This window comes from Heloderma suspectum, chromosome 1 (assembly GCF_057233095.1).
Source record: "Heloderma suspectum isolate Gila_16-S chromosome 1, 16-S_ref, whole genome shotgun sequence".
Classification (NCBI taxonomy): Eukaryota; Metazoa; Chordata; class Lepidosauria; order Squamata; family Helodermatidae; genus Heloderma; species Heloderma suspectum.
The window spans coordinates 108,563,161-108,685,561 of record NC_139458.1 but is presented as its reverse complement, the minus strand read 5'-3'; the positions used below and the strand labels follow the sequence as shown (position 1 = coordinate 108,685,561).

General features: G+C 42.2%; 1 protein-coding gene across 2 annotated transcripts; it reads right to left on the bottom strand.

Annotated features, from left to right (window-relative positions):
• Nucleotides 1-13,822: 13,822 nt before the first annotated feature.
• On the bottom strand, nucleotides 13,823-93,402 carry HIPK3 (homeodomain interacting protein kinase 3). 2 transcript variants are annotated; one of them, XM_084853416.1, is made up of 16 exons: nucleotides 92,867-93,402; nucleotides 69,102-70,203; nucleotides 41,088-41,211; nucleotides 38,526-38,645; nucleotides 36,446-36,532; nucleotides 34,836-35,020; nucleotides 33,885-34,041; nucleotides 32,040-32,163; nucleotides 28,640-28,758; nucleotides 28,212-28,333; nucleotides 27,945-28,106; nucleotides 26,569-26,865; nucleotides 25,041-25,181; nucleotides 22,435-22,670; nucleotides 21,758-21,885; nucleotides 13,823-19,834 (listed from the first exon to the last, which is right to left on the bottom strand). In XM_084853416.1, exons 2-16 carry the CDS (start codon nucleotides 70,199-70,201, stop codon nucleotides 19,361-19,363), a joined length of 3,576 nt encoding a protein of 1,191 aa, XP_084709542.1. In that variant the 5' UTR covers nucleotides 70,202-70,203; nucleotides 92,867-93,402; the 3' UTR covers nucleotides 13,823-19,360. The 2 variants fall into 2 exon arrangements, with proteins under 2 accessions (XP_084709542.1, XP_084709552.1); XM_084853426.1 differs by lacking the exon at nucleotides 92,867-93,402 and adding an exon at nucleotides 92,463-92,860.
• Between the last annotated feature and the right edge of the window lie 28,999 nt (nucleotides 93,403-122,401).

The following is a 122,401-nucleotide window of genomic DNA, read 5'->3' as shown; positions in this document are numbered from 1 at the left end:
ACCATTATTTCACATGGAGTTCTACCTGCCCTTCCCTCTCCCTCTTCAAAATTTCATTGCAAGCAAGGTTCCAGCATGCAGGGGCAGTGGGCATATAAGAGCAGAAAAGTAGGGGGAGAAAGAAAAAACAATGAGTAGACTGTGGAAGAAAAGGTGGCAGTCTCTCCTCTAGTTTAAAAGGCTGGTACATTCCTGCTACACTTCCTATTGGTCTGCTAAGGGAGCAAGTCCTAAGGGATCATAGTAACTACAAGGCTACTGAATTCAGAGATAAAAAGCAGGCTTGTATTAAGGCAGATAATGACAATTGGGGCAGCTCTAAAGATCTAGGACACAGCTCAGAAGATCCGGGGCCTATGTGCTGGTGGCCCCTCCTAAATGCCAATGGGTCAAAGGGTATGTTACATTAATTGTGTAGCATGTAGCTGAAGATTAGCTCTCTTTTTTTTACTTTAGAGTAAGTGCATACGGCCCCAATTTGGACTGAAATCACAGCATGCCAGGAAGGGAGGATTAAACGTGCGCGCGCACACCATTTGCTTCCTAATTCCATTGCGCATGCACACACGCCAAACCAGGGTCCAAAAAAGAAAAAAATCCTCCATTGACAAAAATAGAGATGTTTACTTTAAAAAAAAAAAAATCCACATGGGGGTGGGGAGGTGGAAAGCCAACTGTGTGGGGGAGATTTAGTCCTCCCCTTGCAGTGGGTGGCCGTCCTTATACAAATTGGGACCGTGCACACTTACTCTAAAGTAAAAAAGAGATAACCCTAATCTACATGCGATGCTTTCCCAGCATCAGGGTCTTTTCCAGTGACTTTTCTCTTCGCATTAGGTGGCCAAAATATTTGTGCTTCAGTTTCAGTATCCGTCCTTCCAATGAGCAGTCAGGGTTGATTTCCTTTAGGATGGACTGATTTGACCTCCTTGCAGTCCAGGGGACTCGTAAGAGTCTTCTCCAGCACCACAGTTCGAAAGCATCAATTCTTCGGCGCTCAGCCTTCCTTATAGTCCACCTCTCACAGCCATACGTTACTACTGGGAAAACCATAGCTTTGATTATACGAACCTTTGTCGGCAAGGTGATGTCTCTGCTTCTTACTATGCTGTCTAGGTTTGCCATAGCTTTCCTCCCAAGGAGCAAGCGTCTTTTAATTTCATGGCTACTGTCACCGTCTGCGGTGACCTTGAAGCCCAAGAAAATAAAATCTGTCACTGCTTCCATTTCTTCCCCTTCTATATGCCAGGAAGTGATGGGGCCAGATGCCATGATCTTCGTTTTTTTAATATTGAGTTTCAAACCAGCTTTTGCACTCTCCGCTTTCATCCTCAACAAGAGGCTCTTTAGATCTTCTTCACTTTCTGCCATTAGGGTGGTATCATCTGCATATCTGAGGTTGTTGATAATTCTCCTGGTAATCTTAATTCCGACCTGTGATTCATCCAACCCGGCGTTTCTCATGATGTACTCTGCATATAAGTTAAATAACCAGGGCGACAATATGCAGCCTTGTCGTACTCCTTTTCCAATTTTGAACCAATCGGTTGTTCCATGTCTGGTTCTTACTGTTGCTTCTTGACCCTCGTACAGGTTTCTCAGGAAACAGGTAAGGTAGTCTGGTACTCCCATCTCTTTAAGAATTTGCCACAGTTCGTTGTGATCCACACCATCAAATGCTTTAGCGCATTGAAGTCAATAAAGCAGAAATAGATGTTTTTCTGGAATTCTCTTGCTTTCTCCATGATCCACTGATTGTTGGCGATTTGATCTCTAGTTCCTCTGTCTCTTCGAAACCCAGCTTGTACTTCTGGTAGTTCTCAGTTCACATACTGCTGAAGCCTAGCTTGTAGGATTTTGAGCATAACCTTGCTGGCATGTGAAATGAGCGCAATTGTGTGGTAGTTTGAACACTCTTTGGCATTGCCCTTCTTTGGAATTGGAATGTAACTGACCTTTTCCAGTCTTGTGGCCACTGTTGAGTGTTCCAAATTTGTTGGCATATTGAGTGCAGCATTTTAACAGCATCATCTTTTAAGATTTTAAATAGCTCAGCTGGAATACTGTCCTCTCCACTAGCTTTGTTGTTAGTAATGCTTCCTAAGGCCCACTTGACTTCACTCTCGAGGATGTCCGGCTCAAGTTCAGTGACCGCACTATCATGGCTATCAGGGACATGAAGATCTTTCCTGTATAGTTCTTCTGTGTATTCTTTCCACCTCTTCTTAATCTCATCTGCTTCTGTTAGGTCCCTGCCTTCTTTATCCTTTATCATGCCCGTCTTTGCACAAAACCTTCCCTTGATATCTCCAATTTTCTGGAAAAGATCTCTAGTCTTTCCCATTCTATTGTTTTCCTCGATTTCGTTGCATTGTTCATTTAAGAAGGCCTTCTTGTCTGTCCTTGCTATTCTCTGGAAATCTGCATTCAGTTGGGTATATCTTCCCCTTTCTCCCTTATTTTTCACTTCCCTTCTTTCCTCAGCTACTTGTAAAGCCTCGTCAGACAGCCACCGGGCTTCCTTGCATTTCTTTTTCTTTGGGATGGATTTAGTTGCTGCCTCCTGAACAATGTTACGGACCTCCGTCCATAGTTCCTCAGGCACTCTGTCTATCAGGTCTAATCCCTGAAATCTATTCATCACCTCCACTGTATAATCATAAGGGATATGCTTTAGGTCATACCTGAATGGTTTAGTAGTTTTCCCTACGTTCTTCAATTTAAGCCAAAATTTTGCAACAAGAAGCTCATGATCTGAGCCACAGTCAGCTCCAGGTCTTGTTTTTACTGACTATATAGAGGTTCTCCATCTTTGGCTGCAAAGGACATAATCAATCTGATTTCGGTATTGACCATCTGGTGATGTCCATGTGTAGAGTCGCCTCTTGTGCTGTTGGAAAAGAGTGTTTGCTATGATCAGCGTGTTCTCTTGACAAAACTCGATTAGCCTTTGTCCTGCTTCATTTTGTACACCAAGGCCATGCCTGCCTGTTATCCCAGTGATTTCTTGACTTCCTACTTTAGCATTCCAATCCCCTGTGATGAAAAGGACATTTTTTTTGGTGTTAGTCCTAGAAGGTGTTGTAGGTCTTCATAGAACCGATCAACCTCAGCTTCTTCGGCCTCAGTGGTTGGGGCATAGACTTGAATTACTGTGATATTGAATGGTTTGCCTTGTACCCCAGTACTGCTTTTCCAACCCTTTTGTTGACTATGAGTGCTACTCCATTTCTTCCAAGGGATTCTTGCCCACAGTTGTAGATATGATGGTCACCTGACTTAAATTCGCCCATGCTTGTCCATTTTAGTTTGCTGATTCCCAAGATGTTGATGTTCAATCTTGCCATCTCATGTTTGACCACCTCCAGCTTACCTTGATTCATTGATCTCACATTCCTTACAGTATCGGATTTTCTTTTCACCACCAGACACATCCACAGCTGAGTGTCCTTTTGGCTTTGGCCCAGCCGCTTCACTCTTTCTGGCACTACTTGGAAATTCCTTCTGCTCTTCCCCAGTAATACATTGGACACCTTCCGACCTGAGGGGATCATTTTCTGGTGTCATACCTTTTAGCCTTGTGATAAAACGTTCCATGGGATTTTCTTGGCAGGAATACTGGAGTGGGTTGCCTTTTCCTTCTCCAGTGGACCACATTTTGTCAGAACTCTCCACCATGACCTGTCCATCTTGGGTGGCCCTGCACGGCGTAGCTTATGGCTTCACTGAGTTACACAAGCCCCTTTGCCACAAGGCAGTGATCCATGAAGGGGACAGTAGGTATTACCCTCCCTCATTAACAACCAGACACATTAACAATCTCTTATGTCCTGATATTAAGCTCTAACCTAAAAGATTTCAATAGCCAGGAAAGATATAGACCCAAAGGTGAAGTGCTGAGTCTCAGTTCTTCCAGATGTTTGTCCACATCCTCAGGCTGCAGTAGCTGAAACATTTCCATCACAACATGAGTAGACACTAGCTCTATTCAGGTGTTATAAAACTGAGTAGGGTAAACACATGAGGAGAGGGAGCACACAGATTTCCGTCGCCCTTCACACATGTTGGACAGCGCTCTGAAGAAGAGAGCCTCCTGTATCTGTTGAGATTCTCCACATGAACACTAGAAAATCAGAAGTCAAAATCACATGGGGAGCCTCCAAAGATACAGGAGGTTCTCCTCTTCAGAACATCATCCTCCATGAGTACAAGGTAACGCAAATGCTCAAGGAGGGGGAAGGGCTAGCATGCTCACGTGTTTACCTGACTCAGTTTTAGAATGCCTGAATAGGGCTAGTGTCCTAGCTGAATCCAATTCTCACTCTGTCAAAAGTATGGCATCCAAGTCGGAATAAATACGAATGACTTTGTCTGCAATATGTAATGAAAGCTGGTTACAGTGAGTTGTGGAGAGTTCTCCCACCTGCTCTTACACCCACAATGAAAAGTTTCATCCCCACTCAAAACAGTTCAGCCAGCCAAGATTCTGCAGATGCAACGGTCGCAGGATGTAACATTTGTTTTGCTGCCTTCACCACTACATGCTTCCTGCAAGTTTTCTACCACCTACACTGTAGTGTCAACCCAATTGTTTCATTGCCCTCAGCTCCTCAGAATACCAAGGCGCTGCTGATATGACTGTATAATTGGGCTGGGGATGTTTGGGAGCGATTGTATCAAGGCCCAGTTATCCCTTCATTCCAAGCAGAGTTAAAATCCTATGTCACTCTCCCAGGTCCAACTACACTGATAGCTGATGTTTTCCGAACAACTGACATGATGAAAATAATAATTTTGAAATCGAAGGACAAGTAGCATATGGCCAAAGAGGCATGTCCACTGTGAATGTCAGATCGCAGGCAGCACAGAACAGTCCATCAAAAAACAAAGCTTAAAATGTTCTCTTGGAAAAAGGTGACACTTCCTCCCCGGCATAAAGTCTGACTGCAGTTCATGTGTGCAAACACAGATTTATGGACAGTTTTGAAAGGGAAAGCACTGAGGCTGTAGAAAAAAAAATCCAGCCACCAGAAAGAAGGAAGCTAAAATCATGACTAGAACTCTCTGATCCAGCATCTTAATCATAAACCTACGATTTTTTTTCAGACTCCAGGAGTGGCAGCCAGTGACACATCACCTCTCATTGGCCCTATGCATGGCTGCTGAATTGTTTCTCCAACTGGTGCACCTAGATGAAACCCCGCTTGCTCTTGCTCTCATTTCCACGCAATACTATGGAGGCAACGGAACAACTAAACTGGTGTTAAAGTTCAGTGATGGACTGCATGGGGGCAAACAAACCGACATTTAATCCAGCTAACATGGAGGTACTGGGCCTGTAAACAAGCTATGGTGGGTTAGTTAATCACTTGCTAAGCCAAGCAGCAGCCTACAAACAATCAGGCTCTTGTCAGCTTACCATAGCTTGTTTCCCCCTTCATCCTCCCGCCCCTTCCAAGCATGTATCCCAGGGGCCTTTGTGGCACAACTCCTCTATAGTACTGCTGTGATGAGATTCTCTCCGCCACCACTTTCTTGTCTAGCGAAGCGCTTGCGTTGACATATATATGCCATATATATCTGTGGTATGACACAGAGCAACTGAACAACAAGCCATGGTTTTCAGGGTGGCTTGTGTGGGGCTAACAAACCACACTGAATTGCCTGAGCCAGGTTCTCACATCACAATAAGCCACGCTGACACAAACAGCATGAATCTTATGTATTTTATTGCTGTAAGCTGCCTTGGGAGGGCTTCTGATCTGAAAGTTGGCCAAGAAATATTTTAAATAAACAAACAAGGCTCACAACTCACCATGGCTTATGTCATGCAAACCCCGTCAATGTGGTACTAATCTTTGGAGTGGAGGGAGGGGCTTACCTGACTTTTTAGGATGAGGTGGCTGAGGGTTTTATTTATTTTCATTCTTTAACACTTAAAAAAAGCCTCCTTGGCTGCTCCTTGCAGCCGGGAACAAACAATATTCTTCTTCCTAGCGCAGCAATGCATGTATATGTGATTGACTTACCTCTATGTAAGCACACGTGGCCCCAATTCAGGACCACGGTGATTCTGGGAGGGATTTAACTTCCCCCCTCCTGTTTTCATGCCAAAATCCCCCCCCCACCGCAGGAAGAAGGGGTTAAAAAAAGAAAAAATGAGACTTTTTAATTTTTTTAACCATCCCATGGAGGTGGGATTTCAGCATGAAAACAGGAAGGGGAAAACTTAAAGGCCCCCCGCGAATCTCCATGATCCTGAATTGGGGCTGTGAGGGTTTACCCAGAGGTTAGTCAATCACACATACAAACATAGCTGTGCTACGCAGAGGAACGTCACTGTATAACTAGAGTTGCTAAATCGTGTTCCAATTATACAGGAAAAATAGCCACTTTTTAGAAAGCCTCCTTGGCGTCTTCAAGGTTGTTCAGTGAAAATAAAGAGAAACTCAGCTCACAGGGGTGGAAAGCTGGTCTCTGTCAAATGAAGCACCAAGCTGGAGGAGGAGAATGGAGGATGGAGGTGGCACTAGTGCACACTGTTGCCAGGAAGAGTTCTTCAACTGAGCTCACGTGGAGTGGTTGGGTTTTTCACTGCTCTTGCCTGACATCTCTGTAGCCCTTTCATAAAAGCCATGCAGAAGCCTTCATGCTGGGTTTGGACGTCACGACAAGCAAGCCACTCTGAAAACAAGCTGCCATGAACGGCCCAACAACAAGTCATGGGTTCTCAGGGTGACTTGTGCGCGGTTAACAACCCACGCTTAAGCCATCATGTTGATTTGAGACAACACAACAAGTCACTTTGAAACAAACAAGGCTGACAAACCACTGTGGGTTGCTGTGTCATGTGAACCCAGTCACTGCTCCTTGGTGGTGCATTTGATCCAGGAGTGCAGTGTGTTATTTAATAGGTTTGCCCTCCCCCAGTGACTCAGATTTGCCACACAGATACTCCTATACCTACCAACAGCTGCAAAGCTGTTAACAGCACCACCTTGATGACTTGTTAGCAAATAATATACATGTTGAGAATGAATGAATGAATGAATGAATGACCAATGAACGAATGAATGTATACCTGGCGTACTCCTGAATGTCAGGGAGCTGTAGCAGGTAGCAATTCCTTCTATCACCTGAAGCTGGTAAGCTGGCTGCACCCTTTCCTGGCAAAGGATCTAGCCAGAGTTGTACACACCTTGGTAATTATCTGATTGATTGTTGCCATGTCTCTAGGGTCTGCCCTTGAAAATTCATGCAGGTTCGTTTCTACAAAGTGGCATTGGGGGGACTTCTCAGCCTTATGGCAGTTGTCCTATGGTGTCCCACAGGGTTTTATTCTGTCCACCATGTTCTTTAGATGTATATGAAGCTGCTGGGAGAGGTCATCTGGGGACTTGGGGTGAGGTGTCAGCAGTATGCTGATGACAACCAGCTCTATTTCACCTTGTCATCAGAGTCAAGTGAGGCTGTGGAGGTGCTGGATCAGTGCCTGAGCGCAGTAATGGGTAAGATGAAGGCCAATAAACTTAGACCAAGTCCCAAGAGGATTGAGGTTCTATGGGTGGGTCCGGTAACTTGGGTCCAGGAATTGGTTAGGCAGCCTGTTCTGGATGGGGCTGCACTCCCCTGAAAGTTGAGGTGTATAGTCTGGGGGTACTCCTTGATCCAGTTTTGTCACTGGAGACTCAAGTTAACCTCAATGGCACAGTTTTTACTAGTGTGCCAACTATGGCCATTTCTGGACCTCGATAGCTTAGCCACTGTGACTCATCTTCTGGTAACCTCCCATTTGGATTATTCTAATGCGCTTTACGTGACATGGGGCTGTCCTTGAAGACATTCCAGAAATTAAAATTGGTTCAGAATGTGTCTGCTAGAATTCTGACAGGGATCATATAACATGGATCCTGAAAGAGCTGTATTAATTGCCATTTTTTCCCCTGAGCCATATTCAAGTTGCTAGTATTGATCTACAAAGCCCTAAATGACCTGGGGTCCAGATACCTGAATGAACAACTTTCCTTCTATCAGATCATCTGTGCCCTTAAATCTGGGCCAGAGTCCTCACTCATTGTCCACAACTAGGCTCCCACTCTGTGGTGGTGCCCTTATGCTGGAATGGCCTCCCCAAAGAAGTATGCCTGGCACCAATTTTACTGCCATTTCAGCTCCATGCTAAGACCTATCTGGGAATTTATGAGTAGTCAATGAATATGACTGGAACTGTTGTGTATTTGTTCCTCTCAGCTGATTGTTATTGGTTTCATCAGATGTACTGTTTGGTGTTTTTTTAAAAATTGCTTATTTTACTGTTTTAATATTGTTACATGCCCTGGGATTTTTATGAAGAGCATGATATAAATAGAATTAAATGAAGAAAATAATGTTATATATCCACAAACTGATGTTTGTTATATTTCCACCAAGGATTTCCAACCGAATAAAAGACTGTACATTATGGACATGTTAGGAAAATGCAACTTAAAAGTATTACGATTGAACCAACATGTCCATATTGTGCTAATTCAGTCAATTTATTTCTGATACTGGTTTATCTTATGGGGAACAAAGTTCCATATGATGCCTGCTTGAAACTTCCACAAGGTAGTAGGAAAGATGTGGTGCTCCTACCTTAGCAAGCCTACATCCACGATTATGGCAGAGCCCTCTGGTGGTATTCCATTCTATTACATGAAATCTCAAACAAATTTATTGTTCAAACTGTATTTATTTAAGCAACAAATAGCCACAGCAGGGATTTAAAATGTCATGAAATTTATGAGGACAAACTGTAGAAATCTACGTTCAGTGGTCAGATGATATTTCATACTCATCCAGCAATTATTGATGCTGTACCTTCTGAAAATACAAGGATCTCAAATCCAGTTTACTAACTTGTAGTAATATGTATGCTACAGGCAGGATCCTGAGTTTACTTGTGCTGACCTATCTGCCAGTGGAAGGGGTGTGTGCAACTTTCACCAGTTCCATCTGTAACCTCTTGTCTCTGAAAATCTGCTCCAAACGTTTTTGTAACATTAGGGCGACTGCAGAGGAAGAGGGAAACCTGCAAAAATGGCCTTCCCCTCTTCTACCAGCAGGAGGAGAAGGGGAGGTAATCCCATGAAGCTGATTGGTGGGAAATTCAGGATAGATCCTTTTACTTTACTTCCTTTTACTTCTTCACACAACACATAAACAATGAATACACTACCAGAAGATGTAGTGATGGCCACCAATTTGGATGGCTTTAAAAGAGGATTAGACTATCAATGGAGAATAAGGCTATCAATGGCTACTAGTCATGGTAGCTATATGCTGCCTCCAGTATTAGAAGCAGTATGCCTACGTACACCAGTTTTGGGGGAACATGATTGGGAAAGTGCATGTCCTACTTTTGAGTTTCCCACAGGCAGCTGGTTGGCCACTGTTTGAACAAATGCTGGACTAGATGAATTTGGGTCAAAGCCAGCATGGCTCTTTTATGGGTTTGTCTGCTGGATTGTGGTTCCCTCTATGAACAAAAGGGCACCTTCCATTCACGGGTGCCTAGGTAGGATCCAAGCCTGTGCCTAAAATTATCAACTTTTTCTACTATTCTTGTAACAGAGGTACAATTAGTAATCCTGCATTTTTTTAGACTTTTCACTGAAAGGTAAGAGAAGACTACATATCATTTGTATATTCAGCTACTGCCATCTGATACCATCTCATCAAAGAAGATTTTGAATTGTGTTATTAAGACTGGACTTCTGGTTAGGTATAGTTCAGAAAAAAGAACTCAGAGGTTTGAACTTTATTTCAACAGTGTGTACTCGTTCTTGGGGAGGTGTTATGCCTTTGGACACACTGGATTGTTTTTCCGTAACTATAATGGAATCCTAGATATTAACATGTCTTTCACAACTTAAAAAGGTAATTTACATATCCAGCTATTTCTGTATATGGATATGGAACATTTGCAAGGCATTTTTGTTTTACAACAATGAGGTGTATGTCTTGAGTATTACTTTATCATATTCATGTGGCAGGAATCTTCCATTCTTCTAGCTGTGTGTATGTTGGGTTTAGCAGCCGTGTGTTGTCCTGTATTATGATGGTCATAGTTTATCTACATGGAAACAATATCCATGCAGGAAAGAACATCTTGTGTTACATGGCCTTTAAATTTACGAAATTTGTACAAAATTGACAGGGGTATGTTAATAGAAATATAGCATTTTTTACTTTTGATTATCCCCTTCTATACTCATTATATTACAGATGCTTTATCATAAAGAATCCGATGGAACCTGAAGATGTCAGGGACAAAAGAACACTGGCCTAACATAGTAAGGATGTTCCATTTGAGAACCTGCAACCAACCATGATTAAGCCACCATGGTTTAATCATGGGCAAAAGAAACCAGTCTACTGTGGTAAATGGCAGTCTCATATCATGAGGGGCCTGGAGACCAGGCCTTCCCTGAAGACTTCTGCCTGGTAGACCGCCAGTCCCTGCAGGACCAGGCCCCCAGGTACCGAGCCAGCTGTGCTGCTCCACCTGCCCTCCCTGGAGGGGCTACATAAGCTGGCTGGCTGAGGTGGCCTGGGAGAGCCAGGGCCTGCAGGAGAGGCCACCACCACCACCACCACCGGGGAAGAGGCGGGCCTGCTGCTGCTGCCACTACCACTACCACCACCACCACCACCTGGCCTTCCCTGTGGACTCCGGCCTGGCATTATTTTTAAGGGGATTTTTCATTGTTTTGTGTGTGTGTGTGTGTGTGTGTGTGTTTCCTGGGGGATTTTGTTGTGGTTTTAGGGGTGGGTAGCCTGCCTGATAGGCGGGAGCGAGGGGGCATGTGTCCACCTGATGGAGGCAGTGGGGGGAGTGTTGGGGGCCAGAAGATACCGAGGCTGGGCGGCAGGCGCTGGCGGAGCGCTAGGGGCAGGCCATGCCAGGTAAGGGGAACAAGGGAGAGATGTGTAGTAGCTTTCCCCTGCTCCGGGCCTGTCCAGAGCCAAAGGATGGCTAGGGGAGACATGACCCCATCTTCTGGCTTTCGTTTGCTGCTCTGCAATGCCAGGTCTGTTACCCAGAAAACCTCCCTCATCCATGACATGATCCTGGATGAGGGTGCAGACCTGGCATGTATTACGGAGACCTGGCTGGCCGAGGCTGCTGCTCCTACCCTTGCAGCCATGTGTCCAGCTGGATTTTCGTATGCACAGCAGCCGAGGGCTGGGGATCGGGGAGGGGGAGTGGCTGTTATCTACCGAGAGTCCTTGGTCTTCACCAGACCCCCTCTCCGGGAGACCAAGGTTGCTGAGTGCATGTACTGGAGGTTGGGCCCGAAGGGCAGTCTGGGGATTCTGCTCGTGTACCGTCCACCCCGCTGCACAACTGACTCCCTGGCCAAGGTGCTTGAGGTGGTCTCTGATGTGCGTGTACAGTCCCCTAACTTACTGGTGTTGGGGGACTTCAACGTACATTCGGAGGCCATCCTCACAGGAGCACCTTGGGACTTCATGGAGACCATGGCCTCCTGGGAGCTGCACCATATTCTAACTGGGCCCACCCATGTAGCCAGTCATGCACTAGACCTTGTGTTTGTTTCTGGAGAAGCGGGGAGTGATCTGGAAGTCGGGGGTATATCCACCACCCCCTTGTCATGGTCAGATCACTATCTGGTGACGTTGGACTTCTCGGTTCCACAACCCCTCCGCAGGGGTGGAGGACCCATTAAAATGGTCCACCCCAGGCGTCTTATGGATCCAAATGGATTCCTGAACGCGCTTGGGGATTTTCTGGGGCATGCCAATGGCCACTCGGTCGAGACCCTGGTGGGTGGCTGGAATGCCACAATCACTGGGGCATTAGATCAGGTGGCTCCGAAATGCCCTCTCCCCCTGCACAGGGCTCGGACTGCACCATGGTTCAATCCGCGGTTACAAGCTCTGAAACAGGAGGTGAGACGGCTAGAGCGCCAGTGGCGGAAGTCTCGCTCCAAAGACGATCAGACACGGGCTAGAGCTGTATCTTCAGCCTATCACGTGGCGGTGAAGGCAGCAAAAAAGGAATATTATGCTGCCTCCATCGCGTCTGCACAGTGCTGTCCCAGGAGGCTGTTCCAAGTGGTCTGGAGCCTGGTCGGTCCTGTGGCTCCGGAACCACTGGAGCATTCTAAGGCCTCCTGTGAGGCCTTGGCAAGGCACTTTGCAGATAAAATTGATCAGATTAGGTGTGTTACTCTGCACACTGTGGATACAGTTAGTGAGCAAGAGGCGGCCTGTGGCAAACCGGTTTTGTGGGATCGGTTCCAGCTTCTTCTTCCTGATGAAGTGGACAAGGTGCTTTCATCGGTACGGCCGACCACCTGCTTACTTGATCCTTGCCCATCTTGGCTCATTATGAGCTGCAGAGAGAGACTGGGTGAGGGGATCAAGGTGGTGGTGAACGCCTCCCTTGAGGAGGGAGTGATGCCATCAGCCCTCAAGGAGGCAGTGATAAGACCGCTCTTAAAGAAGCCCTCCTTGGATCCTCAAGTTCTGAACAACTTTCGCCCAGTCTCAAATCTGCCATTTTTGGGCAAGGTGATTGAGCGGGTGGTGGCGGTGCAGTTGAAGGTACACTTGGAAGAAACTGATTATCTAGACCCATTTCAGTCGGGCTTCAGGCCTGGGCATGGGACAGAAATGGCCTTGGTCGCCTTGGTAGATGATATGAGGAGGGCTCTGGATAGGGGTGAATGCTCCTTCCTTGTTCTCCTCGACCTCTCAGCAGCTTTTGATACCGTTGACCACGGTATCCTCCTGGACTGCCTGGAGGGGTTGGGCACTGGGGACACCGTATTGCGGTGGTTCCGGTCCTTCCTCTCCAGCAGGTACCAGAGGGTAGCACTGGGAGAGGAGGTTTCGGACCCGTGGCCACTTACTTGTGGGGTGCCACAGGGTTCCATCCTCTCCCCGATGCTATTTAACATCTATGTGAAGCCGCTGGGGGCTATCATCAGGAGGTTTGGGGTGCAGTGTCATCAATATGCGGATGACACGCAGCTCTACCTCTTGTTCAAATCTTCACCAAGGTTGGCCGTAGAATCCCTGTCCAAATGTCTGGAGACGGTGAGTGGCTGGATGGGGAGGAATAGGCTGAAGCTGAACCCTGAGAAGACCGAGGTACTTTTGCTGGGAGACAAGAGGAGGCTGGGGGATGTTGACCTGGTGTTGAATGGGGTACGGCTACCCTTGAAAGACCAGGTCCGCAGCCTGGGGGTCATTTTGGACTCCCAGCTGTCCATGGAGGCTCAGGTGTCAGCTGTGAGCCAGACAGCGCTGTATCAACTCCATCTGATACGGCGGCTGCGCCCCTACCTTCCCGACCATCTGCTCCCATCGGTAGTACATGCCCTGGTCTCCTCTCGTTTAGACTACTGTAATGAGCTCTATGTGGGGTTACCCTTGAAGATGGTTCGGAAACTGCAGCTGGTACAGAACGCGGCGGCTCGCCTGATTAAAGGCAGCCGCCCGCGAGATCACATCACTCCAGTGCTGAAGGAGTTGCACTGGTTACCAGTTGTTTTCCGGGCCAAATTCAAGGTGTTGGTTTTGACCTTTAAAACCCTATATGGTTCCGGCCCAGCCTATCTTAAGGAGCCCCTCCGGCAGCACCAGACAGGCCGCTTAACAAGATCAGCCTCGGATGGCCTTCTCTCTGTCCCATCAGCCAGGACAGCTAGACTGGTGGGGACGAGGGAGAGAGCCTTTTCTGTGGTGGCCCCCACTCTGTGGAACTCCCTCCCTAGGGAACTCCGTCATGCCCCCTCTTTAATGAGCTTCCGTCGTGCATTAAAAACATTGTTGTTCAGGCAGGCATTTGGGGTGGGTTAGGGTATTTTAGAAAATGTTTTTATTGTAGAATTTTGTTTAAACTGTTTTTATTGTATGTTGTACATCACCCAGAGTGGCTGGGTGACCAGCCAGATGGGCGATTAATAAATTTAATAATAATAATAATAATAATAATAATATCATGGTCTAACATCTTCAGTTTGCTGTTCTGTTCAAAAGACATACCTAATCCCAGTAAAAGTAAACTTACCAGAACTATCTTGTCCAACAGAAGGAAAACTATGAATTGGCACACATAGCATCTTACCACCTAGAAATAGCACAAGGATTTGTATGAAATTCCCATTAAAACCTGTTCTGTCATTATTTAGAATGTGCCATTTCTCCTATGAGATTTTTTTCCCTTCAGCTATGTCCATGTTTTTGGAGGTAGGTATTTGCCCTAGGGAAACTAGTGATGTATTTTTTTCCCCCATGGCCCTCTGTCATCATGTTATGCTAGAAATAGGTTATTGTTATCCCCTGGAAAATTCTCATTTTCCTGTTATCGTAAAGCAGGATTCCAACTACCTAGAGTTAAAATGCAGTAGATACCTCAAGATACTGTAAGGTAAAATGCAACATGCACTGGGAAGGGTAACAGTTATTCCTTTCCCCGATATCTGGGTGTTTTCATCATCTTTCCTTAAATTAGCAGTTTCACCAGAAGTAGTTAAATGTTCTACGCATAATCCCCAGCATAATGGTTTTTAGAACAATTACCTACGGGGGCTGTTGCATGACACAACAGCCCACCATGGGTTATTTAACCCACAGTGAGGCTACAATGCATATGGGGTGCATCTGGACACCATTTTAAATATGCAACCTACATTCAGGGATTGCCATCATGTGCGAACTGGGCGAGCATGAGATATGCAAGGGTATCCTCACATAACCCATGGTCTGTTTTAGAGTTCTGTAAGGGTTAACTCATGACAAGCTGCAGCGCGTCATCCAAACCTGGTCACTGCATAAGAGTGGCATGAGATTGGAGATACCCTTTCCAGAGAGTCAATATCACACACTGTCTGTTCTTAAGTAAATATCCTTGTATTCCATCTCTCTCCACCACCTTGTATAAAGCTAATTTATCCTCAAGACAAAAGGTTTCCGCACCACTCCGCAACTTCTGCAGTCACTACACAATGGGGTCTCAGTGGAACTAGCTATCAGAAAGGCAGCAATTTTCAGTGTAGTCCAAATATGTGCTCAGAATGTGGTATTTCTACTGTCAGTCCAGAGGATGGACACTCCAGAGCCCATGGAGCATTAGACCACTTCAACCAAATGATTCCTGCTGAGATCACACCATGTGATGACTACAAATAAAGCTTGTGGCCTGATTCCACCCTACTAAGAACAGGAGATTTATATAAACTCCAAGCACAGTACTTATGTGTCAGGGATGTACCAATTTTGTAAAATCCGTTCCGTCTGTGTTTCACAGATTGTCAGGTGCCTGTTCCATCGTCCACTCATTGATGAAATAATTTTCTTCCCAATTTCCTGAATTTGCACGAATTCACTCACAAAAATGCACAAATGCCCCCCAACATGCACAAATCTCCCCCAAACTAGGGAAAAACCATCCGCTGCGGAATCTGCGGATCTGATTAACAGAAATCTGAACTCATTTGATTCTGATGCAGATTTCTCCAACACCCCTAAAGGTCAGACTTTTATCCAACCTTGACCTATTTTAATAAAAAAAATTAAAGCCAACAAGTTCCATTTGCTGCAATATATATTTTAATTCAAAGTGAATCTCGACAGTAATACACCATAAATTCTTATTTTGACACTCACCAAAATAGTCACCTGGAAAACCCGCTTTTTGTGACAAAGTACAGAAGGCTTGGTCACATTTAAATCACTGAGAACTAGAGAGAAATACTATCGCAAACTGTAGGAAACATTACATCCATAAAAATTTTCCCAGTCCTCTTATTGTAATATTGCACAGTGCAATTGCTACATGGCAAACTAGTGTAGCACAGAAATCAATAACAAAAAAGCCACAAGTCTACAAATAATTGTTAAACTGTAACAGTTCAAACTTAATAACCAAATCTATATCATTAGTTCTAAAACAAATCTTTCTATAGCTCGCAGTGTGATTTTAGCTTTTACTTAACACAAACCAAGTTAAAATTAGCAGTAAATACAGAATATTTAAAAATTTTAAACAAAACAATTAGTTAATACAGTAGTATATTTGATCAATAACACACCCTGAATTAAAGTTAGAAACCGAATGTAAGGAATTTGTATAAAATTAATCTCCCAAATTAAAAATAGTATGCAATTTTATTGTTGTGCAGTGTTTTATTTAAAAGGCATTAGAATATATATGGGGTTGGTTATTTTGACCACAGATTTACATCTTTGCCTTGTCTTGTTCTGTGTGGACGGACATTTGATTCTTCAAAGCCACAACCACCAAGCCAAGTTGTTCCACAGCAAACCAGAGTCAACAGAACTGCTTTGCAGTGAAATGGTAGACTATAGCCTGGGAGAGGGCAAAATGCCTGGTCCTTCATTGCAATGATCATTCAGAACTGGTTGTAAGAGTAGCACATTATGGTCAGTGCTGGTTGTGGCAAGGAAAGTAAAAAAAGAATTACGCTTTTACAATACGTTAAGAGCCGCAGTAGGTTGATAGAAGAGGTTTCATGTTTAACCTGGCATAATATGCCAAGGGCATTAGCTTTGTATCCTAACCACAGTTTAAAAATACAGTAAATACTAAAGAGAAAGGAAGGTCCAAGTAAATAAAGAGAAACAATTTTTGTAATTGTTATTGTTACCCTTATAGAAAAGTAAGTTAACTTCTGGCATTCCTGGTTCCTGGTGAGTCCAATGCCAGCAATGAAGATAGCACCAAGAAACCACATTTTCATCACCAAGGAGCTAACAGAAAACAGGAATTTGCTGAACCCTAAATGTTAAGGAGTATGTCAAATCTAGTTGATTACTTTCTTGATTTCATCTGTGAACATTTCCAAATATGCTGAAAAAAAATCCAATTTAATCTGGTTATTATTGTTTTTAAGAGAGGTATACACACACATTTGTATTTATACAAAATACATAAAACTATTTATGAAAAACCACTGAAGCCACAATCCAGAACACTCCCAAGGGTTAGTGTGAGTCCAGTGGGACTTTTTACTCTATTTGAACAGCAGCCCTCCCATGTCATATCACAAACTGGTTTTTAAGCCTTGCAAACTTTCAGAAGTGATTTGCTGCATAGGACAGGGTTTGCTTTTGAAAGAAGAAATCAAAAAGTGTCCCATTAGCCTTGCAGCACTGTGGCTCCCTGACTGTGGCCCAAGAGTTATGGGAAAGGGTCAGGGTTTATTTCCACGTTCAGCCATTAAAATGTACTGCTGGTTTTGGTTTTTATGAACTAATACTGCTGTATTTCAGTCCTTAAAAGTAAATCAAATGCAGGCACATTTTTTTCACGTAGACATTCATTAAATAAAACACTGCTTGTGTTAATGAAGCAAAGAAAAACTATCAGCTTTTAGCCTGCTGAGGCTGCAATCCTATGCACACTTTCCTAGAAGTAAGCCCTACTAAACTCAGTGGGATTTACTTTTAAGTGAACAGGCTTAGGATTGTGCTTGGGAGAAACCCTTTGCAGTCCTATTCCAGTCTATGTTGCAAGAACTGTATTCCAGAAATGCTAATTTTAAAAAGTTTAAGTAGTTTAAGTGTCTGCACAATGTCAATATGAACACATAAAAATTAAATTACATGGATACACCCACTTATATGCAATGATAGTTAATGGAGATAAAATACTGATGCAAATAACACACCTCAAAATAACATATGCAATTGTCTTCCATCATTTACAATATAGTAGTTACAACACTCCAAATATGAAAGCAAACAAAACAAAAATCAACCCCCTACTTCCATTTCATGTAATTAGACTTATACAGAAATTAGAAGGCGAAGAACTAGTTAAATCACCTAATTTCACAGCTATTTGAAGTGGCAATCATTATATAGCAGCTTATCTATGATACATTCAAGATAAATGATACAATTTATTACTTGCCTCATAAGCTAGATCACAGCCTCACTTTAATACCTTCCTTTAAACCCATCCCTAACACTACAATATACTTGAGGTCTATGGAAAAAGTAGCTACCTTTTATAGGAAATGGATGATTAAGTCTTTGGTGCTGCAAAAGCAAATTTATCTGAACAAAAACAAAAAACACAGAAAAGATGCACTTCCTAGGAAAAAATGCATGTAATTTGTTGTCCCTGACGGAATGTATTCAATAAGAAAATATCCCCAAAAGGATAGAACAAATACTATAATGTAAAAAGGCTAAAATCTCTCCCATGCATAAATGAAAAATTGCACACAAAGTACTCACATCTTTTCAAGCTTCAATAGTAAATATTCCACTACTATTTATTAAATACTGCATGGTTTGCTCAAGCTAAGATGAAACCACAGCATGAATCAATGAGCATTTGCTTTTTTCTTTCATAATCTAGCCACATCATGCCTACGGCACCTCTAAACGGGTTATTAAATCCAGTTGGACATAAACAGTTCAAAAATAAACTACTTAGATTGTATTGTAGTTTCACTGAACAGATAAAGCAATTTTTTTCTTATTCATCAGTTACAGAATCAACTTTTCCTAAGCACTACAAGATGCTTTTCTTGAAGCTGATCATTCTGGGGAAAAATATCAGACAGCAGAATTCAGCTACAGCAAAACATGCTGCCCTCTAGATAAAGAAATCACACCCAATACTAAAAAAAGAAAAGAGTGAGTGCGCATCACTCTATCAAATAATCCGCAAATCTGAATGTTAAGTGCTGCAGTCCTCAACATTTATAATATAGCAACATTAACAACCTCAAATATTTAAGGCACTATGTGTGGGAACAGTTTACAATGCAGCTGAGATTATTAGGACACCAACATTTAAGAGCAAATTTCTAGGCAACTTTATTTTTGCCCATGCAAAGGACACATGCAATGTGAAGCACAGTTCAACCTTTTTAGATAAGTGACTCAACACTGAACATCAAGATACATAACACGAACAAGTTACTCATACATGATACTGATGACACATGTGCATCTGTTGCTCTAAATCTGTACACTCAATGGCTTCCCAAACGCAGACGTGTCTTGCACTAGGTTAGAAGGCAATTTTATAAAAAATAGTAGGAGCAAAACTGGATTTCCGCTCCCATAAGTCACCTGTCTGGAGTTACTCTATAAGAAGATAACATGACTAAAGACAAATTTATACCAAATGTGCAAAAACACATTAAAAGTGAGTTAAAGCTCAAGGTTGTTTAAATTGCACCCAAGTCTAACATGATTAAAAAAAATAATTTTCTTGTGCCATGGCTAATATTTATTAAATACCATGTTTTCCTCTCAAATCAGATGTACGTATCACTGAGCTTCCCAGCACACTGTAACTTGAGTCTCACATAAATGGATACTGGCTGAGTTTTGTTGGACTCAATGGAAATCCTGTGTAAGCAGGTGATGCAATGTAAGAATGTGGTGGGAAAATGGGTTTGTACTGAGTCTGATGGATAGTTGGGGAAGGCAGCAGCCGGGGATTTATGCCCACTGGGACATGGTGAACTATGCCACCATGATGACAGATACTGTAAGTGGGATGCTGTAATATCGGTCTTGAGGTACATGGCGAGGCTAGGATGTGGGCAACAGGAGCAGCAGTACTGAGGGGTGCAGAGGATGGATAAGGTAGAATAGCAGGCTGTCCTCCAAGGTGCGTACTCCCAGCCAGATGTGCATGAACCGAGGTATGAGTGGGACTTCCGTGTTGGAGGGAGAATGCATGACTGGCAACATTAGTGGGGATGTATGTCTGCTGTCTCCAATGACCGCAGTTTCCATTCCACTCCTGAGACCCAGATCCAAAGGGCTGAACCTGTCCCAAGAGAAATGACAGTGAATTCCAAATGAAAAATACAGCCTTTCCCCACTTCTAAAGTGACCTGCATTCACATGCAGGCAGTCTCCCCCCCTCCCCCAATTCTGCCTGAAAAATCTTGGGAAATGGGTTTCCTCCTCCTTTCACTCATACATTCCTGCTGCACAATCACAACGTTAAGCATTGCCCTGCAGAATCAAACCAAGTGACTCTCTAGGCCAGCATTCTGTCTCCAAACATGGTCGGTTAGATACTTCTGAGAAGGCTGGAAGCAAAGCATGAGGCAATCCATCCTGCCCATTTTGCCCTCAGAGGTGTATCATCTTCGAACACAGAAGTTCCATTTAGCTGTCATGGCCAATAGCTATTGACAGACCTCATCCACCTTGAGTTTATCTATTCCTTTTTAAAGCAATATGTATTAGCGGCCATCACCTCATCTTGTGGTAATAAGTACCCTAACTTAAGTATATATTGGCTTGGATTCAGAATGCTCCAGAGATTTGGGGGAATCTCCAAAGCTGGAGGCTGCAGGTGGAAGGAGGAAGCAGCGAAGGTCGCCTCCCCCTACCCCTTCAATGGGCGCCTCCACTACATATTAGTCCATTCTGCAAATAGAAGGGGCCCTTCCATTTGCAGAAAAGAGCCTCTGGATCCGATCCATTGTGTAATAACATTTTTCTGTCTATCTGGAAACTATTGACAACAAATTCCACTGGGTGACCCAAGTCCTGATGCTGCAAAAGGAAGAAAAGCATATTCTCCCAGTCTCTCCACACCTGTGACCCATTCTCAAAATCACAAAGGGAAAAGGAGCAGGAGAAAGAGTATTGGCAACTGGGGGCCAAACAAAACCTACTTAAACAAAAACCCCTTACATTACTTCTGAATAACTACAGACTCTGATCCCCTTCACCTGCAAAGTGAACCATGAAGAAGCCGTTTTGCCTTAATAATCTCCTGCACACCTATGGTATGAGTGCGGATATCACAACCATGCAGGTTCCAAATCATGCATGTCCCACTCAATTGGCTCAACCCAATCAGCTATGGAACTCTCATATATACTGCAGCCACTTAAGATGGAGAAGCAGCTCCCACACTGTTCAGTGAACAGGGCTTCAGACCTGAGCACAAAATGTCTTCACCTGTAGGCACACATTGTGGATGTAATGCTTCACAACTTGTAAAGGGCAAATGTCCCAGAACTGGAGAGCAGCCACAGAAAATTCCACTCTAAGTTTCTTTGATGTTGCTTTTGATGTGTGAAAGGAAAACATCTATAGCAGGCTATATAGTGGCATCCCCTTAGATATATAGGTTCAAAACATGATGAATTTAATCAGTCCTGGATGTGTCTTTAGCTATGACTGACAGTTCAAACTTGTTTTTAGTTATATGTTGTTTGTGTCTGTAGTCTGTTGTGCTTTTATGTAAATGGCTTTTAAACTTTTTAGATTGTATTTAATGTTTTAACTTCGGTAAACTGCCCAGAGAGCTTTGGGCATTATAGAAATATAATGACGACGACGACGATGATATTTAAACTCTAGATCAAAAGCAGCATTTTCAGTTATGCTAGGAAAACAACAGAGGGCCCATGCAGCCCCTGGAAAATTGGTGTCATGTACTCCTGGAGGTCTACCCTTCATCTGGAATTGGGCTGTCAAGTTCTCTATGACCTGCAGCCTCCAAATAGTTTTCAGGCGAAGTCCAGCCCACTACATGTTAATTGCCACTCCCTGGTGCCTGAACCAATCTGAAGGCTTCTCTTTAGTTAATTTGATTAAAATCATAGTTAGTTAAGAAAAATTAAAATGGTTAACTGGAATTATGGGCATGCAGTAGATTTCAAAATGAAATATAAATCATATCTGAAATATTAAATACATGTTTACATTTTAACATTTGCACACATACCTGACTGAGATTTGAGTGCTGCTGATGGAATGCTGATGTCAATTTTCGTTGACGATTACCCAAGCCAGAAGGATGGTTTGTTTTTACACGGGCAAATCGACGTTTTATCAGTGGTTGGCAGGTGGTAACTAAGAAATAGAAACAGGTCAACATAATATAAAAATGGGTTGCTTCTGATGTTGTCGCTTTACTACCCAAGTGAAAAACCTCTATTTATCTTGACTGTAAATATTAAATGTGTACTGCAGGATTTTATGGGGGGTTTGGTGGGCAGGAAGGAAGAACAGCCATACATATCCCTGATTATTATTAGTTTTGAAAAATTCACCATATGAAGGTTAGCGGGCAGGAATGCTACAGAGATACGACTCCATTTAAAAGTTGTATGCACAGCAGGCTGCCCACACAATGGATCTTTCCTGTCTCCTCCTCCTCTGTGCGCACCTCAAGCCCTTCTACAATCCAGAAGGCTTCAGGTGGAAGGAGAAATCAGTGAACATTGGACACAGACAGCTTGCACAAGCAGGAACTCCAGTTGTGCAAGGTGCCTCTGCCCAGTTTTCAGCGATTCCCTGTTGCCTGAAGCCGCTCCATGCCATATTCCATACTGTTCAAAAGGATCCCCCTATATTGATCAGAAATTGACCAAGATAGCAAAACAAATAAGTTCCAGTTACCTGTGTTTGTCATTTGCTCATCTACATTTAACATGTTCTCTATCCTCATTGGTGGTACCACCACAGTGCAGACAGCTGGTTTGGCTTCCAAGTTAGATGAGGTTCTGTTTTCTGGGTTTTCATTGGTGTCTTCTGCAAAACTATTCTCTAGGAATGGGCTGTCATGGCCTGAAGAGTCTGAACTGGGAGAACCATCCACAGTATCACAGCCACTTTCTTGCTCATCATCTGACATACTATAGTAATAAAGTAAAGCACTGTTATGAGTTGTATGTTCCATTACATGGGATGTATTCCTTTTGTAGCATATATCCAAAGAGATATGCAAAATATGCTAAATTAAACACAGGGAAACTTCATCTTTTATTTAAGTATATTTATGTTTAAAGCAGGAAAGCTTGGGCTCAAGTTAAACATCCTGACTCTCACATTCTTGCCCTGTAAAATCAAGGCAAGTTTCACTGTCTGCGTTCAGACGATCACGGGGGGAAAAGAAGTCATCATGTCTTCTCCCTGCTGCCCATGCTGTGTTTATGCCTGTTGTTTACATAATTACCCACACTACAGTGCAGGTTGGCATGTTGTCCAAACCCGGCATGCAGAGTGGTGGGCGTGGCTTCATACCCACCCTACAACCCAAGACTTGCAGTAGGCATGCCAACCTGTGCTGCAGCGTGGGTAATTATGTAAATGATGGGTGTGCACACAGCATGCACAGGAGCAGGAGTAGACACGATGGCTTCTTTTCCCCACATGATTGTCCAAACACCCCCACTATGAACAAACTATTGAGAAAAGCATGAATATCTCCAAAACCCAAGGAGCTTCACATCTATACATAAATGTAAGTTTCCCCAGGCATATCAGCCAAGATTTAAATATCAGATGTTACTCTCTCCAAGACCAGTCGCAACTCTAATCATGGGTTTACCTAGGTATATTTTTTTAAGCAACTTCAGGGGGGGCAGAAAGTTAAGCTTTATCTGCTATTTGACCACTGGCCAATTTCAGGTGCACACCAAAGTAATTAATTAATGCTGCCAGACCTCACCTAGGGGAATGGAAGTAAGTGCCCCTAATAACATCCACCCTATGTGCACCCCACCCCTTGGGATTCAAGTAGCAGCAACCACTTCACAGTCCCAATCAGCTGAAGCTTCGGTGTCATTTTCTGTTCAAAATAGCCCTTCTTCCTAGCAACTGTGACATTGCTTTAAGCTAACTTCATTTACTCTAAGCAATGTTGTCACATAGCCAAAACTGATTGGTTGTGTGGCTATGTTACTGTTACTAGGAGGAAAATGGGCTTTTTTAAAATTAAAAAAGTGTCACCAAATCTGTAGCCAATCAGGGCTGCTAACTGAAGTGAAAACGATTTTGGAGATCTTTAACCCAACAACTGGGGGGTGGGGCATGGAGAAGGCCCTTTTTCATATAAAAAATATTTGCTGAAGAACGTTTGGCTCAGCCCTAGTAATTTCTTTTATCTTTTTAATTAGGGTAGCCTAGTTGTCATGGCAATCGTTGTCAGGGCAGCAAGGTAATTTTATAGCATATCTTTAAATGATGGCAAATCCAAGACTTTCACAACTGAACAAAGCTGCTCATTTTAGTTCTCTCTGCATAACTGCTGAAAACATAATTGTTTAAATTTGTTTTCAAGAATTAACGACATGAGTGAGCTATACCCATCAAGTTCAATGACCAGCAAAAAAGGTTTGCAGCCCTAAAAAATGTGTTTATGACTACATACTTTAAGTACATCAATGTCCATCTTCAGAAATGATGTAAAATTGGCATATTCAAACAGATGTGTTGAGCTGACACAGTTGTTACGACTTCACTGTATGAAGATCAAGCTGACAGTCCTTACCCAGCTTGTTAAACAACTCCCTCTGAAAGCCTTTCTACCTTAAACCTCACTCCAAAATATCTAGCCCACAGATGAGTGTTACAGACGCACAGCACTACACAGAGAAAGCTCTGGTTTGCCAGATTTAACCCATTAGGCCGTACTCTGTTTACACCTACATTTGGGAACGCTTCCAAAAAATAGCCTGTAGGAAAGGAACCCTGAGATCTTGTATTATGGAGCTGCCACCCAGGAACCGCTTTTGCATGTAATGGGATGGAAAAAAAAACTGGCTTAATAAGCCAGGATATTGCACAACAAGTGTGCAGATTCAGGCAGCCTGTTCACTCCCACTTCACTCTTCCCTTCGCTTGAGTGGGAAAGCAACCCAGGATTTAGAACATAGCTTCCTGTTACATGCAAACCAGGAACTATGGTTAAGTTTTTCCAAACAAGCCAGGATTAGAAGCCAGTGTTTAAACCAGGGTTTGAAGTTGGTGTCTGAATCCTAGCTTGTTTGGAAGCACTTAACCACAGTTTCTAATTTGCATGTAACAGGGAGCTATGTTTAAGTGCTAAATCCTGGTTTGTTTTCCAGCTTGCACAAAAGGAAAGAACAAAGCAGCAGGAAACATGCTGTGTGCAGGTGCATACCACTTGTGCATATCCTGGCTTACTAAACCAGGATTGCAAACTTAGCGTGATGTGCAAATCATGACAATGAACACAAAACCCATTTATTGACATTTCTTACCTGTTAGGTCTTTTACAAGGGGATGGACTGGACTGCCCAGAAGAGCTAGTGCTCAAAGTGCTGTCAGGACTGCTTAATGAACATACACGGTCAATATTTAGCGTATTCTGGCAAGCTTCACAATCTAGGCTACCTTTACATCTAAAAGAGAAAGTTAGAGATACATTTAATGGCAGGCTCACCAACATTCATCCCACATACTTTTCAGTGAACATCAATAGTAACTACTAACTGCATTGATTTAGTGCCAACAATGTATTAGGCCATAAGGCAATGGCTGAAAGCTGTAAAACTGAAGGAGACTGCCACCTAGAAGATTTATTTTCTAACTAGTTTAATGGGAATATTAAACTCTGTTATGGGGTAGCATAGAAATATAATAAATAAATGCTTTTGCTTTTACTGCAACTTTTTCTATTTTGTGTTTTAATTTAGTGTACACCGCTTTGTTATCTCTCAGTGTGAAATGGTTTATAAAAAAAAGGTAAAGGTGTCCCCAGCCAGTCGTGTCCGACTCTAGGGTGTGGTGCTCATCCCCGTTTCTAAGCCGAAGAGCCAGCGCTGTCCGAAGACGCTTCCGTGGTCATGTGGCCAGCATGACTGAACACCGGGGTGCACGGAACGCTGTTACCTTTCCCGCCGAGGCGGTACCTATTTATCTACTTGCAATTTCTTGCTTTCGAACTGCTGGGTTGGCAGGAGCTGGGACTGAAGACGGGAGCTCACTCCGTCACGCAGCACTCGGGTCTCGAACTGCTGACCTGCCGACCTTCCAGTCTGCAGTTCAGCGTCTTAACCACTAAGCCACAATTTTTATAATTAATTAATTAATAGGTTTATGGCTATGTTTTACATTTCTGTAAATTACAAAACTCAGTTCAATTCTTTAGCATCTAAAATTGGGCCTGTAAATACATATTTAAATATTTAAGATTATTTTTAGTGTCTTGGATCCAAAAGATCCCATGTGAGCAGAACGGCTGTCTTACTCATGCAAGGAAGGGGTCCAGATTTTTGCCAATTCCCCCTTCCCACTACAGCCCCCTGTGCTGCCACTCCCAGCCCTCAGACACAGGGGGCTGCAGCAGGAAGGGAGAGTTGAGAAAGCTCCGGTCTGTGACCAGAACTCTCCTTTAAGTAATGTCTCCATACATATTTGCACACAGTTCACAGTTTTATCAACACACATCATGAAATACTCAAATATAGGTTCTTCTGCTTGTGCTCCATTTCTACTGATTATACGTAGAGTCCTTATAGTTTATGCAAACAACTGACATAAATAATGTAGACCCCAAAAGGTGCACACAGAAGCAGATTCAAGTGATCAGCTGAACAATAAAAAACTTTCAACTGATATAGAAATGTAATAAATAAATAAATACTGAGATTTTAAAAAATGCAGCCTATTTATTAGTGCTGTATTATTTAAGAAGGTCATGTTACTGGCACCAAAGCACCAAATTTCCAATCCCAGCACAGCTCTTAGGGAAGCAGATATTAATATAAGCTGAGAACAACGACTTACTCTGCAGCTGAATGCCTTTGTCCCACATCTTCTTCATCTGTGTCACTGCTGATGGTAATCACACTGACTGCTGGACTCGGGGAATCTGCAATGATGATAGCTTGGCGTTGCTTGTTTGAAATAGATGAATCAGGTTCCTGCCTGACAGATGGTTTGCAACAGTTGCTTTCCTGCCCCTCTGAGTTATGATTGTCCTGTGTTTCTACACAAGTTAGTTTCTCACCAGCCTTCACATTAATTATCTTTGGAGACACAAATTCTGAATTTTGGATATTGGTATTTTGTAACACATTACTCCTGTGAAGAAGACATCCATTTAGATACTTCATAAAAATGTTTCATATAAAACAAACTTAATAGCTTGCCTTTTTGCCCTCCCTCCCCAAATTAATTCAAAAGTAGAACATAAACTTTGAAACATCAATGAATATAAATCAACACATGGAACATAAAACAATGAACATACAGATAACACTGAAAATGTTGTTTTCCAGAGCAATAATGGAAAACTGTCCAGGTAACTATTGCATATCACAAGCAGGGTTGTTCAGATGCTGCAATGCAAGGATCAAAGTTGGATTTACCAATGAAATGTAGTACAATACACTGAAGGTACCATTCTCTTAAAAAGGAAAGAAGAAATGAAGAAATGCTGGCTTGGACACCATAGACATTCTTGAATTGGATTCAAAATCCACTGAAGTCACCAGGAACTGTGTTCACTGACTTCAGTGGACATGAATCAGGGATTACTTAACATAGTTCACCACTGTAACTGTCCTTCCCGGTCTTAGGTTTCTCCATTACTGAAATGTCCCATACCTTTGTAAATAACTTCTGTAGTGATGGGGTACATTTTCTCCACAGAGCACTTAAAGTGTTTCTTGCTGCCAGCAAAAGAAAGACTATTCTTAATACTATTCTAAGTCATATTATGACTACTATTATACAATGTCTCTATTTTCAATAGTTCAAATTTGACAAGTCCTCATGCATATAAATTTAGGAACAGCTAACTAGGGCTACCTGATTTATTTTTAAATAACCAAAATAAATGTGCAAGGACAACTGCACATACATAGTCAAAGCCACTATAGTCACAAGCAGAGATCAGGTTAAAGGGCAGCAAATGCTGCTTTGCAATGCATTATTCCTTCTCTGCTCCTGTCCCTCGGTTTTAATCAATAGACTTCTAAGCAATTTGTACTGTAACACAGTATTTAATGTTTAAAGACATAAATGTTCTAAACAAACATCTGGGTGTATCACAAACCTGGGGAGCATGCAGTGTTTATAATATACTGCCCCTTTGTATGGGGATTCTGCAAGTGTGATTCTTACATCTAACTCAACCATAGACACCATGTGATACCAACCTGTTCTGGCACGCTTTATTTCTCTTGGGGGGGGTGGGCTGGGGCCAGACCACATGTGCAATGCCCACACTGATTGGCTGAGGGGCAGATAAAGTTATTTGATTGGTTAATAGTGACTGAGTCATCATCGAGTTGTAATGGTTGCCATGGGGAATCATCTTCCTGGGCAGGTCAAAGAAAAGAAGTATATCAATTAAGGTACAGTTGCATGCTTTGTTTTTAAATACAAAATGTACCAGAGAAAAAGAAAATACTATTTCAACATACCCCCAGTCTCCAAGCCTCTGTGGGCCAGCCACAGAATCAGAAGCTAGTGTTGTAGCAGGAGCCATAGGAGTTACTTGTTGCCATGTAGGAAGCAATATTTGCTGAGTTCTATTAGACCATGTCTGTTGTAAACACAGAAAGCATTGTGAAGAACTACATCCAACATGTGAAGCTTCCTTGTATCGAGTCAGGTCATTTGTCCATCCAGATGAGCATTGTCAGAATACACTGGCAGCAGCTCTCTAAGTATTCAGATAAGCGATCCTGCCAGTTTTGCTACCCAAGTTTCTTTGAAGTGGCGATGTGGGGAACTGAGCCACAGCCCCTCCCAACTGATGGGATGTTACTTCAAAAAAATTAGCAAAACAAAATGTATATTTAAGGCTCTGAAAAATGTGACATTTGCAGTAGCAAACAAGTTAACGTACCTGAGAAAGGATTCCTCTTATCTGGAGTGGCTGTAGGGTTGGGGCCTGTGCTACCAATGGCACTGCATTATCTACTCTTACAGAGTATCCATTGGGCTTCCCATGATTAGCAGGGATTCCTATTTTAGAAATAGAAATCAAGGTTAAGCTTGAATCCAGCTTTATAAAAACAAGCATACAAAATTCATTCTCTGTGTTAAAGGGCTTAGAATTTAATCATACAAATTACACCTCTTCGATGTTGGCATTTCCAACTTGATGCAAATTCTGTTCAGGGAAATATTGCTTCACAGTGGCTCAATTCAGACATCACTTAGGACCTAACTAGACCTAATGCGAGAGATCCACAATTAGGGTTTTAATTCTCACTAATTAGCAGCCAAACACAGCTACTTTGAAGACTGAAGATGGGAATGCTCTGGGAAGATGGGAATGCTCTGTAAACCGCTTTGACTTCAAACTACTACCCACTCCACAAAGGGGGCGGGGGGAGACCACATTCAGTTCTTCTTCCTAGTTTTCCCCGTCCACTGCTAATAGCAGTTTGAGGGAGCAATTTACATCAGGAAAAGGGCAAGAGAGGAAAGGGTTGAACACCTTTGCCCAGAATGCCACTTCCTCAATCTTAAATAAGTCACACAGAGTTGCTAATTATTAAAAAATTACTAAAGGTCCTAATCACAGATCTTCACCAGCACATCTAGTTTTCCATGATCCTCCATGATTTTCATCATCTGCTGTCAATGGCTACTAGTCTTGATGGCTATAAGTTGCTTCCAGTATCAAAGGCCAGTATGCCTCTGAATATCAGTTTCTGGGAAAACAAGCAGGAGGGTGCTAAATTGCACTCATGTCCTGCTTGTGGGTTTCCAATTGGCATCTGGTTGACCTTTGTGTTAAAAGAATGCTGGACTAGAGAGACCTTTTTCTGACCCAGCATGGCTCTTATGTTCTTATGCTGTAGCAATTAGGAGCATCTCTGCATGTTCTTCTCCTACCTCTCATTACTCCTTCCCTTCCCTTTGCATTGTTTCAGAAGACCATACTTTGCTATGATGGTCGAATCAAACAAACCACAGTTTACCAATACCAACAGCCATAGTTTGCCTCCAGATAAGGACTGAAATCTCCAGTCCCCAACTTGATGTGGACCAACCACAGAATCAAAGGATAATGTTGTATCAGCAGCCATAAGGCTACTTGTTTCCATGTCGGTTCTACAAGAGGTAGGTGTCAACAGCATGAATGCTAACATGCCCCAAATGCAGGTTAACCAGCACTGAAACACTAAACTGAAATGCAGCATAAAGCTCAGCACCAAAAAGAGATACTGCCCAGAAAATTATAGAACAGTCTGTGTCGGCTATATCAAATACTCTTTTCACTCATCGGCTACATCTTTTTTAGTTCTGGGATTAAGCAGCTAGCATATGTTACAACCCTTTCACAGCAAGTCCTATCAGACAGAGGAGTCATTGCTTAAACTTGGCATTCATAGAAATGCCATAAAGTCTGCACCATTTTAGCCCTACAGTCCTAAGCATGATTGATAAACATAAAGATACATAACAGAAATTTTGTTAGGGAAGTAAAAGCAAATCTTAAGCAAAAAGGCAGACTAACTAGGGAAAGAGTCTCGTTAGGAAACATGACCCAGACAGCATCTGTCAAGGGCTGACAGACTACAGAGATGACAGACACTGACAGGCCCACAGTGCTTCTAGGGCTTCACCATGTGGTGAGCATCTCAGTAAGTATATGCTAAGGGTACCACCCTTAATATTCCAACAGGCATTCCCAAAAATGATATGGATGCCCACGCACGCAGGACTGCATGATCAAAGAACATATTTCTTACTTTTTGCAATGATATCCTTATGTTAAGTTTTATCGTTCACTATCTCACCAACTTTAAAAGACTTGCTAAAAGATGCAAAAAGGCAGTCAGAAGTTTTGTTTCGGTTTATTCTTTTAAAAGTATAATATTCATGCATCGGCTCAAATAAAGTTTCGTTTAACTAAAATGACAAGCAGTGCTCAAGTACTGGTTAGTATAGGAAGCATTTCTAAGCTAAGCTGAGTTTCTAAGGTAGTACAGAAGTGGCAAGAATTCTATGAAATAATTTTACCAGTGGCTATTGAAATCTCATTTTAAAACAGGGGTGGGTCCCCTGTGGCCATCAAGATGTTGTCTGACTCCAATACCCATCATCGCCAGCCAGCACGGCCAATGCTCAAGGAGCATTTTAGTCTAACAGTTGAGGTCCACAGATTCCCAACCAGTTTTAAAAGATCTCTATGGCCTCTACTTATCTTACAAGTCATAACAATGAGCAACGTAAGTGTCACTGGAGAAGCTAGTGAATTTAGAGACAAGATAAACATGAGGAAATGTGCCTAAAAACGTAATATAACTCCATCATCTTTAAATTTTCACATCTTAAAAATACTTGCCCACAGCTCTCAGTGTTGATCAGTTCAAACAAGGAAAATGGAAATCCTGAAGTAAAATCGTTGTTACTTATCTCAAGGCTTTTGGTTTTTTTTTTAAGAGATTGAGTTGAGGATTCTCTAAACTACCCAGTTAACATAAAATGTAGGTGATCTTTGTTTTATGATAATTTGGAGGGAAATTTAGAATTTACAATGAAGACTTCTAAACTACTGCTGAAATCTCTTTGCCTTTTTTCCATACAGCCAACAAGATCAGGCCCAGGGGCCATATACGTCCCTCCAGGGTTCTCCAGATGGCCCCACCCCCATCTCTGGATGGTTTCCCAGCTTTTGCACAGTTTTCTCCGCATTCTAAAGAGTTGAACTGTCACCCCTAAGGCTTAGTGACTGGCAGTAAGAGCTTGAGGGGTACAATCCTGTGCATGTCTAGGCAGAAAAAAAACCTCCTCCTACTCCTAGCATACTGTGAGTTGTAGGACTTTCTTCTGCCTAAACGTGCACAGGATTGTACCCTGAACTACATTATGCTCGTGTTTTTTTGTATTTTCGCCCCACCACCACTGGAATGTGGGCCCCTGAGAACTTCTGCAAAACTGAATCTGGCCCCTGGGCTGAATGTCCCCCGCCCCCCTGCAGTAAAGGGTACTACTGACAGAAGAGATTTTGCCAAGTACCCCTGAGATTTTGCCCCTTCATACCACCCACCCCCATTCCAGAGGGTCACTTCAGAGCCAACTTTCAGGGGTCACACTTGGCTAGCAGGGTATAAGGGGAATCAGCGGAAGTTGCTTCCCTGCTTCCACCAGCAGGAGTATTCCATGAGCAGAACGGCATTACTGGGAAGTTTCCACAGGTGGTAGCCAACTCAAAATACAAGCCAATATATTTTAAAATAAAGGCTATTATTTTTTAAAAAAAACATTGAACTTTAAAAGTCAGTTCAAACCTTGGATAGCAGGGGGGCATATAATCAGTGTTTGATGAAAAGCATCACTGCAACCAAACTGAGCAGTTCCTGCCTGTAGTGGTATTCCATGGTGCATAACCGAATGGGCAGATGCAGCTAATGTCTGAAACAATAGGTATATTATAAATTAACAAAATGATTGCTACATTTTCCCAACTAAATTAATTAAAAATGCATTAAGTTATATACAGCTAAGTTGTATCAAATTGGTGTATACTTGGTTTACCATAAAAACAGGTGATAGAACAGACTAGTTCCTAGGAAAATAGAACCAAGCTTGACCAAGAGATTAATTGCTCCTGAAGAAGGGACTTCATCTCGAAACACGGAGAGCGAAGCATTTTAGAGATTTTCACAATTGATAAATAATTATTATAGACCATACTCAGTGGCGCTTTGGGATCTTTTCCTTCCCCGTGTTTTTTGCACATAGCACCTCTCCTCTCAGTTTTCCAGCAATGTAAACCCTAATACACGAAGATTAATTTGATTATTTAGCACATGCCAGTGAACAGCACTTCACCACATGGGGGCACTATAATAAGACATTTTTAAAAGCTTGCATGTTGTTTGGCTTCACTTTTGTGAAATGTCTTCCGAGACAACTACTAGAAAAGGACTGTAATTCAATTTGAAGAGCATGTTTACAGATCTTTGCTACTATTACAGGATAGAGTAAAATGCAGGGTCACAACTGAAGCCCCCTCGCTTTATCCATGTGGACAAGTGGGAAGGTAAGCAAAGCGGCAAGTAAGGAGCAGAGGCATGTCTGATAAATACTGAAGAGTGCCACAGTAAAGTCCCTAGCCATGTCTGGATTCCCAGCTATTTATACTGCCATCATAGAAAAGTCCAGACTGCGAAGAACTTCAGGGATTACAAATGGCGATGGCTGACAAATGCCTCACTTTCTGTCTCACTATATTTTTGTTATATATGAAACAGAATTTTCACATCTACATCCATGGGCAGACGTGTATGATCTTGATGCAGGGTCACTTTTTGGATGTCCCCACAGAGGAAGATGTTCTATTTAGGATACAACATGTAACCTTAAGAGTGATGAAACACTTGTGTCTCCTGTTCCCCCTGCAGTTCCATCACATCCAAAGTCACTCTGTGCACAAAAACAGCAAAGGGTCAGGAGGCACTTTAAAAACAAACCAGTTTATTGTGGCATGAGGTGCTGTAGCCTGTTTCATCAGATGCCTGAAGAGGACTGTGAAGATGATATTTTATTTGTTTACTTAATTTCTGCCCCACCTTTTGATTTAGAAGGATCCCCATTGTGATTTACATAAAATAACAACTCCTAAATCCACGATCAGGAAATACCGTAATTAGGACCAACCAAATACACACAGAAGTATGGGTAAGCTTTTGAGATTTCCAAATCTCTTCATTAGGCAAGATGCTACAAAAGGGGAATAAAGTTCTTTTTTTCCTTCTCCCCACCACCCCAACTTTTCATAACATCTTGCCTGATTAAGAGATCTGGAGATCTTGAAAGCTTGGCAACAGTTTTGTGCATATTTGGTTGGTCCTAATTACAGTATTGCCTAACGGAGAATTTGGGGATTTTTCTTTATGGACCAGCATGGTTTCCTTTGTTTTATAAAATAGTCAGATGCAATGTACAATTATAATGTCCAGATCACTGGAACTATTCATTTAAAACATGTAGTTAAAACTAGATACATATTTTCTACATCCCTTAGAAAAGGTTCCTGCTTTCCACTGCCTTGAAACAGCAGTGCTTCGAACTAAATCCCTGGGCCAGGGTGGAGGGAGTAGGACATCCTAACTCAAATCAAAAGTGCTTACCTGACTTCGGACTGCGCCAATCTTGGCAAAATTAGTTGTCAGACCTGGTGCACTGGAGGCAACTGGTCTCAGATGTGTTGCTTTATTGCGATTATTTGTATCATATGAATTTGACCGGTACTTGCAAATGTCCATGATATGAAAACAGGATTTCACTCTGATGACAAAAGGGAGGGGGGGAAAGTGTTGTGAAGACTATAGAATTGTCCATTAAGCAAAAGGTTAATACAAACAGCAGGATGAAAATAACATTTCTACTGCTTCATATTACTCAGACCACTCAAGCAGGCATAGGACTACCCAAACTATTTACCCTGGAGGCCAATTAGGTGTTTATATTCTAAAAAGCTCAGATGAAGAAATGGCAGTATGTGCTTGTTTACAAAATGAGTGTACCTTGCTACTTAACTCTGCGCTATAAGGAAATTATGAGCACCATTATTACCACCACTGCCAGGAAGGGAAAAGGAGTGAGCCTCATCAGTTCAGACCTCCTTGGCCTTGCCTGTCATCGGGTGATTGGGCCCAGAGGGAGAAAGCAGGCAGGTGAGCAGGTGGTAGCATGGAAGAGCAGCTGGCATCACCCACTCTTCCACCGGACCCAATTGCCATACAGAAACGTCAGTCTCACACTCCAGCAGAACTGGAATGATGCAGAACTGGACTTGCCAGCTATCTATTGGGTAGGCCATCAGTGAAGCTACTACTCCTGCTCTTCAGTCTAGGTGGAGTTTCCCTTAAATGAAAGCTGTGTATAAGTATGCATGCAATGCCAATCGCAGCGTAATAAAAACCTTTGTGTATGGGCAGAGGCTACAGATTTTACAACTCTGGCTCTGTTGTAATCAGAGGAATGAGGGCCAGAGCCACAGGAATTACAGCAACATGGAACCCATTCAAAAAGGCTCACCCAGGATTATTTATTACTTAAGAGTGCTCTATACAACATACTGGTTACTATGAGGAAAATCAAGGAGGTGCTTCATGGTAACAAAAGGATGGTTCAGCGTGTCAACTGGAGTGATTCTCAAGTCAGCATCTATCAACAGCATTTTCTTCAACAGGCTGACAAACTCTCTTCTGTCTGCCTTCTCTGCCAACAGGTCACTTCCTTCCAAATCCATTACCATGTTCACCTGGTGTGAAGAAATTAAATGTGAGAGTGCAAACCATCAGGCATCTTTAATTCATCCATTTAAACATTTTCAGGTTTTATTTAGATATTTATATCCCGCCTTTCTGTGATAAAATCAAACTCAAAGCAGCTTTCAATAAAGATATAAATCACAACAAAATCATAAACAATTCTTACAATACAATAAGCAGCAGTTAAGCAGCATCATACAACACAACTATAAAAACCATATCAACAGCAGCAGACTGTAATTTTAAATTACATTGGGTTGAATCTAGATTTACAGTGGATCAACTGCGCTGGTAGAATTGGACTTCCTCACCCCCCGCTTCCCACAGCAGCCCATCCAACCCCCTGAAAATCCTACACTGAGAGTCAGGAGGCCCTGCTGAAAGGGGTGTGGTGTGGAGGGAAGGGGAAGGGGGAATTTCCCAAAATTGGGACCTCATGCAAGCAGAGCCCTTCTTCTCATGTAAGGCAGATTCTGGATCCAACCAATTACTAGCAAGGTAACATTCTATGTGCCTTTCAAGATTTAGAGGCACTGGATGAGAGAAAAAAATGGTCAGGGAGAAATGGGAACTGCAGAGGAAGAAGGAGACTAAAATGTCACTTATGGCTCAAAACAAGGTATTTTTTAGATCATTAAAAGGGGAAACATTAAAGAAACAATTGCACCTCAGATGTCAGACTAAATACTAATTCAGCTGTTTACAATATTAATCTAATACAGTTAGAACCAAGATGCTTCACGTTGTAAAATTATGAACACTGCCAAAAGCCAAGTACTTAAAAAAAGCTAGCTTTACAGATTTTCCAAGACATAAAGCCACAATGTTGCAACACTATATCCTGAAGTGAGAAGAAAAATATCTTCATATACAGGTGGGATGGGGCATTGCTTTGAGAGCCCTGATTGGCAGAAAAGCAATTAATAAATAATTTTCATAATTTGTTAATAACTACAAAGGGTTGAGGCAGGAGAGGATTTGAACTTTAGAAGGTGAAGCTAAAGAACGGGGGTGGGAAATGTGTGGCCCACCATATGTTGTTGGCCTGCAGCTCCCATCAGCCCTAACCAGCATCGCCAACTGTGATGGATAATGGGATTTGCAGTCCAACAACATCAGAAGGACCACATGTTCCCCATCCCTGCTACAGAAAGAAGCAGAATATCTTATAATGGGAAAGCAATTCCACTAATTCCATATGCACTGGTGCAGCTATTACAGATGTCTATGGAAATACAGACTTCATGTAATTTAAACTTTTTCCTGTAAACTCAAATTAAAACAAAAAAAAAGTTATTTAGACATTAAGGAGACTCAGAGGAAGAATTCTTCCAAGTAAAATAAGAGAGAGGCAACACATAGTCACAAATAGTAGTCAATTAACTTTATATATCAAATATATATTATGTACTCACATGTACTATATCATCCAAACTGTTAAAAATGTACTTCCGGGCCTCTTTAGATTTCATCCCTGTCTCTCCTTCGTGTTCTTCCAGTGTCTTCAGAAATGTAAAGAAAGAAAAAAGGTTTATACATTATTCTCAATAGTAGAAAAAAACATTCTGCAAAAAAAAGCAATGGCAACCTACAGTAAGCCATTTGCTGTTGTAAAGATGTGGCTATTTCCAAAAATAGAGGATGCTATTTTTAAAGGATGTTTTCTACGAAACTAGTTTGGTTCATGAGAACATAAAAGGCTCAACTAGGAACTGTTTAGATGTGGAATAGTATATAAATGCTGTAAATAATTAAAAAATAAATTAGTCATACAGTCAGTATCTCTCTTGGAACACTCAGGGCTCAGACCACTGCATTTGAATGAAGCCAGATTCATGCTGCATTTCCACCCTGAGTTCATATAGGCAAATGAACTCTCAGCTTCAGCTCTGTTCCCAGAAAATAGGAATAATAATGACGGTCCTAGAAGGATTGCTCTGAAAAGTGATCAAAAGAATGGCTGAAACACTCTGCATATTGAGTGTACTATACTACTAGTACTATTTTATCATCATCAAGTAATATTACTTCAGTTAGTAATATATTTATGTCAATACAAAACAGGAAACTTGCTACATTCTGGATACTAGGCAGCCAATAGTGGAGAACTGGGTTTCATTTCTGAATCTCGCTTCCCTTGGTATAACTTAGCTCTGTCGCAATACAAAGGAGCCAAATACTGCACCCCCACAGTTTCCCACATTCCTGATCTGGTCAGAGCAGAATAGTAGATAAATAGATATATAAAAACTGGAGGTGCAGGAAAAGTGTCAGTGTAAGGTACTTCTCAGAAGCTGGTCAGACCAAACAAGTCAAATGTTATTAAAAGGAAGCCAGACAAACTGAAGTGTGGAATTAGGCCAAGCAGGATCTCTCAGAGCTGCCTAAAAACATCCAGATTGTGAATAGAATGAGCTGTAAGTAAAACCTTGGATGGAACTGCTCCAGCTTCTGGTACATTAAATTGCTACAAACCATGGAGTGGACTTTTGAATATTGCAATGTATATCTTATACCAGCATTAATCATGTATTTATTTAGGAATATTATGTACCACTTCCGTTTTTTAAATCCTGAAGCAGTTTACAACAAATTATAAAACAATACGCCATTATAAGAGCATAGCAACATTATGTTTATTACGTTAATTCTGTACTGCTATTTTCCTTGGAAGGTGAGTATTGATTAGCTATCTCTTTCCCTTTGTTCCTAGGGTTGATCCAAACACTCTACAGCAAACATTTTTGAAGTAAAAGTGGGATTTTGGAAGGGGCCAAATATTTCCTGAAATAACTCCTCCCAACAAAACTTATATTTTCCTGGCAATTTGCTGCTGTTAGAAACTCTGATCAGCAGATGCCTTAGCTCCACTTTGAAAAATAGCTCTTGCTCTAAATAATAGTGACATCAGCACACATCAGAGTTGGCTATGTGATACATAAATATTTAATTTATATCTCGCTTTTTCCTCCAAGGAGCCCAAGGCAATGTACATGGTTCTTCTCCTCTCCATTTTATCCTCAAAACCACCCTGTGAAGTAGGTTAGGCTCAGAGTCAGCAACTGGCCCAAAGTCACCCAGTTAGCTTCATGGCTTAATCCCAGTCCAACACTCTAACCACTACACTGCACTACATACCACAGGGCAAATGAGCAAGGGATTTTTTGTACCAACGTAAGGGCACTGAAGCTACAGCCAATCGGTACTGTGAAAACGTCCAATTGAGTGCTGCCTGTATCTGGATCCAAGCTGGGGGGCGGGGGGGGGGGGACTGCCCATTTTCTGAAGCAATCTCTCAGTCAAAACACCAAAACACACTTTTTCAAACCATCACCGAGAAAAGGACATTTCACAGACAGAAATATTGTTTACAAAATATGCCCCATTTCAACTCAGCAGTATTCCTTCCTTAAGGCATAGAGCTAGAGAAAGTGAGCATTGATCAGCTATCCATGGAACACAGGAACTCTCTGCCCTCTTGAGGACTCTTATTACCTTTAATCTCCAACCAGAATATGGTGCATCCGTTTCTTTACAGAAAAATCGTGTGGTCTTCGTTCCGATGTTCAACAACTGCTCTGCAGGCAATCCTTGTGTTTGCGAGATGTAACGAATCTGGACAGATAAAAGGAACATGGCTTAATGTTCACTAATATATTATAGATTTATCATTTATAGAGGCCAAGCCAGAATTCTATTATGCTTAATGTAAATTGTTCTCTATCACAACTGCTCAGGAACTTTTCGACAAAGGATGATTAAGTCAGGATCATCTTCAGGTATTTTGAAGGGATATTTGGTTATTGAATCAATGAGAGTTTCGTTCACTTCCACCAGTTGAAACAGACCTAACATTTAGACTGGTTTCATATATCACAGTAAGCCACAGTGGGTTGTGAGCCATGTTAGTGTCAGCATGGCTTACTGTGACGTCTGAGCCCGGAGCGGTGATTCAATGTGGGTTGTTTTTCACAAACAAGCCACCCTGAGAAACCACGACTTGTAGTAGGGTGGTTGAGAATAGCTTGTTCTCAAGGGTGGTTTGAACCAGGCACCAAGAGCGGCAAAAAAGCCCATGCTGCACTTCATCATCTTGCCAGTGCCACCTCCAGCCTCCCTTATCACTGACTGCTCCTCAACTGGTGCCCAAATGGAACTTTGGAATGACTGTCACTCACTCGCCACCTTTTTTTTTCAGTGCCTCAGAAGTGCACAAATGGGGTAATTTTTTTTTTAAATCCCCCAGTCTTTTGCCAGTGCTTAAGAATGCAGATTCGGCTATCAGATAAGTATAGCTTTTTCCATTTCCTCGTATGTTTCAGCTGTCAAAAGGGAGCTCCAAAGTGGAGTAGGTAACATACAAGGAAACTGACACGGTGAGACTGCATATAGTCTGATTTGCCCACCGTTGCAAAGCACCAAGGGAAAAATAATGGCAAGAGAAAGGAGGAAACCGTTTGTGCAATTCAGAAGAAGAAGAAAAAGAAATGCAAATGAAGTAAGTGCACCAAAGGGGGGATGGACAGACGGACAACAATATTTCACACTTGGTAATGTAACCCTTTTGCTATTAAGTGTTGAACTGACAGCTGTCAGTGTTCTTCTCCCTTTCAAAACTTCCCCGAATCTCCAGCAAATCCAGAAAGTCAAGTTACTGGCTTCCCACCACATTTCCATGGCTCCTTTTCAGAGCAGTTACTGCTGTTGCATAAATTTTCCCTCCGTTTACTTCCCAGCCTCAAAGTTTGCACAAATTTCCCCTCCAATTACTTTCCAGATTTGTGCAAATTCAGAGGATGGGAAGTGAAAGGAGGGTAAATTTGAGGAAATTTAGAGGGAGCAGGCTGGAGAATTGAGGGAGACTGAGGGGGAATCAAGCCATGGCAAACCGCCAAGCTGGCAATCATCTGTCGGGGGTAACATGGGTTGGTGAGTGAACAGCAAACCCACCATGGCTTATCCACAGCATGGCTCATCGTTATGTGCAAACTGGGCCTTAGACTTATAGCCTGATCAACTATGTTGACTTCCTGTCAATCTAAGTAACTCTGAGCAGGCATGTTTGGTAACATTTGAATGTCCAGTTCTGATTAGCAATTTTTCAGGCAAAGATCTTATTCTTTTGAATAAAAATGGTGCTTATTTCACAGCTTAAAAAAGCAAGTAACGAATCTGATCAGCATATAGGGCCACAACCAAAATACAGAATAGCTTCTATAGTTGCCCTATTTAAGTTGCACTACTTTAGAACATCAAAATAGTTATTTGCACAATAAATTCACATTAATTTAATGTACATGAATAAGTGCACACACTTATTCTCCAAGTTATATTCTGAAACTATTTGTGTAAAGTTTATAAAATCTTCATATATGGCCATATTGATCAACCAACTGCCTGTTATTTGACCATGGTCAAATATTGTTAAATATTCCATTAAGCCAAGAATGCCACTGCATAGGTGGCATCTTACCATTTTAATTTCATTATGTTGTCATTTCTCAGGAAGAAGAGGAATAAAGCCCCCTCCCCAATGACTGCAGCAGTTAGGGCAAACCTAGGAGCATAGCAAAGCTTCTTCTATTATCTTCAATAATTGCAGGCACTTCTGAACAAGAATATAAACAGTCATCAATGCCAACAGTCATGGTCTAGCATCACCTGACTCCATCCTGTTTACTGGAGGAACCAGGGAGTAGTAAATTCACTGTCTGTTTCTGAGCTCTGTAACGGTCCTGTGAAGGAATGGACTCTGTCCATACAAAATGTCCATTATAGGAAGAAATTAAGATTGCACTTTACTTATTGCTAAACCCAAACACATGACATTACTAATGCTGACTTCAAAGGGAGTTAATACAACCTTTAATATGGTATCTTTAATTGATGGTACGCAGTCACTTCGTACATTCATATGATGGATCCCCCCCGCAGCCCCCCTCCCGATCCGGAGCAGATTTGCAGCATGTACAACGGGGTGCAAGGAAGAGAAGAGGACAGGCAAGAGCTGGATCCCACCCAAAGTATCTCAAATCACCAGTTAATCTTTTCTACTACCTGATCATATTCGAGGGCTCCTGGATACAGTGGCCATCCAAGGAATAGTTCGGCAATCACACAGCCCAGTGACCACATATCTATGGCTTCACAAAATGGCAAACCCAATATGATTTCTGGTGCTCTGCAAATAGAAAAGGAATGGTTACTCAATATACTACATAGAACAATAACCTGATTTAAAACTGACAAGTAAAAAGTGTTATGCATATCATTTTTAAAAAGTCAAGATACTTTAGTTTTCTTTTCCTGGTAACCTGTCTTTTTCATTAAGTCCTCCTCTTCACTTAGTATGCAGACCACGCTAGTTATGTGCAAATGAATCTGCAAATTAGGTGTTATCCTGACATGTCATACATTACAACTTGCAGCATTTAGTGTCTAGGTCATGCCTTATTTATGCTATGTTTAATGTGTGTGTGCGCGCACACACACACACACACGTTCTTCACTTACTCTACAGTAAGTCTACGCAAGGTTTCTTTTATACCTGAGTGTGTGAATCTGCATTATACTTATTGACTTGTCACACAGAATCATTTGCAGACACAGGCAGCTGAAGGCAACTCAACAATAAGTGTTTAGTAGCATTCTAAAGATAGGTCAAAACTAATTGGAAAACGAAAGTAAAATTTAAGAAACCATCATGGACACCACAAGGTTAGTCCACAAATATTTATTCTGATTTACAGCTTGCCATATTCAGCCTTTGTTGGCCATTTTTTCTAATTGTGACAGTATTACTTCTTTATTAAGAATTACTATAAAATCTATATATCCCCACAATAAGCATTTTGCATGAATAAAACTCAAATTATTTAATTCACAGGAATCTTTCACCATCTCAGCTCAAATCTATGACTCTGTAGTACTGTTACAAGATATGTACAACACATGGAAATAAACAATATATTTTACAATAGTTGAATGCCATAGAAGGAACTATAACCTCTTAATTAAATCACTCAAATATCAGACAGATTCCATATCACATACCCCAGCAGAGCTACAGTGTAGTTCCACCAATTACTGAATCACATCACAAACGTCCTACTGATTTAAAGCACTTTAAAACTGCAAATACTTTAAAATGTGTATAGTGTTAGCCCTCACAACCATCCTGTGAAGTAGGCCATTAATATTCCCTCTTTTAAAAAAATAGAGAATGCAGGTGGAGACCTCAATCTCCTTCCCAAAGCCACAATATCCATGATAGAGAGACTGAATTTAGGTCTACCCGATTCAAACCTACTTCTATTCACTTTATTACAATCAAACAAATTCATGCTAATTCATCCATAAAGGTCAGAGAGACTATGAATTTCATTTCTGCTCACATGGGAGGGGAAACACCGCTCAAGGCAATTCCTCCCTGAAAGGTGGCCCACGAGCATTGGGGACCTTACAGATCAGTGTTTCGGAGTGCACAGGACCCGTACATCGAGTGGGAAAAATAGCAACCCCCTTCCACTCATGCCATGGTGTCTTTGATCTAAACATGCATATATTTTCCAACATAAAATACCCATTACCTATATGATGCCTTTTCCTAGTAAACTGTAGAGCAGAATATAAAATCAACTAATAAGTTGAGATAGGAAAGGAACGTGTCTAGTGTGATCAGAACAGTTAATGCAAGCTGTAAGAAAACTGCAGCATTGTTCCCACGAATCAACAAATTCTGACTCTGTAGTATTAACAAAAAAGTTCCTGAACAGAAAGAGAATGAACCAAAGAAAGAAACTGTTTTTCATTACTCTGTATCCGAGCAGCTATTACTAATATTGTAAAATGAAATAAAATTGTATTTTCATAATGGTCTGGCTGACAATGCAGTGGAGTGTCATAAAAATAAAAACGATCCTTCAAACAGCTTAAAGTCAGGAAGAAAGCCAAACAGCTGTTAACTCAGAAAACCTCAAAAGTCTCATGACATCTAGTAAAATAACTCTCTTTAAACTCTATATATTTAAACCTATGATTCATCTCCTAAAATGGCATAACAATCATGCTGAAGAAGATTCCCATGAAATGCCAAAAATGGTAGTAGTAAAATCTCTTTATTGTGGTATTTTTTTCATGTTAAATTTAAATCGTTCAAATATTTCTGAAATGATGAAATGACTATTTTTAGCAGACATTTCACTGAGGCACCACTTTGGGAAAGTAAAAAAATAACAATCCACTTCTGAGGGCCACATTAGAAATATCTCATATCATCATTCCAGAAGCTGCTCTATGTTCTCATACTCAAAACTCTGCAGAGACTTCACACTGACCAACTAAAGCAAGTTAACTAGATTTCACAATGATTACAAATTCTAGCAGCCATCAAATCCCTTTGTTTTAAAGCAGGAGTCGCCAACCTTTGGGGGCACATTTTTGGGCACATTTGGGACTTTGAGAAAGTGCTGTGGACACCACCACAAAATAGCTCGATGGAGGATGTGGTTAGTCACATAATGGCTGCCATGGGGTACTGGCTAGTCAAAAGTGAGCTAAAGAGGGGCACTGGAGAAAAATAGTGAGGCTAGAAGCTGGGAGGGAGGGGAAAACAGCAGGGCAAAGGGGTAAAGAAAGAGCAAGGCTAGTGGCTATGAGGGGGAGAAACAGTGAGCTAAAGAGGTGGGGGGAAATAGCAAGGCAGAGTGGTAGAGGGGATAGGAAGAGCACGCTAGAGGCTAGGAAGAAAGAGAAAGAAGACTGCCCTATCATTTTCCAAGGTTTTAATTAAAACAATTCTTTTGAAGGAGGCGGGGGGAGAGCTTTTAGGGTACCGATGGAGGTCCCCACAGGCACTGTTTTAAAGGATCAAGAATGGAAGACACCACTGCTCGTTCCAATTGAAATACTAATACTTAAGACAAAAGCCCTATTCAGTTGTTTAAAAAGGGGTTCAAATCAACACGTGAGGAGAGGGAGCACACCAGCCCTGCCCCTCTCCCTCCAGCGACTGTCTGAAGAGAAGAGCCTCCTCTATCCGTAGGGGCTCTCCAAGCAATTGAGAAGCCTGATTTTCTACCTCTCGTCTTCAGATAGTCACCCTCCACAAGTAAAGGATGCCAAATGCAACAAGGGGGAGGAGTGGGCCAGGACAAGAGTGCTCCCTCCCCTCACATGTTGATTTTAACCCCTTTTTTGAACAACTGAATAGGGCTAGAGACATAGCCACATTACACAGCATTTTTATGGAATTACCTTCTGTTGTAGAAGGGCTGAGGGATTGTCTCAGCCATTGTGCTTTGCTTTGAAGAGCATCAGAAAGCCTCCAAAGCATAAGGCAACCGAAAGGATCATCTCTCTCCTCCCTTCATGCACCAAGCTCAAATGGAGGGTTGAGACTTGTCTTTCTTATATTGCCCTTCTGAAGCACTTGGAACACTTCAGAAGCTCAATGTAACTGTGGGTATGACAGGGCCCCTCCAGAGCTCTGAGCTTCACTTCTGAAGCACCGTACACATTCTAGAAGTGCACTGTGACTACAGAAATTATTCTCACACGGCCAGCTGAAAAAGGAGGAAGGCTAGGCCTTGGTTATCTCACATTGCACTTCTGAGGCTCTTTGATTATCTCAAACGTGCACTGCCCCTGTGAGGATGATTCCCACCCACCGAATCGCTGGATGCAAGTTTGAAAGGACGTCCACAGCTCTTCCATGTTGCATTGTACTTCTGAGGTGCTGTCAGTGCCTCAGAAGTGCAATCTGATAAGAGATGAGGTCTCCTCTGCCTGAGCTTGGATCAAGGAATTGTCCCTGAATTCATGCTTCACCTCTGAGCCATAAATGCCCACGTGCAGCACAAGCTCAGAGACATGACAAGACCATGTTCTCTTGGGTATGATCACGGTCCTGGCAACCACACATTTTGGTTGACTACCAAGGTCAGCCAAACCCCGCAGACCCATATTTGCATCTACTGCCTGTCTCTCAAGTTATGTCAGGACACATTCAGTACTTTACCAACAGGTTAGGAATTCATTTCCCTAACAGATCCAGATCTAATCCAGAATTCAAACCCCTCTCTTAGTTTGTACCGGAAGATCCTATGCTTCCATGTAATTTACACAGTGAGATAATATCTTTACATGACACAATGTCCAAAAAAAAAAAAGATAATTTGTTAATCATAATGTAAATCAACACATATCTCTCATTTCAGTCATTTGTCATGCTTTGCCCACAGGTGTCACAAATTAGCAGCCATGGAAGTTGAATGGCATGTAGCAAGAGGGCAGAACCACAGGTGGATGAGCAACTGAACTGAAGTGCCCCCCTCTCATCACTGCAGCTGCTACTTATTTGGATCTATCCCCCTTCCAGAAACAACTGAAAATCTTTGATGAATCACAGCTAATATGATAGATTCTTTAATAGTGGTTAATATGTCAGGATGAGGTTACATTCATACAAGTCAGCCAACCAGATTTCACATTGGGGCCTAGCTCCAGGCAGTATACATTAATCTCCTTTATACCCAGGCTGCCACTCTTCTTTGCAAGCTTACAGGGGTGCCTGGGATCCACACAGAACCTTTCTCAAAGGGCATCTAAATTCCTTACTAATTCAAGTGACATTCCAACCTACCTCTTCTGTATTATATTCAAGTGTAATATAATACTGAATTTTTAATTTTTATTGCTTTATTTTTATAAGCTGTTGTATGCTGCCTTGTGTCCACTTTGGAGAGAAAGAGGGGGGATATATATTTTTATGATAACTATTGGCTTGGATTCTAAGAGGCAAAAAGAAAACAAGCTAGCAGAAAGACTTTACTGCCCCCCCAAACCTTTGTGCACCCTAAAACTCCTCCTTGGAGGGCTGAAAGACCCTGCTGTGTGGGATGGGGCACAGGAGCTGTAATGGGAGGAGGAAATTGCCCCAAATTAAACAGAGGTAATTTAGCAGAGCAAAGCACCATCCTCACAAGGCAATTTGGTCTGATTTTAGGCAAAGACAACTCCTACTTCCAGTTGTAGCCCCCATGCCCATGCCATGCTGCTCAGGGCATTTTTCTGACCCTCCAGAGAAGTTCTACAGTATGCACAGTGGAAAGTAAGGGATGGGAAAGTACCCCTCTATTCTTTCTTCTACTCTATTAAGTTCTTAGGATCCAAGCCATAATAACTAAGTAATATGATTTGAACATCTGTCAAGGATTTACTGATGACAAGAGTTACAACCACCAAGGGCAAATAAAAAACTATACAAACAAAAATAAAAATTCACTGATGAAAGTTTAAATTCAGACATACATCAAGAAGAAACACAAAACAGATTTTTTTAGCAAACACTTAATATAGAAGTTAAACCCTAAAGTTCAGGGCTCAATACCTGCAATGCCATCTTATGCTTGTCTACGCAGAAATAAATCACACTGTTTTCAGTGGAGTTGATTCCCTTGTAATTGCATTTAAACTGAAGCCCTCAATTTCAAGAAAAAGATTTAACTATCACTCTTGGGAAACTAATTTCCAGGTTTATATAACTTATTAGAGTATGTCTATAAAAAGCTGCCAAACACTGACAAATATCTGACATTTTATATCACATAAAACCCATCCACTATCCAGACCCCATATCTCAAATAATATTCCTAAAACATAAAAGAGGCCTTCCAAAAGAAAGCAAATAGTTAAAAATCTTAATAAAATTAGCAAATGTTGCCAAGGATGCTGACTCAGAGATGGTGACAAGAAAGAATATTTAAAGCAAGAAAGGGAAAAAGTAACAGGTAAGGATTATGTCAATATTTCCAGGAACAAAGCAAAGCCTGGCGGGCTTATCCTTCCAGGCTAAGCTTTACAGCCAAAATGGCCAAGGATTAACAGTCACATTCAGGGGTCCACATTTTTACTCCCTATGGTGAGCAATCGGCATAACAAGACCCAGTCTTCCTTCCAAGTTGAGGCTGCAGAGCAGTGGAGTTTATTATTTCAGCTGCATAGGGACCCTTATCCCCTCCCTCAAAGATTGGGAGGACAGCTAGAAGCAACTGATGCATTTCTCAATTGCTCCCATGCCTCAAAGCATATATAACCAAACACTTTGTAGTATGCTCCCAGATTCTAGTTTCTATTTACTTTCAAACCAATATGATTCAGTTGTTCAAACTGTCAGTTAGCATGTTCATCCTGGGAATTACAAGAATGGGAATTGCAAAAATGGATTTATATTGGGCTTTTATCTTGGCGATTTAAATGGCATTTATTTAAAACAATTCCACCCTGCAGAACTGCAACAGATAACTGTTACAATTATGAGAACAAACCACAAAGAGCCTTGGGCTCTTGCACTCCTCTCTCTCTTCTCCTCCTCCAGCATAGTCATGAGGAGGAATTTGAAAGCTCTCACTTGTTTGGTTTTTTGCTTAACCACACAGTTTGTCATGTCAACTGAACCAACAAACTGTTAATTTCATGCATTTCATTTTATTTCATTTGCTACATTTCTATACCACCCAATAGCCAAAGCTCTCTGGGCAATTTACAAAGATTAAAAACCTTAAAAATACAATATTGTACATAATATAAAAACAGTTTACATACAAACATATAAACAGACAGCAGACATACATACACACAACAATTTTAACAACAATAAGAAAGCCCATTAACATATTAAAAACTTTATCATATGCTGCCAAATGCCTGAGGGAAGAGAAAGGTCTTAACCTGGCATTGAAAAGAATGTTGGTGCCAGGTGGGCCTAGCTGTGGAATTCATTCCAGAATTGAGGAGCCGCCACCAAGAAGGCCCTCTCCCTTGTTGCTACCTTCCAAGCCTCCCTTGGAGGAGGCACCTGGAAGAGAATCTTAGACTATGAGCATAGTGTATAGGTAAGTTCATGTCCAAAGAAGCACTCAGTTGGATACTGCAGTCCCAAGCCATGTAAAGTTTTATAAGTCAAAACCAGCACCTTGAATCGGGTTCAGAAATATATGAGCAGTTCAGAATTGGTATTGTATGTTCAGACCTTCTTGTCCATGTTATCAATTTGGCCGTCACATTTTGCACAAGCTGCAGCTTCTGAACCGTTTTCAGAGGCAGAACCACATAGAGCACATTGCAGTAATCGAACTTGGAGTTTATCAGGTGACTGAAGCCACGTTATCCCTGTCCAGATAGGGGTGAAGCAGGGCTACCAACCAAAGGTGGTAGAAGGCACTCAGTGCCACTGAGGCCACCTCATATATAAAATAAACACGCTGCATAATATAAACTGCGGAGAGAGGTGTTTCTCTGGAAACAAGTTAACTCCCCACCATAATCAACATTAGCATGACATCTGAATACAGCCACTGAGAACAATCCATGCAATAACGCTGTTATTTCAACAGGAGAAATGAAGAACACACCTAATGATGCAATCTCACAGCCTTATCCAAAAATAAATCCTATTAAACTAAATGGGTCCTGAGAAATGTTCAGCTTCCGTAGGATTTTGCCCAGAATGTTCAGTCAATTATTTTGATAACATCCACATCTGAAGGAACATCTGCTATACTTGTAGTAATAAAAAGTTGAAAGTAGCTGTATTAAAATACAGAATTTCATCTAAGACTGTCTACAGCACTGCTTCTTATCACATTTCATTTTATTCTGTTTTGCACCTTATTGTTTCCCATTTGTCCCTCTTGGCTCTTGTACTGTTTGCTCATTTTAACCTTCAAAAGATGAGGAGAGAAATAAAGATGAGAAACAGAGGACAGGCTCTCTACTGCTGTGGAGAGAATGGCAAACACTATATGTCAGTAGCAATGTTGGATTCCTATATCTGTACCATGAGAAATTTTCAGTGCCTGGTTTGTGTGAAGGTATTTGTCAGCAGAAGTAAGTTGCTACTGCATCTGCCTACCCTCTCCATTGCTTGCTTACTTCCTAGGTATGGAAGACAACCCCACACAGGCTAGGCAATATTGGTGCAGTGTTTTAACCTAGAAGGATCCTGCCACTTCACATAACAGCCTGCGGTGCCTCCTCACAAACAAATCTATACACGGTTAATAATTTCAGCCTGCTGCTTCAAGCACGAAGTGGAAAGACACAACATTCCTGGTTTTGTCAGCAAAATCACTGTATACCATCTAAACATATGGAGCTGCCTTAAACTGCATCAGGCTACTAGTTCATCTAGCCCAATGCTACCTATCCCAACTGACAGAAGATCTCATGCAAAGGTTTTTCTCAGCCATGCTACAAGCGGCCCTTTTAACTGGAAGTGCTGGAAACATTTGCATGCAAAGCATGTGTACTTCCATTGAGCTATGATCACTCCAAATACAGACCACATTCCAAATATATAATGCAAACCAAGCCAAATCACCACTAAAAACAGGCAATAGTTTTGACAATTTAGTTTGTTATATGCAATGATGCTGGCAATACATATATTCATTGTATTAGATACATTAAAATGATGTTTACATGTTTGAATGTAATTTTTACAAGCAATGATTTTGCCCACAGGACTACTGTATTTTCCTAGGAAAGGCTCTCCACTTAGCTGGATTAACACACTATTGATAGCTGGATTCTACTGCTATGAGATACTGTCAAGTCATCATTTCGAGAACAACCCTGTCAAGCTGTTTTCTCTATTACATGTCTATTAGAATAGCATATCATGAAATTGCTCTGCAAATGCAGTTTAAAACCTGCTCCAACGAATATTCAAGAGACACATGACTCAAGTCTGGCTAATTAAATGAAATCCAAATGTTCATCAACAATTCTAAAGGGCATAATACAGAACTACAGAGTCCATGACCACAAACCAGTGAACATTAAGCATGCTTAAGCCTCCACAAAATCAATGACACCTTACATCCCACAGACTTAAAGTAATGATGAGAAGAGGATGAGCAAAATCTGCCTTTCTCAATTTGAAACAGGCCGTTCTTTTGGTGCCTTTGGGAAGAGGAACTGGGAAAAGCTCAGTTTTTTCTGAGAATTTTCGAAAGCTTGGAAAGTTCCAGTCCGGAGGAACTCCTCCACTACTCTCCCCTATCTTGACAGCTAGCTTGAATCACAACTACATTTCCCACACTTTCCCAAAATTACCAAAAGAACAGAAAGATGGCTGGCTAAAGTTGAAGGCTCTTCCTAAATCTCCAACTCTCTGAAATGAAGGCTTTTGAGCTTGCTTGGAGCATCCATTGCTGATGGGAACTTTGGGATCCATTCACTTGGTTTGTTCCTGCTGAGCATAATGTCCAGAGACCACTGAATTGTTTAGGAGCTAAACAATCCAGCGGTTAACCCACAGTTTGTTGTTTAGCCCCTAAACAACCCAGCAATCTGGCTTTGGACGTCATGCTCAGCAGGAACTGATTGAGGGTTGCTGAGCCAATCATGAATTGCAGAATAAAGTAGATGAGGCAGATGTGCTGTAGGCACATTGTATGACCAATGGGTTGTCATTATGTGCAAACAGCCCCATTATGTTGGACCAGCAGGAATTTAAAAAAAACAAACCCAGTTCTCAGAGTTCATATCAGTAGTGCTCAAATGTTTGAGCCATCATATCAAATGCAATGGTTTTCTCCCTTGAATTACAAGTTTCCGTAGCCATAGGTTTCCATAAAGACTTGTGTGAATGAGTGAAATTCTGGCTATCTCTCAAAAAAGACCTAAATAAAATGGCTGGACAAGTTAGTCATATGGGGTAGTGCAGGTTTAATGCTGGTTTCCTGCAAACCTTGGCTTGGAGATTGGGACCCAGCCTCCTCCCTCCTGTACCTTCCTTTGTTAGCCATAATCATGATTTAGAACCCACCCCAAACTCTGATTTCAGATCCTGGTTAGATGAGAAGCTTACTTAACTGTATTGTAATCTTAGACCACGCTTGTCATTACCCTCCCAAAGTTTCTAGCCTTCAAAGTATTTTACTTGCTTTCTATGCACAAAAGGGGCTGGTGGAGGACCGACAGAGTAGTCTATCCCTTCTTTACCAGACCCTCTTATGAATAAAAAGCAGGCAAGTAAAACATTTTGAAGGCTAGAAACACAGCAGGCTAGCAAAGAAGGCAAGGAGTGCTTCCTGCCTCTTCCACCACTATGCTTGGTCTCTCTGCTAATGACTCGCGCACGTGTAGCACAGAAGCAGAGGCTCGTGGTGAAGGCATGGATCATTCTGTCCTTTCACCAGCCCGCCACACTTCTAGATACAAAAGAGGCAAAGCCATGTCCTGCATGCAAGCCAAGTGGCCTGGTAGGTATATATTGATTTGAACCTCTGCCTCCTGTGCATCCAGCACAGAATCATAGCTGGCTGTTCTGTCTTCATAACTATATACCGAGCATCACATTTTGGTTACTCAGCAAGCAGCTTCTCTGGCCTACAAGGAAAGAGTAGTTGCTCCTGGAGCAAGAAAGGTTCTACACTGCAGCTGACAGCTAGTACAAGAATGAGATATGGAATACAGCAACAGTGGCTTCTCTTCAACATGGTTCAATAATTGTCCTGGGGCCTGGTATAAAGGAATATGCTCCCTTCAAACAGAGAACTTCAATATAAGTATCCGTTACTATGCATGAACTGTATCCAAGCCATTTTGGATATCTATAAACTGGATAACACCTACCAAGTTATATTTCTGTTAAAAACAAATTTGCGTTGCAAGCTAAACCTGTATTTAAAAATACTAATTGCAATGTTTTGTTTTCTTTTGAGTATGCCTCACTGTAAGCCCCTAAAAAAATGAAAGGGGGAGGGAGAGAAGCATTAAAATAAACTAAAATAGACTGCATGGCAAGCAAACCTGTTCAAGGCTCAACTTCTTACTGAAGGAATCACAGAACAGACTATGCCTTAAAGTATTTATATACTGCATTTCAACAAAAAGTTCTCAAAGCAGTTTACATAGTACATCTTTGAATACTCTATCAGCATAGGCAGACTTCCACATGTAGACTTTCAACTAGAACAATGAAACAGACTCCCTCACCCTATTCCTGCTCAGGTTCCGCCTCTCTTGGCTTCACAGTGGTAAGGAAAGAGCAAAACCTCCTTGGAAGCACTGGCCTATCAGATCAAATCTGGGAGTGGAACAGATAATAATGTCCAGTTCAAGAGGTCAGAGCTGCTTCTGCCACACTCCTTCCCACACACAGCTGGCTTGATAGCTTGCTTACTTGCGGAGTAGCTACTTTTACACTTGGTCCAAGAATAAGCATCACAGTTAACACATAGCTGCAGAATGTAGTGCTCAAAACCCACTTCCAATATAAAAGTGATTTTCCCAGAGTATCAGCATTCACTTGACATAAGACTGAAATCAATAACCTGCTTACTCTGAAGTAGCCCCCTTTGTTCACATAGACTGAACTGAGTTATGCTCTGCATGTCAAGTTTCTAACCATCATGGCTGCAGTACTGTAATGCCAGGTGTTTTATTACTGTATCAGTTTTATATATATATAATGGCTGTACGCTGCCCTGGGAGGGCCCCTGCCCCTGAAAGGCAGCCTACAGACATTATAAATAATTAAATAAATAAATACTTCACACCAAGTCTGCAAAAGATTCACGTGTTCTCCTAAGAAAAGGACTTATTGGCCGTTTATGGCTCTGACCTTCCACATTTTCTCATGTGATCTTCCCATATTTCTCACCCCAACAGCCGAACTACCATTGCCCCAAACCCTTACATTCTGCAAGCATTCAGTCATATTCAGAAAAATATGGAAATTCATTATTTTCAAAGCTTCTATAAAATATATTTTATTAATTTACACAATTAACGTAAGACCAAAGATGCAAGTTACTTGGCACAATTTCAAATTTAGCAAAAAGGGAGAACAAAGTATGCAAATCAAATTTCAAGTTCAATTGTCTAATTTATGTACATTATTTTCAGTTACATTTTGACAAATTTGGAACCTCTTAAATATCTGTTTAGCTCTCCAATTTTAAGTCAGCTTTGCTCATACCCGCCCTCTGTCTACACTTGGAATTACAACAGCTTTACTCATAGGAGTCCATGGGAAGGTTCATGGGGTTGAGATAGTTACCTTTCCCCCAGATAAGCCATAATCCCCAGTTTTCATTAAATTACAAAAAACCAAAAACAAATCAAGTTTCTAGGCCTTGAAGAACCCAATATATAAGACAAAACGTGCAGGAACTATTTGCCCATTGTTTTTGAGAGAAACGATCCTGTCCCTGCCTTTCAGTGCTTTTAGCCAATGAATGAAGTCATAGAGCACTGATAAACATTTACAAAAGCCAAGCTAGCCAATTAGGCAAAAAGTATATAGTGACCAGTGGTGTAGTGGAGGCAGGGCTTGCAGGGATGCAGCCCCAGTAATTTTTCATTAGCAGGGACTCTGATGTCATCTGCCACCCACCTCAGAATTCCCTGTTCCTTCTGAGCTTAGCTGCGATCCTCACTGTAGCTATGGGGGGAAGTAATTTTCCAAGCCACAGTATATTGTTCCATGTTGGAATGTAAAGTATTTGGGATGACTTGGTCTGGAATGGGAAATTAAGACCTATTCGCTTTACCAAAGATGGGCTCCTGGTGGAGATGAAAACTCCTACAACTGGTTTGTTGATATGGATCAACACAGCAGCCTGAAATTTTTGGACTGCTCTCAGAGAATGTCGCAATGAGCTCCTGCACGTCCAAATTTATCACTGAACACTGTGCGCGCGTGTGGGGGGGGCGGCTCAATCCAGCTGGGTGTGTGGACGTTTCTGTTGGAGGGGGAGGGGGGAGATATAATGAAGGAGCATAGGGAAGGCTAATGGGTAATGTTGGGGCACTAAGGGAGTGTGCAAGGGGGCTGTTTAAATGAGAAGGGATCTGTCCATGAGGGCTGAATTGAGAGGGTGAAGCTTCCATAGAGTATCATATTTTGAAAACCCAAAATATTTGTGTGTGAGTAAGTGGGTGAAAAAGATTTTTCCACCACTGCATTTTTTTCTCAGACGTCCAACTGAAATACCACTGCCTTACTCTCAGCTACACTGTTTTTGGATCCCAGTTGAAGGCTGCAGATCTTACAAGGTTGTACAATCTTAGAAGGGGGCGTGGCTGTGAGGGGGCATGGCTGTGACTGTCACAAAGGGACCCTGCACTTCTGAATTTGCCACTACACTACTGATAGTGACACAACCAGTGTCTGGAGAAGGAACTTCCTGGTTTATTTTTAAGGCCTGGTAATGAAGCAATTACTGCACCATAGCAAACAATTCAGAAATGCAAGATTTAAGTGTAGCTGTGATTGGATAGTAGTGCGTCTACCCAAAAAGAAAAAGGTAGCAGCAAAGCCAGAAGTTCATGATCTTTCTAACTTGAATCTTATTTCATGCCAAAACATGTTATTTTTTCTGATTTAGCAAACTTAAAAAATACCCTTCCAATGCCAATGCAGATCATTATTATGTCCATGATTATTATATCCGTATTGCAGAGGATGGGGTTGTGGCTGAGAAACTATGGATTACACCTGTACTGCAAAGTAGCCCAATGCTGTTGCACCCATTTTGCTGAGGAGGTAGAGTTCTAGTAGTATATGAGAACCTTGCACTATAGCCCAGTGTTATCCAGTTCCCTAATATGTAGGATTTTTTTTCCAAAGGAAAATGTAGTGGGGATGGGTTTCAGCCACAAGTGAAAAAGACAATTGTCTGGACAGCAGGTTTACCCAATCAGAAATAACATATCAGGAGACCTAGTGTACAAGTTTCTCAAAGGTCCAGGCCCTGCCATTTCTCTGTCAACAGATCTACCAGAAACTGTAAACTTGTTCTCAGATTCTAGTTATATATGCATATACAACCCACCCACCCCCAGAAAAATTCCAGCAGATATAGGCTATACTGTGCAGTGTCCTGCTGCCTTAAGTGCATTTGAGTGTCCTACACTTGCCAGCTAGTCTCTGCATAATTCTCTAAATTGGTTTTCTCTAGCAGCATAGCACTTTCTAAAAGATCATTTGTCTTTTCAGTACACCAATCAGTTCCAAATTACAATACTTTGTTATGAATGTCTCTAATCATTTTCTCTTTGAAAGTATCACTCAACTCACCAACAAAGCAACCAAAATCAAACCCATCCTACTCACCACACCTCCAAAAACACATACTTTACAACACTGAAATACGATCGGATAATCGAATGGACCCATGGCACCACCTTAGAATATCTTGTGGCGACAGTCAAACATAAAGTCAAACAGCTGGACTGCTGCCTCCCACACCACAGGGCCATCTGACACCAACTGCCCTGCGGGAAGGATTCCAGGAGGGAGGGAGGGAGGCACAGAAAACACAAGGGCCCACTCATTCTCCAGCTGGGCTGCTTTTGTTTCACTTTATTTTAAATGTGTGGCATTTATTCATTGCATTTTTAGCCAGAAATCAGAATACAAATATCATACTAATTATTCCCTTGGGTATCAGCAGGCTTTGACATCCCTTTACCATATATTCTGGTCACTTCCCTACAGAAGGGAACTTTATAAAATGACAGTCTCAGGCTCATTCCAGACTAAGATAGAGATGCATATCTCAGAGACAGAGACATATATATGTCCAGAACTGTTAAATCTACAAAAGTTTGTTTAGGACTGAATACAATGATCAGACCGTTGACTGGCCAAATACTGGTTAAACTTTTTAGAAAAGTAATTAGAGCACAAATTGAGAACAGGTATTTGAGATTATCCATAGATTGATGCAATCAAAATATTCCCAGGTCTGTAATGCTACCTCTTTCCCAGAAGTAGGAGGACTTTTTGCCATGCAAAAAGTGGTAAAAATGTCATAAGAGGGAGTCCTGGACACTTTGCATAATGCTGTGGTCACTGGGTATTGCACCAGGTTCTCTTCAGCAATATAAAGAAACTACTGGATCTCTTGCATCAGAATTTTATTTATTTATTTTATACACAAACCCCACATGGTCATACAAAGGTAGACCAAAAAACCTGACATAGCAGAGGAGACTGGTGTCTGAACAGCAAACAACACTTGTTGCGCTATAGTGAATTTCCCTGAAGAAGGACCTGCATCTGGTCCAAAATGCATTGGAACCTTTTTTATTTCGTTGCATACAGAGGTAGAGGCAGGAAGAGATTATTAAGGATACGTAACCCTGAATGTAGAAGATTTGCATTATGGTCAGATATACCAATGTATCAGGGGCACAGGTTAAGTAGACACCAACAGAGTGGAGTGCATGCATGCCCCAATGTCAATACCATAATCAAGTTATAGTTGAGAAACCATAAAGACAGCCAGAGTTTATTTACTGAATACACACAGGCATATACTTGCTGAAGTATTTTCCAGTATGCAATTCGTGGTTAAAAAAAACTCCTGTATTTCAAAACATATACCTCTCTTGAAGTGAAGGACTGTGACTCAAAACTAAACTTTTAAAAGGAGAAGCCCCTCCCACAAGGGCCCTTATAAACTGGCAATTCCAAACTCATATTAATAACCACCAGTGATCCATAAGAAGTCCACCTAGGCCAGTACTGTGTTTAGGGCTGGACAGATCAGTCTATTTTCAGTCTATGCCAATTTCTCATGTGTACACTCATAGGTCTGCATGCAAATGAGTATTTAAATAGTATTTTAATACATTTTCTCACAAAATACACATTTCTATCTGAAAATATGCATTTTGGAATATTTTGTGAGCCAAGAACTACATGTCATTCAGAAAAGTCTGAAATCTGAAAGATAATTACATTCTGATCTGCAAAGTAGTCCAAGAGGTGTGGTCCGAGTCAGTTCACCTCAGAATTAGCAAAAATCATACCTTAATTTGGTTTCCAATGTGGAACAAGACAAAAGCTCCTAAAATAAGTGCTGCATATGAGCAGCAACAGAGTATTTAAAAAGAAAAGATTTTAACATGATTCAAGCCACAAATAGCCTTTGCTCAGGTGTATATCTGGATGGTGCAGGTCTGTATTAAGAGAAGTAAAACTTGTGTATATGGAGGCTCCACTGGGCTGTTATGGTTGATGGTTACTGATTGGTCTTACCCCTCATAAAATTTGCCTATTCCCTTTTAAAGCCAACTAAACTAGTGGCCCTCACATCTTGCAGCAGCGAGACCCACAAACTAATTTCATGTTGTGTGATGAAGTACTCTCTTTCAACTTATATAAACCTAAAGCGAATCAACTTCAGAGTGGAGTTTTAATACTATGAAAATAGGTAATTCTATATAGATATAGATATTCCTCCTCCGTCCACATTTTCTCCACACATTCACACAATTTCATAAACCTCTATAACGTTTCCCCTTAGTCATCTTTTCTCTAGACTAAAATCCACAGTACAATTTTATCTTTCGTTATAAGAATGGTACAAATCACTTGAACATTTTTGTTCCTCCTTTTTCTACTTTTCTGAGCGATCCTATTCTAACTCTTCAAAGGCCATTTACAATTCCACAAGCCTGAATAATATTGCTATCTTCCAGCATTCACCTCTCACTCTGGATCACTAATGAATATTAAACAGCACTGGTCTCAACATGATTCCTTCTCCCCAGTTGTTACCTGGTACCCTGTACTTCCCCCTTCATGGATCACTGCCTTGTTGTGGCGAAGGGGCTTGCGTAACTCAATGAAGCCATAAGCTATGCCGTGCAGGGCCACCCAAGACGGACAGGTCATGGCAGAGAGTTCTGACAAAATGTGGTCCACTGGAGAAGGAAATGGCAACCCACTCCAGTATTCTTGCCAAGAAAACCCCATGGAACGTATCACAAGGCTAAAAGAGATGACGCCGGAAGATGAGCTCCTCAGGTTGGAAGGTGTCCAATATGCTACTGGGGAAGAGCAGAGGGTATTTCCAAGTAGCGCCAGAAAGAGTGAAGCGGCTGGGCCAAAGCCAAAAGGACACTCAGCTGTGGATGTGTCTGGTGGTGAAAAGAAAATCCGATGCTGTAAAGAACAATATTGTTTAGGAACCTGGAATGTCAGATCAATGAATCAAGGTAAGCTGGAGGTGGTCAAACATGAGATGGCAAGATTGAACATCGACATCTTGGGAATCAGCGAACTAAAATGGACAGGCATGGGCGAATTTAATTCAGGTGACTATCATATCTACTATTGTGGGCAAGAATCCCTTAGAAGAAATGGAGTAGCACTCATAGTCAACAAAAGGGTGGGAAAAGCAGTACTGGGGTACAATCTTAAAAATGATAGAATGATCTCAGTACGAATCCAAGGCAAACCATTCAACATCACAGTAATTCAAGTCTATGCCCCAACCACTGAGGCCGAAGAAGCTGAGGTTGATCGGTTCTATGAAGACCTACAACACCTTCTAGAACTAACACCACAAAAAGATGTCCTCTTCATCATAGGGGATTGGAATGCTAAAGTAGGAAGTCAAGAAATCACCGGGATAACAGGCAGGCATGGCCTTGGTGTACAAAATGAAGCAGGACAAAAGCTAATAGAGTTTTGCCAAGAGAACATGCTGATCATAGCAAACACTCTTTTCCAACAGCACAAGAGGCGACTCTACACATGGACATCACCAGATGGTCAATATCGAAATCAGATTGATTATGTCCTTTGCAGCCAAAGATGGAGAAGCTCTATACAGTCAGTAAAAACAAGACCTGGAGCTGACTGTGGCTCAGATCATGAGCTGCTTCTTGCAAAATTTCGGCTTAAATTGAAGAACGTCGGGAAAACCACTAAACCGTTCAGGTATGACCTAAATCATATCCCTGATGAATATACAGTGGAGGTGAGGAATAGATTTCAGGGATTAGACCTGATAGACAGAGTGTCTGAGGAACTATGGACGGAGGTCCGTAACACTGTTCAGGAGGCAGCAACGAAATCCATCCCAAAGAAAAAGAAATGCAAGAAAGCAAAGTGGCTATCTGATGAGGCTTTACAAGTAGCTCACGAAAGAAGGGAAGCGAAAAGCAAGGAGGAAAGGGGAAGATATACCCAACTGAATGCAGAGTTCCAGAGAATAGCAAGGAGAGACAAGAAGGCCTTCTTAAATGAACAATGCAAAGAAATCGAGGAAAACAACAGAATGGGAAAGACTAGAGATCTCTTCAAGAAAATTTGAGATCTCAAGGGAACGTTTTGTGCCAAGACGGGCATGATAAAGGACAAAGAAGGCAGGGACCCAACAGAAGCAGATGAGATTAAGAAGAGGTGGCAAGAATACACAGAAGAACTATACAGGAAAGATCTGAATGTCCCTGATAGCCATGATAGTGCGGTCACTGAACTTGAGCCGGACATCCTAGAGAGTGAAGTCAAGTGGGCCTTAGGAAGCATTAGTAACAACAAAGCTAGCGGAGATGACAGGATTCCAGCCGAGCTATTTAAAATCCTAAAAGATGATGCTGTTAAAGTGCTGCATTCAATATGCCAACAAATCTGGAACACTCAACAGTGGCCACAAGACTGGAAAAGGTCAGTTTACATTCCAATTCCAAAGAAGGGCAACGCCAAAGAGTGTTCAAACTACCGCACAATTGCGCTCATTTCACATGCCAGCAAGGTGATGCTCAAAATCCTACAAGCTAGGCTTCAGCAGTATGCGAACCGAGAACTACCGGAAGTACAAGCTGGGTTTCGAAGAGGCAGAGGAACTAGAGATCAAATCGCCAACATTCGCTGCATCATGGAGAAAGCAAGAGAATTCCAGAAAAACGCCTATTTCTGCTTCATTGACTACGCTAAAGCCTTTGATTGTGTGGATCACAACAAACTGTGGCAAATTCTTAAAGAGATGGGGGTACCAGACCACCTTACCTGTCTCCTGAGAAACCTGTACGAGGGTCAAGAAGCAACAGTAAGAACCAGACATGGAACAACCGAGTGGTTCAAAATTGGGAAAGGAGTACGACAAGGCTGCATATTGTCACCCTGCTTATTTAACTTATATGCAGAGTACATCATGAGAAATGCCGGGTTGGATGAATCAGAGGTCGGAATTAAGATTGCTGGGAGAATTATCAACAACCTCCGATATGCAGACGATACCACCCTAATGGCAGAAAGCGAAGAGGATCTCAAGAGCCTCTTGTTGAGGGTGAAAGAGGAGAGTGCAAAAGCTGGTTTGAAACTCAACATTAAAAAAACTAAGATCATGGCATCTGGCCCCATCACTTCCTGGCATATAGAAGGGGAAGAAATGGAAGCAGTGACAGATTTTACTTTCTTGGGCTCCAAAATCACCGCAGATGGTGACTGTAGCCATGAAATTAAAAGACGCTTGCTCCTTGGGAGGAAAGCTATGGCCAACCTAGACAGCATAGTAAGAAGCAGAGACATCACCTTGCCGACAAAGGTCCGTCTAATCAAAGCTATGGTTTTCCCAGTAGTAATGTATGGCTGTGAGAGCTGGACTATAAGGAAGGCTGAGCGCCGAAGAATTGATGCTTTCGAACTGTGGTGCTGGAGAAGACTCTTACGAGTCCCCTGGACTGCAAGGAGGTCAAATCAGTCCATCCTAAAGGAAATCAACCCTGACTGCTCATTGGAAGGACAGATAATGAAGCTGAAGCTCCAATATTTTGGCCACCTAATGCGAAGAGAAAACTCCCTGGAAAAGACCCTGATGCTGGGAAAGACTGAAGGCAAAAGGAGAAGGGGACGGCAGAGGATGAGATGGCTAGATAGCATCACGGATGCAATGAATATGAACTTGAGCACGCTCCGGGAGAGAGCGCAGGACAGGAAGGCCTGGCGTGCTATGGTCCATGGGGTCACGAAGAGTCGGACACGAATGAACGACTGAACAACAACAACAACAACCCTGTACTTCATGTTAAATTAACCAGTTACTGCAGGCTTCAAAGAATTACACAAAAGTTACTAACAAACATGCTTATTCAACAGCAGCGCTGGGAGCGTATGTGTGTTTATGTGTTGGGAAAGCCATTTTCATCCTATGTACAAAACCTGACTTTTTATCAATATTTTGGAGCTCCATTTTCAGAATGCTGGACTGGTCCCACCTATAGCACTTTGCCAACTGCCTTGCCAAGCTTTATTGAGAAATAGATTAGCACTGAAGCAGCTTATTTTTCCTCTCCCTCTACTTTGGCTTCCCCCACTGGCTTTAAAGGGCCATGGACCTGGTTCACATGGCATGTCAGCTCATCAAGGGTTAGTAAAGTTACCCTTGAGGAGTTGCAGCACCTGCCAGCCACCATTATGAATATGCAACCCCCCACTAGGGGTTGTCCTGTCATGCAAACCCAGACGCTGGGGTTACTTGAGGGTTTAACAACCGTCACATAACCCTACAACAGACCATGGCTTATGCAAGAGTTGTTTAACCCTCAACTAACCCCTGCCAGACAGGTTGGCACAACACAAGAACCCCTGGTCAGGGGTTGTATATTCATAATGATGGCCAGCATGCACTGCAGCTCCCAAGGGTAAATTAACCCTCGATGGGCTGTCATTTTGTGCAAACTGGCCCATTGTCTCTTTAAAGCCAAACTAAGAAAGTGCATTTAGCTGCCATACCTGAGATAGTATATCAGATAGAAAGGGTAGGATAGCCTGTGATGGGGAAAAGGGAAGGGAAATTGAATCCTACATATCCCCACAAGCCTCCACCAATGATTCCTACTTCAGTTCCCTACTGCTCATGAGTAATGGAATGTTCTTTCAATCCATGAATGTTCACTATTTACTAACTATGAGACATATTACACTAGTTAGGCACAGTACTTAAACAAGCGGACAAATGACTGAAAGATACGTGATCCTGATAGACTGGAGCGCTGGGCAGAAAACAACAGAATGACATTTAATAGGTATAAATGCCAAGTTCTGCACCTAGGAGAAAGAAACCAAATGCACAGTTACAAGATGGGGGATACGTGGCTCAACAACACTACAAGCGAGAAGGATCTTGGAATTGTTGTAGATCACAAGCTGAATATGAGCCAACAATGTCATGTGGCTGCAAAAAAGGCAAATGCTATTTGGGGCTGCATTAATAGAAGCATAGCTTCCAAATCCCGGGAAGTACTAGTTCCCCTCTACTCAGCACTGGTTAGGCCTCATCTGGAGTACTGTGTCCAGTTCTGGGCAACACACTTTAAGAAGGATGCAGACAAGCTGGAGAGGGTTCAGAGGAGGGCAACAAAGATGATCAGGGGACTGGAAACAAAGCCCTCTGAAGAGAGACTGAAAGAACTGGGCATGTTTAGCCTTGAGAAGAGAAGACTGAGGGGAGATATGATTGTGGTCTTCAAGTACTTGAAAGGTTGTCACAGAGAGGAAGGCCAGCATCTCTTCTCAATCATCCCAGAATGCAGGACAAGGAATAATGGGCTCAAGTTACAGGAAGCCAGATTCCGGCTGAACATCAGGAAAAACTTCCTGACTGTTAGAGCAATATGTCAATGGAACCAATGACCTAAGGAGGTAGTGGGCTCTCCCACACTGGGAGCATTCAAGATGAGGCTGGACAGCCATCTGTCAAGGATGCTCTGATTTGGATTCCTGCACTGAGCAGGGGGTTGGACTCGATGGCCTTGTAGGCCCCTTCCAACCCTACTATTCTATGATTCTGTGATTTGCTGACAATATAGTAAACTAAAATGAATAGTAGTTCAACATAGCACAGCTTATGTATAAGATTACTAAATGTAATACATTATTCTCATGCTAATAAACCAAATACCAAGTCTTATTCACTGTTCATTTCTAGTGAATGGAAAATACCTTACTACCAGTTAAACAAAATAAGGGTGTATTATATATAAATAAATGCTTGCCTTCACTTGAGTCACAGCAATCTTTACTATATAATCAGCTTGTGTGACTGTAGAACCCAACACTCTTTCTAGAACAGATTTTGTTTTTTGTAAAACCACCAAGAAATAGTTAAGCTCCCACTGGAAGAAAGGAACAGCTACTGAGAAAAAAAAATACCAGATGTTAATACTGCTTGAAGAAACTCTATCTGAATTCCACTTGGAAAATTGCTTGGGTAAGCAGGAGATTACTCCAGACAGAACAGGACCTGGTAAGAATTAGTAGGAGACTGAGTCAATAAAAAACAGCAACACAAAATTATATGCAAATCAACCCCCCCAAAACACCTGTTCATAATGTCTAGTACCTTTCTACCAAGTTGCCAAAGATGATTAAAACCTACTCCAAAACAAGGAGAGGTAGAAAGAAAGATACAGAACATAGTAATCACAAGAGAAAACATATGGGGGCACCCTAGTTTTTTTATTTCTAAAGAGGAAAACTAAAAAGGTGTCAGTTCAGATTGCCTGCTTGAGAAAGCACAAATGCTACACAGTAAAATAACTGCCAAGCAGCAGCATGCTTAACCATTACAATTCACAGTTTGTTTACGTCTATACGAACCAGCTGAGCCAGTCCATGTATTCAGCCTTGAATTAAAATAGTAAAAAGTAAAAGCCAAATTAACCCCTCTGCCAAAAAAAAGCCCACAACTTCATGGAGGCCAAGTCTCTCTAATTACATGAAACTTGTTATCTTAACAAGCCACCTTTATTCATATAGTAGCCCCAACTTCTTTCCTGACAGTAACTCTGCTTATAAGCATAGCAGCTGACTTTGAGCATGCTGACCTTGAGCAAATGAATGCACTTAGCAGCATGTACTTCTGGCTTATTTCACTGCACCAGCGAAACAGCTTCACCATCTATAGTAGTCAACAGTTTCTGGCCACCACCCCCTGCCTATTTTAAGATATCCCCCACAACATTTCAGTGATGCACAGTTCAAAGTGATAGAATAACATCTGAGGCCACATTCCAGCTCAAGTTGTTTACAGAGGAATCTTGGTCTGTTCTCATGCATCGGTTCTTTCATCAATGAGCAGAACATGGTTATCAGAATTATAGACCCTATTTCCACCTCTAAATCTCAAATACATTATTTCACAATATCCCCTGCACTAAGTGAATGGGTGCAGGAAATATTCACTTATAAAAGATAGCTAAATCAGATACCAGCATGTGACAGGATGGAAAAATATATAAGGCGGCAGCTTCTCATTCATAATACTATATATAGCATACCACATCTATAAATATATTTTGTTAAAAATATAAGATTAAAAGATAGAAATACATGAAAATGCCTGCTTCATCTGATTTTTCTTTAACGTCTTTGCTGAGCTTTATCATGAAGAATTCTCAGCTCAGCCTAACCAAAGCAAATTTTCCAAAATGTCCAAGACATGCTTAAGACTCAACTTTAATACAAAAGTCAGGAAAGAGCATCACTTATTTGTCTAACAATCTTGTTATGTCATCTTTGGTCTAACCTAGAATTGAAAAATCCTAGTTGCTAACTAGGTATATAAACAACTGATGCTGGTATCAAAAGATGTCGCCCTCTCTAGACAGGATTAGCATTCAAAAACATGGTGCTGGCTCCTAAGCATGTTATTCTGGCACCTAGGACTTGACATTTTTCAAATTTGGAAGACAGAAAAATTCATTCTCCTGGTTTCTGGTTTAAAGTTTTTTGTTGTTTTTTTAAACTCCTACAAACATCCTGTGTACAATATCAGCAAACAGATATGGACCAGAAAATATGCATCTCAAGTACAGTAAGTGTTCCACTAGGCTATAGATTTCATACATACCAGCTTCTGGAAGCGGTCTTCTGATAACAAGCCTGAAGAGAGATAACTAGCATGTCTCCTGTTAAGCAGTCAACAGATATCTACGTTCATAAACTTCCTCCATTTGCAAGTACCCTCCTTTGCATAAAGAGAAATCTATTAATTTTTAATATGGTACTTTAAGATATATAAATGCCTTACTCCTAGCTGTTATATTAACAAAAATAGAATAGGGTTTTTTCATTTATTGCCCTTATGCTGATAAGATAAGTGGAAACTGACTGGGCAGAACTGCATCTACCTCCCAGCCCCACCAGAAGCATCCAATCTGAGGAAGGGTCATGTGACTTGAAAACCACCTTCATGCATTTTACACATTACTATCAGCAGAAGTATAGTGGCAAATTTTGAAGTGCAGGAGCTCATCATGGCAACCACCATAACAATACCATCAAGAAAAATCCATAATCACAGCCACAGAAGATCCCTAATCCCAGCCACAGGAGAGAGACAGAGACAGACAGAGCGATAACGCTATGGTTAAAAATTCCATCATAAAATAGACATCCAGAAAACAAGCTGACAAACCACTATAGAAATTTCACAATTAATTTTATGTGACATAACTGCAATCCTATGCATAGTCATCTGGAAGTAAGCTACTTGAACTCAACCATGCAGTTCTGACTCGATAGGTTTAACTTATAAAACACGCTGAGCTTTACCCAAAAGATGTTCAGCCTGCTGAAAGGCAACCTTTTGCTTTTAATGCAAACAACCTTGCAAACAAATATAAACTGCTAGCATAAAGTAAGAACCCCACAAAAAAGGAAAATATCAGCCTGAATTCCTCTATGCTAATCTGTTACAAACAATAGTACAATTGAAAGCCTTGCCATCATCTCATTCACTTGCCAGAGCAAGAGGAGTCTATCATTATCCTACAGCTCCAGCAGATGACATTATCAGTCCTGCTCTGAAAAAACTCTGGGAGCTCTGCTCCCTTGTCTTTTCCCTCCATTACACCACTGATCACCATAGATTAACTTGCAGTATATACTTCATACTAGGAGGAAGGGAAATCCACACAGAACTATGACTTTAGGTCCATACTCTGCTTCCTTTAGCCCAAGGTTCACATCCTTGCTGTCTCTCTCCAGCTTTCCTTCAAGGAGCTCAAAGTAGCATCTGTAGGTATCCAAATTTTCTTATGAAGCAGACTTACTACGTTTCAGAAATGGAACCACGCTATGTGCCTTCCCATCATTATATATGACAGGAATTTCAACAATTCCTATCAGTAGTATTCTCTCTCTAGTAATATTAGCATTATATTTCTACATCTTTCTTTAGCACCTCCACAAGCTATAGGATAGATTTATTGCATGGGAATTTTGATTCCTTAGTACTTATAGTAATTAAGGAATACAATAATACCCACAGTAGAATCCAATATATTTGCATAATAGTTACTCCACAAAACAGAAAATACTCTTGACCTATTAAGGAGAAAAATGTGTATATATTAACTGAGTTCACAAAACATCAACCTGTCACCTACTTATAAGCTGAGTAACCTGCAGTAATCAAAACTCAGGCTTCTACTAAATCACCCCACTCCACCATGTGCACACAGATAAAAGTATTTTGAACTCTGCTTACAGAATCAATAATACCTCCAAAAGATATGTACTACAACTTAAAGTTCATATCTATATGCCCATCTTTTCATATGAGCATCAGTGGCAGCTGGTATCCATTGGGGCTGGTGTGGCAGAGGACAGGGCACCCATCCATGGCACAGAAAAGGGAAACAGGCAAATTAATGTTGAGAGTAGTGCTGCACCAAAAATTTCTCCCACATTTTTCCAACCCTTCTCAGTCAATTTGATAAAAAAGAAATTGCTTTCATAAAGAAATTCAATGGTGAAGAACATTTTGGAGAAATTCTCATAGGTTGGGTTTAGGGTTCGTTTGCCAACCCTACTTAGGAGGTGGCTGAGGAATGCGTGCAACTGTCTTGTTTTTCATTGTGCATTCATCTCTCCAACAGCCTGTAGCCTCATCAGCTTCCCACACTTCAATTAAAGCCCAGGGGAAGACATCATGAGATAACTACTCCCATAGGGCTTTTTCAGCTCAGAAAGCGCAGGCAGCCTGGGAGGCTGCAGAGCAATGGAAAGACATGCAAAAGAACACACACACACACACACACACACACACACACACAGTACTCTCATAGTGATTAGGTAAGCTTAAAAAAATCACAAAAAGAATAAAGCACTCTGAGAATGAGGTAAAACAATGGAAGCCTCTTTCATGGGGAAAGAAAACTTTCAGGAAATTGGAGGACAGATTTTAACACAGCACTACCTCCACTTCTTCCCTGGAGCTAGACACAACACTACCGCCCCCACCTCACACCTGCACTATGATAGATACAACATGAGGTGAGCCTGCCAACACGACTGATGCTGTTGCCACTTGCAGCAGAAAAAATCTTACAAAAACAGAAAGCAGCTGTTCTACAACCCCTGCAAATGGTGAGCTCCACTGTCATCCCCTGGAGAAATTCAGTGGAATTGTCCCAATTTCTCTGCACACAAACATGGTGGAGAATTCTGAGAGAACCTTTACACACAGCTTTAGTTGAGACCATGGGGGGGGGGGGTCGGTATTGAGAGCCAAATTCATTTGAATCCGTAGCAGTAACCCATTGCACAGAAAGGGAAACTGAATCAACGTAAAGATCACGGCTACAAAGCAGACTGAAAAAACAGAAAAAAGCAAAAATTGGGGGGAAATAGGGGGAAAATAGCAAGGGATCGGAACAAAGGGACAGCCCACAAAGACCCCATCATCGTCCCCCCACAGCCTGAAGATACAATGTTAAAAACAGAATAAATAAAAGAACGATATTGGGGGGGGGGAGCAAGTGGTAGGGAACACCAGGGAAACCCAGCCCTCACCCCATTATTTCTTACATGCACCTAGGCCTCCAGTTAAAAGAAATATTTTTTTAAATTGCACACCTCCCTCTGCTCCCCAATGAAACTCACAATTCACGAAGGAAGCAATCTACCTTTTGTGGCTGCTCCCTTCCCTCCAGTCTCTCTCAAGAGCCCAGCAGGCATGTGAATAGCAAAAAAACAAACAAACCCGAAGTGAACGGATTGGTTGCAGGTGTCCTGAAGGAGTTTTCACAACAAATATCTGGGCCCTCACTGGCTCTGGGAGAACCAATCAGGACCATATTTGGAAATCCAGCAGAGCACCCAAGTGGTTCGATCTGCTTACTTCCTAGGGAAATACATTAAGGACAGAGAATGCCTTGGCCAGTCTAGAAGGAAGGAGGAAACAGAAAGTAGGCAAGCATGCTCAGAAGCATTGGCCAGCCTAGCCCTGGCCCAGCCCCTGCCAGCAGCAATAATGGAGGTCGGGAGGAGACTGCACAGTAAGTGAATGACTTGCTCTCTCTGGAGGAAGGGAGGGGATGGTGGCAGTCCCCCTCCTCCACCCCTTGGGGGAAAATGAGCATAATTGAACAACAGCCAGCAGATAGAGAAAGGCAAAGAAATAACCAAAAGAGAGCAGAATCCAAACACAGTTCTAATACCTTTCCTTATGTAACTTGTATGGCAGGCAGAGATACAGGGCAGCTGCTCTGAGATTATTCTTCGTATAAATTCTGAAGAAAAAGCCAAAGAAACAAAATACCCTTGCTAGCTAGGTTCAATGCCCAGGACAAAACAGAGTCCACTTTCTCCACCAAATTCAGTTGGTGTCTACAGGCAGAATATGTGGACCAGTTCTGATTCTTTTCCCCTTACAGAGTGTCTCAGAGGATGAATTTAGACCTCTCCACTGGTAGAGGCACTGGTGTTCCCCTTTGGTTCATTTTCTCACATTCGGCAGATCAAGAATACCAATCTTCATGCTGCTCACTTTGACGTGCTCAAAGCTTTGAATGGTCTATAAGAAAAGCAGATGCATCAGAGGCTAGATGCCAAAAGCCACCTCATGCTCTGTTGTCCCTATTACCTGGACCACGTAGAACTGGCAGTGAAGAACTTTAAAGTATCTTTGGTTTTTGCACATTTCCTAGCGGAGGCTACCATTAGCATGCTGGAATAAATGGCTGCCCCTCAGGGCAACTTAATTTTCCAGTGTTACACCTGACAGCTAATTAAACTAATGTTATGTTTATCAGGTCTTATGTGCAGAACCAAAAAACATTAATGCTCTGTTTCAGATGACTGATCCTTTAGGAAGGTTTAAAGAAAAAACCCATTCCTATCATGACTTACTGAACTGAGCTGCTTAGCATCTTGGAGAATCAAACAATTTGGATAAATACAGACACTGCAGACAAGTCAAAACTGCGGAAGTACCAATCATAAGCTAGAAATAAATACAAAAAGGTACAGACCTGTAGTACCGAGACTGCAGATATGTTGAACAGACGGTTTTTGATACATGGCTAGCAGACCCAAAATCGATTACCTTAACCCTGTAAGGCTGCCGGGCAGGATCCACCAACATAATATTTTCTGGTTTGAGGTCAGCGTGTATTAAACCAAGACTTTTTAGTTTTTTCAGTGCAGTGGCCACCTGTTGCAGAATAGGCCGTATTACTTTTAGCTGAAGAGGACTAAATTTGTTTTGTTTCAGAAAGTCATATAAATTCTGCTCCAACATCTCAAAAACTAAGCAAGTATGGTTGCGATGCTGAAAGCACTCATAAGCTCTCACAAAATTAAACTCATCAGCATTCTCTGTACTTAGTCTTGCTAATATGCTCACTTCTATTTGTCCTTGACGTGCATAAGATGGATGGTTCTTCAGAATTTTGATTGCCACTATTTCATTTGTCCCTCTTTTCCAGCACTTTACTACTTGTCCAAAAGTCCCTCGCCCAAGGAAATCAAGAACCTCATAAGTATTTTTCACGGAACATAACACCTCATGATGCACTAACTGATAATCTCCATCACCACTGGTACCACTTGGCTTTGAAGTTGCAGTAGCCGTCACAATCGTCACTGGGTTTCCCAAGTTTGTTTGCAACATTGCAGGCAATATAGGCAGTTCATCCACAATCTGCATTGCGCCACTCTGATTCTCCAACTCTTCACTCTTACGCTTCAGTCCACATCGCTGGGGGCGGTCCAAGACGTTTAACTCACTTTCTTGTGTCCCAGGCCAAGGTGCTTCCACTTGAGGTTGCTGTGCCCGCACCGCTAATATTTTTGTAGCACCTACAATATTTTTTAAAGCAACAGCACTGGTCTGCAACAAAAAAGTCTCTCTTTGAGGTCTGTCAAATAGGTTCGTAGCCTGCAAGAAAGTACCAACCCTGCTGGGAGGCTGAGCGATTCCCAAATTTTTACCATTCACATAGATCTGTGGGTAGGATCTTTCGTGGTACACACAATTACTTGGCTCCACTTTGAGTTTCTTCACACTACAAAAGGCACTTGACTGAGTTTGATAAACATATGGTGGATAGACCAAGACTTGTGAGGCCATACCTAAACGGAAGGAGAAAAGGAAGAAGATTAGTACAATTTGTCATTTTTTCCTGATAAGTCTATGAAAAATCTTAACTTCAAAACTTTCTCATATTGATTTCACGTCTCTGCTTATCCCACGCACACAAAAATGCAAGCTCTTTTGTACATTAGGATTTAAACTATGGAATTGCTGTATATTTTATATTGTCAATATATCAGTGTCAAATACAATCAGTTTTCATTAGTTCTATAGAGCGTTTTTACAAACATCTTAAGTATCAAAACTGTACAATTCATTTTTATTCTTGTTTAGATACTTTCCCAAGGCACAAAAATAACTTTAAGAACTACAGTACAATGATGTTAGGCAAGATCTGCCATTAACTGCTCCGTAACAGCCACTCCAATTGTAAATTAGTATCACAAATATGAGTAGGATTAAAAATGTCCAGTTCCAACATCTTTCATCGTGACTGATGTATATGAAACAGACAAAAGACAATGGTTGTTACTTCAGTGAGTACAAAACACGGATATTAAGAGGTGAGGAGAATGCATCAGCGGGGTTGGGGTGGACTGGATGGCCTTTGGAGTCATTCTATGCATGCAGTCTGCATTCTAATCCCATCCACATTAGGCTCTTGAACTGGCTTATTAAACCAGGAAATGAATCTTTGGTCTAAAAAGTTCTCTTATCTGAGCTGTTATTCTCCAACTAAAAACGTAACATGGTGTAGTTTAAAGCCTGTTTAGCATACACAAGTTACCTTAACCCAATTTCTGACTGGAGAGCAAAACAGCTTCCTGAGTTTATTTTATAAAAGAAAGCAGGGTATCGATTTTAAAATAAGGACAACTCATAGCAACTTATATGTGGGAAGATATCAGTACACAGGAATCTCCTAACATAATGCAACAGGCATTTTCAAACCACTGTCTTGTTCATACTTGTATTTGCCTTTTCTAATTGTATACTGATGAAAATGCACAAGACAGTACTGTCTAAACAGCAAACTGTAAGAGCTTCATGTTCCTGTAAATGTTCCTAAAAAATAAAGTACTTTTCAAAGACTAAGGGGCAGAATTTGTATTTCTGCACAGTAAAGAGTCCCAGAGACTCTTAAGTATCTAACAGTGCCTTGTGTCTGTGAATGAGAGACCTGAATATATTTTAGTAAATGTGTTACTAAATTATTTCACATGCACAGTAAAATGCAACTGGCAAAGTTTAGTTCTCAAGCAAAAAACCTTCAATTTTACCAAGCTGAGTTCAGCCAAAGCCAATCAAATATCACTCATTTCTATTTTCCATGAGGGTATACTGCTAAAAAGTGTATGCTACTATAAATATTACACTCAAGGGGGAGGGGAAAGGTTTACATTTCCCATTTGTCATAGGTGCACACAACTTCTTTCCAAAGGATGGTTTTTAGCAAAGGCATTTGGGGGCTGGCAGAGAAACCAAGGCTCTGCCCCGCCACTTTTTTTCAGAATCACACCCATATAACCATCCTTGAACAGGCCAAGATATAATGCAGCAGCCAACTAAGCCTCAGATGGTAAGAGTGTCGGGGGGGCAGGGGGAAGATTAAGACTAGAAATGAGACAGAAGGTTCTGTTACACAGCTGAAGCTAAGCAGGTCTAGCAGAGGCCAGTGCTTGGATAGAAGACTGTCTGGATAGAAGACTACCTGGAAACCCTATGCATACAGCTCTGAACTCCTTGGAAGAATGATGAGACAAGATGGTATATTTTCCATAAAAAACAGCCACCACTATTGTGTGGGTATGGATTTTTTTTAAGATACCCTTTATTAATAAGGCAAAAGTCTCGACTGCAGAACAGAATTCACTATGGTGGAACACAGTGACATTTAGTAACCTCTCCAGCTTTATACTTCTAGTTTCTCCTTTCAACTTGCTTCCCTAGCTCAGATACATCTCAACAACAATCATGTTATTTTAACATTCCAAATGAAGTAACACCGGAAATGTCCACAACTTGTAGGCATACAAAACATATTACAGGTGGAGGGGATGGGAATTTGAATCTGGACCCCTTTCTCAGGAAAACGAGTTCCACAAACCCAAAGCAAGAGTTGTGTCTGAATGATAACTACGCAATCATTCTTTGCAATTGTGAGTAAGCTGGACCATATGGCTGGTCTGCTAATCTCTTGCACACTGACAGATCTAAGGCTAGCTGCCAAAGCTGCTCTGCCCCGAATGGAATGAGCCTTGATGTGACCTTCAAGCTCCAAGCCCCGTCAAACTTAAAAGCAAGAAAAATACAGGACACAGTAAATTAATATAAGGTCTTTAATTTATTTAAATAGTACTATCACATTGTTCTGAAACAAAATAGGTAGGAGGATCTAGAATATCTGTATTTCTACAACACTGTCAAGGTAAAACATTCCCACAACACATGCAAGACATTTTATGTGGTAATTTATATTAACTGTTGCCTTTCCTGATCCTTACCCATATCACAACTTTATCTGTGTCCAAATGTAACAGTTACTCATACTACTAGCTTCCATCTTCTACACACAATACAAGTATCTGACATCTTAAGCCATTTCCCTACTCAATCACATTCAACTACTCTTCTCTTTAGCCACAGACAACTGTCTACAAGTTGTTTTCAGCACGACACATTTGACAAGTGCTACATGTCCATCACGTTCTATCACAGAGCTGATGAAATAATTTTTTCCTGGTGTTCCAGGAGAGTTCCCAGCTCTCTGTCCTTCATATTAGACCAGTGAAGGATTTAACATTCTTCTAGCAATATCTGGATGAAAAAATATTTGTTGAAGTGCTGTGGCTTTATAGGGTTTTTTTTAATCTCAAAGCAATTAAACCACAATTTAAAAAGTAAAGTTTGTGTCAGATTTTGAAGAATATACAATTGCACTTAACAGTTTCCAAGTATGTTCATCAGAATTACCATATTAGCAAAGAAGACAGATTAATACAAAAAACATTAAATACTCAGAAACAATTCAATCATAAATACTACCATTTCTTTCACAATAATTAACCATTTCCTTCTCCTCATTACTGATTTAACCATTAATTTTAAAATGCTATTTAAAGATCTTAAAAGTTTAGTTATCAAAATAAAAGGGTACCTATAGCACTTGGGAGTAGCAGGGCACAGCAGAGGAATGAAGATACAGTTTTACAACATCAAGATTTCATATATCGTCCAGAGACAGGCGCAATGGCCACATTCAGATGATCTTACCCTAGCTGAATAAGTCAGGATATCCACATGCTTCACACATCTGCATGCAGCTCCTTTGTTCCCACTTCACTCTTCCCTTCGCACTAGAAAGCAAACCAGGAAGCAGTTATCCATAGCTTCCCATTAAGCCTGAACCAGGGAAGCTACAGTTACCTGCAGGTTCCTGGCTTGCTTGCTTGCTTGCTTGCAGAAAGGGAGGAGTGAAGAAGGATTAAACGGGCTGCATGCGGATGCACAAAGCTCTTGCATAATCCTGGCTTAATAGGCCAGGATTTGTCATCCAAACTGGGCAATAAAGTCATGAAACTAAGTATTATGTATGAATATGTAAACCATGTTTAAGGATCAGTTGCAAACAAGGCTGATGTGGTTTGGTACATTCATGTCTGAACAGAACCTTACCAGTTGACGATACAAACCTGTCCTACAAACAATGTCTCGGAAGCTCAGGAATGTCTCTCACAGGCTTGCATGCTCTCTCTTCCCACCTTCCCCGCCCTTCTCCTCTCTTGCACACAGACTCTCTCCTTCATTTCCTGATTTTCTCTACCCAGTTTGTTGTGACATCTGAATTGGCAAGCTATAGTTAGCACCTTATCTCCAAACCATGATTCAAAACCATAAGCCTGAAATGCTTTTGCAAACTATGGCTTGGAAGCATCACCAATCTTAGTTTGTCAATTCAAGTATCATGGCAAGGTAAACCTATGGTAAGAGAAAACTGGAAATGGAGGAGGGAACCCACATGCAGGGCGGTTAGGACAGGGAGAAAAAGAGAGTAATCATGTCAACCTGTAGCACATTCCTTAGCCTCCAAAACAATGGCATCTGAACTAGGTCTAACCACTACCTCTACACTGAACTATAATTAAGGGCGCAGTCCCATGCATATTTAGACAGAAAAAAGTCCTACACCCACCATTCCCCAGCTAGCATAGCTGGCTGGAACATGCTGGGAGTTCTAAGACCTTTTCCCTGTCTAAACATACATAAGACTGCATCCAAAGTGAGCAATCCTATGGCCCTAGACAGCGTCTGGGGATCCATAGGATAGTTCGGATTCCTGGATCTGAGGTCGGAGACAGCGCTCCAACTTCAGACTCAGGAGTGTGAGCTCCCTGCCCTGCCCTTCCCCTCGCAGCTCGCTTGGAAAGAACCATGTCAGCTGGCTTCAAGGTCACAAAAGCAACCTTGGAAAGAAGGGAAAGGGGGCAGTTCTGTGGGTGGGGAGGAAACCGGGGAAGCCGGGATATCCCCAGCCTCCTTCCCTCCCCCTCCATAGAGACCTAGCCTTGGTTTCTCCATTTTACATATACATATGTTGGGGACATGGCAAGCTAAACCACAGTGTCATTATGCTTCAAACATTAGCCAACAAACCTATAGCTAAGCACTATGTCTGTGTTAGGCTATTATGCAAGACTCTATCTCACTTTCTAGAGTCCCACTGAACCTCAAACATCAACGCAACAAAACCAGTTCTGTTTTCTGAAACCTACACTTCTTCCCTATAGTTAGATCAATGTTATCAGTGTCCATCACAGCAAATGTATGCATTTATTTAAATCCAATTTCTATACCTTTCATGGTCTGCCTTACTTCTTTTAATACACTGCCTCAAGACCAAAAGCCACAGTTTACCTGAGACTATTTGTTTCCTTTACAGAGACCAAACAGTTGCCATTAACTGTCACTAAGGCAACAGGCTAGTATCAGTCTGTTTGCCTATTTTTTTCTTTGCATTTCTCCTCCCATCCACAACTGCCGTGCACAGCTTTCCTTGAACACTTTGCAGATCTTTCCCTTCCCACATGCAGTATATACCTTTACAACTTTTGGCACTGGCAACAACTATCTAAGTCCTTTCCACAGCTCAAGTCCAAATGCCTAAAGCTGTTAAAACAAGGCATTAAATAGTTAAGGGCATAATCTTATGCATGTTTAGACAGAAAAAAGTCCTACAACTCCCAGCATCCCTCCACCCAGCCACGCTGACTGGGGCATGCTGGGAATTATAGGAGTTTTACCTCTCTAAACATCCATAGGATTGCATCCTAAGAGTCTTTTTCCTAGAGACAGAGCTATGGCAACCATCCATCCGCCTGTAATTCAATGCTAAGATGATGTACAAGTTCAGGAAAAAGACAAAAGCCAGGTTCAGTGCTCCAATTTCCAAAACAGCAAAGACTGGATCTTTGCAGATCTTTAATTGCTAAATGAATGGGGGGGGGGATAAAGAGCTGAAAAAGAGTAAAAAAGTCATCTACCACAAAATATTTACAGTAAAGGTTTGGATTATAATTTATTTTGACAAATACCTAAAGAATACATTAGCAAAAGCTTTCATATAAAGAGCTGATAATGTTCACATGTGCTCTGTTCAAAGACTGAATTATGCTGGCCCCAATATTATATAAACACACACACAGGTATTCCATCTTGCATGTTTCTCTGCTGCATCAGTACAGAATAAGAATACCGAACAAGTACTACCATGCACTACTTTCAGGGACAGACTCTGAAGTGACAAATCCAGAGGCAAGGTAGAATAAAATGGTTTGAATTCAACTCTCTCACACCACCTTTGCTGTTAGGACCAAGCAAATGCTTTGGACACCCATAGCCCTTTCTTTAGCATAAGAGGATAGAATGCAGGAACAAAGCTGCTGAATCAGACTAAGATTCTATTGTCAGTCCAACATCCTGACCTGGTTCAGACATAATGCTAACCCATGATTTATTTAACCCATGGTTTGTTGCCCTACTCATGGACCTGGTTTACATGACATACTCCAGCTCACCATAGGTTATTTAATCTGCCATGATGGGCATGGGTGCCATTTTGCATATGCAACCCCAAATAGGGGACTGTTGTGTTATCCATCGTGGAGAAATCTGGCCCTTTGGGGGCTCAATGGATACCTGTGGCTCCCCCAACGTGGCTTGCATTTGTGAGCCGAGCAGAAGGTCAGTTCCCAAAACTTAGGAACTTTGAAAGCATTTTTATTTGCGAGTCGCGATTTGCTCAAAATCGTGGTCATAAATATTTATAGAAGTCATGATTTGTGCAAAATCACGGCTGTAAATAGCTTAATGTTGCAGAAGTTGTGCTATTTCCAGCTGCAATTTTGCACAAATTGTGATTTCCGTAAATATTTGCGCCTGTGATTTTGCACAAATCACTGTTTGCACAAATAGCACACCACCATGCCTGAAAAGCCATGAGCTGGCCTGACTCATTGTGTGATGAGTCAGGCCAGCTTACGGATGAGAGAGACGGAGTCGGGGGGGAGGACTCATGAACTTGAGCACACTCCGGGAGAGAGCAGAGGACAGGAAGGCCTGGCGTGCTATGGTCCATGGGGTCACGAAGAGTCGGACATGACTTAACGACTGAACAACACCCCCCAAACACATTCCTATGACATCCCTAATCTGAACCTAGCCATCGGAGATTCCATACTCAAAATTGTGGCTGGCATACACCATGGCCCCTTGAGGGTTACTTAATCCACAAAGGGCTGTCGTATCATGTGAACTGGCCCAGGGTCTACCTGGCAGATAATCCAACAAACTGTGGTCTGTTTTCTGAATCCTTGAGTGTTTCTCTCTTTCACCCACCCCTTCCCTGTATCCCAAATGCCTTTGATGCTGTAGTACTGGCATGCAGAGTGGCTGGACTTTTTGACTACTGCCTCTGTAGCCTGGCAAACACAACCCATGAATAACCCACAGTTCTGGGTTTGCACATAACGACAACCCATAGTTTAAACAATCTATAGTTTATGACCCCCCAAAAAATGAGTTCTCATTCAGGGTTGTTTGTAGTTAACAAACCATGGTTTATTAGCACAGCCATGTTCACACATCACAACAACCCAGAATTCAACAACCCATGGGTTAGCATTATGTATGAACCAGGTCCCTGTTTCCATGGAAATGGTTCCAAGAAGCCATTAGCAGGGCACAAAGGCATCCCCTATGTGTCCCCCATCAATTGATATATAGAAGTATGCTGCCTCTAAACATGAAGGTTCCATTTAGCTATCACAGCTAAGTGGCCTAACCTACATAAATTTGTATAATTCCATTTAAAACAATGTAATCAGTGGCCATCACAGCAAATTCCACAAGTATATGTTATGTGAAGTACTTTCTTTTACCCATCCCGAATCTACTGCTAATCAATTTCATTGCATGACCCTCAGTTATAGCATTATGAGGGAGAAAACGTTCTCTCCACTTTCTCAACAACATGCATTATTTTCTAAGCCTCTATCATGCTCCCTGTAGTTCTCTTTTTTCAAAACTGAAGAGCCCTTATATTTTTACCCTTCCTTGTAGAGAAGGTGCTCCAACCCCTTGATCATAGGCTGCCTTTATACTGTATCTTTCCTAACTTTAATGTCCTTTTGGGGAATTACACACAGTAGCCTCAAGTTCAGCTACATCATATATTTACATAAAAACATTACTATACTGGTCATTTCATTTTCAGTACTTTTCTAATAATTCCTAGCATGGAAGTTACTTTTTTCACCACAACAAGTTAACTTATAAGTTTTCTATCACCTCATATGTAAAGGTGCGTGCGTATGAAATGCCAAAGAGTTGGAGACCAAAAGTGTTATATATTTGATTTTGACTGCAAGATGTAAATGCAGAATAACCACTGATAGGCATGATCCAACTCAGAAAATTTTTCACTATAAACATATGAACTTATCTTATCCCGTGTTAGGCCATTTGTCCATCTAGCCTTGTATTGTCTACTGCAGCTGGCAGCCACCCTTCAATGTCTCAGGCAAAGACAGCCCTTTCCTAGTTTTGCAATTTGAGGCCTTTTTTAACTGGAGAGATCAGGGATTAAATCTGAGACCTTCTGCATTCAAAGTACATGCTCTTCCACTGAACTATACCCCTCAAAAAAATCACTTTCGTTTTATCAAAAATAAGATTCTGAATGCTTAAATATTTATGATATTATTATTAATAATAGTATCATCAACATTTAACCAGAGTATTAATATACTACCATCAATATCAATAATATCATGAAGAAGAAGAGATCATGCTATTTCTGAGGATCATCTATCCCAAAAGGAGTTTACCAAAGCACATTACATTCATACTGTAAGACTGATTAAACCATGTGATATTAATATGATTTTAACCATCATTAAATGGGATAACAAACCACTTTTTGTTTTGCTTTTGCTGAAAGGCAACAAAAGGGTATGCAACAGGAAAATAAATATTTAAAAACGAAGAAAAAAGGACAGTCTTATGGAAGAACAGTACAATTTTATTGTTTATACAAATGCAGAGAAACGATGGAGTGTTTCCTCTTACTACAAAAGTCTGGGGTTATCATACAACACAAGAAGGTACTATACATGATTAAAATAACAAACAAGAAGGTATATGTATTAACAAATTGTAATTCACGTTTTCAAACATAACAAATCGCAGCACAAGTTTAGTTTAGGTTATATATTTGATCTTAAGAATAAAATACGAACATCTTACCATTGTTAATAGCATGGATAACTTGTAAATTGTTGTACAATTTATTATGCATTTGTTGAACAAAGTTGTACAGATAGATAATGTACATGTATTGTAATGGAAATGAAATAAAGAACAGCTAAAATCTTTTAAAAAGAAAAGAAGAGCACATTTGACATGTACTTTAATATCTGCAGGTAGGACTAGAAAACTTAATTTTTATAAAACTTACTATTTCATAACCCTTGTTCAAGGCCCCATAATGGTGATAATAAGAACAGGCAGTTGGTACCCCGCAAACACAGTTCATGAAAAAAAATCAAATCTATAGGAAGGTTTAACTTAACAGAGGGAGCAATCCTATGGCCACTAGTCAGCGGCTAGATGGCCATAGGATATCTGGTTTTCCGGGAACCAACCTTCCCCTTGTTCCGTGCTTCCTTACAGGCAGTGAAGAACAGCCCTGAGCTCCACGCTCTCAAGAGGAGTGTGGAGCGGCCAAAACGGGGCATTCCAGGGGGCATTCCAGGGTGGGGAGGGCAGAAATGCCAGTGCTACACATCCTATGTGTCGTCCAGCAGCCTCCTCCCCTGATCTGCCCTCCCACAGCTAGACAGCCAAAATTGGCTGTCTACCCACAAATGCAGGGCAGGAGAAGCATGGAGAGAACAATCCCCTCCGTGCTTCTCCTGCCCTGCATTGGATAGGCGGTTGGAGGCAGCTGCCTGTCTACATAGGATTGCGCCCTAACTGCATTTATTGAAACATTCAAAGTGTTACATCCCTTATTTTTACAAAACTTCCTTAAATACAATGTTCTTGGTATAAACTAAACTTTGACTGGGTTACTTTTAACTGTAGGTGTCTCTTAATCCCTTCATGAATTGTTAACAGGCTGCATGTGACTGGTATATTATTGTACTTTGGCCTACACCTGGGTTTATAAAGTTGTACAGATACATTTTTTGCATTCGTATTTCATTTTGCTCCAGTTTACAATTAATAATGTTTAATTATACTTGACTTTTTTATATTAAAAATAAAACTTTATGGTACGTTGTTATAGAAGGTAGTCTAATGCTTTTTTAAAAAAGCTTTATGGACATAAATTAACTTCCGACTTTGAATAATAGTGAAAACTGTTGTTATTGGTGGAATCTGCGCGTCAGGAGCTTTCCAATGAAGTGTCTTTCATGAGAATCAGTCAACAGGAAGACAATCAAAAAGGGATGACAAATTAACTCTTGACTATAGATTAGCCATTACCAGCAGTCCCACCGATTAGTAGAGGATAGTTCAAGTTCCTTCTGCAAGGCCCTGTGTACGACATTGGCTTGCGTAGTTAAAATAACTGTTTTCATGTCCTTTAAAATGAGCCAAGTAGAAGTGAGACACAAGCTCAAACTACATGTGATGACAGCAGACCCATGAATTTAAATCCAGATCTGCCTTGATCACTTTTAAAGAAGGATGAGGCAAAGACCATCCAATTCTGATAGCACAAGGGGGATTCAAGGAGAGCATGCTAAAGTCTCCCCTACTTACCTCCCCACAAGTATTTTTCTTCTCAGCCAAATTCCCATACTGGGTGAGCTTGGCTGGGATAACTGTGCCTGGGATGGGGGAAGAGGTTATAGGGAGGTAAGCAGCAGGGCACTGGAGAGTTCAGCTCCCCCACCACACATACAAGCACCCATGCAATCCTTACACACTAAAAAAAAAAAACACCACCCAGATTCCTGCTCCTCGTGGAGTTTGTGCCTCATTTTCAGTACACACAAGATTTTTTCCTAGTGAATTTTTATGCTACTGAATAGAACAGGAGAAGAGATTGAGTAAACTGAAACTCTGATATTGTTATGTTAAACAAGAAACTAGTTTAGCTTTGGAACACACAATTCAATTTGAATTATCATTTAACGGATTTATACACTGCTTACCATATCTAAAAGATATAGCTTGAAGCACCGCATGCATGCAGACTTGTATATTGGAAGTACACCAGTCGACTAACATAAAAGTTGTACTAGGAGCCTGAGAAAACACTATGACACTAAGCCAATAAGAAGCAAATACTGATGCTGTCCACACCATTACACTAATTTGAGCCCAGTACAGGCTACTCAAGAACTGGAAATGGAAGCGTGAACAGAACAAACTGCTGACTCATCAGGCAGAAATTCTGAGGAAGAGGGGGTCTTGACAGTCATGGGTTAGCAGATCTTGTCTCAGGGATCTACAACCCACAAGCTGGTCCAAGGGCAAGTACCCAGAGGAAAAGGGCTTGATGCTTAACTCTGCCCACAGGGATTCAGACTGGATGGAAATCAGATAATGACTGGGTTCAGATTATCATTGTGGGTTCCTTCCCCACCCTCAGCTCACCAGTGCGCAACCATGATTTGCAAGATTACCCGCGATGCAGCATGGGTTGCAATGTCATCCAAACCCGGCATGCCACGCAGCAGGAGTAGCTTCTTACCCACACCACAACACATGGCTTGCAGTAGGGGTTGTGGGGTGGGTGAGAAGCCACCCTCGCTGCACGCCAGGTTTGGGCGACATGGCAAAGCCATGCTGCATTGCAGTTAATTATGCAAATCGCACACACAGCACGTGCAGGGGCAGGGTCTTTCACCCCCACAATCATCTGAACGCGACCAGTGAGTGTAACCACCAAGTGAGTGCACACTGCAAAAAATTCTTAAGCAAGTCAACATCCCTTCTACTATGCGATTGCCATCTTCATATACTTCAATTGTTGGAATCTAGCAAGCCTAGTTTTTTCTGGCCATGGTAAATCACTACCCCTAATTTGTATTTTGGTGAAGACTTTAAGATGTTGCTAATATGAACATGTGTTGCTATTCTTCAAATACTTGCTAGTCTTCAAAATTCAGTTCCCTTCTATAGGTTTCTAGAAGTGAAGTATCTCAGCGGGGAGCAAATGTGAAAATGGCCCCCACCGCCAAATATGTTGCCCTATTCACAGGTCTCCATGGGGGGATTTCAGCCATGGGGGGGGCGGTCTTCAAAAGGTTCATGGCAGACCTCACTACTAGCAGTTACCCTTTTCTCCCTCTTTAAAACATTTTAAGCACTGCTGCCACAAGCAACAGGGAGCCCTTCTCAGCAGCCACGAATTGGAGGTCACCGTTGTTCCCTAGAATGCCTGAGACATAGTCATCAGTCCAGGGCATTCTAGAGAAAATAAATGGAAGCTAACATCACCCAAAAAAGGTACATTTGAAAAGGTACCACCACTGCTGCTTTCCCCCCAATGTTGCCCCCCCCGCACCTTCATACATTTCTGAAGGGTCCCCCCACAAAACCAGCCCAAGAATTTCAGGAGGCCCCAAATCCCCAATCCCATTTTGAGCCAAATATTCTCCCTTCGGAACCTTCAGTTCAGTCTTAACCTTGACTGTAGTGCAGGGATAAAATCCAATATCACACAAGCAGAAGTCCTCCACATAGCACCCCTCAGGAAACAGATTTCGAGGACACCCCGGGGGCTGCTCAAATCACACACACCTGTTCCACTGGTGGAAGCAGTCTCACCACCAGAAAGACCTAAGTGGATTCCACCCTACGGCACCATTTCGCACTCTACAAACCACCACTTAGCACTTTGCAACTGGAGGGATAATTCTGAGCTGTTATTTATGGTAATATATTTTAGGGCAGGGGAGGCAACCATTTTTGGTTTGGGAGCCAGAGTACACCCAACTACTGGACCAAGCAGGTGGGCCCCACTCCAAAGCCCCTCTCATGACAACATCCACCCCCTCCTCACCCACTTTTCAAAAAACAATTTTTCTCTGTGCAGAGAGAAGCAGAGAGCCCCCCGCCCCATGCACAGAGAAAGGGACTTGGCTGGGGCTTGCAGGAGCTGGCTCATGAAAATCCTGGCTGAGTTGGGCTGCTCCTTCCTGCACTGCTCACATCCCCATCAGGACACAAGCATCATGGCCAGCCATGAGGTGCAGAGGAACCCCCAGAACTTCCCTTCACACACACTCCTGTTATAACCACCTAGCCAGTTGCTGAATGTACTTGAGTTACATTATTATAATCAAGATAACCAGATCTGCTGCAATATTAAAAATTACGAGTGGAGGCTGGATATGTTTTGTTTTGTTTAAGGAAACAGCTCCTTTTTCTGCTTCAGAAGCCATTGTGGGACAGGCTAAGCATGGGTTCTCAACCTTTTTGGGTTAGCGGACACATTTGGAATTTTGACAGAGTGCAGTGGATGCTCTCACAAAATGGCTGCCAGGGGGGTGCCTTGTCCATTCATTAAATGGCTACCATGGTGGGAACAGCTGGTCTCAAAACACTCATTTCCCAGAAGCCAAACCAGTGAGACTAAAAGAAAAGTAACTTGACCAAGAATCTAAGTACAAGGTGGAGGTGGTGTCTAAACTCAAAAACACAAAACCGCTCTTTTGTACCCAAATAAAGATGGCACTGGAGGTCAGCACTTAGCTGTGCAACAAGCCACCTTCCTAGTTTTAAAGAATTGTTTTTGTTTTTTAAAAACCTTAAGAAATAACACAATCAGAAAGGGCGGGGAGCCTGGCAGACTCCAAGAGAGGAGTCTGTGGGTACACTGGCACCCATGGGCACTATGTTGGACTCCCCAGGGTTACTGCAAAATAAACACATGAGAAGGTAAATTAGAACCTTCAACACTGCACAACTGAAAGGGAGGGGGGCTCAAGCAGAGATCATCGATGTGAGAATAGATGGAATACAAGAATATCCCTGTCTTGATTTGTGAAATGCTGGAAGATATGCACCTTGCCTGAACACCATAAATTAGCTATAGAGCAATCACACTATGCCAACTGAAAATACAATGGTCACACAGTTCAGTTCAGCTATTTTGCCTTGCAAAATATAAGGCAACACAATATAACTTTGGGGTTACATATATTATTAAGGGGATAAAAGTGGCTGAAACAAGCAGCAATTCTGTAGTTTCTGCAATCCAACATGAAGATCCAATTGAAACAGCAGAACAGTGATTTCAGTACACTGTTCATACAAAGCTTCTTCTGATCCCAAAATTCTAAGATTTTGTATATTTGTACTTCATTAACTATTCTAAACTACCACAGTGCCCAATTACAGTGATCTAAAGAAGAGGTTACATGTTTGTAAATGGGGGGGGGGGCAGTGATGTCGAGAGCAGCAGGAACAGAAATATTCTAGAGAAGAGCCAAGGCCACAATACAGTGGCTACAGATCCACCCATGTTGGTGGAGGTGTAGTCATGGCAACTTTCAGCAATAACTCCACCTACGTTGGCAGAGCTGCAAATCGGGTTGTTATGTTGCAGTTGCCAGACACGTCTTTCTCCTCCCTTCCCTCTCAAGGCCAAACTAGATATTACATGAGAGGTGTGTATGTGTGTCCAAATGAGAAGTTAAAAGAAAAACAGTCACAGGACAATTAGATCAGGAGCAGGGGATTAAAGGGGGTATAGAGCTACTCTACCCTTTGCCCACTAGCTATTTTTCTGCTCAGAATGTTCTCTGATTTTCTACCCATGGGTGAAAAAATGAAAGATCCACAGCTTGGGGCGGGGGGGGGGGTGTATTCAATTCTGAGTGTAAAAACAGCTGAAGATTAAAGGGCTAATCAGCTCCTCTGTCCTGCCATTTCTTTAATCACAGTTGCAACCTTTCGTCTGCTTTCTGTTTATAAGATCTTTGAGAAACCAGTTACGCATGCCAGTGGTGTAATGTTTACTTTGGCTCTTAAAAAAAAAAAACCCAACCCCTGAAGAGGGAGGGGATTTTGAGGAAGATGGCAGGAAAGGGATTCAACTCTTGGCATAACCCATACTTAAATAGGGTCTCTACTCAGGGGGACACACAAAACCAATATAGACTAATGACTACTCATTTCATTCTCGTCAGACCCAGTGACTTTTAAGCTTGTGAACAGGCTGAAGATGGCAGCTGGTATATTTAACCAAATTAGTTGCCTATCAACCATTTTGAGAAATATCAGTTGAGAAAAAAAAACCTCTCATTATCCTCAATAATTAATTCACTTAGAACTATATGCAAGAGTCATTTTAGAGCTGCTGGAATATATTCAGCAAAGCAGCCTAACTTATTCACTTAATACATTTATTTTTGTAAACTTACTTAGAGCAGACCAAAAGAGGCATGCCTGTTAACAAAAAAAATATTTTTTTACAGATGAGTAAGAAAAAACAGGATTCTTCAGAGACATGCTCCAGTCTAGGCCTGCTATACCAGCCTCCACTTTTGCTGCAGGGAAAGCAGTTCAAGGCATGCTAAAGCAGATAAATTCCAAACAACGTATACTGGAGAACTTGTCATTAAACACATACACACATAAAAATGCCTGCTGCATCATGCAAGCCAGCAAACGGGAGGATGTTATTCCTGAAAACAACTGCGCCTTTAGTCAATTTATGACAATACTAAGACTTGCTTTGCTAACTATCTAGAATTGGTGTGTCTCAGCTGCCGTGGCAGTGCATCACTGCAAAACACAACACAATGCCAACCCTGGAAGGAGATTAAAACACATTCAGGATCAAGTCAGTGCAGACATTTAACCTTTCCTTCAGTCTAGGCGGCCAAGCCCAAATTGTTCTTTATTTACTGAAAAGACTTTTCACCCACTTCTCTCACAGAAACGTAGTTTCTTTGAAACATTTCACAACTGTTGTTGTACTTGTATCTCTGGCACACAACCTAACATTTTAGCAACTGAGAAGACATTTCCTTATTTTTTCCCAAGTTCATCTTGCCCAAAGGCACATATTAAGTAGATTAAGTAATCAGAACAAACTGTTACTAGTAGGAAGGCATTTTAAAGTGCTTCAGAAGATAGAGAGACTCATCAAGAGGATCAGTTAAGGCTAGGGATGCGCAAACTCACACCCGCTGGTCCCTGGACCACGCTCGAGCTCCTCCCGTTCTTGGCAAGCAGCCTGCACTCATCCCAGAGGCCTCGTCGAACTCCACAGTCACCATTTTTTAAAAAAATAAAATGGCAATTGCAAAAATGCACATATTCGCATATGCACGAAAATGCATTTTGCAAATGCGCATATCTGCATTCGCAAAAATGTGCATTTTCACACATATGCAAATATGTGCATTTTTGCCATCACCATTTTTTTTTTTTTAATGGCGACCGCAGAGCTCAACAAGGCCACCAGGGTGAGTGCAGGCCACTCACCAAGAGTAGTCAGGGGGCAAGCGGGAGTACAGGCAGGCCGGAGGGGCCCACTGGATTCCCAGATGGAATCAGGTACCCGCACCATACCTAGTTAAGGGAGTACCACAGAGCCAAGTTATAATCCCATATAAACTGCAGCATGATGTAAAAGGACTGCCTGAAACACTTTGTGTTCATAACTGACATCATGTGATGCTATGTCAAAGACAGAGCCCTGCCCATTTTCAACAGCAATGCACTCATCATGCTGCAAGAAAAGATAGAGCAAGCCAACTAACTGCTTACTGAGTCAGTGTGGGTAGGAAGTGACATCAAGGTCACGTTCCCCGCCCCCGCCCAAGACAGCTGGCCTTCAATTGTTTTGACTTAATCGAAAAAGGGGGAGAAACGGTTTCCCCCACTAAACAGAACTGCATGTATTCAGAGGGCTAATATTTACTAATGAACATGGTCTGTGTAACTACATTCAAAGTGAAAATTATTTAGCCAGTGTATTATGATGGGAAAGCAAACCAACATGTTTCAGTTCAGTAAAAACAACTGTAAAAAATCTACCAATCTTTACACTTTTATAATAGCTGCAAATTCAAAATGAATAAAAAAAGACTGTCTGTATACCTGGTGCTTGCACTATTCTAAGATTCTCAAAGCTCAATCTGCAGAATGTTTATATTTCAAGTGCATTCTAGTACCAGGTGCCCTTATCACTGTTGCATTTATTATCAGTTCTGATAGAGCAGCAAAGTTACAAAATAGAAGAACAAACATTGCCAGCAAAAGGGCCAAGAATTTGTGTGGCTGGTTTTTTGTTTGTTTTGTTTTAACCTTTACAGATTCTAAATTTTTTCTAAAACAGGTTATAACTTCCTGATTACAGAGGATCAAAAGCTAAAAAAGCCAGTCAAATCCCTCAAAACTATACTGAAATCCAATTTGGGTATCAAAACTTAAAGCATCAAGTGTGTAATGCCCAGGCACAACCAGTCAGTGCTATTTTAAGTCCTGTCAACCAAAAACATTATGCTGAACAACTATTACTTGGAAAATAATAGCACTATTTGACTTGGCCTTGAGAAGATAATTAGAGAATGACATAATTGTTTCTTAATTTAAAGAGGGAAAGAATACAGAAGACAAAACAAGAAGCAATCATTTATATTACAAGACAGAAATAAAGGATTACAATAAGCTTCTAAATAGCTTCTTGCCCAGTCACCACTGGCAAGTAAGAACTGCCTCCAGGCAACTGGGCAAGGAAATGCATTCCAACAGGAAGGTAGTTTATCGTTTTTCTCCTTTTCAGCCCCCCAATGTTCCACAAATGACCTTAATTTTAGATCAGGGCCAATCTTTCATTTTGGGGCAACATGACTGAGCGGTTGGTTGCTATTCAACTTTAGGTGCTACTGGATAATAATGATTATCTGGATGTATTTCAATCTGATTTTGGGGTGGAGACTGCCTTGGTTGCCCTGTAGGATTACCTTTTCCAGGAAAAAGTTACGGGGAGTACATTCCTGTTGGTTCTCCTGGACCTTTCAGCAGCTTTCAATACCATCAACCACAGCATCCTTCTGGGGAGGCTTCCTGAATTGGGAGTTGGAGGCACTGTTTTGTTTTCTGCAGTGGTTCCACTCTTGCTTGGATGGCTGGTTTCAGAAGGTCATGCTGGTGAAGTATAGTTCGGCCTCATGGAAACTCTTTTGTGGCATCCATCAGGGCTCTATTTTGTACCCCATGCTTTTTACTATCTACATGAAACGGCTGGGAGAGGATATCTAGGGGATGAAGTGAGATGTCATCAATACATGGATGACAGCCAACTCTACCTCTCCTTTTCACCAAATAAAGGTAAGGCAGTATTCTGAACTGAAATGTCAATTAGTGCAGAACAGAGCAGCAAGGTTGCTTAGTGTGACTTGCTGTTTCAAACATTTTCGTGCAGTCCTGCATCTGCTGCACTGCTTGCCAGACAGTTTCCAAACTGCTGGTGCTGACCTTTTAAGTTCTAAATGCCTTAAGACCAGTCTACATGAAGAACCTTCTCCCATTTGTTCCTGCCCAAACTTTGAAGGCTGTATTCCGGTTGCCAACACCTGCAATGGTGCGACAGGTGGCCACTGAGAAAAGAACCTTCTCTAAAGTGGCCCCCTGTCTATAGAATGTCCTTTCTGGGGAGAACCTGGAAATATTTTAATAGTTTCATTATTTGTATTTATCATTTTGGTTGTTGTTTTATTATTGTTGTGGGGGGGTATGATTGCAAACCACACTGAGGGCATCTGCCAGTTGGGTGGTATATAAATTTAATTAATAAATAACCACTAGCACTTGCTTCTCTATTGTCCTGAGCATTTAGCTTTCAAGGATCTGATCTTGCTTAGCGTCCTTCATATGCAAAGGAAGTGCCAACCCTTCATTTCACAACTGCTCCCAAATCTAAGCAGATATAAATTCTGTAGCACAAAAGGCATGTGAACTTCATGACCACAGTCTTGGATTAGTCTTCAATGTTTAGTATAAAGGAGTTATTTAGTTACAACTGATTGGGTGCCATAACAATGAAAACATATTAGCATTCAGGCTTATGAAATATGAACCAGAAAACTACAGAACTGATTTAAATCAATTACCTAAATTGGCGCTTTATTCTTGGTATTTTAAGGGTGCAATCTTATGCATGTTTAGCCAGAAAAAAAGTCCTACAATTCCCAGCATTTTCTAGCCAGCATGGCTGGCAAATGCTGGGCGTTGTAGGACTTTTTCTGGCTAAACATGCATAGGACAGCACAATCACCTTCAGCTCTTCACACATTTCTCTGCCTAGAGGTGAACATCTGGGACGATAAACTAACACCCTGAGAGGAACTGTCTAAGTCGGGATCAGAAACTGATCCCAGGACCCAAACTATCTTACCACTGAATGGGGAGGAGCATAGCAGAAACAGGGTTTGCCTAAAATACTAATTGAGTCTACGCTGTAAAACACAGTATCCTTCAAAAAGTTGACTTGAGGAAAATTGCCAGTGGATGATTGTCATTAAAGCACACAATTTACAAAAAAAATTTTGGATTGCTAAGCAGTAAACAATCACGATAAAATGAAACTACTTAGCCTTCCTCAAATCCAGGCAAATGTAAACGTACATAACCATAGTGTTTTGTGTCAGAAATTCCTACCAACTAAGAAGTATTGCATTTCTCTGGCTTTTAAACTACCACCTATTGCCCCTGTGTGTACTATTAGCATATAAAAGTGATTATTAGAGTACACTAATGTTTCAGACTCCCTATGCTTACATTATCAACAACACATTACACAAGAAAGAGTCTTGTGCCACCTTGCAGACTAGAAAAATTATGGCATATGTTTTCATACACTAGTGTCCACTATGCCATAACAAATTTAGAGCGCAATCCTATGGCTACTAGACAGCGGCTAGACGGCCATAGTATTGTTTGGTTTCTGGGAACTGGCCTCAGAGCCTGCACTCTGCGGTTGGTTCCCGGAAAACCATCCCCCTGTCCCCTTCCCCACCACCTCGTAGGCGGCGCGGATCATCCCCAGGCTCCGCGCTCGGATAAGCAGAACGGAGAAGGGCGAAATGGGGCATTCCCGGGGGCAGGGAGTGCGGAAGTGCCAGTACGATGCTTCCTATGCGTTGTCTGGCCTCCCCTGCCATTCCGAAGTCCCACAGCTAGACAGCCGAAATCAGCCATCTAGCCACAAATGCAGGGCGGCCGAAGCATGGAAGAGAAAATCCCCTCCGTGCTCCGCCTGCCCTGTATTGGATAGGCAGTCACCTCCAAATTCGGAGGCAGCCGCCTATCTCGATAGGATTGCTCCCTTATTAGCCTTTAAGACACAAGAGGTACTTCTCTTTGCTGCAACATACTAACACAGCTATGCCTGTGGAAACAGAGTACACCAATTGACAATCTTTAAAACATGAACAATAAAGAGTTTCCAGCTGCAATCCTATACCCCCTTACCTGGCAGTAAGCCTTATTAAACTCAATGGGACTTACCTCTGAATGGACAGATATAGGGCTGCAATATTAGTGAATCTAAATCAAACAATAAAAGCAGATTTCTTTTCTCTACAGGATATATGGATTATGCAATTTAACTTGTATTTACCAATAATAAAAGTTGAATAGGTCAAGTATGTGTGATCAGCATAGTATTTTTCCACAGAATCATCATCTTTTAAAAGAACCTAGATCATTCACAAGCTCATTCTCCATACTAAAGCCGTGACCTAGTTACATGCTTCTTAATCTATTTGCTTGATGACACATTTATTAAAATTAGACACTTTAATAACTCTGTAGTGTTAGCGTCACTTTTTTTTTCTCTAGCATTATTCATTTGTGAAAGGTCTCCAACAAGCCAAACTTCTAAAAATTATCAGAATTTTTTCTGATAATTTTCTGAGAATGTACATGAGATTCAAATTCACGATAAAAACCTTATTGCTAGGGGACTGCAGTTTCAGATAACATTAATGTTTAACTAGCCTTCTAAGTAGGGTTATAAAGAGATTTCAAGATTGATCTCCACAAAACTAACATTCCAATAGCCTACTTAAATCATACAAGAAGCCAACAACTATCAATAGAAGTGAACAGTGGACATCCAAGTTTCTTTTAAAAAATAAATTAGATTTTAATACCACAGAACAAAGAGTCAATGATTTAGAGTACACTTTATATAGTACTTAGTGCATAGTCATGGCTTAATATAAGTGCATTTACAAAATTAGCTACACGCATATCCAAGTGTCTGGTTTCACAAGGCACATGAGAATAAGACACCAACATCTCTGGCCAAGAGAATGCAACATTTAGCCTATAAAACATGCACAAAATGCCCATCCAAAGATAAACTTGGTTGGTTGGGGGGGGAGATTTCAATTATGTGAGTATATTAGTCTTCTTGAAAATAACATTAGAGGTTATTAGTTATCAGGTCAACTGTTCTGTAATAAAGCTGCCGTATTAAAAGCACTGAGATCCTGAGATAGGAATCATACCATAAATGTTTACCTAATAAAGTTAATTAAAATAAAAGCAAAACTTTAAAAAAGCAGTATACCTTAACTTCATAAAGTTCATGCCCAAGTAACTAAGTTTCTCATCAAACAGCAACAACAACAAAACACGATACAAGATAGTGAAATGTTAATATTCCACAAAAGTTGTTTTCATAATGAACAAAACATACCACAGTATGGCGGAAAAAAACTAAAACTCAAACACCAGCGTTTCCCTTAAGAGAATTCAAATCAAGGACTAAGCTATTATTGTTAAATTCTACATCAATGTCCAAGCCCTTTAGCTTTGAATTGTTGCCAATACGAAGTGATCAGGCGACGTACCATTTTAAGTTAGCTTTTTCCCCCTGACATGGAAACAGACATTACTTTCCCAAAACTACAGTTGCAAATTACCTCCGAGTCCCAAAGGGAAGCAATAATCCCCTGTAACAGGAGTAGCCTGCGACCACGCCTTCCCGCTGCCCTAGCAAGCTGCAAGCCGAGCAGTCGTGTCACATTTCTTCTTTCATACAGAGGGATCCTAAAGGTTAGTTTTACACAAGCCGAACAGGCTCATCTAGCAAAAGTGCAAGGGGGAGGGAAGAGACATAGGCAGGCAGGCAGGCAGGCAGGCTCATATATACACACACACGAAATTTCTGGCTGCCAAAGGAAAAGAACGCCACAGAAAGCGAGAATGGGCGCGATATGGGAAACGGGGCTAAACTATTTATATACTAACCGGTTTGCTCTCAGATCGGACGGTGGCAATTCCACTTTGTAAACATATACAGAAAGTAACAGAGGGGAAGTGTTAGAAAATTAAGCTCTGCCATCTACAGTAGTAAGCGGCGACTGAGGCATTAATTTCATCAGATGGAGGGAGAAAATATGTGAGGGTTAAGCCCCAGAGCAGGCAGGGGTTGACTGCTAGAAAGAAACGCATCGCGGCTCTCCCTGCGTTGGAAGTCATGCCCTCTTACCTCGCAACCCCTCCTCCTGGTCCCAGATGCACGGAGACCGGTTGTAGTTAGTCAATGTAAAACTCTAAAAGTACTCTGCACATGCTCGCAGACACTCCGCTACTATCTCTCATGGCTCAAGTCCTGGAATCAAAGAGAGGGGCCCACCCGAAACCCTGGCGGCGACTGGGACCTGGGAAGTAGAGCCAGACCCCTCAAAAGGCTGCCGTCTCACGCACACTTCTTTGGAAGTCCCGAAAGGGATTTACTTCCGAGTAAACATGCCTTAAGGTCGGGTTCTCCTGTCCGCTTCTGGAAAAACAAACACGACGCTCATTCCCAGAAAGGGGCCAGCTGACGACAAACACAGGCACGCACGTAGCCCGATCTACCGCGCTTCCCAACCCTCTGGGAGAGCTTTCGCTCCCAGCTCCGGGTCGACGAAAGGGGGGGGGGGGATAACAGCCGCTGGAGGGGCCGTGGAGTTTGGAGCTGGAGGTGCTGAAATAATAAAAAAAAAAAATCCTCTTTGGCTGGTCCACGCCCTGAATTTTGTTCCCATCAACTCCCATATCCCAGTCGCGGTGGGGAGGCGGGTCGGATTCGCCCTGCCCGCACCCCGGGAGAGAGGAGGAAAGGCGAGCAGCCTCGGTCATTCCGCTCGTCCTCCCTTCCCCGCAGTCTCTCACCTTCACAGATCCGGCAGCGCTACAGTCCCCGCCGCCGCCGCCGCCGCAGCCCTCGGCATGTCCGGAGAGCTACTACAAGGAGGCGCCTCCCAGGCCGGGCTCAGCCTCTGGCTGCTGCTGCTGCCGCCGCTTCCTCGGCCGCTGCCATCTTGTCCTGGCGGCTGAGAGGAACGCGCCCCGGCTCAGCCCGCTCAACTCCCCGGGCCTCCGCCTCATCTTCCCGGGGAGGGACCCAGCCTGCCGCCGCCGCCGCCGCCGCCGCTCCCGCCGCCGCCGCCCACTTCGGCGGCTGTTCCCGCTCCTCTGGTGGCGGGGCCTAGGGGCAGCGGGCGCAGCTGCCTCCGTCGTCGTCCCGCCGCCGCCCACCTCGCTCCTGGGGCTGCGAAGGCGCCTCAGCTCAGCCCCGCTCCGACATGTCCCCGTTCCGCTTCCAGCCTGCGGGGCCCTCCTGCCGAGAAGAGGCGAGCCGCCCTCTTCCGCAGCTGCAGCGCCCTCGGCTGGTTCCTGCCTGCCTGCCGGCTGAAATCGGAGCTCTGAACCCGCCTCCTTCTCGCCTCGCTTGTATGGCCCCGCTTGGTCCTCTCGCTCACAGAACGCCTTCGCATCGCCACGGGCGACGGTGAGCGCCGAGAGGGGCAGCAGAGAGCGAGCCCCGTTCTGGTAAGGCCGCCGAGCCCTTTCATGCAGGACCAGCAAGTCCTACTGAGTTCAGTGGGGCTTGCTTCCACATGAGTGTGCCTGGGATCGCAGCCAAGGGCAGCCCCAGTTTGAAACGCATAATTCTGGCCAAAATTATTGCACGTTGCATGTTTCCAGGTCTGTAATACAAACGTAAAGCCCACAGTGGGCCAGAATATCCATCTACAAATGGCTTTCTGGGGGGGGGGGGGACTTCAGGCCAAAAGCAGCCCACAGTGACCAGTTTTAGGAACTGCCACATCCAACAGTACCAAAAAGAAAGCTAAAACTTGTTCGCATTCACATAACCAGCTATTCTGTTAGCTTAAAAACACAAAGTCTGTTAGCTTAAAAACACAAAGTCATCTTACCGTCTGTGCCTTTCACAGAGCAAGCAAAGGTAAGCCTGTGAGTTGACATACATGTTCCTCTTTGTCCATTTTGAATGCATGTGCTGCTCCTATAAGGGTGAATAGTATCTGGATTAAGTTAATTACCAGGTATGTACTTGAGCTTGTCCCAGGCATTTGGGTGCTATAAACAAGGATTAGATGCTTCATTGCTCATGCCACATTCAGTCTTCTACTCTGGATTTATGCTAACACACACACACCCCAGTTTCTTCAACTGCCAGTCCAGTTGGCTTCTGTATGGACAATGGAGAAAGGTGCCCAGGGCAAGGAAGACCTTTGGGGCCCTGCCCTGGTCAGTTTCGTAGGACCACCCAGGGGGTTTATGTGGCCTGGTCCAGGTGTGATGCCCTGAAGCTCAGCCACTGTGCTTTAGTTTGCACAAGCCGAAGCTCGAAGAGACACATTCTGAGCAGTGGCATTGCACTATGCAGCACAGCAGAACTATCACAGGTTTTACTTTTAAATCTTTTTTGTTTTGTAGCAGTTCCTATCTTTTGGTAGGCATTCTTTATTTTAGAATATCCATTATTTTGTCTTTAAAAGTAATAAAGAAAAATTATGAATAAAGAAGGTATCCAGCTTTCCGCTTACAGCTTTCCACTTTATTTTATTATTATTTATATAGAGCTTATAGTGTTGCCTCAAAGTAAAGTGCAAAGTTGCCCAAAGGTAAAGCTGTGTTCCGCTGATTTTTACCTAGTGCAAACGATATCAAAGTGGAAATTGAGAAAGAAACATACTTTAAAGCTAACTGAAGGATGATCATTTTTGTAATTAGTACCCAAACACCCGGTAGAACTGTGCAGGAAATGTTACAGACATTTGCTTTTTGCCACTCTAGCTCACTATAGCCAGTACATTCAAAAAACCTCAGCCACTGAGCTCAGTTTGGTGGCCCCCTCACCTCAGTGCCCTGGGCAACCACCCATCTCGCCCACCCCTAAGGCCGGCCCTGAGGGTGCCATCTTGTCCTTTGCCTCAGGCAGCAAAATGTCTTGGATTGGCCCTGTCTGGGCTCCTTGCTGCCCACTCTCCTTCTTCACCCCATCTATAACCCAAAGACATGCACTGTTGCAACCTCATTTTCTGGGCAAACTTCTATACTTTCAACCAAGATACCATAAGAAATTTTATACTACCCCCCAGTTATATTCCCACAGCAGTTTACAAAAAGAATAAAACAAAGAAAATGTAACTACAAGAAAGCATAAGAAGCTAAAAGTGACAAAATCATAAAAGCAGCACAAAACAGTCAGCAGTATTAAAATTGCTTCTTGGGTCAGGATAATAACAAGATTAGGACAATAAAAACCCTATGCCAAAAGGATAAGTAGGTGCCACACAAACCTCTCTGGGAAGAACGTCCCACAGCTACCTGAAGTAGAGCGCAAATAGCTACCTCTCTCCCCAGCTTCATGGTGCTGCCTGAAGCAAATTGCTTCACCCTGTGTCATAGCAGGGCTGGCCTTGCCTTCGACAGCTTTTTGACAGGCTGAAATTCAGCAGGGATAGTATCCATCAGGAAGAGGATGTGGCAATGAGAAATTCAACAGTGATGATAAGGGCGTCCTATCAGGGCACAATCCTATGCATGTTTAGACAGAAAAAGTCCTATAACTCCCAGCATTCCCATGGCTGGCTGGGGAATGCTTGGACTTGTAGGACCTTTTTCTGTCAAAACATGCATAGAATTGTGCCCTACGAGGCATGCTAGAAAAATGGTGGCAGGCCTCACTGTTCCCTACCATGCCTTCCCTCTGAGCCAGCTGTTCACCATTCCAGGCAAAAAGCAGAATCCAGTGGGGCATTTACGCCCCCGCCAATTATTTTCCTCCACGCCGATTCCCTTCTGCAAGCGATGGGTCCTACCAATTCTGTTGTGCAAGTGGAACCCACTGCATATGCAAGGGAGATCTGGAGCTTCCTAGCGGAAGCCCCAAAATAAGCAGAAATGCTTGTTTCTGGAAGGAGACAGATTGGTGGAGCTCTCTTATGCTAGCTCCACCAACCTGCCTCCTTCTAGAAACTACCATTTCTGTTCATTTGGGGTTGCCTTGGAAGTGCTAAATTGCCAATGTGCAAGCAGTGGGGGCTACCTGTGCAACAGAATTGGCAGGGCGCGGAAGAGACTCGGCAGAGGTGGAAGCACCCAACTGGATTCTGCCCAAATATTCCACCTGTCTAACAGGTGAAATCTTTCTCTACACAACAAAGGCTTTTTGCACATGGATGCTGCTAAGATAGAAAGGGCTGAAGAATAGTGAAGCTACTCGACTAGCTCCAGTCACTGCAATAGCCCTCACTTTTACAATTTTGCCTGACATCATTTTGCCTTTACATTCTAAAGCCTCATTCATGTGATACTTCCTGCTTTCTGCTGTGAGGTGAATGAATGCATCATAATTCCCTCAAGCACTAGCGCTTTTGAGAAATTGGATGTCTTTTCTTTCAATGTCATCAATGTCAATAAGCCTTTTGAATAACCCCCGAGCTCTGAGGATCATCAATTTCTAAAAACCTTTAGCCTTGGTCATAATTTAACGAAAATAATAATAATTATTACTATTACTATTATTATTATTATTATTATTTCTATACTGCTTCTCATTTGCACAAATCCCAAAGGAGTTTACAAAATAATACAATAAATACAATACAATAAATTAGAGACTGATTCAAAGACAGGTCCTTGCTGTTGGAAAGCCAAGATAAAAATATATCTTTTCAATAAATGCCTAAAATATGCCAGTGTTGAGGTCTGGCATATCATTCCCCAGGGCATCAACTTTTCCCATCTTTTCAGGACATTATTATGGTCTCTACTCTGCATTAGCTCTAACAATTAATACGAAGGACATAATCTTGTGTATGTGGCAAAGGACTCACAAAAATCCTTCTGGCAGTATCTCGGGGCAACTTACTCATCTTACTATGGGTTTCTAAATAGCAGTCAGAGTGTACTTTTCAGACAAGGATAGTGGGGTAGCTGATTTGGATCCAGAGGGGAGAGAGAGGGAGAGAGAGAGCATGCAAAGCACTTCTGCGCACATAGAAGAGGGGTCAATTTTGTCATCTACAGCATTCCCTTAAACTCTGTAGGGTGCTACTCTAAGGGCACAGACCTTTTGGTGAATCCACCGACATTTTGGGGAGCTGTTTAAAGCAAGGAGTTGAAAAGCTCTCTTGCTCAAGTAGAACAACCTCACACTTCTCTGGATCCAAGCTGTTGAGCCTAAAGCCACATCTGTTATTGTACAGCGCACACCCTGTGCAGTACAGAGCTAGCCACTGGAACATTGCATCAACCTGCTTTTATTACCCATAAACTACTTCCTACCACTACCACCCCTTCTTCCAAAGCATGTATACAGTTTCACTCAATGGGCCTTGATCCTGCCAAGCTGTTGCCCAATAGGAGATTTATATAAGTCTGCAGTCCAATAAACAATTCAACCATTTTTAAAATTCATATAGCATTAGACATTTCTGAAAAGCAGCTCTTAAGAAAATCCTTTAAAGGCTCCTTTGTTATTCCTGTTCAGTTAAAACATAGCCTACTGTAACTAGTTTGCCAAATGATTATGACCCCTTATTTTCTAAAGAAAGCTAATGAGTAACCATGTTCATGTGTGTACATTTATGGGTTGGCAGGAAGCTTGGTAAATGTCCACCAAGTCAGAAAATAGCTCCTGAGGTGTTTTTTTTATCCATTAGAAATGAAAACAACAACCCACTGAAAGCCATTTGTGCTTCCTTGTTTTCAAAACAAGCATTATGGAAAGAACACACAGCTTCAGACTGTAACATTCACTGGGCTTGGTTTGCAAGAAAAGCTCCCTGAATTAACTTTTAAAAAACTGGTATAACAAGTTTCTTTTCAGGTATGCAACAACCAAAGTAGCTGGATGAGATATCTCCTCCACCTCATCCTCGATGCTTAGGTTGTTGTCATCCTTTCTGGAACTTTTTTTCGGATTTACAAGTACCATTACCAACCATCCCTATTTTGACTGAACAATATAGGAAAAATCTGTATTGAAATTAGGGACCATCTCTCCAAGATGGCAACAGATCATGAATTTAGTTTATGTGGTAAACCCTCTGGATAGAAACAAGACTAGAGTAATTATATTACATGAGGAGGCAGATATGCCATGAAATCCAATGTATGCTGATTAGTTCCTCTGCAAGTCAACAGAAAACTTCTTATACCAGTCTAGGGCTAGTGTTGCACTGTCAACAGAGGCATGAAGGGGTATAGGAAATGGCTGAGGACTCCAATGTGGTGCTTGTGGACACCTCTCTTTATGCCCCCTGCCCTTCCTGATTTTATTTTTTAAATGTTTTAATTTTAAAAAATAACTGAGAGGCTCCCATGCTGCAAAGCAAAGTGTTAGCCTCCAGCACCCTCTTTGCCCCACGTCTCCGAGTCTCAGTGGTTTGCCTTCTGTGAAATGGGTGTTGGAGCAGAAAAATGTAGGTTCAAAATAGTGGTTTTGTGTTTTGGAGCCCCAACCCTACCTCTGCCTTCTACTTTTTGAGCAAATTACTTTTCGTTTAATCTCACCAGTTTGCCTTCCTCAAAATAAGTGTTTTGTGATTAGTCACGCACAGCATGGCTGCCATTTTGTGAATGGGCAACTCCCCCTTCCCAGCCATTTTGTGAGAATGCCCACAACACTCTCTCAACATTCCAAATGTGCTTACTGATCTTAAAAGGTTGGAGACCCCTGGAATATGATGTAAATGTACTGCTCCCCTATGCCACCTATATCCCACCCTTGGCTCAGCCAAATGTTGGTCATTCTGCTGGCTGGTGGCATGTTCCCCTGGAGTATCTGAGGTTTTGTGACAGTATTCTTTGTGTGATGATGGCATACCTTGCATTCCACCAGTGTAGCAGACCTTCCACCAAATCCTACAGCCCCTCAGCTGGCAGATCTTCAGTATAGGATTGCATACTTAAACTGTTTGTTGTTTTCATTGTATTTGCAAAGTACAGAGAAAATGACATTTACAATGACTGAACCCTTTATATACAAACAGAGGTGATGCTATATATTCCTTGATCAGAAAATTCTTCACCAGTAATTGGAAAATTATAATCTATTATAATTCGATATAATAGAATTATAATATATTAATGCCAAGAGACTCACCCAACTGGTGAAATAATGTGCACTTGTAACTTTAAGAGGTGATGTTTTAGAAGAAACAACAACATGTTAGTGGCAAAAAAAGATTTTAAAACAACTTAAGAACAAATCCAGAAATAGCAAAACAAAAAACAGCAGCACTTAAAATTTTTAATGATACCCATTAATTTCCTGATAGCTGAAAATACAACTCTTCCATTCAAGTAGTTTTCTATCTATTTTCAGTAACTGTTGCAAAATCATTTCTCTGTATCGGTCATGTTTAGTTCTGTGAACACTGTGAATACTAACTTGTCACATTATTTTATTTCATGGTGATTATTCGTAAGCCACTTAATTCAGAAAAGTTTCAGAAGTGCCAATAAAGTTTATGGAAATAATTTAGGACTATTTTATAACAAATGGCCTGTGGATCGCAGTGTTCGTACTAGAGTGAAACTACCCAAGAACCCTCTGAGAAACTCTCAAGGCATGTTGCTGCCAGCATCTATGATAGGTCTTTTAATACGGCAGCTATAGTCCACTGAAAGTCTTTTGGAAGTAGATCCAGGATTCCCCACTGTGGCGCTTCCAAGGAAATTAGTAAGTTACCACAACTGACAATTATTTTCTCATCCTACTGGGATATGGAAATTTGATTATTTTCCATTTTTAAAAAAAAAAATCATATACACTTATGACTAAAACAAAGCCTAAAACAGGTCATGAGATTAGTTGCCAATCAGCCAAGGAGTTTTGCAAGTTAATGTCCAGAACTGTTTTTGTTGTTGCTTATTCGTTCAGTCGCTTCCAACTCTTCGTGACCGCATGGACCAGCCCATGCCAGAGCTTCCTGTCGGCCGTCGCCACCCCTAGCTCCCCCAAGGTCGAGTCCGTCACCTCCAGAATATCATCCATCCATCTTGCCCTTGGTCGGCCCCTCTTGCTTTTGCCTTCCACTTTCCCTAGCATCAGCTTCTTCTCCAGGGTATCCTGTCTTCTCATTGTGTGGCCAAAGTACTTCAGTTTTGCCTTTCATATCATTCCCTCAAGTGAGCAGTCTGGCTTTATTTCCTGGAGGATGGACTGGTTTGATCTTCTTGCAGTCCAAGGTACTCTCACAATTTTCCTCCAACAGCACAGTTCAAATGCATCTATCTTCCTTCGCTCGGCCTTCCTTATGGTCCAGCTCTCGCAGCCATAGTTTACTATGGGGAATACCATTGCTTTAACTATGCGGACCTTTGTTGTCAGTGTGATGTCTCTGCTCTTCACTATTTTATCAAGATTTGTCATTGCTGTCCTCCCAAGAAGTAAACGTCTTCTGATTTCCTGGCTGCAGTCAGCGTCTGCAGTAAACTTTGTGCCTAGAAATACAAAGTCTGTCACTGCCTCCATGTTTTCTCCCTCTATTTGCCAGTTATCAATCAAGCTGGTTGCCATAATCTTGGTTTTTTTTAGATTTAACTTCACTCCAGCTTTTGCACTTTCTTCTTCCACCTTCGTCATAAGGTTCCTCAGCTCCTCCTCACTTTCAACCATCAAAGTGGTATCATCTGCATATCTGAGATTGTTAATGTTTCTTCCAGCAATTTTAACTCCAGCCTTGGATTTATCAAGTCCAGCACGTCGCATGATGTGTTCTGCGTACAGGTTGAATAGGTAGGGTGGGAGTATACAACCCTACCGTACTCCTTTCCCAATCTTAAACCAGTCCGTTGTTCCGTGGTCTGTTCTTACTGTTGCTACTTGGTCGTTATACAGATTCCTCAGGAGGCAGACAAGATGATTTGGTATCCCCATACCACCAAGAACTTGCCACAATTTGTTATGATCCACACAGTCAACGTTCCTTATTTTGTCACATGCAATAACCACACTACAACAGAAATTATTTCTATAACATTGGCTATCACCAGTGCAAGACATACCAATACCTTATGCTTTATACAATAGCTCCATCACCTTTTATTATTTATTTTACACTATCAGGGTGGAGGGATCACAAATAATAGGCTTGCTTAAAGAACAGTAAATAAACCCAGCTCGGAAGAGTCTTGTGCCCCTGTGGTGAGGGCTCCTGAGAGGGGAGAAAAGGATTTTCAGAGAGCCAGGCCCTTTCCACCATTAATGTCATTATTATACATTAGTAGCAAGGGAACAGAAACATTACAGCAGTTCCCATACCACTCTGCTAATGTATGGATCAGTTCTAACCTTTTTTAATTATCCCAGTTGGATCTTTCATCAGAGTGGAATGATCCACTGCTGAAATACTATTTTGGCTGGCTGGGGAATGCTGGGAGTTGTAGGACATTTTTATGTCTAAACATGCATAGTTTGATAATGCAAAGTGAATAGTTCTTAGCAAGAGGTCCTATTCATTTTAAGAAGGTTAGACCCTAGAGACCATTAGAGAGTATTGTGCACTACTATGCAGAAGACCTAGTTTGGTCAGAGAACTACTGTAACCATTTAGATCATTAGCACAACTCAAAAGTCAAATTCTTAAATCTTCAGCAGGGATGTGTCACTCAAGAAAGTCACAAGAGTCTAAAAAAAGTACCGTGTGTGTGTGTGTGTGTGTGTGTGTGAGAGAGAGAGAGAGAGAGAGAGAGAGAGAAAGACTTAAAGGATGAATGGTGTGAAGCAAGGTTATTATTTTTCTTATGGGGGAGGTTCTCAAATTCCTGGCTCAGACATAATGGGCCTGTAACTATCATGGTAAATAAATGACCAGGCATGTGCAAAGGGGAAATTAGTTCAGATGCCCATAATTTCCCACTTAAACCCCCTCTGAGGTGCTAATTACTGGTGTAGGAAGGATCACAGTCAAGATGGAAAGTGTTGAAACAGCAATTAATATGGGGAAATGAAGAGATAAACCCCCTGCCCTGTCTCCCCCCCAGAACATTCTGTAACAAGACCACAAGGCACCTGGTCTAACAGGTTGCTGCTCTTTGTTTTGCATTCTAATTTTTGTTCTATCAAAGCCCTAAATCAACCCATTTGTATCTAGCAATATAATATGGTAACTAGATCCTGAAAGAACAGGTGGCGGATTCTTCTCACATGTTGGCAAACTGTTCATTTGTTCTATCCTGACCTCCTCCCTCATTCTCTGGCTTGGTGAAGTCCACTTGCTTAAACTTTTCAAGCCTCAGAAATGTGGGGGAAACTGTGGATTTTGCTGAATGAGGAAAATTCGAAAGGTATGCTGCTGGGTCAGTTCTGATTGGTATAAAACTTATAGCACAATCCTTTGTATGTTCACTTGGAAGTAAACCGTTCCAAGGGAATTTGTCAGTTGAGAAGTATATAAATCTAGTAAATAAAATGTGTTCAGTGGGGCTTACTCCTAGATAAATGTACATGGGACTGCAGACATGTACCACAATCCTACTGTATGTTTACCCAGAAGTAAGTTCCTGTGCTTAATGTGCTTAATGAGACTTTCTAGTCAGTGTGTTTAGGATTGACACTGTATTTATTTATTTATTTATTTATTCATTCGTTCATTTCATTTCTATACCGCCCAATAGCCAGAGCTCTCTGGGCGGTTCACAAAAATTTGCGTGTAGGCCAGGGGTGGGCAATTTGTGGCCTTCCAGATGTTGTTGAACTGTAACTCCCTTCAGCCCTAGCTATAGCCAATGGGGAGGGATGATGGGAGTTGCAATCCAACACCTGGAGGTCCACAGGTTGCCCACCCTTACGTTAGACATCTCTGCACTTCTATTCCATGGAAGGAACAAGGTCCACTGATGCAGAGCTACAGACTTCTACCACAGCACAAACCCAAGCACTGACCTGGTGACAGCGCACCATAGCTAAATTTACCTGTGGGGGCTGTTGCATTGTGCCGGGCCTCCGTGGGTGCCATTTTTGCATGGCACCCATGGATGCCTAGCTTGCCATGGCTTGTTGTGTTGTGTGAACCCAGCCAGTAGTGGTTGTTTGAGGGTTAGACAACCCTCACATAACCCATGGCTTGTTTTAGCGTTATTTGAAAGTTATCTAATTCTTAAACAACCCCTGCTGCCTGGGTTCGCATGATACGACAAGCCACAGCAAGCTGGGCTCAATGGGTGGCATGCAAAAATGGCACCCAGTATGACAGCCCCCGCAGGTAAATTAAGCCATGGTGGGCTGTCATGATATGAGAACAGGCCTATTGTTCATTCACAGGAATTTATATCACTTTTTAATACTGCCCATCTATTCTTAAATGTTGGCAGCTTATGAGCAGCCCTCTTTATGTAACACTGGACTAAACAATGCCCAAAAGGATAGGCAGTCCTCTCCTGCTGAGAAGAGTCCATGCAACTCCTTGGTATACACCTGAGCTGACAGCAATGAAGCTAGCAGATGGCTCCACACAGGAGAAGGAAACCTCATGATAAATCTGACTGAATCCAAGTTAGAGCTCATTATTGAGTCTACTCTGTGGTGGTAAAGGTGGTGAAGAAGTTCTTTTTCTTCAGCTCCATTCCATCCTCTCAGTGTCATCCAGTGGAGCTATTCTGAGTTGTTCAAAGCCATTGGGATCATTGGTAGCTCATGGTGTCATATTTACAAGACGATTCAAGGATTACATTGTTCACATCCACAATGACTTAGGCTCCACACTTATGGCAATATCATCCGTTGAAGTGTCCAGAATGGCATGTGGATCAGTTTTGTTAAATGATTGTCAGTTGCTGGAGTCTGAGAATGTGAACAAGCTACTTGGACATGTCCAGCAGACTACTTGTATGCTCAGCCTTTGCCCTGTGTAGCATATCAAATCTAGCAGGGAAGGGTTGCACTGTCTGGTCTAGGAGATTGTAAATGCCCCTTTGAGAGGCCAGTGGCTCACATCCCTATCCTGGGGAAGGTGGTTGAGAGAGTGGTGGTTGGCCCACTCCAGTTACTCTTGTATGAGTAAGTAAGCACACTAGTAAGCAAACACACTACTGTTTGTTTAGGATTGTAGCCTTAAGATGGAGTCTTAAGATGCAGGAGGTGTTACTTAGACTTAAACACTATCCTATACATGTCTGCTCAGAAGTAAATTGCATCACTTTCTTTGTTTTAAGAGATCAGTGAGGCTCTGGCTGCTCTTGGGATTATGCAGGTGGAAAGAGAAAGGCAGATCCCTTTCTCTTTCCTTCATGCATAGCAGCTGCCAAGGTTCTGCCTCTCAATTTAGTAACATGATTACAGCAGCATATAGTTATGTCATCCACAAATGCACAAGCTGCTATAACATGATCGAGGCTGTGTTTCCACAACAACGGAAGGGTGAAGTAAATGAAGGAATACCGGAGTTTTCATGGAATCGGCAGGGCTCCGCGCAGGGCTCCATGAAGGACTGCACCGCACCATTATAAGTTGCTGACAGAAACATACTTCCAGGTGGGGTAGAGGGATTGGAAGTGAACGTCATCAGACAAGCAGGGGCTGCTCAACCGATAAGAGAGGCTCCTCCTCCAGGCTCTACTGCCCTTAATGGCAATCTCAAGAACAAGCCTCATTGACCACAATGGGAGCTACTTCTGAGTAGACTTCCTGGACCAATGCCCCATTCCACCCATTTTTTTTCCTTTCCCTCTAAATACCAGGCTACTATATTAGCTGGCTGGCATCCCTGAATAAATGCGCTATCGTGTGAAAGTGCTAATGTGTGATAGTGCATTTTTGGGAACAAGCTTCATTGACCACAACAGTTGTCAGCAGACACCCCTGAACTAATGTGCTAGCGTGTAATACGAAAGCTGAACTGTGACACTTGGGAAATGGGACTGAAGGACACAAAAGAGTATTAGCCGTGGATCTTCCTCACGTGTAATTCTGGGGAAGCGACCTGAGATAAACCTGATTTTCAGGCTGTAGTAGGGGTACTTGCTTGACCGTAATAGCACACTTTTATGCACTAGTGATCTAGCGCTAATTTTCAATGTATTTTTAAAAGTTGGTCCCTCGGCATCCTGCTCCAAAACGGCATTGAAACTTCCAGAAAATGGAGGGAAAGGGTTGCGTCAGTGAGGTCACGGGCCAGTGAGCAACACATTCCCACGGGCAGGACTACACGCCCCCATGGGCAGGACTATAATACTGACGCAAGTATGGGTGATTGAACACACCCCAACAGGACTGTAACCGAGCTAAAGCAAAGAGGAAAAGTCAGACTATAACTAGTCTCAGAAGAACCGGTTTTTCCATGATAAACTCCGGGACACCTGCTGGATGGCCTTAATGTCATGTAAACCATGTGACCTCCACACATAGCCAGGCTGGAGTAAATTGCTCGTGGAAACACCCCCCTAGTCAGCTTGTTTTGCCCTTCTATTAAAGATCTTCAGCTAATTGGCCCTACTTCCATCCCACGTCTTTCAATAAGACATACTTCTAAATAAGTGTGCACAGGATTTCAGTCATGTAGTCTGTTGCTTCACATATGTGCTTGAACTAGGCAGAGCCCCCTTGGACAGAAATATGAGAGGGATTTGGATAGGGTGGAGGTACCCCTCTGCCAACAGAGTAGGCTGTGTGTACCCCAGATGATCCTGAAATGGGACATTCCAGTGACCAGGCAGGGGTGGAAGGGAGGTGGCCTCAGATCTACTAGATCCAAGGCTGCTTCATTCACCAAGGAGGCCCCAGGATATGCCCCCCCCCCCCCCGTGTCCACTGGCACTGCTAACACAGGTTCCACATTGGAACCAATTCAGGTGTGGGAAAAGTCAGAGCTGGTAGTGCTTTGGAAATGGCAGCGGATCCACCAATTTGTGCATGCGTGCACACACACACAAACACACACAGATTTAGGATTGTACTGTAAGTTCCATTGTATTCAATAGGACTTATCCTATCATAACACACATTAAGTAGGGATTAAGCCCAGCTGAAAATGATGGGACTTACTTCTGAGGAGGCATGCATAGGATTGTGCTATTATCATTTTTCTTTTCACTTTTGCTACCTGATGCTCAGTTCACAACCATGATGCCAATACTGGATATCAATTTTTTGTTTAAATATGTAATAGACAAATGCGTTACATTTTGCATCCTCAACTTTTAAATCAGATCATTTTGGCAAAAGAAAAAGAATGTCATGATGCAAACTCTAAACTTCGCCCAAGCAGAGGGAAACAATAAGACATCTAGCCCATTCCTATGCATGTTAATCCAGATGCAAGTCCCACCAGCCAGTTTACTTTCCAGTAAGCACATTTAGAATTGCAGCAATGAGGCCCAATCCTTTGTGTGTGTGATCACATGAAGCTGACTTCATTAGACTACTGGTCCACCCAGCCCAGTATTGTCCAATATGACTGACAGCAACTCTCCATGATGTCAGGCAGAGGTCTTTTTCAATCCTCATATCAGAGATCCATTTAACCAGAGGTTCTGGAGATTGAACCTGAGACTTTTTACATCCTGTTGAGCTGGCCCTACCATTAGGCAGGGTGAAGCAGTCATCTCTGGCAGCAGATGCTGGGAGATGGCAGCAAGGTGTTGGAGGAGAGAGTTGTGTCACAGCCTGCCCTATGTTCCCTAAGTAAGCCTGCTGCCTTCAGGTTCAATGGAGGATGCTGTTCCATCACCAGTGTTGAAGAAACAATCTAATGAGCTTTTCTACAAGAAATGGGAGAGGCCGCCATCTTGTTCTTCTCTTCAGGAGCAAAATGTCTTGGGCCAGCCCTGCTGTTGAGGTCCACTGTTAAAACCTGTGGTGTCTTCATTCCAGCAGTGGGCATGGCCAGAACCCAAAGTGGGTGGGGCACGAGCCAAAAACAAGCAGAGTTACAGATGTGACTTTTAACTTTGTTCAGTATGCCACAGCAGTAAAAAATGACATTTGCATCCAGGCCTATCCTTCCCTAACTTGTGCATCCTTCCCTAACTTGTGCATGGTTCCCTCCATCAGCTTTGCAGTTGGGGAACACAGCAGGATGGAGTAAATAGTATCAATAACCCAGAGATGGGACAGTGAGGGGCATGACCTGGGGAAATGGGGCATGGCCTGGAGAGAGTCCAGAGGTTCAGACTGCTCCGCATTTGGCTCACAAGCAGAGGTTTCCCACCCCTCTTCTACATGTTAAGCATGTGGTTTACACTGAGCGTTTTTGGAAGCATTTTTAGAGCTGTAGCCAATGCAGCCCAACCTAGGCATGTCTACTCAGATGTAAGTCTCAGTATATTCAATGGGGCTTACTCACAGGTAATCCTGCATAGGATTGCAGGCTGAATCATACCTTTTGAAGCCGGGAAAATTACTCAGCAAATACTTCAAAAAAAACCACTCCTATTTTTAGCAAAGTGTATTATCTCACTGTATTCTTGTTTACTCTGAGTTAAATACTTTAAAGTAAATGTTATGAGATAGCTAAGTTGACAATATGGGACTGTATTTGTTAGTAAGTATGCCCACATTTCAAATCCAAATACTCTAAATTCTATTCTGCAGGGAAACGTAACAGTCAGCAGTAGTTTCATGAACTGTTTTGACAAAATAAAATACACCATCCCTGCTCTTAGTAATGAGAAGTTCAACGGAAAGGATCAGATCACAAAAACAATAGCAGAGGATTGCTGTTACAGTCCACAAAATACTTTATAACCTGTATGCAATCTCCTGTTAAACAATGGGGGATGAGATAGGGTTACACATCTTCTTTAGCTAACTCAAGAGTTTTGTACAGACATGCGTGCACACATTCTTTTTGGGTTCTGGTTTGTGGGGTGGCATTTTTCAATATGATTCATTTAAAAACTTGATTCATTTAATATAGATCAATTAATTCATCGGAGGAGTGGCTATCTTATCTATCCCTGAGCCCCTATGGCTGCAATCTTACATGCACTTACCTGAGAGTAAGTGCCTCTGAACTGAGTAGGCATGCATAGGATTGTGCTGTAAGCAGTTTATAAATATATTTATAATTTCAAGTTTAAACACACACAGAGATAAATTGCACTTCCAAAACAGTCCAATGGCAATGTCTGAGCAGCTGGCCTTTTTGGCAGTTTTCTTGCTGGGAGGAAGAAGTGCATCTCCCAGAAGCCTCTTGTCTTTTTCTGAGTGACTGGGGCCAGGTCAGACTGAGGCCAAACTAGACTTGACCTTAAAGATAAATGCCTCTTTTGTATTTAGATAAGATTAAACGTAAATAGGCAATAGGTACTGGATTTGAAGCCCATGTGATTTGGGCCCCAGTCCCCCAGCACCTAGAATAGCTTCTCTTTCCTGCTCCCCATCAGAATCTACTGACTTGAGGCCTGCAAAAGCTTGGGGCCAAGGCCAACAGACCTTTAAACATTAGCACGTCCCTGATACGACTTGCATATATATTCTTTATTTAAAGTATTTTTATCCCTCCCCTCAGCCAAAAAGGCTCCCAGAGCAACTTACATGCAACCAGTGAAATAAGAGTCCCTGCCCGCAGGCTTACAATCTAAAGCGACACAACACACAAGGAAAAAGGGATGGGGAAAGAAGAGCAAATGGCTGCTTGTGGTGACAGTTGAGGGAGGAGCAGCCTTCATGGGGAGGTCTTTCAGCAGCGGTGGTAAAATAGCCCAGCTTCCCCTCTGATCTTTTTCTCTCATACTAGATAAGAGTCTAATACCAGTGGCATATAAATGCCAAAGTCTGGAGCTGGCGTGCAGATTGGAAATTGTGTACAGAGTGCGGTTAATACCACATATCCTGAAAACTATCCCCCTGGCCCCACTGCAAATGAGGAAATATTTTCAGTTTGTTGCAGACTTATGCAATAATCAACATTTTGTAAGTGGGAGTTGGGATAGATAAAAACGGCAGAAAAAGCAGTTTGACCTTCAAAAGTGGGAGTGTAGTGGGGAAGTGTCCCAGCTACACAGGCCTCTACCAACAAATCCAAATAATTTCTGTCATCATAGTAATATTTACTGCTGTGTCAAGTGGGCTGTAATCATGGATATTATGATGCCAGACATAACAAAGACTGGCCTTGCTTCCAAAGACAGTTTCATCTAAAATAATCCTGCGGCTTTTGCCATTTCTTTTGGAGTGTTGATGCAGAAGGATGGAGACAGACAGAGAATTATGATTAAGCAAAGGTGTTTCTAAGTCGGGGGACGGGGGGACGGGCTGTGTTTAATCCAACACAGAATTACGGATCTGCAGAGAGAAACAGAAAAACAGAGATTTGCTCAATCAGTCTGACAGCCTTTGGCTTCATAATTTTCTGGCATTCCAGACTGTATGCTTAAAACGTTAGGGTGGTTGTAATTTTCTCTACGCAGCAGAATTTTCCATAACACGCTGAAACAACATGAGCTACTACAGAAAGAATGTAACCCTTCCGGACCAAACTATTTTCACTACACAACTGTGCCACATATTTAAAAGGGGAAAGAAAAATTAACCACTGAAATAAAGACAACATAACAGCTATATATTTATCTCCCATCCTCTTAAATAAATATTTTAAGAGTGGTCACTAAGAGAAATCTTTTAAAATGAAAAGGAAAGACTAGAATTTAGTTTGGAAATCAGTTAAGAGATTAAATTTTGCTGAAATTTTATTGATCAACATTTTCTAAGACAAGCACCATGCTCTCCGGAGACTCTACATGATATAAAGGGGGTGGGTGTTCACTTGAGCGCCCTCACATGTTGAAAGAACACATGAGATGGTCGTGGAGTCATGCTGCACAGCCATCCCCCCGCCCCTCACTGCAAACTCTGGTCACACATTCAGTGAACATGTGAAGAGGCCCTACATGTGTACACATGTAGGCACATAGAGTTCTTCCACTTGATGAGGGGATCCTGGACCAATCGCAATCCACCCTTGTGTGGAAGAGTTGTGCATACACAGGGCCCTTTCACATGGCTGCCAAATGTGCAGCAAGGGCAGGGCTATGCAGTACGACCCCCTCTTGTGTTCTTTCAATGTGTGAAGGGGTTTCAAAAGAACCCCCTTTCTAAGCATCACGCACAACACACAGGCTTACTGAGAAAATACTTTCGAATGCACATTGCAATATAGTTGGAAACACGCACTGTCATCCACACCTTCTAATGACATCTTCCTTGTCGCTTTAGGGTGATGATCAGGATTGGGCAACTAGTTGCCCTGCAGAAGTTTTGGCCTACAACTCCCATGATCCCTCACCATTGGCTATGCTGGCTAGGACTGATGTGAGTTGTAGGCCAAAATATTTGAAGAGCCACAAGTTGCCCACCTCTGACGTTGCCGCTCCTCTTCACCATGGCAACCTGGTTGTTCACCTCTGGCCCAGTCAACGGCAGTAGTGGTGAAAAGGAAGAGCAGTAGATGCCAGTGCCTCCTTCCTCACTGGTTGTCTGTCTGCCAAGGAAGCAAATGGTTGCAAGTGCTCTCCTCAGTGTCTTTTATTAGGGGCCAGTTGGAGTACATGGCAAATCTTCTTCCCTGTGAGGACTTTTGTGAGCTTCCCATCTATAAATAAAGGGGCAGTACAAAAACAGTATAAGGACTAAGTATAGAATGGGACGCTCACTAGAGGTTTCAAGGTAGAGGAAAATACAGGTGAGATATTTCAAAAATAAGATTGAGGATGGTAGGAGAATGGAATTAAAGAGTTTTAGCAATCTTCATGAGCAGGCCATCTGGTTTTAAAATGCCCATAAAATAATCCTGTCCACTTTATTTTAAGTGAACTCTTATGAGGAAAGGCAGTGCAGACGCTACAGATCTGCTATCCTTCCTACCTCCATTGGCTGACATGTCTGGAATTCTTGCACATAAATCAGGGGTTTTCAGGGCAAATAAACATAAATACTAGACCCACACTCAGACCTATTGTTCTGTTTCCTGTTGATGTTTAATCAGAATTCAGTTTTTTAGGCCTAGAATCAAGCTTCTTTGCTTAATTCAATTGATTTCAATAGCTGTACTTCACAGTATTTTGAGTACACACCTTACAGCACAATCCTATGTATGTCTATTCAGAAGTAAGTCCCACCCAGTTGAATGGGGCTTACTCCTAGGTTTAGGATTATAGAATTTAGTTTATGAAATTAGGATTTTAGTGACATATTTATCTGTTCTGCAGCATGTGTTAAGCAGCTCTTGGGCTAGTTTTAAATTAAAATGATACTCCCACACCCCAATCTTATATGTTTACTTGGAACGTAGTCCCACTGATGTTAGTGGGACTTGCTGCCATTAGGTATGCATATTAATCAGAAGCTGTAATCTTAAACTTGCTATTTGCAAGGAGCTTTGGGATTTAGTTCCTTGCATCTAACTTACATTGTTCTACAATTTACTTCATTTAAGATTTCATACCTGAGCTGAATGGCATAGCCTAAAACAAAGCATGTGCTTTTGTATGATACAGGTGTTGTTATGAACGCAGTTCGAAACTTTAATTTATATTGAAAATGCATTCATTACCTCATGCACCCCTATGATTAAGTTACTTGTATAGGCCAATTTACTGTTGGAGACCTTACAAAGCAAAAATGTTATTGCAATTCAGTCATACTACAGTTTTTGTTTGATTTCCACTCAAAGAGTAAGCTAACTGATAAGAATTGGAAAGAAAAAATTTAGATAAAGTAATGGTACCTAAGTGACCAGAACTCTAGTCTGGTATCACATGTGAATTTTTATAATATACATTGCTGCACTTGCACACAATACTGCCCCATGGCTCAGTGTTATGAGGTCAAGCCTGTGAATCTGGACTTGCGTGTTCGCCCATCTCCTCTCTTTCACCAGCATATCCACAGGATCAGAAACATCCATTTCCTTTTTATATACATTAACTACACTTTAGTGTGACATCTGAACACTAAATTGTGGTTAATCTTATCTATGGTTAATAAAAACAAGTCAGCTTCATAAACCATGGTTTGAAGTTGGCTTGTTTTACTAAACCATAAAACTAACTGCAGCTTGACAGGATTAACATGTAAACTAAGTTGCTGTTAGTAAAAAAAGAAAAAAAGAAAAGAAACCTGCAGTGAAAGCTTCTGCTCTATTCCCTGTAGAGGAAGGAGGGGGGAAATGCATGAGCCCAAAGCTTGTCCTTGTAATACTAACCCATGATTTAGAATTACATGCACACATTGCCATTGATATGACAAAGCAATATTTGCACATAAGAATGCACACAGGTTAGAGGTCAAATGGCAGTGTTGTATTTCCAAAATAGCTCCCTCACATTACTTTTATTTATTACACTTATATCCTGCCTTTTTTCCTCTTGCAAGGAACCCAAGGCAGCTTACATGGTTCTCATCCTCTCTGTTTTGTCCTCACAAGAACCCCCTGAGGTAGATGAGGCTGAGAGTCACCTTCATGGCCAAGATCTCCCGAGTCCCAGTCTAACCACAACACCACACTGGCTGAAATGTTCCTTCCATTTAAGGAAAAAACAGGTAAGGGTGCAATCCTAGGCATTTTTAGACATAACAAAGCCCTACAATTCCTAGCATGCCCCAGCCAGCATGGCTGGCTGGAGGGATGCTTGGAGTTGTAGGACCTTTTTCTGTCTAAACATGCTTAGGGCTGTGCCCTGAGAGACTTTCAGATTCTCAGAGGAATGTGTAAACTAGGGACAAAATTATTTAGCGGAAACTGTGTCAGGGGGAAGAAACATATCCAGAATGATAGGCAAAGTCTGTAGATCAAGTTGAACATGAAGCCCTCAAGCATGAAAGCAAAGAGTAAGGTAAGTTTCCTGATGGAGGAGAGCCACAGGAAGCCACCCCACCCCCCAAGTTATGCAGCAGAGCAGCATTTAGAGTGGCAGTAAGTACAAGGCCCCACATCTCTTTCAACACATCTGTCATAAAGGCAATTTATTATTCCAAGCCTCTTTTTCTTGGCTTCACCATTAGTCTTAAAAGGTGAAATGTACAGCTTATTCCATACTGGAAAGAGAATGTATCTTCAAATGCTGTTTCAGCGTAGCCTGCCAAATTTGGAAGCTGCAGTCGTGTTAGGCAGAAGTATAAATTATGCATATCAAATTTGTTAAAAAGGTAAAGGGCTATTAGAAGCACTCTGTCTCTATTCCAAGATGCCTTTATGTAGGTATACCACCATATTCTGGCCACCATTTTGAGAGGTGAGGTCCTGCAACGAGTGGTAGCAAGAGTCTCCCAGTCATCAAACAGTGGGCTGCAGAACGGTCACCCCAGAGAAGAAACTCATCAGGATGTGTCCAAGCCACAGTTTGGGCCATTCTGTTTTTAGATAAGTATTTTAAATGATTGTATTGATCCCCTTTGTGCAGATGTCTGTCAGCTTAGGAGTTTTTAAGCATTTTAACAAATCTATTTTATCTTCATTGTTCTAGTTCATAAAACATAATGGGATAAGAATACTACAGATAAATATACAGTGTTCAATTCTGTGGAAAAAAATACACACACACACACACATATATATATATATACACACACACACACACACATACACACATACTGTGTGTGTGTGTGTAATATATATATGTATAGGGGTACTTTACACTGCTGTCTTCCCCGACTTTACAGAGAAAACAAACAAACAAACAAACAGGACGAAAGACAGTATACAAATGTTTGATTAATTAACTGATAACCTGTGCATCCATTGTCACAAGTGACAATCGCATCCATTTCCATATTTTTGTCCGGTGTATACATTCTGAAAAGCCACAGTGATTGTTGCTTCCCATCAGGCATACATTCAGTCAAATACATGCATATGCAATTGCGACATATAATGAACTACACATAGGCTTCACACACTTCCCTCAACATGAGTGTGCTTTGTATGTAGGAAAAGTGCACCTTTATGTGTTATATTTCTGGTTGTTGTAGACATCTGCTCTGGTAGTGAATGTAAACCAGATGAACAGATTGTAACACGAAAAATACATTGATAGGATCAGCAGTTAAAAAAAATCAGAAAGAAATTGGGAGATCTCAGTAATGACTAATCAAACATAAGAGGATTTACCCAATTAATCCTGTGGTGAGAAGCCATCTAGATTGCTCCTGTCTCTCCCCTCAACCCCTCCCAATATCTATTACTTACTGTTTGCTCTCTAGAAACAAATATATCTTCTGGGAAGTCAGGTTTTAATTAAACATGTTTTATTCTCCTATGTAGGGAAGCTTGCCTTGTTTGTGCAATGTGATATGGGTATTAAAATAAATTTCAGGCTCCCATAACCATAGACTACCTAGACACTGTACAAAACAATTATTTTGCTGGTCATATTTTTTTCCTGTAGAAATATTTCCACATTTATGCAGTTGCAAATAGAAGAAGAACTACAGAGGGGAAATGTTTGCAGGATCTTGCCTTGTAAAAAGAAATTTAGGCTGCATCCAACAAGTGTTGTTTTTTTTTCTTGCATGCTAAAGTAAAGAGAAGCAGAGGGGTCTTGGTTTCGCCCCCCCCACACACACACATTGAAGTATCTTCCTCCCAAAATCAGTAGTAGCAGGTGACCGTTTTTGCAGTCTAAGTAAAGCAAACCTGCAAAGAGCTTTAAAGAAATAGATTAAGTGTTTTATAAGCTGCTGCTTGCCTAGACCGGCCAGCTGAAGGCTTTAAATAATTTAATCCCTAGAACAACTGTCAGCCCCAACTGGAATACTGAAACAAGGCCTGGATTCAGTTTGAATCCCAACAGGTGCAGTCTAATAGTGCTTCCTTAATGCAGCCACCAATCAACCCTTATGCCTCCAGAAACAGAAAACACGATATTCTTAACCTCATCTCAATATTTATTGAATTATGGACAGGTCACACATCATGTACACAACTGTCTTCCCTCAATGGCTTTCAACTGGATGTGTGAACCAGCTGGGCCGAAAATAACCATGTTGGAGATTATTGGGGGAGACTCATTCATGCAGGTCAGTCATCTGTCAATAACTACATCTGAGCAAATACACTTAGGATCAAGCTGCAAATCTAATTGATTTCAGTCAGGGGTGCACTGCAGCCAGAACTTGCAGGGATTCAGCACCAGCGCTTCTTTTATTATCAGGGACATTGATGTCATCTGCCAGCACCTCTCCCACAGAATTCTCTGTTCCCTCTGATTTTAGCCACAATCCCCACATGAGTTGGGGCAGTGGGATGGAACTGGAAGTGGGATGGGGGAATGAATTTTCCCAACAAAAATGTATTGTTTCCTGTTGTAATGCAAAGTATTTCAGGGTGACTTCGTCTTGAGTAGGCAACTAAGACCTATTGGCTTTACAAAGCACCTGCTCCTGGTGGAGATAAAAATGGCTTGAACTGGCTTTATGACATGGATCAACACATCTGCCTAGATTTTTGGACTTCGCCCCAATATTGTGGTGTTAGATCACCCACAGATTTTGCTTTGTCCTGTCCCATCCCTTCAACTATTGAATAAAGAGGGTTTTGGGAAATGCAAACAGAAAAGGTATTTCTGAAAAGCAAAGCCAGCGGAAGAAGATTATGGTCATAGCTTTGGACATAATACACATTTCTAGGTATTAAACAATCTCCATTCTGGGGCTACCTGGAATTAGCTGTGCATTTTTTTTAGGCCAGTTGCTTTTCCCCCATTAGGTGTCTCAAATTGTACACAGCCATTGGCATTTCATAATCTTTGCTAATGCCCTTCTCCCATGGCTTTATCTTTTGCAAAACATTCTCTGAGCTCACACAGAAAATGCAGACCTAGGTGCCATAGGAATGAATTATTAGAGTACAAAGTGTAACCTGGAAAGGATCCAAGAACGATGACGTGGTTTTGCAAGCCTGTTGACATAAACCAAGGCCCTGCTTTGAATAGAGTTCTGAATAGAGCCATAAAGTTATTTGCGTACTGAATTTGAAACCTGAAGAGTGTGGGCCATTTTTGGCATTAGGGAACAAGTAGGCTGGAGGCAGTGACTCTGGCTGGTAAATCGAACAGGAAATGGATTTATTTGTAGCAATTGTTTTCACTGGTGTCTTTTTTTATTGTCAGAAAAAGGAGGTTGGGAGGAGCTAGGCAAGGGAAGGTACTAGAGACTGAAGCCAATCCTTATTGGCTGAAGATTTTCATGTACAAGTTAATTTAGCACAAAAAGTGAGAGGAAGAAGGGTGCTGTTACATTTGCCCCATTTCTCAGAGTGGGAGGGGGGCAGGCCACTGACGGTTTATGGCATTTTGTAATATTTTGAACTTATTTGCAAATATATAGGTTGAGCATTCACTAGCCCTGTCTTAAAAGGAGCTTTAAGCTTCAAACTCCTCAAAGCCCATTTTCACAAGAGAGATGGTATCAACTAGAAATATATATCCACACACCTCTTCCGAGAGTTCATGTGGATGTGAACAACTGAATACAGGTAACAGTGGTGATGAGGAAGAGGAGCAGTAGATGTCACTGCCTGTTTGCTCACTGGCTGTCTGCCCACCAGCAAGCAAGTGGCAGTAACGATGAGAAAAAGGAGGAGAAGCAATGGCAGCTGGTGAGTACTAAGAAGGTAGACTCCCTGAGGGAGGGGTCTATTGAAGGTGTCTTGCTCAAGCGCTCAAAAATGTGGCGCTGGCACCAGTTAAAGGCACAGGAGCCATGACAGTAACAGAGAAAAGAAGATGGCAATCTTTCAGTCAAGGCTGAAGGCAACTCTATTGATGCCCAGATTATTCTTTGGAATGGGTGCTTGACACAATTGCCCCTAGGTGCTCTCTCTCTCTTTCTTGCCAGAGCCCAGGTGGCCTCTTGTGATGAGGAGGGGGCTTTGGGCAATGACATGGCAACTTTTTTTTTCTCCTGCAAGGCAAGCCCAGTTTCCTGTTGTCTTCACAATGCGACAGACAGATGTATTTACCAGCAATTTAAACACTACTTCAGTTATCAGTCCTGTTACCCCATTCTTCAGGCAGACTGTCCAGCTTTTTAAATATTTTTAAAGTAACACTCAAATGCCACTTAAAGTTATTTTGTCACTTTGTTTACACACAGTTCCAGGAAAGGGGGAGTGAAGGAAAGAGGTGAATTTATCAGGCCACAGGTACTAACCAACCAACCACGCATACAGCTTTTATTTTGCCAACTCACAGAAACTGTTTCCCCTGCGCTCAAACACTGTTTGCACAGACCTGGGTGCATATACTATATTAACTATACTTCCACCACCCTGCCCCTACCAAAGTAACTTTTTTAAAAATATAGCTGAAAAACTGGAATGCCATCCGATGTTACTGTTACGTGTGATACAAGAACCTAGAGAGAGATTTTCAAATTCAGGCATGATCTTCTAAGCTTCGAAGTTGTGAAGCTTCACAACTTTGAAGCTTAGAAGATCATGCCAGAATTAGGAAAAAAACATGGCGGAGAAGCCCCGATTCTGCGAGGATAACGCCTTAATTAAAAAAACAAAACAAAAACAGGAGCGGGGGATAGGAGGAGGGTAAAACTTAGCCTCATTTGAAGGGATAGAACAACCCCCTGCTCAGTGCAGGAAGCCTGGTTCCCAGGCGGTCGCCCATCCAACTACTGACTGGGGCCAACCCTGCTTAGCATCCAAGATCAGACAAGCGTGCACAGGAAAACAGCACAGCGCTTGAGTGTGAACCGAGCTCGTGCATTCGATGAAGCATTGCAATGGGGAAAATGGGTGAGTGTGAATAATCACGTTTTAATGCGAGAGGGTTTAACCCGACGGGACACTGAATTCATTGCGATGGCGGGCGCAATGTAGATCGGCCCTAAGTTACCACCTTTTACTGGTTTACAACATAATCCTATGTGTGTCTACTCAGAAGTAAGCACTATTGAGTTCAATGGTTTTACCCCATCTCAGTGTGTATAGGACTGCAACTTTAGCCCTACTTGCTTCAAAAATATAAATATGTTATTTATTTTCATGATAGTATTTAGATTATAATCAGCATTTTTTCTTGCTCTCTTTTGATTTTCCTGCATTTTTCTTCTTTTTTCAAGAGCTATTTTGTCAGAATTTGTATTCATCCTGTGTCTAAGATTAACCACACTTGCTTCTATTTTTAAGCATGACAAGATTAACTTCTATGCCACCTTTAGGAGAGTTAACAGAGCCAGTTAATTTCTATTACTCATCCAATTAAGATTGTGGTGGAGTTGTCAGCAGGATACTTTCCTCTTGACCAAATGACCAAGTCCCGTGCCCCACTGCCCAAAGAACCCCTTTCTTCCAGGTTTTTCCTCCAACAGAGTCCTGGTTTCCCACAGCTGAAGATTAAAAATGCTAGAATTAAGTGTATTAAAACATTTTTGAAAAGTTAACTGGGAAGTTACTTTGAAAGCCTAATTTAAAAAATGAAGAAGCCTATGATTCTAAATACAAAGAGGAGGAAGTGGAAAAATACCTGTGACAGTGTCTTGCTCCAGGTTCAGTTCCCTCATGTCAATACCACAGGGACACAGCAAATGAGTTGTCATAGCTTCACACTTTGGCTTTCACATGCATCACACAAGTCCTCACAGCTATAATGTTGCCATAAGAAGAACTATTATTTATATACATAAGAACATAAGAAAAGCCAAGCTAGATAAGACCAAGGGTCCATCTAGTCCAGCATTCTGTTCACACAGTGACCAACCAGCTTCCCCCAGGAAACCCACAAGCAGGACATGAGTGCAACAACACCGTCCCACCCATGTTCCCCAGCAACTATTTACAAAGGCATACTGCCTCTGATACTGGAGGCAGACTTTAGCCATCAGGACTAGTAGCCAGTGATTGCCTTCTTCTCCAGGAATTTGTCTAACCCTCTTTTAAAGACATCCAAATTGATGGAGATCACTACATTTTGTGGTAGTGAATTCCATAGGTTCACTATGCACTGTGTGAAGTACTTCTTTTTATCTGTCCTGAATCCCCCACCAATCAGCTTCATGGAATGACCCTGGTTTCTAGTATTATGAGAGAAGGAGAAAAATGTCAAATATTCTGAATACCATAGATCCATTGCAGTCTTGGAATGAACACAATGTTCTTCAGGGACTTTGTTCAGTCAACTAAACTTTTACAACATCCTAAGCAGCAATGCAGTCTATTTGGAGAAATTTTCTATTGGAAGCAATATGGGGGGAGGGAATAGAAAAACTTGGGGGGGGGTGCTATCTAGTGTATTGCACTGAGTGCCACATGTACGACTATCTGCCTGCTGGACAGAAGTTGTGGGTGTGTGCTCGGTGTAATGAGCTCCTGGTTCTCAGGAAACAAGTTGACCTGGAGCAGCTAAGAAAGGCAGAGAGATTGGTGGATGAGACCTTCAGGGACCTATTAGGTGTGTCCCACTCCCAGGGTGACAGCTCCTCTGCTGTCACAGAGAATATGGGTGTCGGGAAAGAAGGGTGTCATTCTGAGGAAGAGGGAAATGATCCTTTAGAAGGGATCCATTCCTCAGAAGACGAACAAATATCCTCTCGCACCGAGGATGTGCCTCTGGGGGAAGGGGGGCTTGTGGTAGTGGGAGATTCAATCATTAGACACATAGACAGCTGAGTCTGTGATGGGCGTGTAGACCGCATGGTGAACTGCCTGCCTGGTGCAAAGGTTGCGGATATCACACGCCATCTAGATAGTCTAGTAGATAGTGCTGGGGTGGAGTCAGTGGTCATGGTCCATGTTGGTACCAACGATGTCGAAAAATGTAGTCTTGAGGTCCTGGAAGCCGAATTTAGGATGCTAGGTAGGAGGTTGAAATCCAGGACCACTAAGGTGGCTTTCTCTGAAATGCTACCTGTTCCACATGCAGGGACAGTTAGACAGGCAAAGCTGAGGAGTCTCAGTGCATTGGTCTGTCCTGCTCTAGATCGAGTCTTGACTGTTTGCAAGCAAGTATAGGGAATGAGGCAATAGAGTAGTCAAGCTGACAAGCAAATGGTCAAGCACACAGGTTTCAGTCCAAGGAGGTTTAAGCTAAGGCAGGAGTGGTCAAAATCCAGGCAGAGGTCAGAATACAGGTAGTCAGGCAGGCAACAAGGATCAGGCAGCAGCAAGAGTAGTCAAGATCACAAGCAAGAGGTCAAACACAGTAAATCAGCCAGGTACGTTATGCAGTCCAGAAGGTCAAGACACAGAGCATCAGTCACAGGGCACGATTCAGGAGGCAAGGTACATGGCAGAGGCTGGATGGACCAAGTTGTTCCAACACCAACTGGGCTTCCAGTGAAGGCTTTTAAGCCTAAAGCCAGCCAGACCCCACCCAGAGCTGAGCTGCAGCAATCAGAGCTCCCTTTCCAGAGCCTACTCCTGAGGAGTCCCTTTCTCCTGAGGGGACCTCTTCTGCAGGTGAGCACTCCTTCGCACAGGAGCCCTACTAGCCAGTTACTTGAGATGATGATGCTCCCGGGAATCAGGGGGTGGCTTAGCCTCTGCCTCAGAGGCAGAGTCCCTCTCTCCTGATATGGATCACCCGGCAAGCACTTACCCCGAGGGTTCAGGCTGCTGTGGGGCTTGTGGCAGTCCCTGGTCTGGGGTACCCTGGGCTTCTGGGGCCTCTAGCTCCTCCTCCTCCAAGGAGGACTCCAGTTGGAGCATGACAGGATGAGACAGTGGTGCAGAGAGGAGGGGTTCAGATTTGTTAGGCACTGGGGAACATTTTGGGAAAAGCCGGACCTGTACAAAAGGGATGGACTCCACTTGAACTAAAATGGAACTAGACTGCTGGCGCTAAATATAAAAGGGTGGCAGAGCAGCTTTTAAACTAAACTCTGCGGGAAAGCTGACAGGAGCTGGGAAGCATCTGGTTCCGGTTAAATCATCCCAAAGGGATGAAGATGAAATGTAGAAGGGGAGGAAATAGGCCAGGAGTACAAGGTAGAACGTGATAGCCGGCCAAAGTTCCATAGCAAAAGATGCACATGCCAGAGGCATCTGGGGAGGGACACCCTGTATAGGTGTTTCTATGCAAATACTAGAAGCCTCCAAGCCAAAATGGGAGAGTTGTAGTGCTTGGTTTTAAAGGAGATCCTGGATATAAGTGGGCATTACGGAAAACTGGTGGGAGAACCAATGGGTTATGGTCATCTCTGGATATTAACTCTACAGGAAGGACAGGGAGGGCATACTGGGGGAGGTGTTGCCCCCTACAACAAAGAGGCATAGTGTAGAGCAGACTAGAACACCTAAAAGGGGTAGGCTCTTCCACAGAAGCATTGTGGGTAACAATACCAGGCTCCAAAACTAATTTAGTGCTAGGAACGTGCTATCGTCCCCCAGACCAAAATGCTCAGAGTGACCTTAAGATGGAAAACGAAATCAGGGAGGCCTCCAAACAAGGAAGTGTTGTAATAATGGGCGGCTTCAATTACCCCCACATTGACTTGATAAATGCATATTCCAGCCATGACAAAGAGGTTAAATTTCTCAGTGCCCTAAATGATCGTGTCCTAGAATACTTGGTCATGGAACTGACCAGAGAAGAGGTGACCTTGGATTTAATCCTAAATCATGTTGCCCAGGACCTAGTATGAGATGTAAATATTGTTGAACCAGTTAGAAACAGTGACCACAGTGCTATCAGATTTCATATATATATTTAAGTGGAAAATTGCCCAAGAAGTCCAACATAGTCCTATTTGACTTCAAAAGAGGAAACTTATCTAAAATGAGGAAACTAGAACATAAGAAGCGCCATGCTGGATCAGACCAAGGGTCCATCTAGTCCAGCACTGTTCACACAATGGCCAACCGTCGACCAGGAACCCACAAGCAGGACAAGAGTGCAACAGCATCCTCCCACCCATATTCCCCAGTAACTGGTGTACATAGGCTCATTGCCTCTGGTACTGGACGTAGCACATAGCCATCAAGACTAGTAGCCATGGATAGCCTTTTCCTCCACGGATTTGTCCAGCCCCATTTTAAAGCCATCCAAATTGGTGGCCATCACCATATGCTGTGGTAGCAAATTCCATAGTTTATGCGCTGTGTGAAGAAGTACTTCCTTTTATCTATCCTGAATCTCCCACCAATCAGTGTCATAGGATGACCCCGGGTTCTAGTATTTTGAGAGAGGGTGAAAAAAGTCTCTCTATCCACATTCTCCACACCACACATACTTTTGTAGACCTCTATCATGTCTTCCCTTACCCTCCTTTTTTCCAGGCTAAACAATCCCAGCTGTTGTAACCTTCCCTCATAGGGAAGATGCTCCAGCCCCTTGATCATTTTAGTTGCCCCTTCCTGCACTTTATCCAGCTCTACAATATCTTTTTTTACGTGTGGTGAGCAGAACTGTACACAGTATTCTAAGTGCAGTTGCACCATAGGTTTGTATAGGGGAAGCATGATATTGGTGGTTTTATTTTCAGCTCCTTTTCAAATT

Excerpts from the sequence above, each read along its gene's own strand:
- HIPK3 (XM_084853416.1), bottom strand. The coding sequence starts at position 70,201 with ATGGCCTCACAAGTCTTGGTCTATCCACCATATGTTTATCAAACTCAG. Across the intron at positions 28,334-28,639 it reads TAAGAGGAATCCTTTCTCAG|ACATGGTCTAATAGAACTCA; the intron begins GTACGTTAACTT and ends TGTTTACAACAG. Across the intron at positions 21,886-22,434 it reads TGAGCAAATGACAAACACAG|TTACCACCTGCCAACCACTG; the intron begins GTAACTGGAACT and ends TCTATTTCTTAG.